This window comes from Passer montanus, unplaced genomic scaffold (assembly GCF_014805655.1).
Source record: "Passer montanus isolate IOZ18808 unplaced genomic scaffold, ASM1480565v1 scaffold54, whole genome shotgun sequence".
NCBI classification, from domain to species: domain Eukaryota; kingdom Metazoa; phylum Chordata; class Aves; order Passeriformes; family Passeridae; genus Passer; species Passer montanus.
This window is the reverse complement of record NW_024370374.1, coordinates 7469436-7611431: the sequence shown is the minus strand read 5'-3', so window position 1 is coordinate 7611431 and position 141996 is coordinate 7469436. Positions and strand designations below refer to the sequence as shown.

Here is a 141996-nt window from a genome sequence, read left to right as displayed (position 1 = left end):
AGTAACAGCAAAACTGTTCACTCCTAAACTACAGAAAATTCAGAGGAAAAGATTCCATGTCCTCTCACAACTGATGGGCATCAGCACTTCCCAAGCACTCAAGCACCAGGGGATCTGATCCTAGTGGAACGTGGTAGACAAGAACAGCCCTCAGCCTCTCCTTCCCCTTTGATTTTTGTCACGTATTGCCATGGGAGATGCTCGAATGAGCTCAAGTCTAACCATGGCTTAGCAAGAAAATGTTCCTGTTATCACTTCTGAGCTCAGCCCAGGCCCTTCTCAACGTTTTCCCTTTTGAGGTACAGTAATTGCTCTCCGATTAGGCAGGAAACTGTACCAGGGTTATTGCTCTAAAGGAGCCAGTGTTATCAAAAAACAACACATCAGGGCCTGTCCTCACAGGAAGGGAATCATAAGTAATCAGCAGTGCTATAACGCAATTGGCTGCTGCCTCCTCCCCGATGAGCCCAGAAAAAAGCAGCGTAGGACTTTTTTTTTTTTGTTAGCCAAAGTGTTTTAAAAGAGCCCTGGTTCCTCTTTGCCTCCCTGTTTGGCTTCTCCGTACATTGCTGTGTTTCCTCAACAGGACATAAAAAGCTCTTGGTGTGTGCAAGGACGGGGCAGGGGGACCTTCCTCACAAATTTTGAAAATTTTTGGTGCCATCCCTTCCCTGAGTGTCCCCTCTCTCCCCTCCAGCTTTGGGAGCAATGCTAGTCAAGGGGGAAGAACTGCCCTAGAGTGGAAAAATGATGAAGATCCTTGGGTGACACCCTTCCTGCTCTTTATTCCCATTCAGGTGACCTCCCTTGGAAAATAGGTGTTCCCAACACTTGTGAATACCCAGAGGAGCAGTGGTGGGTGTAACGTTGGTTCTCTTACACAGCTACTTGCCATAATGGCCTTTCAACCCTGTCCAAAGTGGTAAGATGAATTAATTTCATTAATCAGGAGCTGCATTAATATAATTTCATTGAGCAGGACCTCCATCCATCCATCCATCCATCCATCCATCCATCCATGAACACACCCACAAGCGTGCACAGTACTTACATCTGGGTTACAGAGCCCAGTATGTGCTACAAAAGGAAACAGAGATATTGAATTTGGTAATAATACAGAATCCAACTGGGAGAGATGGCCGGGGAGCAAGGGGAAGGCAGGTCAGAAAGGATTTCCCGTATTGCTGGACCACAGGTGAGGATTTCAGGGTTCCATCCTGGTCAGGTGGTCAGGCTATGTGGGGTGGTGGTGAAGGAGAAGCTGTGAAATCTGTGAGAACAAATTCTCCTGGAGGAGCATTTTAACAGCTCTTCCTGCTCAGCTGAGTCTGCCCTCAGCACAGAGCTTCTGACAATCCCTGGTGGATGAGGAAAGGAAGGGACAAGGCAGAAAACAAAAAAATTCTGTCAATAGACCATTTTGGAATGCTTCAATATTTTGCTGTTTGGTGAGTTTAACCATGGGTAACAAAAAGGACAATACACGAACCTTGAGCTGTCAGAGAAGAGGCTGGAAAATCAGTTGGTATCAGCAAGAAAGGTCCCAACGTTTTATGCTTATCATGTGTCCCCAGAAATAGAAATATTTGTCCTTTGGTCGCTGCTTTTCCTGTCTGTTTTTCCCCCTCTATCAAACATGGAAGCCTTCACTGCTTAATTGAGCCCCTGGATGAGTTGGAGTCTGGACACACAGGGATGTGATCACATCCCCCCACAGCCTCCCAACCTCCCTGGCAGGAGCCTGGGCTGCTCAGAACTCAAAGATAAAAGTCTGAAGAGCCCAAGCAGGAACATCTGCTTTGCCAGGAGTCACGATTTCCACATTTGGTCTGATCCAGGGGTCATGGTCCTTCAGACCTCAGCAGAGTTTTTACCTCAAGGGGTACTTGGAGTGCTGAGCTGCTTTTACATCTCAGCTGCTCTCCCCGAAACGACTTTTGTCAGTTTGGTTGTTTGTTTTAGTGGTGATGTTTTTAAACTAAAGCCTGTGTGCCCAGAAGGCACATAAAATAAGAGGCTTTTAAAAGCCAGAGGATAAATAAAACACAACCTTGAATAAACAACAGGCTTTTGTCCTAATTTCCTCCCATTCCTTAATGGATGCTGATAAACTATCTGAATTTCTCAGTGTATTAATGCCACAATGACAGCAACACCAAACCCACAACTTCACAATAGCAATGATTTGACCAAATGGTTGCCTTTGAGGCAAGCAATTGTTTCATTTCAAGTGGGTTGTAGGATATCATGGCCTTGCCAGGCTACTCCTTTCTCTACCCCATCACAGACGGTTTCAGTGAGAGGCATTTGTCAAAGAAAACCCACTCAGGGCTAATAGATTTCATGGGAAAAAGTATCTTGTTTGATCAGGTAAGACCATGCACATCATGTTTTATTACTCATTTTATGCTCAGCACTCTTACAAAGTGAAACTTAAATTTCACTGTTAATTTTTTTTTTTGCTGGGGTGTCTGCGAAAGTGCCACGATGGTTCCAGCAGTGCCTGGTGTCCTCCACAGTGACTCTTGCTAGGTTGACCTTGCCTTTGTTTCTGCTCATGTGCTTAATTCCTCCCCTCACCCAGGCTGGTGTATTTATGGATTTTTCCCTGTGAGGGTGGTGAGGCAGTGGCACAGGTTGCCCAGGGAGGTGGTGGATGCCCCATCCCTGGAACACTTAAGGCAAGGTTGGATGGGACTCTGGATAGCCTGGTCTAGTTGAAGATGTCCCTGCTCATTGCAAGGGTTGGACAAGATGAGCTTTAAGGTCCTTTCCAACCCAAACCATCCCAGGATTACGAATCCTGTGTTTAAGCACAAGAACTTCTGTGCTGTAAACAACACGGAGCTTTTTTATCCCTCTGGCCCCATGGGGATCAGAGCCTGAGCCCAGGATTTCTGCTCCCAGCAGCTTCCATCCACGAGTCCACTCATAAAGTGCTCTCCACTTTGCACCAAGGGCAAGTCCAAACAGCCTGAACACCCACCCAGAGCTTTGTTTGGAGAACATTCCCAGGGCACGTCACGCCCAACCCATTTTTCCTTTAGAAAGTCTCAAAACAAAGCGGGCGACGCTCGGTAACATAAACACACACGCACCAAACACAGCCAGAAATAGGCAGCAAGCAAAAACAAAAGTCACAAGCAAAACAAATTTACAGAAAAATACAACTTTGGGCATGTCCAGACCCAGCACTAATTTGGTGAGTGTATGCATTTAATTTTTACTGCTTGGTAAGAGAAATTATTCCTCCTCCGTATCAGCCCATTCCCTTTTGATTTTTATTTTAGGACATGTATAATTTTTACTGAAGGGGGGGTGTGTGATAATTTTCACAATCAGATTTAATTTTGCTTCAGAAGCAAGCAAAACATTAAAATGGGCCAATTCATAAAAACACACTAAAATATTTCATGTAATATGACCTCACCTCCAGGAATGAAAGCTGAGAATTCACATGGAAAGCACAATGATTTGGTACAAGGGGAGCAGGTGGGCATCATCCTAAAGAGCAGGAATATTTGTCCATCCACTGTTTCTTTCCTAAAGGATTATTTTCTCATGCAGCAAGAAGAGAAGCCAGACCTTACATCATCAGGCATCCACGTGAGAATCAAGCAGGGCATGGATTCAAGTACTAAAAAGAATAGTGAGGGGTTCTTCAACTCTGATTTTACAGAGAAAAAGGGCTGAAAAAAGAGATTTTTAATTTATACATAATAGGCATTCCAATCTCCAAGGCAAATTAAAGTTCTCCTATGTGCAGGATTATCCCAAACCCAAAAGAAACAGAAGCTGAGCATTCCCCTTCCAGTCACTCTTTGATCCCTAAAAGCATCCTGGACATCACAGCGTGTCCTCAGTCCATCCTTGGGAGCTGACAGCCTGGCACAGGAGCAGGGCTTGGAGCACCAGGCCTGGCTGTGTTATGATGAATTCTCTGTTTTAATGATTTGGAGGAAAATATTGTTCGTGAGCTACATAAACAATTTTAATTGGCTCAGGCGCCCAAAATGTGCTTTTTTTGTTTGGCTGCCAAGGTTGCTTTCTCGCTTGCTAATTATGTTTCGCTTTAGCTTTCAGCAAAAACAGGAAATAAAACATCCATTACTCGAATGACAACTTTTCAACAAGCCAACATTTCAACATCCATTGTGTAATTTCCGACCCCGAGCCAGCTAGGAGCTAAGTGCCTTTAGAGCCATATATCCCCTCTCACAAGGGCCTTTTGGGCCCCTCGTGCTCCTAAATAATGTTTGTGAGTCTGAAACAGGCCAGACACATTTGCTGCTGCTACCCACTTTGCCCAAAGAATTCCCTTTCTTACCGCAAGATTTCAAGGGTCTTGAAGAAGATCATCTTTTTTTTCCAAGGTCATGGAGTGATGGGAGAATGGGGAATGGTTTTAAAATGAGAGAGGGTGAGTTTAGATATGAGGAAGAAATTCTTCCCAGGTGAGGCCCTGGCACAGCGTGCCCAGAGAAGCTGTGGTTTCCCCATCCCAGGAAGTGCTCAAGGCCAGGTTGGACAGGGCTTGGAGCAACCTGGGATAGTGGAAGGTGCTCCATGGCAGGGAGGTTGGAATGAGGCGGTCTTTAAGGACAGGGTCTTTAAGGTCCTTTCAAAGCTAAACCATTCTGTTATTCTGTGATTGCAGGTGTCAGGCCAAAGGCTGCCCATATATCTGAAAATCAAACTGCAGAGATTTTAGGGAAAGATTAAATTATGGTTTCTCCACCCTCAGGTGAAAACATGGTGGTGGCAGGCCCCAGCACCACAGAGGAGGGTTGGACTGATGAGTGTGTGTGTTTTCCTTTTACCTCTCTGTTTCTTTAGTGCTGATATTGATTCTAAGCTCTGATTTGTCAGGGTTTTTTAACAAGTCTTGTGAGTTAGGCTTTTATTTCCCCTCCTGAGATGCCCTGTCTTTTGTGGTTTCAAAACACACTTTCAAAAGCATCCAGAATGGATGCTCTGTGCCATTTCCCAGCTCGGCTGTGGAGGAGAAGCTCTTCTCCCTCGTGTTCAGCCAGCTGAGCTGTTCTTGGCAAAGCAAGCAATAGGTACCTACCACATGGTGGGGGTGAGTGAGGATGCCCTTTAAATTACCTATAAAACCCTTTGATTCAAACTGCTGATGTTGCCATAGGCAATTTGCTAAGCTTATTGATCATCTTCTGTTTAAATTAAAGTTTGATGTCCTGGAACAGGCTATTCAGCACCGAGAGCTAATGGGATGGGATGAGATACAGGGAGCCAGAGAACATGCACATGGGGGAAATGGATTGTGGTCAAAAAGGAAAAAAAAAAAGAGGGTTATATGCTGAATGAGTTCCATGGGTCAGTTAGCAATAAATATTGTGGTTGTAAAAGAGTCCAGTGTGGATGTTGGAGGTGGGGGTTTGTCTGTGTAATTAAAGGGAAACAGGCAGCTTGTTAGAAAACTAAACATTTCAGGGAAAGGAAGTAAAAAAACAAGTGTTATGATTTATTATAAATGTGTGCTTAGTGATATCTGCTGGAAATTCCAGCTGCCCCAAGTTTTTGGTAAGTTGGGCGAGATTTGAGCCAGTACAGGCAAGAGGTTATTGAGGTGAACATTGGCCAAGGAAACTGGGAGAGGTTGTACGTGGTAGATGTGAGTCTGTCCTTCTGTCTCTCAATCAACCATGCAATCATTCATACTCACACAAAATAAACCTTTGGAATGAATTAATGCACCCCAACAAATTATAATCAGGCTTTCATAAAGAATGCAGGATTCCTTGCTGAAAACATACCCAGTAAGACTGACTTCTTTTCCCGCCCCCCCATGAAAATCAAGGTTGATTTCTTGGTTTTAGATTAGTTTTTGAGCTTCTCATTACACACCACCACGTTTGTCCTAACGTTAATGGAACATGCACTTGCTGAAGGAATATCAAGATAAATTCTATGGCTGAGTTACCAGAGGAGTAATTGAGAGAACAACTAAACTTTTCCAGCCTAGGCACTAAACTTTGCCCACGCTGACCTGGGAAGTAATTTCATAACCCCCCAAACTTATTAAAGCTGAAATAGTGTTGGTAAATAGTGGTCAGATGTTCACCAGCGACCTGAGCAACCTAGGCTATGGAAGGTGTCCCTGCCCATGGCAGAGGGCTGGGATGAGATGGACTTGAAGGTCCTTTCCAGCTCAAACCATTCCAGGATTTTATGAACATCTCGAGATAAGCTGACTGCTGCTGCTGATTTTGGTCAGACGTTCTCCTTTATCTCCAATAGTGCTGTAAATCTGTAAGCCCACGAATCCTTTTAAAAGGAAAGGCTTGCAAGATATGGACTTACTTATGAGCCATCTAAGCATCCAGAATTTTTGTTTCTGAGCTCACTCACTTGGCATCCACAGCTTCCCTGGGCAACCTGTGCCAGGGCCTCTCCACCCTGACAGGGAAGGATTTCTGCCCAGTGTCCCACCCAACCCAGCCCTCTGTCAATGCGAAGCCGTTCCCCCTTGTCCTGTCCCTCCAGGCCCTTCTCCAGTGTCCAGCACTCCTGGAGCCCCTTTAGGTGCTGGAAGGCTCCGGGGGTCCCCAGAGCCTTCTCCTTCCCCAGGCTGAGCCATGAAGCCTCCAGAGCTGCCGGGGGGACGTGGTGGCCGGAGGAGCTATCGCAGGAAGCCATCTGTGCACAGGCAGCTCTGCAGGAAACCCCACCAGCCCAGCACCCATCCCTCATTCTTATTTCCCTCCCTGACAGTTCTTCTCCTTGACACTTTCCCCAAACGACACCGGGGAGGAAGTGAGTTGTCAATGGAGCATCATGGCTCGTTCCCAGCCGTGGAATGCAAAGTGCTTTAGTTAAGAGCCAGTGCCTTTTTACTGGGCACTTATTTCCTGTAGGCACAGCTAACAGGAAATCTACTGGAAATAGAAATAGTTAGAAAACTACATTGGGTGCTTTTAGAATAATAAAAAATGACAGAATCAGCTAGGTTGGAAAAGACCTTTAGGATCATCAAGTCCAACTACCCAAGATTTCCTGAGAAGGGTGATTTGTGTCTGGCCAGAAATTCAAGCTATTGTTTTGGTGGGTTCTCAAAAAAACAGAAAGTTGTGAAACAGGGGGAAAAAAATCAATCAGTGGACAAAGCCTGATAAAAACTTTCAACACATCAGCGAAAAGCAGTAGTGCAGAATGTACCTGTAGGACCTCAGTGGACACTCCCCTCTGGAAGCAAAGCCAATCCCACCTTTCCAATTAAAGATGCATATTTTCCATGGATATATAATGACTTAAATAGCCATTAATTCTACAAGAATGGGTTTTCATTCTAAAAGACCCAGAGGGTGGTGGGAAGAAAACACAGAAAATTTTGCTGAGATTGCAAACCATCCTATTGTTCATATTGCCAGCGCAATATTAGGGCATTGATCCCACCTGGAAAATACTTTTCCTCTGCCCAGCCCACTGGTTATGCAATTATTGTATCTCCTATTAGGTAAAATAACAAAAATATATTTAGAATATTCTCTAAACAATTGATAAAAATCTTCTTTGACTGAAACCAGAAATCTATAAAACAAATCTAAAATCTAAAAAAAGCCTAAGCAAGGTTTATCAATTCAGTGTAGAGAATGTTATTCTAAGAGTCTGGTGATTCTACTTGTGCTATCTTAAAAAAAAAAAAGATCATAATTCAGCCTTTCCCCAAACATAAGCTTAGAGTAAGCTTAAAGCCTGTCATTTCTGCCCTACTCTGCTGTGGGGAACACTACTGGATTTTGTTTCACCTGAGGAAGACAGCAAGAAATCCTTGAGAAGATGCTCGAGAACAGGCTGTCCAGGGCAGGGCTGGAGTTCCCGTCCCTGGAGGAATTTAAGAGCTGTGTGGATGTGGCACTTGGGGACACAGTTTAGTGGTGGCCTTGGCAGTGCTGGGGGAACAGTCTTAGAGGATTTTTCCAGCCTAAATTATTCTCAGATCTAAGCTGTGGCTGCACAGTCAGGATTTTGCTGGGGCAGTGTAACCGCATGGGCAAATATTCCCATTTAGGTCTGTCCTAAGTTCCCTACTCAGCAGGTAGTAAAGGAAATAGGAAATCAGACCTTGGGAAGGCTGAGAAGACATCTCTGAGCCCGAAGGAGAAGTTCCCAAAGCAGAAATCCCTCCAGCAACAGGGATGCTGGGGACCGTCCTTCCCTGCAGCAGCAGGAGGGGCAGAAATTGTGCAAGAAGCTCAATCGGCGCTGAAATGAGGAAGGAAATAATGTGTTAAATGATTTAATTCTGAGCTTACTTTGTTCCTTACAGATAGACCCAGAATCGGGGCTGATTACAGTGCCTTGTTTTGATTAACAGAGGGAGATCTGAGACAGAGACATTTCTATCAGTTTCAAAGAGTTCCCACATCTTGTATTTCATTTTCACAGTGGGGTCAGGAATTCAAAGAACATTTATCTTTCATTCTTTATAGCTAAAAAATTATTTTCAACGATACCAGTTTAATGCTAGTCAACTCCACTGACCTTATTATACTTCAGTGGAATTACTCCAGATTTACACCAGTGGAAGTAGGTGGACTTTATCTGATGCTAAATGAATTTATGGGCTTTGAGTAGTCTGTATATGATTTTTCCACTTCTTGGGGAGTTTGATGGGATTTAAGGATGATCAATTATTTTAGTATTGTTTCAGCTCTATATATTCCATCATAATGCAGCCAGAATTTGCAAGTTAATGGGCCAAGTGCAGCCTCAGATGCAGCCTGGGATGCTGTTGAGGCCAGGTTCCCCACCAAACCATCACTCCTGCTGCCAGCACCTGACAAATCCGAGCTCCTCGGTGCTGCTGCAGGAGATTAAAGCAACATTTCTTTTGTACTACCCAGTAATCTTTATGTTGGGTGGTAAAGTTAATGTACGGGACTGTCACTCAACCCATTTCACAGCAAAGAGCCCAGAGCAGCTCTGAGCCAGCAGTCTGGAGGTGAGAGCATCACCCACCCATTCCTCAGTCTCAGAGGATGTGTGGAGCCGCTAAATGAATCATTAAAAAGAATTGAGAATTCCTGAACTGTTGTAACTGCTGAGAACACCTCCAGCCCCACGAGTCCCCCGCTCTCAGGATCGGCAACTCGCTCTCGGCTTGGTGAGAGAAATGGGTTTTAAACAACTCAGTTCTTTAGTGCATGTGTTCCTCTTCACAAGGAAGGGAGACAGGCTTGCAGAGCCCATTAGCTGTTCCACATGCACATCCATTGGCAAGGGGAATTAGTTTCTGGCCAGCACACAGCCGCTGGGTAACACAAAGGACAGACTCCTTTAATCTTCAGCAGCAGCATAGCGGTGTCCAGGCTTGTCAGAAGCTGCAGGAGGAGTGATGGCCGTGCTGCTGACAGCCTTCTAATTGGGTAGTAGAAAGCAGCTCTAAAGGATGTGTTTGTGCCAACAAGTGTGGCTTGACATCAAGAGAGATCTGCCGAGGAGCCGAGGGGGGAGCGCGGCGGCGCTGGATACGCTCCGAGCCCGCCGGGGCTGGGGTCTCACAGCCAGCAGGGCTGGGCTTGGCTGTGCTGCTGGAGAGCTCCAGCAGGGAACACACTGCTCGAGTGCAATCAGGAAAGGTTGGCCTGGCTGCTCTGCCAAAACGAGCTGCCTGTGTCTTTGAGCTCCAGAGAATCACAGAATGGTTCGGGTGGGGAGGGACAGTGAAGACCGTCTCGCTCTGCCCCGACACACCACAGAAGATGGGAGGTGGGAGAGCCACGAGCACTGGAACCCATTTGCCCACCACTGCTCCTGATTCTCTCTCTCCATATCCCAGAGGTCCCAGTGCTGCCCGCTGCACTGCTGGGATCCAGCAGCCAGGAGCTGCTGTGCCAGCCCCTGCTCCTCCAAACCCACTGCAAAGCAGCACTAGGGCTGACAGAAGCTGGAAAACACAGGCAGCTGTGTAACACTGCCTTCACTTAAATATTAATAGGGGATGCTGAATAATTCCACCTTCAGACGTCGCTGGAAGGCTGGCTGATAGGGAGTGTGTGATAGGAGCTGCTGCACCTACCTGTCACTGTGCTTAGGTGACTCTACAGCTCAGTCAAAGGAGAATTGAAACCACAAGTTAATCTCAGAGTGCTCAGCTCCTGTGGTTTTGGAATTAAATGCCTGCTCTAAATGTAAATAAAGGCTGATGGACTCACTGCCTAAAATATCTGGGAGAGAGCTGTAGCACAGGCAGGGTGAGAGGCACCTGGCCTCAGCTGCAGGCCCTGGCTGGGGCAGAAAGTGCAGGGAAGCATGTCCAGGGCTTCCTTGTTGTTCCTGATGACCAGGAAGAGATGAAACTTCTGAGTGGTGACATCAATGAAAAGGTCCCCAGAGGGGCTTAGAAACCAGAAAGGAGAGCTCCAGGAAAGGTGTGCTGCAAAGTTAATATTTTTCTTCTTCTGGGCTTATTCCCACCTGAGAGTGGCCCAGAGGCCCCTGGTCCATACACGAGAGAAGAAAGCTCAGCAGTGGGTGGATGGTGGGGACCAGCTGGGGTGGGACAGGAGAGGATGCTCTGTCAGCAAACCGCTCAGCATCCCAGATCTCCTGCTTTGGCACACCCCTGCCCTCCCCATGTCCTGCTAGAGCAGGACATGGCACTGCTGGCAGCTGTGCAGGGGCTCCAGATGCCAGCCTGGGGCTCCTGAGTTGACTGGTGCAGAGAGAAAAGGAGTGAGGATTGCAGCAGGAGGATTTCACAGAGAATGTCTATTTAAAAAATATGTTAGGACTGATGAATACTCCAACAAACATGACTTTGATAGGGTCACTGTGAAGAGATGCAGTAACAGCGTGGAGAGACCCCAGTTGTGCTGGAACCAATGCTCTTTTCTCCCTGAAACGACACTTCTCCACAGACTTGTGTGTGTGGGGAGGGAGCCAGACTGCTCATACCCATGGCATCCAGAGGCAGCTAATAATTCCCTCAGTGGTGGAGTGCAGCATGTTCCACTAACATCTGCAGTAACTGGAAATGTACCCATCCAATTTTCTCCTCTCCCCCAGCCACAAAAGGAGACCACTCCAATTATTTTTCAGACAGAATTAAGGCTGATGTTTACCATTATCTCCCTGGTAACCCTCTCCTCATGACTACATTATGCAACATAATTGTAAAGCTGTCTCAGCTCACTGGGGTTGTTATTAAATGTACTCTGCTGCTTTTTATTTTTTTTTCCCCCAAGGTCAAGGTTACTAATTAGGTGGCTGGTATGCTTGGGACAGAGCCTTGTTAGGTAGGAAAAAAATTAGAAGGAATTTAAAGGATGCATCAGGCATTCCCAAGTGATGAAATTTTGTCAGCAGAAGGTAGGCTAGTGAAGGAAGGGAATTAGGGGATGTGAAGTGGTCTAGCACACAGGTCTGTGGATGAAACTTGGGCAGGCTCAGAGCCTGAGAGGCGTCGGATGAATTTCCTCAGGGAACGCGGGAAAGCAAGCGCTGATATTGCGAGCTGAGGTGAGCGTGGCTCCTCTGAGCTGCAGCTTTAATTGGAGCTGCTGGAACAATAGTCAATCGAGCTGTTTGTTTTTCTTCTGGCTGCTTTTTCTCCAAAGGTCCACGGTGCTTGCACATGAAGTGTCAGCACCTTGTTGTGCACGGCAGGGGGTTGGAACGGGATGGTCCTTCAAGGTCCCTTCCAAGCCAAACCACTCCATGATTCTATGATTCCACTGTCCCCAGGCCAGTTATTCTTAGGGATTTGCCTTTGCAATGGGATGGGGCAGCCAGTCAGCAGGAGTTCTCGCTGTTTCCCTGGCCCATGTGAGCTAGATGACACCAGACTTCCTCATTAAATCTACCTCCTAATACATTTAATTAGGGGATATTGCTTCATTGCATGTTCAACACTAGAAGGAATTAAGAGCAGAAATAACAATGTTCCATGGGGGAACGAGAAGACTGATGGGTTCCTGGAATGATGTCAGATTTCCTGGCAATATTGCTGGTTAGTGCCAAGGTTATTGAATCTACCTGGTGCTAACATGAAGGAGTGTGTTGACTAGAGCCTGTAATCTGGAAAAACTCCTTTAGTTGGGAAACAGCTTGGAAAGGAAAACAAGATGAAGACCTGCAAGTCTGCAAGTGTTCACAAATGCATAATTATATACATATTACGTATAAATGTGTAAAAAAATCCCATAAATATATAAATATATATACATATCTGTGTCTGTATATATACACAGGAGGGCCTGAGCAAGTGTCTCTGGTTGTCTACAACTCCCTCTGAAATTTTCCCTGAGGGAATTGCATTCCCAAGTCACCATTTATTTTATAAACTGGAAGTAGTTGTGGGTCTCTCCCTTGACTTGAATGGGTTGGAATGAGATGTTTAATGCCAAAGTCAAAACTCTCCCCAGTGCCCTACTGGGGTCATTCCCATGCATCAGCATAGGAGAGAGTATTTACCATGGAAAAAGAGGGAATTACTTGAAAGGACTGTGCTGTAGAGCAGTAGCCTTATGAAAACCATGACAGAGTAATTGGATCTGGCTTGCGTGCAAGGCAGCAAGAGAAATCAATAAAAGAAGAGGGAGGAAGTGGGGAGGGGGACCTTTCACATTTTTGCAGTGAAATATCCCTTCATCTGACTGCCTGTAACTAACTTTTCATCATCCCTGATGTGATCTGTAGTTGAAGATTTCTCTGGGCTATAACCACACTTGCTGGGCTGGGTGGTTTTATTTCTCTCGTCTTTGCTGCTTGTGGGAGAAAATAAGGCAAAGCAAAGCAAAACAAAACAAAACTTTGTAACTGCCCAGACCTCTCTGTGCACCAGGATCCTTATCTAACGTCTGGACCTCACAGTCCCAGGGCAAACCTCACCCTGAGTGTGGTTTTTATTGTTCTGGTTTGTTTTCTTCCAGTTCAAAGGAAGGGTTGAGCCCCAAAAAGAGAAGTGTGTCCTTGGTCAGAAGTCTGCAAGTTCTCTGAGTCACACTTTACCAAAAGCCTCCAAAGTGTGTTTAAGTCAATGCACATGGTCATCACTCAGTGACAACTCCTTATCCCCTCTATCCACCTCTGTCCTTGGGGATGTTAGAAAATGTGCTAGTTAGGAAAATGATGAGGAGGGTTTGATATGAAAAAAAACACCAAAAACAACAACAAAATCAAAACAGCACTTGTGGAGAGCACACAGACAAGAACAGAACTTACTGGCTAAAACAAAATTTCCAGGTTCATGAAAAGGGAATAAATACTTTTTTTTTTTTTTTTTTTTTTTTTTTTTGGTCTTTGAATTATGTGGTGCCCTTCATGCCATTAATATGACACTGTGGAGATACGAGTAACTATTGATACTCATTACACTCATTATATATTGATAGCATTGGTGCTCCAGTGGCACAGTCCCACCTCCTTGGCAGCAGCTGGTTTATACAGAATCATGGAATCACAGAATGGTTTGGCTTGGAAGGGACCTTGGAAATCCCCCAGTTCCAGACTCCAAATTCCTCTTCAAATGTTCTGTGTTCTTTAAGAGAGACCAAGGTTCTTCTTCTGTGGTGTCAAATTTGGGTTCAAAAAACCCAAACCAACCCAAAATTTCCATTACTTCAGAGCCTCATCTCCAGGGCTGGCAGGTCAAGGCTTCAGTCCAGTGTGTGGTGGGAAAGAGGAGGATTCTTGCAAATAGGTGGATTGGAGTGGAGCAGTGATTCTATTCACCAAATGGTGGCTCAGCAGCAGAAGACAGCCCAAATTACAGAAATCCTGATGCCTTTATGCCACCTCTCCTGTTAATTGTTCTCCTTTAGTCACGGTCCTGACTTTTCCCTCCCACAGAAAGCATTAACAGAAAATCTAGGCCACCGTCACCAAGATTTAATTCTTCCATCTATGCAGAGACTTCAATCTTCATAAACTGCATTTTTAGGCAACCAGCATTACTGGCTATTGAGGGCAGCAAAGTTAATCTTACTGAACACAGACTTCTCTAAATGAGGGTGACCTGAAATAGCTCAATAGTATCCATAAGCTATAGGGGGGATAAAGCTGGGATATACCAAAGGAGTAAAGGTAGGAACAGCCTGAAGCTGAGTGGTGATGATGATATTTTGGCCTTCCAAAACCAGAAAAATGAAAATACTCCCTGAGTGCAGGAGAGGATGTTTCTTTGGAAACAGATACATTGAGCTATTTCTTTAGGTTACATCACTCACAGAAATGATGCAGCTTTACATTAAATTCTTATTGAGAAACATCCAGAAAAGTCCAGCTGACATATTCATGGCACATTATTCCAAGCCCCAAACACTAAATGTAGTCTCCAACAGCAGATTTGACCCCAGCCATGCTCCAATAATTAGTCTATAGCGTGATCTTTATTAAAAAACGTTAATTGAAACCAAAACTCATCCCTGAGGATTTCCAATCAATGAACACACATGCACACACAAAAAACCACACTAAAGAGCACTGGAAAATCCAGCTTCACAGAGAAAGAAACAATGGAAAGAAAAGCCCTCACTAAAAATAGTGCTGGTCTTTTTGTGCCTGGGCAGGAAATGTCGGCACCACCAATTCCAGCGCTGAATAACGCTTTGTCTTTGGGAACGTTATTCAGCAGGAGGCAAAAGTAAATCAACAGCCAATTCTGCTGAGGAAAGTAAACATTTGCAGATGGGAAAATTGAGGCAAAGTGGTATTAAGGGACTTGCTCAAGGTGAAGAAAAAGAAGTTCTTCTTGATAACTGGTCATCTGTTCTGCTGGGACAGAAAATCCTCATCTGGAAAGGCCAAATTTCACTGTCCAGAGCAAGGGTTTACTATATGTAAACCCATTAAATGAAAATGGAATTGTTCCAAAAAGGTGTATGGCTTTGTTCCTGAGAGGTGTTTGAAGATGCAGCTCTTGGTTAGCATTCTGAGGACCTTCTTGATGAGCTTTTAGCTGCAAATCCAGCTTTTTTTCCACTTTTCTTTGCTCATGACTTTGCCTGGCATCTCTCCTTCACAGGACCGAGAGAAAACAAGAAATAATCTCACAGTTTTAATTAAAATTACTTTAGATGAGGAGACAGATGGTACTTGCAGGCCCATGGAGTGATCCCAGCACTATCACGAGTTCTGTGCTTAAAGATCTGACTTCATCTGGGAAAGTTTGTTCTTGATCTGACTGAAAAAGTGAAACACATACAAATTGTCCTCTTCAGCTTCGACATTGCACATTATTCTACTGTTTTTATGTGTTTTTATTTAGGTGAAGGGACTGATCTGGCAATGCAGGGAATTTTCTTGGTCTGTCCATCAGTGCTTGTGCTCGACTATGAATATGAGAAATATCTCACTATCTGCCAGACCTAAGGTGGTCTGAGCAAAGCAAGGAATTGCAAAACCTTAAAAATTGTTTTTTTTCCCAATAATCACTGACCACTGTGTATTGTGACTCCTCATTTTGATGTTGTTTTTCTAAGGAATTAAGTAATTCCTTATGTGCCAATGTTGATACTTTTGTCCCTCACCAAAACTTTTGAACTCTTGTAGATGCACAAAGGCACAGAGGTCTTAAATATATTAATTTCCTGTGATTTTGGGAAAATAAATACAAGAGGGGCAGCAGGCCAACGCGTCTGCAATGTGTGCACAACTTCTGAGATCAGAGCATTTACTGGCATTATGGAATCGCTCACATTATTCCATCAGGGGTTTATCAGAATATGAGTACCCCAATCATCGTGGAAATTTTGCCTTCTATATTTTAAGAGTTTATATTTTATTAAACCTTGAGACACCGGAGAAACCAAGCTCATAGAAATGTGTTGGGTTTTTTAAGACATGTTTGATGTCCTTCTGCATGCTTTTGAGCCACCTTTAAATAAATTTCTGATTCTTTTTTTAACCAAGTGAAGTTCCTGGCAGATTTTTTTTCCCGTGGAATCTTGCAATAGTTTAGCTATTCAGTCTTCTGGCAAGATTTACATTTATTTTACTTTGCTGATCACAGGGTAAACACGCCAGAAATTAAATAGTCATCATATAATTCAGTCCTGTCTGTGAAAACCTAACAAAAGAGCCTTTTCCTTCAACAGAAATGAGAGTGACTGTCCTGCTGTAATAGCTTAAAATACATTGGAGATAATGTGTTTAAAGAATAAGAAAGATGTGTTCTAATGACCAGTGATAGCTCTAAAGTATTTCAAGAGCTTGGTTCAAAACCCCTTGAAAGGAATAACAGTCCTTCTGCTGACATTACTAATCTTTGGATCGGCCTCATTAATGTATTGCAGATCTTATATCCCCAGCTGCCAAAAAGCTGAAAAAAAAAAGGAGAATGTAGTCATAAAAATAGACATCAAATACATTTTTCTTGTGGGAGTTAATATAGAAGCGAAATATTGCTGCTACTACTACTCTCCGGGGCTTTATTACAGATATTTCTTTACTGTTTTTAAAGGAATTAACAGCGCAAGCTGTTCATCCCATCCAGAACTCTGCCTCCAGCAAGGGCCAGCGTCTAATGCCACAGAGCCTGGCAAAGGCTCGCCTTGCTGCAATAGTTTTTACTCCGGCGCTGTAAATCAGTCCTTTCCGGGATGTGCTGTGCTGATGGAGAGGAGGAAGGGTGGGAGGGAAAATAGACATATCCAGGCAAGACTTTCCCCATCTTTGGCATCTCTTGGATTAATTACAGATCGATACTTGGTACTCGCCGGCTTTTATAGCTCATTAGCATCACGCGGTGCCAGGGTGTAAATTTGTTACACGGCTTGCCAAGAACCGGGGGTGTCTGGAAGCAAATGTTCACTCGGGGCTATAAATGAGACACAGCTGAGCTGACCACTTTGGGTGAACAAATAATGTTCGGGATCTTTACCTGTGGCTCTCCGAGTGCCGCACAAGCCCATGGGTGCGTGTGGGCATGTGCATGTTGGTGTCAGAGAGGGAGAGGGCGAGGACGGGGATGGTGAGTGCCGCTCTGCGTGCAGCTGAGGAGGCGGCACAATCCGGAACCAGGCGCTCCTTTTTTTCCAGTTCTTGGGATCATTCTCAGGTCGCCCACCTGCCTGCGCACAGAGACAGCGTTAGTAAGGGAATAATAATAACGTGAGAGCGCCCCGGCAGCCCCCAGCCCTGGCTCTGGGGAGCCCCGCGCTGTCTCTTTAAGGAACCCAGCGAGTCGTGATGCTGCTGTTTGTATTGCCGAATCCCCAGGAGTGCAGTTAAGAAACGGGCAGCTGTCTCTTTAAGTGTGATTTCCTTCTATTGTATTTGAATCGTGATCAGGAAAAAGGAAATGAAACCAGAGAGCCGGGGCTGAGCCACGGAGTAATAATAATCGCGGGGATGCGGCCGCCGGCAGCGCTGCCGCCCGGGCGCGGAGCGTGTGCGGAGCTGCCCGCGCGGAGCCGCTGAGCGCCGGGCGCGGAGCCGGGGCCGGGGGGGGCCGTGCGGGGCCGGAGCGCAGCCCCAGCCCCTGCGTGTGTCTCTCTCTGTCTCGGTGCTGCAGGAGGAAATCCTGTGAATGTCATCGCGGGGCGGCGGGGCAGCGCGGCTGGCGACAAGGCTCCGCGAGCAGACAGCCTCTGCGGGGGCGGCGGGGGCAGAGCCCACCACCGGCACGCCACAAAGGAACCGGCCCCGCCAATGTCATCGGCCATCGAGAGGAAAAGCCTCGATCCTTCCGAGTAAGTGCGCGCTCCTTCTGCCCGGTGCCCCGCTCGCCACGGTCCCCGGGAGCCTCCCGGTGCCGCCCGTCCTTCCCGACGGCAGCCCCGCCGCTCCGACCCCCCTCCCCCGCCCCGGACACCGGGCTGCCCCGGCCCCGCGGGGCTGCGGCTGTGCGGGAGCCTGGGGAGAGCCCCCCGAGTTGTGGGAAGGAGCAGCGGGAGCGGAGAGGCGCAATTCCCCCCGGGCAGGGCACCTTCCGCTCGCTCATCCCACCGCGGGGTGCTGGGGATGCTCGGCGAGAGAGAGAGGGCATCCCGCTTCCCAAGCTGTCAGGTTCTCCATCCCGAGGGAGCCTCTCTGCCCCATCCCCGATCTGCCCGACTCGCTGCAGCCGATCGGTGAAAGGTCAGGGCTGTTGGCTGCGGGTGCCCAACTTCCACGTTTTCGTAATGCAACTTCCAAAAGCTCGTAGAAAGCTTTGGTGGGGGCTGGGTGTTCTGCTAAGAGCATGTAGACAGACTTGATGGACGGGATGTAGGAGATGAGAATTTCCCTCCCGGGGCTTCCCACTCAGGGAAGGGACCGGCTTCAGTGTCCAGATCCAGGCTTTCTCCCGGGCTGTGCTCCCGCTGTCCCATCCCCGCTGCACACCTAGGGATGGTAACTCAGCACAGACCCAGAGCCACTTCAGCCCTGAACGTGCTAATTAACTGCACTTAGGCTTGTCTGGGATCGCGGTAAAAGAGAAGAAAAAAGAAACAAATTATAAAATCTCCGTTTCCAGATAATGCTTAAAACATCGCTCTCAGTAAATTGAGTCATTTGTGGTTTGTTTCCTGTCAGATATTAAAAATACCATCGCTTGGAGCCCAGAACGAGCACATGGGAACTGCTGCTTTTGGGGGTTAAATCACTTCATTCCATGATGTTTTACACGTTACATTTTCCTTTATGCTGTTTTCTTAAGAAACGCTAGTCCCAGCTCCTAATGATGTCCAGCTTTCATCTACAAAGTTTTTAAAAAATCTTTATTTATTTACCTGCCTTGTGTTCTGGTGGCTTAAGTGCTGGCTTAGAAATCCGTGGACATCAAAAGCCTAATGCGTTAACCAGGAATGCTGCTCTGCATAAACATCTGCTGGGCTGTTCTGGAGCTTAGGGCTCTCAGAGAAACCTGGCTAGGGATTCCCAAACACCCCTCAGATGAAACATTTTGGGGTACACTCCAAAGCTTCAAAAAATGGATAATGACGGATAATGATGTGTGCTTCCTTCTACTGGAAAGCTCTCAGAAGTTGTCAGCATGGAGTCCAAGTGTTAGGAAAGGGAGCATGTGGCCCAAAAGGATAAATTTGGAAAAAGTAGGGCCTAATCATGTGTTCCCCATGATTTTAATGAAAACTTACAGGATGGTGAGCTGGCAGGAGAGGGGTGTTACGACATAGCTTGCAGGGCACAGCAGTTTAAACTTAGAAGGGAGAAACCAGAGCAGAATAGAACCAGATAATATCTCAGGGCTCAGCTTGCCTAAATAAAAACTGCAGGATCACTTTCTCAGCCCAGAAGTTTTTGACCAGAGGTCGTTCCTCCCTGCTGAAGAAAGTAATTTTTGCCCAGAAAACTGCTGATCCAGTAAATAAGCAGGAGTAATACAATTTTTTCCCTGTTGCCTGCTGGAAACTGGGAGCAGAGCTTCTTCATCAGTGTAGGTCTCCTCTGCCCCCAGCAGCCCAGGGGAGGACAGACCAATGACAGAAGCAAATTGCTTGGGGACTCTGTGCTGGAGCACTAATCCAATAATATGAAAAAATTTGGGGTCCACTCTGCTAGCCACAGGTTTGAAATCAAGCAAGTGCTTAAGGGATGGATCCAGTAGATTTATTTTATTTACTTCTCTGGCATTTGGGTAAATCCCACAACATTACAAAACTGAGCTCAGGCACTGGTTTTTGTTTTTTGTTGTTTTGGGTTGGTTGTTTTTTTTTTTAGTTTTGAAATTACCCCAAAAGACACAGAAATCCTTAAGAAAGTAGCTTTGAAGAAAATTCTCACTTTTACCAGAATTATCCTAGATCTCCAAGCTTTTTAGGAAGAGGAACAAAATAGGTGCATAAAGAGTCAGTGTTAATATCACAATAAAGATTTGTGCCTCCTTTCACTCATGGACATGTAAATCCCAGATAATTGAGGTATGCTGGCATAAACCCATCCCAGGGGATTCATGTCCTTGGCTAAGTGAAAAAAGAAGTCCTGCAGCAACATGAGGTAAAATGCTGGCTTTATTAAAACCAGCAGCTGGCTTTATTAAACCAGTTGGGCAACAGAATCAGCTGTTGTGTTTATTCATTTCGTGCTGTTCTGAGTAGTGACACCATCAAACTTAGTCTCCAAATTTCCATTTCCCAACGGAAAGTGTAAAATCCCTTGGGCGCCTTTCTTAGTCCTGGTGACAACGAGCCAAAACGAGGACACCACCCTCCCCGTCCTGACCTGTGACTCATTTTGCCTTTCCTCCTCCTCGCGTGGATGCCCTTGGAGTGGGTTTCCCCCGTCCAACGTTTGTCTCCCTCCCTCAGGGAGCCGGTGGATGAGGTGCTGCAGATCCCCCCGTCGCTGCTGACATGCGGGGGGTGCCAGCAGAACATCGGGGACCGCTATTTCCTGAAGGCCATCGACCAGTACTGGCACGAGGACTGCCTCAGCTGTGACCTGTGCGGCTGCCGGCTCGGCGAGGTGGGCAGGCGCCTCTACTACAAGCTGGGCAGGAAGCTCTGCAGGAGGGACTATCTCAGGTAGGCATCCTGCTCCTCACACCCTTCCTCCTTCCTTCCCGTTTTACTGAGATTGAGGAGTTCATTTGGAATGACTCCCGAAGCCTGGCAGCGTCTGCAAGCTCAGGTTTGCAGTACGGGCTCCTGTCCTGGAGTCCCTGGATCATTTGGGCTGGAAAGGGACCTTACAGCTCCTCTCGTTTCAGCCCCTGCCACTGGTAGAGACACCTTCCACTAGGACAGGTTGCTCCAATTCCTCTCCAACCTGGCCTTCCAGGGATGGGGCATCTTCTCTGGGCAGCTTCTCTGGGCAGCCTGTGCCAGGGCCTCACCTCAGGGATGAATTCCTTCCCAATATTCCAACTAAACACACCCTCTGGCACTTTAAAGCCATTCCCCCTTGTCCAATTCCTCCATCCCTTGTCCAAAGTCTGTCTCCAACTCTCCTGGAACCCCTTTAAGCACTGGGAGGGGCTCTAGGGTCTCCCCAGAGCCTTTCCCAGAGTGTACAGCCCCAGCTCCCTCAGCCTTTCCTTATATTTTTGGGATTCGTATGCAGATGAATATGCAGTTTTTAGTATTGCTGGGATTCTTCAGTAAATGATAGATAAAAATTGAGATTATCTGTATTGGTTAGATAAACAACATGGAGTTGTTTATAGATAAATCTTTTAAAGTTTGGGGGGGGTGAAAAAAGCATTTTTAATGGAAATGAAAGCAGTGCTACACATTGTGGACAAGCCGGAATTATTTGATAATGTGAAGAATTCAGAAAGAACACCTAGGACCCAGAGTTGTTGGCATCTGTCGTTTTGCACAGACCTAACCCCTCAGCTCCAGGTGGAGGGTCAGTCTGGCATTCTGGCAAGCAGAAATTGGGAAAAGGGGCTGAATTCCAGCAATCTCCCACGGAGCTGGCAATGAACTGATTCCCCTGAATGGTTTTAAGGAGTTTTTCTGCTTCTCCCAGAATTGCCTTGGAGCTTAAAGGTGTTTAAACCCAGGTAAGAGGTGAAAGATCATTTGGGGTTTTGGCATTCTTAAGCCCAGTGCTGAATTAGCAAGAATTTGCACATTTTGCAGAATCAGATCCTACAAATACACTTGTTATGGGTGTTTTCATCAATAACTCTCTGCCTTCCTGTTTTGCCAAAATTTGTATGTAAAGGATTAATTGGAGACTAAGATATTTCACAAAAATTGATAACAAAGGATCTTTACATTCTTGATTAAAATGTATTGATCTTTGCTGTGCTGGTTGTGTTCCATTTCTTCTAATGGATCCCTAACGTGTCAGGAGGTTTGTGGAATGGAATAATGATATTTGGTATTTTCCCAGCTTTTTTACTGAAGGCTAATTTACCTGCCAATAAAAACGAAACCAAAATCTCAGTGGACTTCCTAATTATGCTGTCCCTGGGCTTTGCTGATGGAATTTTGCTGAGCAGAAATTAAGGACTGAGTTCTGCTAATGGGACCACTTGTAAATCCAGCAGTGATCCAGCGTTAATTACACTTCCCAGACACTTTCATTTTAAAATGGAAACAACAGGAAGTATGGCAGTACAATTAATGTATTTTCTTGCAGTGAAATCCAAGGTTTTTATTTATTTAATAATGCAATAGATATCTTTCCTCATTAATGAAAAATTTGGCAACCTTTTTGTAACCTTAGCATTACTTTCACTGGGCAGAAGTGAACACTGACATCTCCTGGTAGACAAAAGGAATGATATTCTTTCTCCTTAAATGTCTCTTAATTTACCAAACATCCTTTTTCCAGTTCAGAAGATGATTTCAATCAGGCACAGCACATGCAGGAGATGTGTAGGAGGTGGAAAAACTCTTTCCAGAATTAGTATGGAAGTTTGGAAGTCCAACTCAATGAATACATCACCTATAACATTTGTGCCTTTAAAAAATTAAATATCAATATATTCATGCTTTGTTATTACTGATTTGACTTAATAAACTCTGCAGGGCATTCATTAGAGGTTCCTTTTTATAAACAGTGTCATGAGGACCTCAGCAGGGTTTCTCCATGTGGATTAAAGTGCAGTCCACAGCATAAAACTGTCTCATAGTATCTAGGAGATCTTAGAATGTGTCCTTCTGAAACCCGTCAGGAGTGACTTCATGGATCAGGAGTGCCTTCATGGATATAGAAATGCCTGAAAGAATGTCCAGTGTGGAGGCACAGACAAAAGGCAGGAGAGCCTTAGAGCATGGCTTATCTCAACTCTTTTCTGTAAATTACAGAGTAACAGTTTAAGAAGAGCAAAAATTATTAGCAAAAGGTAATTTCTGTTGATCACAGAAGTGGAAGTGTTAATATAGCACAACTTCATGCAGGGCTCTGAGCAACCTTTGCTCCTCCAATTTGCGATAAGGTCATTGATCAGGGAAGCCAATTATATTGACAGATTTGAGTAGATTTAGTTTGGATATTAAGGAAGAAATTCTTCCCTGGGAGGGTGGGGAGGCCCTGGCACAGGTTGCCCAGAGAAGCTGTGGCTGCCCCATCCCTGGAAATGTCCAAGGCCAGGCTGGATGGGGCTTGGAGCAGCCTGTGGTAGTGGAAGATGCCCCTGCCCGTGGCAGGGGGTGGCACAGGATGGACATTAAATTTCCTTCCAACCCAACTTATTCTGTGATTTTATCCAAGGTGAAAACCTTGGATTTTCTGTTTCAATTTTTGGTGTTGCAAAGTTTCCAGTTCTGCTCGGCAGCTTTCCAGGTGACCTCTCTCTAACTCCGCACTGGTCCTAACGGATCAAGGGTGTTGTGCTCTGGTTTTGACTGGGTTTTGCCCAGCCAAGGAGCCGTGCTGACCTCTGTGCTGTCGCCGCAGGCTCTTTGGCCAGGACGGGCTGTGCGCCTCGTGCGAGAAGCGGATCCGTGCCTACGAGATGACCATGCGGGTGAAGGACAAGGTCTATCACCTCGAGTGCTTCAAGTGCGCCGCCTGCCAGAAGCACTTCTGTGTGGGGGACAGGTACCTCCTCATCAACTCGGACATCGTGTGCGAGCAGGACATCTACGAGTGGACTAAGATCAACGGCATGATCTAGCACGGACGTCTCTGGGACAGACACCTCCCGGGCCCAGCTGCACCCAGGAGAGCATCCCTTGGGCTGTGGGCCCTTGACAGGCAGTGCTACGTAGACTGTAAACCACACCCAGGTGAAGGAGGGAGAGCAAAGCAATAGTAGCTAGACTGACTCGTGTTTTGGAACAGGGGGGAAACGCCACGCAGTTGGCCCTTGGCAGGCAGTGCTACGTAGACTGTAAACCACACCCAGGTGAAGGAGGGAGAGCAAAGCAATAGTAGCTAGACTGACTCGTGTCCACAGCACGGACAGTAACTGACATCAGCTGGCAGCTGGGGACAGACACAGCACCACAACCCATCCTCCCAACTGGAACAGAGTAGGGACTTCTGTTAAGAGATGTTATGACGTTGTCACCTGCAGACTAGGATTGTGCAATTCAGTTTTCTTTCTGTCTTGTTTTCATTACTGAGTTTAGATGACAAGCTCCCACAGTAGGCGTGACGAGGAATACTGGAAGGAAAGAGCCATCCCTCACATGGCCATTCCATATGGCCTTACACTTTGGGTGGGAGTTATTTTTGCATGGATTTTTTTCTTTTTCCTTTGAGAATGAACAGTGCATCCTCTAGTCCCAAACTCTTCTTTTAAAAAACCCTGCTGAATAGTTGCTTTCGGGCACTGCTGTCTCAAGATGAGATGTTCTCCAGATCATTTCTATACAAATATAAATCTGAAGAGTTGTTCAACTATTTTATTAACTTAGATTATATCAATAAAATATTTGTTGTGTGTAGTAAGACTCTGCAGCTTTAATAAAAATAATGGAAGATTTGAGTGTTGTTCTTTCTTTTTTCTTTTTTAATTGTACTGGATTTTTTTTTTATTATTAATTTTATTTTTTGGTAGCAGGGTTTCTACTCTTTGCCTACAGCTGGATCCACTTCAGGTTGTGTTTCAAAGCACAAATGTGAGAACACTGAGGGTTCAGAAAATCTTGTGCTCTTCATGCTAAGAAATTAGATTGTGTTCTAGGAGAAGTTAGTGTTGTGTGACACCAAGGCTGTATGGTGTTTATGAGGATGTTCTGAGGCTGGTTCTGGGTGTTTTGCAACAGATTGCATCTATCTGATCTTGGAAATCATGTAAGATTTGGGTCTTTTAGAAAGGTAGCTTATCCTGATTTTGCTCTGGATTAGGGAATCCAGGATAATATCATGAGAGCCAATAAACTTATTTTGAAATAATTAATTTCAGTAATCTTTAAGGTCCCTTCCAACCCAAAACATTCCATGATTCTATTATATCATATTCTCTCCAACTTATTTTTCCTGAGGTGAATAGTCTTAAGTTTCTTCTTGCCTGAGAGCTGTTTCATGCCTCTGACAAACTTCTATTTCTCATCTCTGATTCTACATTATTCTTTCTGAAAGTAGGACTACAACTGCAAGTTGTGCTGAAAAACACTAAAAATTAAAGCTTTTCCCACAACTGAGCAAGTCTGGCACCCCCCCAGAAGGTGCTTGGCAGGTCCATTCACTCCATCACTACTGACACATCAGGAATAGCAGCTTAAACCTGTGGATATCTACTTGACTGTTCTCAGTAAACTTGTCCCCCAGGGGATGTCCCAGCCACTGATCATTGACAAGGTTCTGCATTTTACCATGCATACTCTGAGAGCTCCTTTCTGGCTTTTGCTGTCACAAGGAGAGTTGGGGACAAACCCTTTAAATCTTGTTACCAGTGAAATTGGAAACTGCACCTAATGAGAACAACTTGGAAAGTATAGTTTGAGGGCGCTGTTATTTAGCTATTTTCCTGTGATATGCTGACCTCTGGAGGCCAAAGGCAGCTGGTTATAATTATAATTATTAGCCTGAATTCCTGCCAGCAGAGGTAAGGAAAGGCAAGGAAAATACAGCTATCAGCTCCCTTCATTGACAATAGCTCCTTGCAAATCTTCTGTCCAGCAAGAAAGAAAGCCTAAAGTCATCAGTGAGTTCATTCACAAAACTTGGTGGGTGTAGCCAGGATGCTGAGGTAGGGTGGAGATGCTCCAGGTTGTGTCACAAGTACACAGTGTGAGCCGTAACAGGGCTCGTTTTCATTATTTCACCTCATAGAACTTTTGACTGAAAATTTAGGGCAAGAGGCCTCATTTACATCTGGGCTGAGATCAGGGAAGAGTGTTAATAGCTCAGGGAGACCTTGTAGGTTTTGCACTAAGTAGATCAAGACCTGTGTTTTGTTCTCACCTCAGAAAGTGACTTTTGGCAAGGTAGTTCAGTATTTTGCTTCTCATTTGCCCACTCATAGAATGCAGATGTTCTCACTTATTCCATAAAATTCCTAACGCAAACACACTCATTATTTTGTGTAAGGTCTAGTTTACACAGGGAAATATAATGTTTAGACCTAAATGTATGTATTTGTAAAGGAAGGATCCTTTACACAATTTTTTATAAGACCACCAGTATTGGGTATAATTTTTTATAAGACCACCAGGTTTATTTAGTCCGTGTAATTTCAGAAAGAGCTTAAGCTGAACTAGAAAGTGCCAGAAGAGCCTCCACTTGAGCAGCAGTATTGCTCTCCCCAAACAGTTATACCAATCTGTTGCTGGACTTTTCCATGACAAATTCCCAATGCCTGCTCTCTGAGTCTAGGAGGAGAGAGAGCAGATTTCTCTTGGAATTAGTATAAGCAACACTTTACCTCATCTCGATTATGTTCCTTACAGTAAGGACTCTCTCCTGAAAAAACAAGAAAATAAAATGTTCCAAAAACAACATCAAACATGAAAGCAGAGCTGATTTAAAGTCCTAAGCAAAAAGCACAAAAATCTGAATATGACTTCACCACTGATACTCAAATGCGTCGTCCTTTCTGTGTTTCCGCTATCAGCAGTATTTTAAAAGGCATATCATCCGTCAAGATTCCCCTTCTTTGTCCCCATTATTCAGTGTCAAGGCAGGAAGATGAGAGCATTACCATCGATATCACTTTTTTAATTCCCTGCCCTTGAATAAGGGCAATAAGAGCCCTGCATAATAGAGTTTTCAGCAGAGAGAGTAAATGGGAATCGGTTGTTAATTCAATACAGGCTCCAGAAGCCATCTCTCCCTTCTCTTTTCTCAAGGTAATACTCTGCCTCCAATTGTCATTATAGCCGAGAATGAAATTATTTGAATTCTGGACACATCAGCACAAACCCCAAGACTCCCTGCCAATTTCGTTGCCTGCTTGGAAGAGAACATCAGAGAGCATCACTCATTTATACGACTGCCAGCCTGAGACTGTAAATTCAGAAAACAAGGAGGCCTCAGGTGCTGCACTTTTACAGGTCTTTCTGCTCCTGAATCTCCCCCACCTCACACACAAGGTAACATTTTATCTCTGAAAGGCAAAGCTTTTAAGCATCTGCCAGAGCACACGCTCTGTACGACCTGAATGTGAATTGAAAATGAGACTATTAAGTTTATTAATTGGTATCAGTGACTTAAGGCTTTGAAGGAGATTCATGGCACTCGGGAAAATAATCTATAAAGATTTTTGTTGCTCTGAAAAGACAGTGCAGCATCAGCTTATTTCATTTGCAGCAGGTTCATCTCTTTTATGGAGCACATACTGCACTGGAGGGAAAGGGAAATTTAATGGACACTGGAAAAAATTATCTATTCCTCTGTCCCACAACAACTTAAAAAAGCATAAAAAGACAGAACTGAGAGATTGAGATACGCTATCACAAAACATTTAAGGCACTATAATTAAATTAAGATTCAGAAGTCTGTCAGTGAGATGAAGATTAAACTGGCAGAAAGTTGAACTGTGTTTGAAGCAACTTGTTCCCTCCTGCTGAGGGTTGCTTTGTACTAGGCTAATGAGAAGGCACATCTCAGAAAGGTTCCTAACAAACCAGCAGATCACTGATGGTAATTAATCAACGTGGTTTGCAGGAACATACACCGTGTGCCATTTTCAAGTGCCTCACAAGCATTAATTAATGCATTATTGTATGTCTTGCTCCCATTTTAAGCCACAAGCCCTGCCCCATAGCAGGCTGTGCATGAAAATTTTCGATTTGTTAAACATGTTTTGGTGAAGAGATGTTTCTTTTTTTAATGAAAAATCGAGTGCACTTTTTGCTAAGTGCTCCATGATTGCCTCTGCTCTGTATCTGGCATATTCTGGTAACGTTTACAGCTTGGCATAAGGCAGCAAAGTCTGTAGTAGTAGTCCCCTGTAAAGTAGTGCCCCTGTAGCCAAGGGGGAACAGACTGCAAGAAGGTTTATTCCTGTGGAGGTGCTGGAACTGGAGGAGAGGCAACAAGGAATGTTGTAACACAAAGCGACTAGAGTGATGGAAAGGTGTTGCTTTGCAGTGTTGAGAGAGAAGTAACTTATGAAAGCCATGACTCAAGAGAAAGAACTCCTTCTGTAGTCCAGTAGCTCTGTACCAGATAGGTTTCATGTCATTCCTGAGATGTTTCCTCTTCAGGGCTGTAACTTCTTGGGTTAGTTGGTAAAAATTCATAGGGTTTTGATTTTCTCCTCTCCTCAGATGTGTCTTGCATCTCATCTCAGACAACTTTACCAGTGAGTTTCATAACAGCTGTGATCTGGTTTTGAGATACAGAAATGCTTTACTTATTTACTTATATTTTGAAGAAACACAATAAAAGTGAAATTCTCCTTCAATAAGGCACATAGTCTTCAGTCTGGCATTGTGACAGCTCCCCAAACCAGCGCTTATCATGTTGATATCTTACAAAAAAGATCCAAGACCTGCAATTATCAACCTAAAGATGCTTTGCAACACCAGGAAACTCCTGGTGGGCTCGAAGATAAGGCCCCATCACATGGTGGCTGTGATTTTTTGCAGCCCCTGGCTGTGAGCGTGTGCCTGATGAGCAGTGATGCAGCCGCCCTGGAATTCCTGGAGCTGGCCCAGCAGCGCGTGTGACCCACCGTGCAGGAGGAGCGTGCTGTCCAGCTGATAAGGGAGCATGCATCAGCAAATACGGCTTGTTTATCCTGTAAAAACCGCTTTGGAGGAGTGCAAGCAGAAAGAGGACGGGTCTGCACTGCACAGATAAGAGCTCTGACCAAAAGGACGACCAAAGGTCGCACCAGGCCTCCTGGAAACTCCCAAAGAGAAGCTCTCAGTGGGAATGGATGACTAAGGGAATTGCAAAGGGCTTCTGGAGGCTTTTATGTGTGTTACCTCTCCAAATGCAGCTCAGCACTTCAGTCATTTGTTGTTGCATCCTCTGATGAATGTGCTCTGGCTCGAGGAGTTAGTAGCCAAAAAACCCCCACCACTGTAGCCATGACCGACTGCCTGCCTCATTAACAATCTCAGCTAATGACCTAAGAACAGTGTGTGCAGCTGAAAAGTGAGCTGCTATCTGGGTCATACACATGTGGGGTTTTTTCAGGTCAGGAAAGGCTCAATAGCAGTTTTCTGCAGGGATGCCTCATTATTCTTTATGTTCCTCAGGTAAAGGAAGATCTGAACTCCCACACAAAACAAGCAGGGTCTTGAAACTGTCCATGGGATCAAGAAATATTCCTGCAGCCCCTTTCAGTGGGTTCTTTCACACATCCCTTAGGCCATGAACCACATCATGGACTGGGAATCACACACAGTGAAACCACTGGAATTATGTGAAATTAGAAATACTCCTGAGGCAAGAATCATGCTTTCTATGCCATCCATGCTGTCTAAAGTAAATAAACTTTACTTTTTATACTTTCCTACATAATATTTCCATTTGCAGTAGTATCTTTTATTTGATTTATGTGAGAGGATTATATGAATTGAAAACCAACTTGGAGCTAGGCTAGGTTGTGAAAGAATAAAACTTGGCTATGGTTTGTGTCAACATGGAATCTTTGATCTGAGGAAAAAAGCACAGTCTATCAACACTGCTCTCCAAGTGGGATTCCAAGCTCTCCAAACATACATAAATATTTCAGACCCGTTTTGTAGCTAAGAATCAGAGACAAAAAGATTTGCTAAGAACCAAAGACAAGCCTGAAGTCACCTTGATGCAGAGTGGGGAGGACTGGACATAGCTTTTTGATAACCTCAGGCAACTGATGCAGGCAAAAGCATCCATGTGGCAGATGGTCCAGAAGGATGAAAGCTGGGAGTAGACTCCAGTTGCTTTGCAAGCATCAGGTGAAGTCCATTGGTTGAATCTTGGAGTTTCCCTTGACTTCATTTGACTGTGGAGCTGCCAAGGCTTATTCTCCACCATGTGAGGTTTGGGAGGGGTTTTGTTGGTTTGTCCTGGGTCTGTGTGGCTGTAACAAGGCAGGGATTTTTTCAGCTGTTGTTTCATTGTGTCAGGATGCAGCTTGAAGCTGTACTCCATCAGAGATCACATTTGTCATTAAAATGTCCAACGAGCTCCCATGCAATACTTAGTTCATTCACATCGACATTTCCCTGAAGTTCTGGCTCTGCTCCCTCCCTGTTATCTCTCACATCTCATCTGAGATTCACTCTTGTGAAGATGTGATTTGTTATCAGTTCATATGTAAATCTCCTGCTGTTCAAAGGACTGCTGAACTGTCTTTATGTTTGTGTGGTTCACCGGAGTCACTGCAGGACAGAACAGCTCCCATTCTGAATTCTCCTACCCCGCTCCTCCTATGCTCTTTATTACAGTCACTCTTTGTGTTCTGGTTAATTTTACATGATCGGATTTCCAAGCCAAGGTCACTGCCTGGTTATTTCTGTGAAGCCCTGATCTTATTGCATCTTTGCTACAGCAAAGAACAAACCCAATAAGAACAGTATAATAACAACACACATTTTCTGGACCTCAGCTTCTTTCTTGCTATCATCCCCCAAGCTGCCTCCTCCCCTCAAAGTCTCAGTTTTGCCCACGTATTATTGTCCATTTAGAGTACTAAAAAGCTGATCCTGTGAAGAGCAGCCCATTCCCCCAAAACCTTAGCACATTAGCTGAATTTTCAGAGACACTCAGCACCCGGCGGTGAAGATCCCCAGTGTGTCATTTCATTTGATTTTCAAGAAGTAAAAATAAATGAAGGATGCTAAAAGCCTCATCATCTCTCACAGATTAAACACTGGACACGCAGAGCAATCTGTGCAGTTTCCAGCCTGATGGGTACCTCTGATCTATTTGGCCATTTGGGCTCCATGGCCAGTGATAATGGAAGAAAAATTAGGCTCCATTATTGAAGTGGAAAAGAACCTTTATATCTAGACTGAGCTAGGAAAATTCCATGATAACTTACTGGTGTCACAGTTTCTGCAGCTGTCAGTTATTTGATGGAGGATGCAAAAGCTGCTGTGGGTAAAACATTGAAATACTAAAATTTTAAATGGGTTTATGTTGGCTTTTGGTTCTGTGGGTTTTGGTTGGTCGCTTGCTTTTTGTTTATTTTTTTTTTCCTTCAGTCTCAGCAACAGATATTTCTGTTTTGTTATGTTTTTGTTTAAATAATTGTTAGGACATCCATTAGGAAGGTAAAATGCCAGCCATTTCTGCACTTGAGAAGCCTCTGGCCTGAGCAGGGGTGATAATCAATTTTTATAACTAACTCCTATAGATCCTTCACCTCCATCTTCAGCACTGCCTAAGCCCTTGAGTAACAGCTTGGATCTATGCAAGTGCTAGAAGCAAAACTCTCCAGGCTTTTGGCAAAGCCTGAAAGACATAAAGAATTATGGACCTTCTCTTGGCTCTGCATTATTAGATTTTCATGGGCCACCAACCCAAGGACAAACAAAAGTAATATAATTTTATTAGCATTTCAAATATACTTTTGCTATTGTGTTTTCTTCTCTACAGAGAGCCTTACAGATACAGAAATTATAAAGGACAAAAATCTCCCCAAGAGTTAGCAGTAGTATAGTCATTAAACCATCCCCTTGTTCCTTTCCAGAGCCTATTTGAGCAGTGTTGCTAGGACAATGAATTATTTTATTTATATTAAAATCCTACTGATACCTGAAAAAGAAGAGAGAAAAGAAAAGAGTTTCTAGCATAAAATCGTGCAGAAGAAATAACTCCTTCTTTCATATAAGAATATTTAACTCAGTAAAGGTGAGGGGCATTAAAAGAGTAGCGTCTATTGCTTGTTGCACATCGAGTGTTCTTTTCCTACAAAATGTGATTCTGAAGGTGTAACACTTTTTTTTTTGTTTTGTTTTGCTGATATTCAACTCAGTAAGTTTATTTTTCCAGTCTCACTTTTGCCCACTTATTATTGTCCATTTCGATCACTAAGAAGCTGATCTTGTGAAAAGCAGGCCATTCCCTGGCCAAAACCCTTTGGCACATAAATTGAATTTCAGGAGATCCAGGGCTGAGTTCTGAGGACCAAATTCTGAGGGCTGAGTTCTCAATTCTAAGGACTGAGTTCTGAGCGTCGAGTTTTGAGTTCTGAGGGCTGATTTCAGAATTTTGAAGGCTGAGTTCCTGAGGGATGATTTGGGAGTTCTGAGGGTTGATTTAGGAGTTCTGAGAGCTGATTTGGGAACTCTCAGGGTTAATTTACAAATTCTGAGGGCTGAGTTCTGGTTCAGGAGTTCTGAAGGCTGAATTCAGAGTTTTGATGGCTGAATTCTGAGATGTGATTTGGGAACTCTCAAGGTTAATTTGGGAATTCTGAGGGCTGAGTTCTCATTTAGGAGTTCTGAAGGCTGAATTCAGAGTTTTGAGGGCTGAGTTCTGAGGGCAGATTTGGGAACTCCGAGGGTTATTTTGGAATTCTGAGGGCTGAGTTCTGGTTCAGGAGTTCTGAAGGCTGAATTCAGAGTTTTGATGGCTGAGCTCTGAGGGCAGATTTGGGAACTCTGAGGGTTTATTTGGGAATTCTGAGGGCTGACTTCTGGTTGAGGCGTTCTGAAGGCTGAATTCAGAGTTTTGATGGCTGAGTTCTGAGGGCAGATTTGGGAACTCCGAGGGCAGATCTGGGAACTCCGAGGGCCCATTTGGCAGCTCCGGGGGCTGATTTGAGAGTTCCGGGGTCTGACTGGGCACCTCCGAGGGCAGATTTGGGAACTCTGAGGGCAGATTTGGCAGCTCCGGGGGTTGATTTGGGAGTTCCGAGGTCTGATTTAGCACCTCCGAGGGCTGATTCGGGACTTCCGAGGGCAGGCTCGGCAGCTCCCACGACTGATTCGCCAGCTCCGAGGACGCGGCGGAGCCGCCGCCCCCGGGAGGCGCTGCTCCGGCGGCGCGGAGAGAGGCGTGATGGGCGGCGCGTCCCGGGGACGTCTCGCAAGATGGCGGCGCCCCCGGACATGGAGGTTCCCCCGACCCTGAGCCTGGAGCTGCTCCCCACCGACCCGCTGCTGCTCATCCTCAGCTTCCTCGACTACCGGGATCTGGTGAGGTACGGGCGGCCCGGGGAGATGGCACGGGCGGCCCGGGGGGAAGGCAGGGGCGCGGCGGGCGGAGCGCTCCCCGGGCTGTGCGGGGAAAGGGCTCGCCTGCTTCCTCAGGAGGCGCTGAGGGGAGGACACGGTCTGAGCACCTTTCCCTTCCAGCAGCACCGGGCTTTCCCCTCTTGTACCGTCATCTTTCTAACAAAATGAAATGTTCCCTTTCACTGAGAAGGTGGTGAGGCCCTGGCACAGGTTTCCCAGAGAAGCTGTGGCTGCCCCATGCCTGGAAGTGTCCAAGGCCAGGTTGGACGGGGCTTGGAGCAGCCCTGTCTAGTGGAAGGTGTCGCTGCCTATGGTAGGAGAACTCACTGATCTTTAAGGTTCCTTCCAGCCCAAAGCATTCAATGAATCTGTTTCTCTCTCCCCCATTATGTGTTTGTACCTAAAATAAAGCAGTAAGTAAATTTTTGAAATCAGCACTTCCCCCAAGCTTGTGTTTCAACGGGCAAACAAAGGGTGGTGTTGCTGCTAGTAAATGTATTCCACCCTTTGAGGAAAACCAAACTAAACGAAATAGGGTAACTTTATAAGGGGAAAAAAAGAACTTGAATGAAAGTGGCAGGTGCCTCTTGGGTTGTGAATCATACAGTGAAGATGAGAGTGTGGTTTTGGGTAGAACCTCAGCAGTTAAGTGCAAGGTTTGGCAGTGATTGAAACCACAGTGTTTAATCAAAGAGGGAGGAATAAGCATAAGAAGAAAAGAGAGTATTACCATAAGTGTGGGGGTTAATAAATATTAGTCAAGAATGATAAGAATGATAAGGATATCAAGGAGAATTCTGTTAGGATATCAGCAAAAAAGACATTAAGCATTGGTTTTTTTATTACCCCTATAAATATTAGTCAAGAATGATAAGGATATCAAGGAGAATTCTGTTAGGATATCAGCAAAAAAGACATTAAGCATAAGCAAAAATTATAACAGTTGTTATGGTGGCCCTTAGATATTTGATCACGTGCTACCTTTTCCAGTGTTTGTGTAATTAGTGAGAATGGCTTTAATTTCACTTTTATCATGTTAGAAGCCACATGTTCCTGTGGTGCTGTGGTGATTTACTCCCTTCCAGAAATTACAGGCTTGATTGATAAACACCAGTACAATAGATTTCTGCAAGGGCTTTTTTCCTTTGGGATATTTCAGTTCCCCAACCCCTAAAAATATAAGAAATCCCCATGTCATGAAATTTTTACACAGCCAGATGTCCAGGTGTGAATTGAATGTGTTTGTGGGAATGTGGATGGAAAGGTAATGCCAGGGAATACAGGAGAATCAGTTTGTTGAGGTTGATTTTGAGATACTAATACAATTCTAGTTTAAGCAGTTTATAAAACCCCGAAAAGCAATAACTGGAACCTTGTTTGGTACCCTCATTTGGGGTTAATCACAGTCTTTGAAACACACACTTGGCACTATAGCACAAGCTACCAGAGGAAGTGATGTTGCCACATCTAAACTGATGGTGTCTTTTTGAGACTTTCTTCAAAGTTTGTTATTTAAACAATTTAAAGAGGAAAGTAAGTTTGTAATACTCAAACTGTATGGTTTCTGTAGCTTACTGTGGAAAAGATAGGGCAGAGCCTGACCATCCTGATAAAAACAGATTTAAATCATAGCATCCTGTGCTACTGGAATGCTTTCCACTGGAAAAGTCATGGAGTGGAGTCATGCTGGAATCTTTCAGGCACTGTTTACTCTGGTGTAGGTCTGCAGGTTGACCTGCTTTACAAAAGTACTTAATTGCTGCCAGTTCTTTAAGTGTGTGGAAAAGTAGTTCATGACTTACACAACTGTGATGAAGAGCTCTAACCATTGTAAGCCCAGCTCTAAAAGGACAGCCAAATCATTTTCAAATTCTGCATTTATTTCATGAGAGTGTGATGTGTGATACAGCATTTCTGCCTGTTTGTTTTGCTGCAATCACATTTAATGATTTTGTGTTTATAGTTGCTGCTATTTGAATAGAAGATTAAATCAGCTATCAAGCCATGACCCGCTGTGGAAAAGACACTGCAAAAAATACTGGCTCATTTCAGAGTAAGTGGGATTGGTTTAAGCTTTTTTTTCCCTATGAAAATGAATTTCTAAAAGATGTTGTTAGCTGATGTTCAGTCCATCTTGCATCCAGCTCATACTCTCAGCTTCTCCGTAGCTGAGAAAAGCTGGGTAATGAAGGCTGTGAATTAGCTTTTCACCAGCTCTAAGGTTCACCACCAGACAGAGCTCTGTTCAGAAGGCACTCTGTGTAAGGGAGTATTGTTTCTAAATTTTCCCCTAAATAGCCCAAATGTTTCCTAATTCTGTTCCAACTTGCTGTTGAATAGATGCTGGAATTAATTGAGTTTGTGTAGCTTCACATGGCACAGAGTGTTCCTGGGTTAATGTTATGCATCCCATTCCTGCCAAATAACAAATACCAACTCCTTGGGTTTAGAAGTCTCTTCAAGCTGCCATTTGAACACATTTTCTCCATGCCCCCTTAGGGATGAAAAAAGCAGACGGAATCAGAGCTGGAGAACCATCTTCATCAGCACCTACTCTGATTTAGGAAGATACATCCAGTACTATGCCACGCTGAAAAAAGCCTGGGATGACCTGGAGCAGTACCTGGGGCAGTGGTGTCCACGCATGATCAGCTCTTTGAAAGGTACCTGGCACACCTGGGATTGGTTGGTTCACCCAGCCATGCCTGTTCTTAGGCCTCATGCTGCTTTCATGAAAGGCCTGTGCCTTAATTAGCAGAGTCCTGAAAGTCAGGTAGATGTGCTCTCCCTTGCTTGCAAACACAGGCAGAGTCCTTGCCCAGTTCCTGCTGATCCAAACATTCCCTGAAATCAGGGTGATTTTTTTCTATTGACTGCTCTGTCTTTATCACACTTTTAGGTTGCTATGATGTATTGTTTGTTATTTTTTTAGTGTAGTAACTCCATTGCTTTGAGGACCTGCTGGTGGGACTTTATTTGTGAGGTTTTCATAAGACCTCAATAAACACTGTCACATGAAAGCAGACATTTTAATCTGAAGCCAAACAAAAAGGATGTTGTTGGGTTTCATTTTTTTCTGTAGGTCTTACAGTGGTCCAGTGGTGGAACATTAATTTTTCCTTTTTTTTTACTCCCCTCCTAGATTCTGGTTTCACTTTCAGTTTGTATTTTAATCCTTGAAGTACTTCCAGTGTTCTCGGTCGTAAATCACAACTACAGTGAGTTTTAGCTTTTCTGGCATAGAGGACAAAAAAACTTCTGCATTTTCAGCTGCATTTCAGTTTTCTGTATGAAGTTGACCTTTAAACCAGGATGTGTAATTTAACCTGCTCTATGAAATTAAGATACAAATGATCTCTTAAGAGACAATATTAAGATACAGATTATCTCCTTCCCATTTAAATTTTGCATTTTCTTGGTTTAGTTGGATAGTACTGGAGTCTTACATTTTGCTAAGTATTTTTCAAGACCAAAAGTGCAGCTTTTCTTTATGTATAGAAAGAAAAAAAAATCAAATTGCTAATTTCCACTCTTACATAATGATGGCAGGTTTTAGATAAAATTTAGGTCTTTTTCATACCATTTTAGGGGTTACTGTTTCACTGAATTGTTAATTTATGTCCTGTTAATGAAACAGATAATGAGTTTAAAAAAGGTTTTAAGAAAATGGATTGGAACAGACCATTTTTTGCTGGAAGTGAGGATGTTGGTACACCCCTGAATTGCATGTGGAAATGTAAGAATAGTTCTTCTCCACCCATTTCTGTTATTGACTTGAACGTCCCCCTTTTACAACCCATTTATTGCTTCAGATTCCAGGTGAATGGGGGCTGCAGCCAGTATTTCTGTGTCACTGATTGAACTGGAAACTGACAGAAGCAACCCTTAGGGTGATGAAAGACTAAAATCAATACTGCCTGAGAGCTGTAACTGGGACTCAGTTGTTGGCAGTGTTGTGGCAGAAGGGTTCATTCCACTTTATAAACATTTGCTGCTTTCAGGCCTGTGGAGGTTGCACTGGACTGAGATTGGTGCTGTATTAAATAATCAATTATAGTTGTTATTTTCTTTTCAAATTTATGTGACACTCATCGTGTATCACCCAGCATACAGTGAAGCCACCAGATACTGACTTGAGTCCACCTTGGTTGGATGAGGGCATTTACAGATTCCATGCTTTGTGTTTGAAGTACCTGCACTGTCCTTTCTTTTCCAGAGAGTGTGAGGGAGGAAGATCTGGATGCTGTAGAAGCACAAATCCGCTGCAAGCTCCCCGATGACTATCGGTGTTCTTTCCGTATCCATAACGGGCAGAAGTTGGTTGTTCCGGGGTAAGGACTGAAAGCTACTTACCAAGTATTAATTCCTTTGGTATTCCTTAGATACTTTACTTATTAAAAGGTGAAATGCCCCCAGAACAGGATAAATGAAGCATTTAAGTGTATTGTGACTGAGTCACCAATTAAGTGACACTTTCAGAATTGGCTGTCTTCTAATCTTAGAAGTAATTGGAAGCCCAGCATGGTTTTCTAATTGCTCAAATTATTTTTACGCTTCCCCTTTTCCTAGTGAGAACCCTTGTCAGTTTTTTGCAACAACTCTAAACTTCCAGCTGTTAGACTTTTAATCATAGCACTGCAAGTTGCTCCCCTGAAGTTTGGCTTTGTATTACAGAAGTAAATTAGCCCCTTGCACTCCTTAAGTTTCATTCTTTAGTAATTCTTTTATTTTTTAAAATGGTTAGGGAATGACTTAAAACCATGGTTAGTCATATTAAAGTAGAATCAAGTTTTCAGTTCTGCAAATTAAGTTTCCTCAGTAGAAGATTTTACTATTTTATGCAGTTTCTGCAGTGAAAAACTCCCTTTGACGTTAAGGTTAGAAGGCTGATGACCAAAGTTTCTGGTATTTCTGCTGTAGAAAAATTAGGTGTTTGAAGCACCTGGTGAAATTTTGTTTTGCTGCAAACATAAGCAAAAGATGGAAAACTGCAGCAAATCTTTGTCTGTAGGGAGGAATGCATTCATATTGCTCTGCCCAAACCTTCACTCATAAAGAAGATGCAGCTTTCTCCAATTTGAGTGTTTTATGTGCAGAAGTGATTCAGAAAACTGTTTTATGAAACCATAAGGATGATTTCTAGTTCTCTTTTCTAGGAGAGACTTCAAAATTTTTTAGAGAGGAGATAGGTGCCCTTGCTCTGTAGATATCAAATGGTGCTCTGCAGCCATTTGCATCCTCTCTTCCCACTGTTTCACTCCCACAAAGCCTCTGCTGTAATGGTGTGGCTATGGAGGGGCTGCAGGAGCAGACACAAAGCTGTGGGGAAGTCTTCCAGCTTGGAGAAAGGCTGCCAGGGAAAGGTGTGGTCCCACTGGTGAGGGATGAATACTGGAAGATCAGGGGTAGGCAGTGGAAGTTTGTGCAGTAGGTTGTTAGATGAGGAACAGAAATGATGTGAGACTTGTCCTTGTTAGATGCTTCAGGTTTCTGTGTTGGCATGTTGGCGCAGCTTCTGTAGAACGTGCTAATTCCAGGCCAGACTTCCTAAAGAGAAAGAGGAATGGAACCTGTTGCCCAGGATGGGATCAGCTTTTAGCATGCTGACATGTGGCAGCTTGCACCTGAGTCACTGCTTTCATAACAGCATCTGCTCAGCATCTGCAGGAATTTACATCTCATTTGCCTTTCCCTGGTGTTCCCAGCTGGGAGTGTGGGTGTGGAGTGTACACCCAGGTTTGGGTGATGCTTCCACAAAGCCAGGGTGATGTGAACTAATAACCTGGATATTCAGCTTGGATTTCACCTCAGCCTAATACACATGTAGAGCATTGAAAGAAGCAGTTTCCAAAAGAGGACGAGCCAGCTTTGCCTGGTGAGTGATGTCCCTGTTTGTGTTGTCCCCAGCCTGATGGGCAGCATGGCCCTGTCGAACCACTACCGCTCCGAGGACCTGCTGGACATCGACACGGCGGCCGGGGGCTTCCAGCAGAGGCTGGGGCTCAAGCAGTGCCTGCCCCTGACCTTCTGCATCCACACTGGCCTCAGCCAGTACATGGCCCTGGAGAGCGTGGAGGGACGGAACAAATACGAGATCTTCTACCAGTGCCCAGTAAGGAGGATGTGTTTGTGTTCCCAAAGTACTTCTGTGCTGATTGGTAGTGCAGGAGCCTTGGTGGGAAGTTGAAGCTGTAAATTCAATGGTCATGGGAACAGTGTGAGTTTTACGTATCTGAGGATCTGACTGGGACTACAGTGGTGTGTCAAGCAGCCCAGACTTCAGGTTTAGTGAATATAGGGAAAGTGTTCCCTGTGTTATTTGAATTGTAATCTTGAAAGTCCAGTGCTCTCTAACATATCCTTAAACTTCTTTCCCTTTCAGGAGCAAATGGCTCGCAATCCATCTACTATTGTTATGTTCATTACAGGTAACAATTTAAATATTCAAAATGAAATAGTCAGTGTGGGATCATCCAACATATTTAGAAATATTCCACTTGGCTTAATCTTGGTTTACCATGGGGTGGAGGGGAAGTTCCATACACAGCATTTCTTTTAGCATTTTAAAGGTGGCAGGTAAACAGATCCACTTCCTGCATTCAGAGCTTTATACAAGGTTTACTTTATACACGGTATATTTTATACAAGGTTTGCATTTTGTGGATTAGTGATAGAAAGGAGGGTAATAAACTTGGAGTCCCTTAGAATTCCAAAAGATCAAAGGACAGCACACACAGCTCATACTCTAAGGAAGAAGTGGTAAGTACACTTAATCTAACAGGAGTGCGAGTACTTGATAACACACCAGGGAAGGCAAGGATAATAATTTCTTGGTAGCTCAGCTTCAATCCAGTTTTGAATCACTAATATTGACAAACAGTTGAACTCTCTGCTTTTCTATTGAACTCTGTATTGCAATGCTTGGAAGATTTATGGCTGAGAAATTCTTGTGCAGAGAGCTGGTCTGTAAAACTCTCTTCTTTGAGAATTAAATGTGACAGCTTGAGTGTCTGCTTAGCAATCAAGCTGTTTCATAATAATGGCTGTGGGTGTGTGAAAAGCTGTTCTCAGACAATGGCTGCTAGTGTACAAATCCCAGAATGACATGCAGCTTTAGTCTTCTGGGGTTGTAGAGGAGTGCAGAGTGTGTTTGATTTATCCCTCTTTTAAAGGAGAGGAAATGCTGCAGTATTCCTTAGAAGGTTTCCATATGGAATCCAAGTGATGAGACCCTGATTATAATGTTAAATACTTAGCTAAGAGATTCTTTGTTGGCTGTGTCATTTTTGGAGGCTGCACCCTGAACTCTTTGGTTCTTAATTGGTTTCCCCAAATGGTCCTTGTTGGTAGAATGATCTGGAGTATTGACTGACTCATCTCAATAAGCCTGAGAGTTTTTAATAAAAATAATCAAAGCTTTAAACTTTCCTTGAAGTATTCACTGTAATGTGCTTAGTGGTAAATTTGCTCATCCTTAGGAATGCTTTCCTTCCTTGCCATCTAGGTACATCTTACTTGGAATGGTTTACATCTTATGTAAACAAAGTTGTCACTGGAGGTTATCCTATCATCAGAGACCAGATTTTCAGGTATTGTGACTGGGGTTTGTAACCTCAGTGCCACGTTTTGGTGCTGCTTCTCTGCATGCTTACCTCTCCCCAAGTAGTTTTGGGTATCTGCTACAAAAGCTGGTGGTGGGGAGAGGAGAAAGCCCATGAAACTACTGAAAATAAACATGTAAACCAGAATGCTTAAAGCAACTTTATTTTTTTAACCAGAATCTTCAGAGCTTTTAACTTTGCATTAATGGGACCAGAATTTTGCATTATAAGTTATCTGAAGTTTAGCAAACAACATGATATTTATTCTGTGTGCCATGAGTGTGGTTTTGCTGCAGGACTGTTCAGAGTTACTAAAAAACCAAATGTTTCAGCTAATTGGTCTCTTGAATATGTAAATAAGCAGGACTTGTTCTGGTGTTTGAATCTTCATGCACTTGCAATTTCTTGTGAATACAATCAAGAACCTTAATTCTGTCAAACTGGGATGGTATAGAACCGAGTCCTTGGATCTGTAAATAAATTTGCTGCTAGAGTTTTTAGGTTGTTTTCTTTTCATAATGACACATCCCTATTTAGGCAAGTGTTTTTATTAATATTAATTATTATTAATAATTAACCACCTTTTGTGTTTAGCTTTCTGCATTGAATGTGCAGAGCTGTCTGCAGAGTTAATGCTTTCCTCCCTGCAGGTATGTGCATGATAAAGATTGTGTTGCTACCACAGAAGATATCACTGTGTCTGTGTCCACCTCTTTTCTACCTGAGCTCAGTTCTGTACATCCACCACATTATTTCTTCACCTACAGAATCAGGTAAAAATAACTGAATTAATTCTTAAAATGCAGGATAGACCTGTGGGATGTTCAAAGCAAATTAGCAAATTTATGCACAGCATTCAGAAATGTTCTGACATGAGCAGGAGGTGCACAACATGCTGTACTTTTTAATAGAAGAATCCTGATCGTTACTTGGTCAGGTACACAAAGTAGCAGTCAAATTGGCAATTGCTAAAATACAGTGATGGGTGGGGGAAGCAGTTACAAGCAGCTCTTGTGATTTAGAAAAGGGTAAAAGACAGAGAAGCATGGAGATGGTTCCTGCCAGCTGATTTGGGCTACTTTAGTCGGTGTTTTCTTTTCCCAGTCTGCTTGGTGTTCCCAAGGGCACTAAAACATTTCTTGAAAGGAATGTGTTCAGTATGTTCTTTGGCTTCTAGAATTGAAATGTCCAAAGATGCCCTTCCTGAGAATGCCTGTCAGCTGGAGAGTCGATACTGGAGAATAACAAATGCCAAAGGTGATGTGGAAGAAGTCCAAGGTCCTGGAGTAGTTGGTAAGTGAAAAATTACTGGAGAGTGTATTTAATGTTCTTGTTATTAAAATCTGTTCTTGCCTGTTTGTCAGGTTGTGGGCTTTGTATCAAAATGAGAGAAAAAGGGATGTGTCCCTCTGTTTTAGCTTTTAAGTTTGTGAGGGATACCTGAACATCCTGATACTTAACCCCTCTTTCTTGTAATATCAGCAATTTCTGAGCATCAATTTATGCATCCACTGGAATACAAAGTGGATGTATTCCAGTGGATGCATAAATTGAGTCTGCCTGAGTCTGAGTCTTAGTTGTTGTAGCAGCTGCTAAATGGTAGTTCTCCATCAGTCCTTATTATTGTGATGTAATATTTCACTCACAGGAGAGTTCCCAGTTATCAGCCCAGGGAAAGTCTACGAGTACACCAGCTGTACCACGTTTACCACAACCTCTGGATACATGGAGGGCTACTACACCTTCCACTGCCTCTACAACAAGGACAGATTCTTCAATGTCACAATCCCTAGGTTTCATATGGTGTGTCCAGCATTCAAGGTGTCCACAGCATGAATGGTAAGCAGAGATGCAGTTGGGTAAAACAAACCCCAAACTTATAAAAATTACAAAAATTACAGTGCTGAATAGTGTTTGTATTGCCGATTCTATACAAAATGCCCCACAGTTCAGAGCTCCTCACTGGTGCCTGCAGATATGGCATTGCATGAACTGCTTGGGTTTCAGAGCTCCCTCCTTGGTGGGAGCACACTCATTAATTTTAGCCATAATAATGTATCTTTCTATTCAGACATGGTCTAGTTAATGACAGTTTAAAAACTGTAGAGTCTGTGATATGTGTTAGTTCTTGCTGAAAGTGCATTTCATAAAGTCACTTAATGACTTTGCAAATCACCAAGATACTTCACTTGCTGTTAATTATAATGTAGTTTTAGTTTGGAGATGGTGGGTTAATTATATAATTTCTCCCTTTTCTTTGACACATTTAGAGAAGAGCTCTTGATTTATTTTATTCCCAGAATTAGTGCAAGCACTGAGGAGCTGTGAGCTTTCCTCAGGAGCAAGCAGCTGCTTGCACACAGTGACAGGTTTATCCCAGGATTTCAGACACTCATTCCCAGTGGCTCTAAGAGTAGGTGCCAGCAGATGTCGTGCTTCTAACAGAAAATGACATCTCTTAACTCTTGCTCACATTTTTGGGAATGTAACTGCCTTCCTAACTTCCTTCCCTTCAGTTGATTGGGAAAGTAATTTGCTTTTCTCTGTTGCTCCACTCCTATTTTAAAAGTAGTAATGACCCTTTTCTTTTTAAGTTACTTTAGTAAAAGACAGCCTAAACCACCAAGAAAATGGGTACAGCTGAGCTACTGAACTGTGGCTTTACATACTTGGAGGTATGGAATATTGAAAGCCAGTGGATCCTTAGAGAGTGAAAGGTCAAGCACTTTGGCAAAATAACCTCGGTTGCAAATTAACCTTGGTTTTAGGACATAGATCACAATGTCTGCTGCAGCTAATGGGTGTGATAATGAAGCCCAGATTTTTCTAGGCAATTGTTAGTGCTTTCTTAAAATTAACCAGAAAGGAAGATTTTATTTAAACCTGGGTGTGTTTTGTGTTAAGCAGCAAATCCCAATGAAGCTGCAGTGGATGAAGACGAAGATTCCACAGGCACTGATGACTCCTGAGATCCACGTACAGTGTTGGACATTCCTGCACCCTCTGGATGCTGCCATGGCACACTCTTGGGATTTTTTCCCAAACAGTTTGCATAAGCTGAACTCTTCAGGGCTAGTGCATAGGAATATTTCTGACTGTTGTAAATGAACTCTGTTGCACATCACGGCAACTAGCATGAATGTTGGTGCCAGTTTTCATATTCATTAAGAGTATAACTTCTATTTCCCTGGTTTGGAAGTGGGGGAAGAGGGAGGAAAACTGGGGGAGGGGGAGGAAGAGGAAGGTGTTTGGGCTTTATTTACTTTTTTCTGAAGTGTGAAACAGCTTGATAGTCCAAGGTACTCATATCTCACGTTCTTAAAGTATTGCCTACTTACGATCATACTGCAAATATGGTGTGGGGATTTGGTTTTCTACAAAGCATTAGAAGGGTGTATCCCATTGTCCTTTCTCATGAGTTTCTGCTCTGGATAACTGCTGCTGAGAATGAAACTTGCAGTTTGGTCTGAATATCCCATTTGGGTGAGATTAGGTGCTGTTATGCTATTTTTTTTAATTAACATGGTAATGGCAAAAAATTCTGGTCATCAAAATGTATAAATTAGGAGTGAAACTGGCCTTATTTATAGACAATCTATTTGTCAGTTGGATTTTATGCTAAGTGACTCTGACTGGAGAATGCCTCTGGGAATGTAGTGTCCATGCATAATCTGCCACTCGTTAAGTAAGGAATTTCTCAATGACTACAGAGTATGGATTTGTAAATATGTTTTGAGGTTTTTTTCCATTGATGTTTGCTGTTGTCATAGGTGACAAATTTATGTTATGTATCATATTTTCATGAGCCCTGGATGAATTTTTGTAACTGAATAAAAAAGAAAATAAAATAAACAGGAGGCTGGCAGAACAGCAGATGACTAGAAAATTTATATTTAAAGAAGTGTCTGTTGGCTTTCTCATTTGTATTTTGTTTCTGTTGTCCTTAATAAACAACTGCCTCTTTTGTTCTCAAGTACTACATGGGACTGTTTTTGCCAAGACTTGAGCAATAACTTTGTGACCAGCACTGGTGTAGTCAGTTCTTTCTTTTGACAGCTAGATATTGTAGGTTTTATGAGGTAGACTGGTATATTGTGGTTCCAACTCAAATCTTCCATTATTGACTAATTTCCAGATTTCTCTTTTTTTTTTGCAAGTCCAGGTATTGGATTCTTCATGTGCTCAGCTTTTCCTGGTGCATTTTCCACAGTGGCACAAGGTGGAAAAACAAATGCTGAGTCTGATCTGTACCACAGTCATAAGGTGAAACATCTCCAGAAACAAAACCAGCTTGTGTTGTCCCTCACAGGAGTCAGAACAACACTGGGTTGCTGGAATGCTTCCAAAACACGAGGATTTTTGAGGATTACCACACTATTATCTGTGAGGGGTAAGAAATTTCCACAAAAGTTTTGTCAAGGATCAGTACCAGTAGGTTTTAGTGGAACTAGAACTTCCTGCAGGGCTGTCAGTGGGCTGTGTGTTTCCAGGGATGGATAACCCTCATGGTTGGAGCCTGTTCTTGGGAAGTTCCCTCCCAGGATCTCTATGTTCTAGTGCAGTGGAATCAGCTCAAGGGCATGGGACTCTACACAACAAACACTGCCAAGTCTTGGCAATTTCACTCATTTTTGGGGAGTGGTTCTGAGCTGGAATTCTTGCTCTCTGTGGGAGAAGTCAAGATCCAGGACAGTGCTGTGCTTTCAGCCCCTGAGTGCTGCAGTGCCGGGGTTTGAGGCTTCAGCTCTGGGCACAGCTGGTGGCAGAGGGGTCTGGAGGGAGGAGACAACCAGGCAGGGAATGGAGGGACTGCTGCTCCTGCCCTGAACGCCAGTGTGTTTGTAGCAGGCCAAAGGGTGTTTCTTTGCTTCAGGCAGCTATTTTAGCACAGGGTGTGTTGCCTGGAGCTGCCAGCAGCGCTGCAGCTCCTCATGATGTGCATTTGATGTGGGGCTGAAGCCAGTGGCTCTCCTTACCCCTCCCAAGAGGTGTGAATCATGGAATCAATGTGAAATGGAAAACAAAGGAGTTGGTGATGTTTGGCAGCACTGCTGGATTGTGGGAATGTTCACTGAGCAGCAGGAGAGAGCTGAGTTGAGGTCCTGCGGCCATAGACAGCACCTCACTGCTCTGGGCGAGCACAAGTGTGGGGCAGGGTCACTCCAGAACCTCCAGGTGCCAACACTTCCTGTAGTCACTGGAATCACAGGAATGTTCTTCCCTTCAGCCACCCTCCTGCTGGCTCAGCTGAAGCTCTGCCACCTTCTCCTGCCTCAGATCTGACTCTAACATTTGGTTAGGACTTCACCTGGCCAGCTAAAACCGGCCTCGTTGAACACCCGTGACTCAGCGTGTGGTGGAACCCTGGTACATCCAACACAAACATGTACCTGCTCTGGTCCCTTTTCTGTCCCTGTGCTGACAGTTTCTTTATACTTGTCTTTACGATTCCTTCAGCATTTTTGTGGGATTTTGCTGGCTGAATGGTTTCATGGGAGGGGACCTTTGGCCACGATTTCTTTGCCATCACTGCATCACAGAGAGAAAAACAAGTGGTGCGCCAGCCAGTGAAATAAAAAGTTGCTGTGCAAGTTATTCCAGGGTTCTGGTGTTAATTTTTCTGTCATTGTTTAGTTTCTCTAACTTTGTGCAAAGAATTTAAGGTGCAAAATTCAGGTCAAGTTTGAAATACCATTTATCTGTGATGATACAGATAAATGTGTGCTCTGTTGGAGGGACTCTTGCCAGATTTTGGGGAAGGAAAACAAGTAAATGTTCAGCTGTGGCTGAAGTGCCTTGTTCCCAGTTCCTCAGAGAAGTGAATTAATATGGGATTTTTTTTCTATCATATTAATTGAGTGGATTCTCATTTAATAAGCTGCATCCAATAATCCACAAGCATCTTACTCTTATCTCCCTTTTTATTTATGGGAGATAAATATGGGAGCTTAAACAGAGGCAAAATCTTTTAGACAGAAAATAATATACTGAGCTGACTGATAATCAACACACCAAGAGATCTGATTTAAGTTCTGAGTGGTTTAGGATTTGCTTTAGGTTTAGTAAATAAATAGGCAGTTTAGGTGGGATAAAAACTAAATCTAAGAATCCTTTTTAAATATTACTGGTAACTGTACAAGTATTTCATATTGTCCTCAAATCAGCACTGACTTTTTTTTCTAGATAGCATGGATCAAAGTATTAATAAAATACTTTGGGGGTCCTCATTTCTATTGCTGTTCAATGTTTTCCTGAGCTTTGAATGTTTAAATCTAGATTCAGGTACCTGTGCAGGAATGTGCCACTTTCCACTCCTGGTTTTTCCTTTGTGTGTTCTAAAACCCTTCACTGTTTTCATTTATCTGTTAATTCATACCATGAAGTATCCGGGGAGACCTTAGAGCACCTTCCAGTACCTAAAGGGCCTCCAAGAAAGCTGGAGAGGGACCTTGGACAGGGCAAAGGGTAATGGATTTTAAGTGACAGGGGGTGAATTTAGATGGGATATTGGAGAGAAATTATTTAATCAGAGCACGGTGAGGCCCTGACACAAGTTTCCCAGAGAATCTGTAGCTGCCCCATCCTTGAAGTGCTCAAGGCCAGGTTGGAGCAACGTGCGAGAGTGGAAGGTGTCCCTGCCCACGGCAGGAACGAATGGTCTTGAAGTTCCCTTCCAACCCCAAAGCGGCGATGGCCGCAGGCATGGCCACACGCCGCGTGAAGGAGGGTGGCACACGCCTTCCTGGAAGTGTTCCCGGCCGGCGGGAGCGGGGATCCCGCAGGAACCCCCGCTGCCGGCCTGAGGGAGCGCTCCTCCCGCTCGGCTCCCTCAGCGGCTCCCGGCCGCCGCCCCGCCCCGGAGGCGGCACCGCCGACAGAGGCAGCCCCGGCCGAGGCAGCGTCGCGTCGCCGCTCGCCGCACTCGGCAGGATTTGCCCGGGGAAGGTGAGGGGGACAAGCCCCGAGCAGCCGCGGCGGCAGCGCCGGGGGCCCGGCGAGGCCCAGCGGTGGCCCCGCTGCGGGGGAGAGAAGGGGGCAGAAAGCGGGGAGCAAGGCGGCTTTTCCCGGGAGCGTTTGGGTGGCACTGTGTGCTCGGCGCGGGGCAGGTGCGCTCCGGCCGCGGCCGTGCCCTGAGTCACGGCGGCCGCACCGCAGTGCGCTGCGCTGCGCGGGGCCGGGGGAAGGCGGCCGGCAGGCACCGGCACCTGCCCCGCTCGGGCGGCTCGTGTCCCCTTCCCCCGTCCTCTCCCCTTTCCCCCCGTGCCGGCATCTGCGAAGGCAGCAGCAGCGGGTCTTGTCCGCCTGCCTCCTCCCAGGTGGGACTGCAGAGAAATTCTGTTTCACAAGCGGGCGCTGAGCCTTCCGCGCTGTGGCAGCTGCTGTTTCTTGTCATTGAGATGGGTCGGATGCTTTGGCTGATACCACTAATTTAGAAAATTCCGTTTAGGAGGCGTTTTCTTCTTTAATTTCCGCTAAGCCATGTTGTGAATTGCTGTTTATAGATGCAGTAATTGTTTTTCAAAGGTTGGAATTTCCTGCTGTCTCACACAGAAAGAATTCTTGGCAAAAAAAAAATAGATGCAATGAATTACTACTGTTTTGCTGGCTCTGATGACTTTTACTCATTTCCCTTATATTTATGCTGGTCATGACTTGGTGTTGCTAAAAGGCAAAGCTGTTTTTGTCTGCTGACACATAGATGACTGAGGAGTCCTGGAAGATGGAGAGATTCCCAGGGTGGTTCTGTCTGCTGTCCAGAAGGGCTCTTGCTGTAACACTAGACTTGACAGTGCTGCTGCAGATCCACATCACTTTGGGATGAGCCTCTGGCTTTGAAGGGCTTCTTGCAAAGTTGTTTACCCCAAAAAATAAGCTCATCTTGCACATTATGGTTCTGTTTTTTATAGTTTCCCCTCTGCTCAACAGTAAGTCATACAGAGAGGAGAAAAAAGAGAGCAGATTGGTTTTTTAGCCATTGGATGGGATTTCTTAAGGTTATTTTGGATAGGTTTTGTGTTTTTTTTGTTTGATGAGGTTTGGGGTGTTTTGTCAGTAGAAAAATTAACTAGACTTAAGGTTGAGATGCATTTAAATACTCTTTTGCTGTGAACCTATCTTGTCAAGTCCACAATCACTGTCCTGGGAGGAAAAAGCTCTATCTAAGATGGTTAAGGTCTGCCATGCTAAAATCTTAGAGCTGCAGGCAGAATTAAGAGCAGTGACAGTTTTACTACAGTTTTATCAGATGTAAAGCTTTTAGGAATACCTTTAATATTTTGGAACTTTGAATACCACTTGGGCTTTAAAGACAAACATAAATCATGTCCTCCTACACAAGTGTGGTCCCTTTCTCCCTGCTGTGTCTGCTTGGTGCCTCCTCAGAATATCCCACTGTGCAGTAGCAGAGGTTTTTCAGTCGGAGCTGTGATTGTTGTGCAGAGTCTGTGTGCAGAAATCTGTCTGAGAACTCCTGCTTCAGAGCTGCCTATGTTTAAAAAATTCCTGACCTTCCCATTTCACTGCTGCCTACGGATTGCAGCAGCCATGGAGACCTGAGCCACTGCTGCAGGCACTTGGTGAGTTACTGCCTGTGTCAGTCCCTCAGTGAGAGGGAGAAATTTTGGGAGAGAAGAGAGCAAAAGCTCCTGCAGAGCAGCCAAACCTCTTGCAGCCCTATGAGAGAGGAGAAAGGAGAGCAGTCTGGCTCCAGGGTTACTGGTGAATTGCTGAAAGAGAAAAAGCATTTGAGACCTTTCTTTTTGTTAGGTGCATTTGTAGCTGTGAGAAATTGGGAGGCCTGTTGAATGGTGTAATCAGAGAGGAGAGAGGAGACCCATCTGAGTCTGTCAGGCTCCAATATCAGTTCTGAGAATAAAAATCCTGTTCTCAGAATAAAAATCCTCCCTTGAAAAGTGCAGTTATTTTTCTCTCTTTTGTTTCCCTGCTTTTCCTGGACAGTGCTTTCAATTTTATATTGAAACAAGTCTTGAAACCTTGGTTCATCACTGGGCACTTTGCTCTTAAATAAATAAACTTGTAATATCTCTTTATGCCCTCAAATTAGGGAAGAAGCATGACCAAGATGAACTGCATCCTGCTGAGTGCCTGCATTGTTCTGATTAATTTTTGTGGCTCTGGTGAGTAGAAGAGAAGGACCTTGTGGTTTAATGTTATGGCAGAGGCTGAGAAAATCATGGAAAAAATGCCAGAGGGAGTAAAAACAGCGAGATGAGAAAGGCCTGGATTGTTTAATACCACTGTGGGGAATGCCAGTAACCATCCAAGCAGGGTTCAGTTTCTGTTCTGATTGTCTTGGGTCAAGACAATCAGAACAGGAGGTTCTCAGGAGAGAGAATTGGGGGGAGAATGTGGTGCTGCTTAACACAACAGAAAACTGGTATCTTGCTGCTAGAAAATGGGATTCCTCTTGTGTGAATTGGAAACTCTTGTGTAGTATGAGAGGGAAAGGAGATAGAATTTAAAAAATGGATAGAATAAAGCTCAGCTGCAAGTATCTGTCATTGCCTGGAAAAGGCAGTCTTCAAGAGCAGATAAAAGGAGCAAACTAATATCTTGTTCTGTAGGCAGATAATGGTGTTTTTAAAAGTGACATAAATACATGCTTCAAGATGTGCCTGTCAAAATTGCCAGCCTCAATTGGTGCACTGACATAAGCTTGTCAATTTTAACTGAAGTCTTGAGTTTAACAATTTTAGCTGAAGTCTTGAGCTTAATAACCAGGCATATGTTTCGTGACAATTAGATGCAGATAAGTGATTCTTTTTTTTTTTTCTTTTCCTTTTTATTGCTGCTGCTGTCTCAGTAGTTTATTAGTTTATCACTCAGTGAAGATAAACCCTTGTTGTCTTAGGTTATACCTTAAGATGTTACCACTGTGACAACAGCCCTACCCTGTGCAGGACCAACAGCACCTGCTTAACGACTGAAGACACTTGCTTGCAGTTGAAATTTGGTATGTACAGTGTCCCACAGACCTAAAATAAACCCACTTGGATCAGCTTTCATTGCCTGGCCACCTCTCATCTGGCCCTAGCATGCATATCTCAGCCTCACTGGAAAGGAACTTGCACATAATCTTGAAGGTCATGCTTGTATCCAAGCAGTAACATAATGATTTAGATGTGTGAGTTGTAGCTGTATAACCATGTTTATTCAGATTTAAAAAATAAGGAAACAAACAAAAAACTACACAAGGGAGCTGTAAAAAAATAAAGACAGCATTGAATTTCAAATACAAGCTGTCACTCTATTAGAACAGATAAAGGATGCGTAGCTCACAAAATAAAGCTGCAGATGAATGGCTCAGTCATTTATGAATTGACACTATTAAAATAAATTCTCTTTTCCTGAGAGTGAAGTGATTTGTGTCTCAGGATGGACATCTTTAACTAGATCAGGTTGCTCAGAGTCTGGCCTTGAATGTTTCCAGGGATGAGACATCCATCACCCCTCTGGACAATCTGTGCCTGTGTTTTACCACCCTTATCTACTCTTCCAGTTCTGTGTTCTGCACATTCTTCACTGAGAGCCTTGTCAAGTGCTGGCCCAGGCTGCTCAGGGCAGTGCTGGAGTCCCCATCCCTGGAGGGATTTAAAGGCCAAGTGGATGTGGCACCTGGGGACATGGGTTAGTGGAGGGCTTGGCAGTGCTGGGTTAAAGATTGGGCTTGATGATGTCAGAGGTCTTGTTCAGCCTAAATGGTTCTGTGAATGCAGGCTGAGCTGGCTGGTGATGCCAGGTATCACTCAAGCCCCACCCTGTATTTCCCAGTGGGTGAATTGGATACACACTGTTGAATTGCTAGTGAAAGCAAATTTGGAAACTTCTAAACACTTGAACTTAAAAAAGGAAGTGCATGGCTGTGGCAAAAACAAAACTGTAGGGCCGATGCTGGGGGCACAAATGGCCCATGAACTGCAAGACACAAGACTTCACAAAAAGTGTCTCTTCTGGAGAGGGTGAGAGGCCAAGCCCAGTGATCTGTCCCTGAAATTTCATGTCAAATTCTCATTTCCAGTTTGCTACGAAATCGGGGGTATATTTTATACCTTATTAGCCACTGCTGTGTAGAGTGCTGTGGATGGGACTGTGGTCAGACCTTCCACTCTTTGCACAGAATATTTCTTGGTAGGAGGTTTGTGCTGGATTTGTGCAACATTTCTAGGTGTGGAGTCAAAGAACCAGACCATGCAGCTTCTGCCTCCCTCCACTGCCCCTGATGCTATGGCAACAGAGACCGCAAGGCCTCCATCCAATTTCTGTGTTTACACCATGGGCCTGTCACAGACTGAACTTTGCCTTCTCCTCACATTTTTTTTCTTTAACAGTGGCAGTCTAAGCACTGCTTCTCTCTCCGTACCAAAAATGTCGTTACTGTCAACATTCTCTTAATCTGTTTAATCTTTTTTGTTCCATAGGTAAATTGAGAACTTTCTCCTGCTGGAAGTCATCCCAGTGCAATGTGAATGAAATTGCTGATTCCTTCCTGCTGGATAATTTTGAATTCTTTTGCTGCCAACACGACCTGTGCAATGAGAGTGCAATTACTGGGGTTAACAAAGCAGCCTTCAGTATTGCTTCTGTAATGGCCATGTTATGGATGCTCCTGTAATAATCCTGATTTGTAAGATGTCTTTTCAAGATGAAGTTACACAAAACCATTAACAATTTTCTATATAGCATATTTTCAGCTCCTGTCCATAGGCAGAAACATTCCTGTGTAATTTTCAGTTGTTTCCCAAGGTTCTGTCTGTTAAATCCTGCCTCCATTCATGGGAAGGAGATGTGTGTTGATACCACTTAGAGGGTCTTATGATCTGTCCCCCTGCTCATGGGGAAGATCATCTCTTGTGAAGTTACCTTGTGGAGAACCTGGGCAAGCTCCAGTGGGTGATGTGAAGGAGAAGGAACACTACAGCTTTTCTGACGCTGTTGGGTCAGGGATGGATGAAATGACTCCATGGTTTAGAAGGAGAAAAACAGAGATCCTTTATTAAGGATCTTGTATTAAGTGGTAGCGTGCTTTTATAACCAGGATTGCTAAGGTGAAATCTGATTGGTCTCAAAGTAAAAACCTTTCACACTCTTGGTGAACTATGAATAGCACACTCTGAAGGTACATATCGATAAACAACATGAACAGAAAGAGAGATAATAATTGATTTTATTCTTCCTCTCTAAGTTTCCCAGGCTGAAGCCTGGGAGAATTCTCTTCAAATGAACTGATAATCTCCACACTTTTCTGCTGGAAACCGTCATTTTTTTCCTGTCACATAAACTGTCATTATTTTTGGTTGGCATTTCTGTGGGTTTTGATTTGTTTTGCTTTGGATCCTCCTTGTCACAAACCAAGCAGTGGATTTGCCCTCAACACAAGAAGTGTTGGATCATAAGATCTCAAAGTAAAAACCTTTCACACTCCTGGTGAACTATGAATAGCACACTCTGAAGGTACATATCGATAAACAACATGAACAGAAAGAGAGATAATAATTGTTTTTATTCTTCCTCTCTAAGTTTCCCAGGCTGAAGCCTGGGAGAATTCTCTTCAAATGAACTGATAATCTCCACACTTTTCTGCTGGAAACCGTCATTTTTTTCCTGTCACATAAACTGTCATTATTTTTGGTTGGCATTTCTGTGGGTTTTGATTTGTTTTGCTTTGGATCCTCCTTGTCACAAACCAAGCAGTGGATTTGCCCTCAACACAAGAAGTGTTGGATCATAAGTGTACCTTCCTGCAGTCTTTGTGATGAATATGGAAATATTCAGTTTCAAGTCATGTAAACACTTTGTTCCCATCACTGTACCTTTTTTTTTCCCTACAAGCCAATGATATAACCTTATCAAGTGCTGTTATTTTGGGAGAAAGCATCTGCATTTCTTAAGCCAAAACCAAAATATTACTATAAGTGAGAAACACTTCTCTTTTTTTCTTTTAAATATATATATTTCTGTGAGCATGTAGACAACATGTGATAGCTTCTTTTTGGATTTTCCTCATACATTATCCATGCTTAGGACTTTAGGTGAGCATGTGCTTTGCACTGGGTATTTATTGGTATACTGAAAACCAATTATAAAATGCTAAGGAGTTGAAATGGCACATGTAGGTTACTTCCCCACCTAGTTAGCTTTTGGGTTTTGTTGAAAACAGCGACATGTAAACTTAACCCTTCAAGCTTCCGCCTAAGTGTATTAAAATCTTGCAGAACTTTCTTTCATAAATGCCAATGCACAGTGTAGATGTGTATTTATATAGTATGAATAATACCTGCTCCATCTGTAGGTGTGAGAGGTCAAATTCTGAAATACTTACATTGCTCTGCTCCATGGTGGAGACAGACCATGGGACATCTCTGGAACCTGGGGACCCTCTCAGTCAGATGGGGTGCCAGATCCTCCCTTTTCTTCTTCTGGAGCTGCTGGCATGTCCCTGCCAGAGTTGTGTCCATTGCCAATGGGATATCCTCTTTCTGAGGACCCTCACTTCTGCTCGTGACACCAGTGACATCAGTTCACCAGTCACAACAAGGGTGTTGTTCCAAATCCCTGAATGTAATCCACAATGTACCTTTTGGTTGAGCTTATGGTAGCTATGAAAGTGTCCTGGGATCTCTCCCATCACTCTAATTACAGAAGTTGTCCTGTCTTTGATAAATAAAAATATCAGAAAAGAAGAATGTGGACTGTGTGGTGATTTGTTGGTATTTACAGCTGGATAGAACTCCAGTTGTTTCCATGGGAGGTGCATCCATGCTTCCCATCCAGAGACTCAGAAGGTTCCAAGTAGACTTCTTCCTTATTTTTATTTCCCACCTGATTAAAACCAAACACTGGAAGACAGCAATTTCTGCACAATGACTTTTTCCATGGCTGCAGCACCATTTGTCAAACTCAGGCTCATTTCTGGGGAAAAAGTATTAAAGGACTGACTCAGTATAAATTGGGAGAAGGTTTGTAGCAGAGAGGTATCTTTTGTTGGACAAGGTGATAGATTCCTTATGCTTAAATCATCCTGATGGCAGCATTTTTTCTCTATTATATTGGCAATGTCTCTTTTTTGATGGTGGTGGTTTTAAACATGTTTCATTGCTGTATGGCCTGCATATATAAAATACTCGCCTTTTTTGTTAAGTGCAAAAAGAAGCTCTATATTTTGTGTGTCTAATCTTCAAGCAATCATTTTTACTATTTCTTTTTTGATAGCCTTGAACACTTTGTCTAAATTATCATACCGTTTTGTTTCTCTTCTAGAAGCAGCCTTAGCAATGAGCCCTTGTGTTTTAAATATGTTAGTTTCTTTTTGTAAAGATCCACCAGAACATGGTTTAATTCCTGTAAGGTTTGCATTTTCTGAGTCTGGCTCTGCTGGCTGCTGAGCTCTCTCCTGCTGGTTGTTGAACAGTGACTGCCCCTTGAACTTTGGCATTTCTCCCCCTGCTGCTGCTGTGTTCTGCCCAGATTTGCTGGGCAGTCCACAAAGAGGACCATTAAAACCGAGAAGGACATGAAAACTTTAGCTCAAGTATGAAAATACTGAAATTTGTTTAACTCTGAGTCCACCGGGACTCCCAAGTCCTGTGCAGAGCTGTTTTCCCCTGGTCAGCCCCCAGCCCGTGCTGGTGCCTGGGCTGATTCCCAGCATTTGGGGTGGGTGTCACAAAGCCAGGGACTCCTGGCTTTGGGCCTCCCTCAGTGGGAATACCAGCCAGATATTTTGTGTGGCTCAGCTGTGTCCTCTAAGACCCAGGACGATGCAGAATAAACTCAGGCTGTGCCTCGGTGCAGAGGTGTCTGTTGCCCCCTGCAGCGAGTGCTGGGTAGCTTGTCACTCTTGTGGGGGTTGCTTTCTTTTTATTTTGTAATTCTCCGAATGGTTTGCTCTGCTCTGCATTAGTGGCATGACTAAAACCCCATCCTTTGAATGGGCTTTCTGTGCCACTACACATCATTTATGTACTAATGGTCATCTGACTGCCCAAGAATATTCTTCCCTACATCTCCTTCTCAGTTGCTCTATAACAAGCAGACCAGCAGTCTCTCTTTTTTTTGGAGGGGGGACGACACACAAATTATACAGGAACAAGAAGGAGAAGGTAACAAATGGAAGCTTCATCAACAGCAGGAATTCATTCCTGTGATCTGTTTTTAGCACAGATTCCTCCTCCAAGTCCTCATGGTGGTGACCAGGTGTCCTTTGACTTGAACTTGGGAATGGAGAGAGCTTGGAGGCCTCCTGGTACTGGCAGGAATGTGGGGCTGATACACCTGGTTGAGAAGAATGTGGCTTTACCCTGTGTGAAATCCTTCTCTAGTTTTACCATCCCTCATCAAGGACGAGGTGGGATGTCTGTGTGTTATTTCAGGATGCAGGAAATTGTGAAAAGAAGCAGATTCATTGGGGAAAAAACAGACAGGCAGAGCAAGCAATTTCCTCCCACTGCTTTTTGGTGTGAGAGGAATGAGGAGGCTGACCAGTGAGCAGCTTTATTTTGTAAAAAGGAGTAGCTAAGACAACAAACTAGTCCCAGCAGAGAACTGCACATTAAATACCTCACTGTTGCACTAACTGGGGCATCTGGATACTGCTGTTATATAAATATTAAATGCATTGAACAACAGTGGTGTTCCTCCAGCTGGAAGAGAGTTTGATGTGTCTGAATCTCTGTGTGTCTCCAAGGGCTTGGATCTCACTGGTAAATACAGTCAGTCCTAAGCTGGCATCACACCAGGGGAGTTTGGCTGTGCCTAAACATCCAAGAAAGCCTTGTCTGTGAGATCCCCACGTTTACGGAGGCAGAAACAATCACACTGCACTTTCTGACTCCACACAAGGTGAATATTGCCCTATCAGCACAGTAATCACACCATTCTGCATTTTAGAGGGAGAGAAGGGAGTGACTGATTGGCTGTGAGATCCCCAAAAGGAGTGTGTGGTCATCTCCACTCCCATCCTTCCAAGAATAATTTATACATTGGGATAAAATGAAGACCTGCAGATGATTTTATTTTTATGGGTATGACAACTTACAGCATAGGGAAAACTGTCCTGGAGCCGAGGAAAGGGCAAATTAAAAATACTTTTGGTTTCTTCCTCCTAAGTGGAATGAGTAAAACCAAAAGGGTTTGGAGCAAAGTTCCCCTCCCAAGTAACAAAATCTCTGCATGTGATCCAATGTTGGTTCTATTTAAGGGACAAGCAGTCTTGAATTGATTTAGATGCTTCTGAACCCATATCCCAGCACCTTGTGAGTCTAGCTGAGTTATTCATGGCACACTAGTGCTGTTCAGGAGTGACAGCTTCACCATTCCTCACTGCACAGGGTTGGTTTGGTGCTTCATACAATTCAAGCCTGCCCCTCACACCATTTTGGTAGATAGGGATGGGAGTGAAGCACCTGCACTGCTGTTTTCTCCTCTCTCACAGGTATTCAGAGATGCTGCTCTGGGGCAGGTTGGGAGAAAAGCTATGGAGACACTGCAGGATGGGGATAAAATTCCAAAGGATACAGGTTGAGAGGATGGATGTTGTGGTCACATTCACAATGGAATTTGTTTTGGAGACTGCTGCAAACCACAGAAACCTTATTCTCCAGAGGATTCTCCAAGGAGTGCTCTGTGCCACATGCAAGCCTGTGGTTCTGGAGTTCATTCCATGCTCAGACTGCTATTTCCAGAGATGCTCACGTCTTGCAGGGATCTTCAGGCACCCATCATCATCAGCTGTCATCAGCTCCTGGGTGGTCAGGGCTTGGGTGAGAACGTGCACAGTGTCGTGGTTTAGCTCACATCTGACAGGAACAATGTTAAGAGTGCTGCACCAGGAAAAGATTAAAGAGACTAAAATGACACAGCCACATCTTGAAATCAAATTACCTTTAAAGTCTGACGGGTTTCTTCTTTCGTGCTCCCAGTCATGGTAATGCTGTAGGATCCTGTGAACTGAGGTTTATTCTCTGTTCTGTGGGATGAAGTGATGCTCGTCTGGGGAATGGAAGGGCTGTAGCCCAGAACCCAGCGCCACTTATCTCTAGAAATCTGCAGTTTGCACACAGAAAAAAGGACTATCTAAAAGATTACAAAATGAAAATATAAATGCTGGGAGGCTTTATAAATAGGAGGCACATCTTCCTTTTACCCTAAAGCAAGCTGGAGGTGGTTTTCTTTTTTTCTGCTTACAAAAAGGATTTTCAATCCATTCCTCTCCCTGAAAGTGAGATCAATGCAACTATTGTTATGAAAACTCCCTTTCCTAATAACACAGCAGCCAGTTTTTCTAGTATGAAAATGTTTTAACTTTATTTATAAATACCTCTCAATTACACCATACACTGAGCTGGTGGAATTTTACTGGAGACTTTGGCATTGCTCATGTGTAAATGTAACAAACTAAAGGAGAGTCTAACCTGGAATGAAGGCCTCGGGGTAAGGGCTTTAAATTAAAGGAAGGTGAGTATTTGGAGTAGACATCAGGGAGAAATTCTCTCCTGTGAGGGTGGTGGTGAGGCGCTGGCACTGGTGAGCAGCTAATAAACAGGTGGTAATATGTAGGAAGACGCATGTCTGGCTTGTAGGTCCCTGCTTCCTCACAGAAAAATGGGAAAAAAGTTTGGGAATCCCGGTAGATCAGGCGGCCTCCGGGCCCGAGCGCCGTGTGGTAGGCGGCCGGTCCTCCGCGCCGGCAGGGGGCGCTGCGGCGGGGGCGGAGCCGCTCCCGGCGGGCGCGGCCGGGGCTGCGGGGCGGGCTCGGGGCCGCGGCCGCCCCTCCGCCGCCCCGCAGGTGAGTGCGGACATCGCGGCCACGCCAAAACCCCTGCCCTCCGCCCGCAGGACCGCCCGGGCCTCGGCCGGTGCGAGCCCGCCCCGCGGAGCCCCTGAGGGGGAAGGCGGGGGAGGTGGGGGGTCGTGCACTGCCATTGCCGGGCGGCGATGGAGCCGGGCAGGAGGGCTTGGAAATGTGGGAAAGGGTGGAAATGACTCCGTGGAGTTCCCCACATGCACCTGCACTGCTCTGCGGTTTCTCCATTGGGTCACTCTTACAAAATAGTGCTTCCCTTGTATTATATATATATTTATATATAATATATTTATTTTGGAAAGTAACAATTTATATTAATATTTAAATGTGGTCAGTCTGACTAAGGGATCGTGTTTATAACAGGTCCAAGTAATAGCTATATGAATGCCTCAGTATATTTTTACAGGGTGTGTGTGGTTTGGTTAACACTGCTTCAGTTTGTGCTGTGTGTTGTTTGTCCGTGCAGATTTTGGCCAGGGTTTTGTCCAGAAGCTTGTGGTTCATATAAGGCACAGATCTCTTGAAAATAAATTTAGTTTGTTCAGCAGAAGAACCAACATCTCAGTGGGCAAAAGCATAAGTGTGCCGGTACTAGGAGAAAACCATTAAATAAAAATTGTTTCCTTTCAGTGCGTATGTTGCCAACACCAAATTATTTTGGGGAATGGTTCTAAAATAATATTAGGCTTAGCTGGGTTGTTACACACTTTGTTTGTCTGCTGTAGGCCTGGCAGAGGGGAGGGAGGGGACTGCCATCCCCTTCCTTAGCAGTGAGAGCTGGGGTGAGCTGCTGCCCAAGTCTCCATGTGCCCCTGGTGCTGGGCCCTGTGGTCTCTGACTCAGGGGACTGAGGAGGCTGGAAAGTGCCCAGATGAATAACACGAGATTAGGGTTTTTTTTTAGCTGGATTTGGCTGCAGCTGGTAGGGAATGAGTTAGGAAGGCAAAGCTGCTGTTGGGGCTTTTCTTTTTGGGAACATCGTGTTGTGATCAGAGCTGTAACCTCAGTTGTACTTTGAGCATTTGGAGAAAGTTGTTTTATAAAATTAAGCAGCTTCTGTTGTGTCTTGTGGAAGATAAAGAGTTGAGGGATTGCAGCTTTAACCAAAGACTGCAGCTTTAACTTGATGTCTGTACCCCAGAAAAAAAAACAAAACCCATCCTTGGTTGATTTCATGCCGGGTAAGAAAAGCCTGATCAGTTTTGTTTCCCAGCTTGATTTGGAAAACTTGTCAGTGTTCAGGGTCACTGATGTAAATAAAAAAACACCGGGAAGGAACACTTGAGGTATTCGGGCAGGAATGCTGGCAGGTGAGACCAGCAAAATGATTCTGTCAGTCAGAGCTGGGAATGAGCTGAAATATTTACAAATGCACCACCTTGTTCCATCTAGTGAGTCATTCTGGCCTCTTTGTACCTGGGTGACCCTTTGGTGTGCCTGGAAGTGAGCTTTTCAGTGGGAGCAGGTTTGATGTTACAGCTCTGCAGTAGTTATGAGAGGAGGGTTTTACTGACAGGTTCTACAATTCCCACCCATAGCCCCATGGCTCGTTTGCTGATTTTAATGTTAGGAGAGATCTGGAGGATCCAGTCTGGAATTGTAGGTGATGTGGGCCATGGGTTGCACTCTGTGATTCCTGGATTGAGCTCGGGAGTGATGAACTGCTTTAAAAGCAGCCTCTGCTATCAGGCTGCATTCTTTCCAAGATAAGCTGTGTGCTGGTGCTTACTATAACCTGCTTTCCAAAGGCAGGCCTGGTCTGTGGGTGTGTGCTCCAGAAGTCTGTAATGCAGAATGGGAAGGACACAAGATTTGCCTCTGGGTGTTGCTAATTGGGAGTGACAATTACTGAGCAGGTGCAGTGCTGGTTGTACTTTTCAGATGAGCAGCAGTCACAGCAATTCGAGCAGTTTGATGTTATTTAATGGTTTTAGCCTTAATGTGTGATTTTTTAGAAATCTGTGTTCATGTAATCCATGCTTTCCTGCAGTGACAGGCAGTGTTTAAGGTCAGGTTAAATATTAGCAAACTATATGTGGTTTGTGTCTTCTATTTATATGTTGGAGAGGCAGCTGTGCTGGATAATACTTCATGGCATTTACTCTTTAAAGACTTCTCTGGATTATTTTTGGAATTATTGGCATTTTACTGACTGGTGATTTTTAGAAAAGGCATGTTATGTGTATTTTGTACATAATGAGAAGTGTTATTTCTCAACAACTGGTGGTCTAGTGGAGATCAGAGGTGCTGTCAGAACTGAGCAAATCACTCTCAAGCATTTCACAACGAGATACACAGAAGTATGCATTAATTATAGTTGTTTGAGTCCCTGATACTTACTGTGGTATTATTTCATTTATTTTTCCATAGCCATCGTGGAACTATGTGGAAATGGGGTAGTGGAGATGATTCTCCTTCCAAAACAGCAGTAAGTACTGAATTACTATTAATATCTTTTTAAGACACTCTGACACAGAGACTCTTTCATTTTTTATGCACTAGCTATATGTATTTTCTCTTTCATAAAGCAGTTGTTTGACTAGTTTTACCATGACAGTTCCAGGGCTCTAAAAGTCGGGTTGTGTCCTTGTTTCTTATCTCCTTGATATTTAATCTCTCGTGCCTTCCACAGCTGTTGTGCTTGTCCTCACTCTGCTTATCCTGCCTTAAGGAAACATCTGTAGGAGTTACATAAGCTCCATCCTCAGGGTATCTTTGGGTAGAGTAGGTTCAATATCAATATTTTATGGGTATTTGTTTTATTTAGCAGCACTGCTGGCTGTCCCCACATAAATCAAGGGAATGAGGAAGTTCAGGTGTTCATACCTAGAATGGTTTTGCTGTATTTCAAGCCAAGCTTGCTAAAGCAGCTCATAAGGGTTTAGAATTCCGTGTGGCTTGGTAAAACCAGCCTGCTCTAAGTATATATAACCCATGGAGGTTTTAGCATTGCATTTGCTGACTGTTGTGATGAAGTGGGATACAAAGTGCAGGCGCTTGAGGAGCGGTGCAGTGTGCCCCATTTGGCTTTTTGGAAGCACTGTGGATCTCCCCAGGGTGAATGTTCCCCTGATCTCCGCAGGCTGCGGGCTCCGGGGCCGTGGGGAGCGCGGCCGTGACGGATCTGACGGAGCAGCTGACGAGCACTGAGCAGCTGCTGGCACAGCTCAAGGAGCTTGTCAGGGAGAAGGATGCTGAGCTCCGGAGCAAAGATCTTCAGTTGAAGGTACTGAGCATGTGTTCGTGTTGCAAGCATTGTTTAAAATCCCCCTTCAGTCCTTTTTGTCATGTTTTGCAAGCTTCTAGTCTGTTACAGCAGCTCTGGGATGGTCACAAGGAGCTATCCTGGGGTCTGGACATTGCTGCTTGTTCCCAGTGTGTGTTCTGTTCCAGGACTGAGCTAGAAGGAATTTATATCTAATATCCCAAAGGCTTTTTTGGAGGTTTGTTACTCTTTTTTAAAAAGTCATAAGGTTGATGCCTTCCTACAAGAGATTTCTTTCTGCCCTTTTTGTCTGTGGATGTGAACAGCCAAGTGTTAAATACTCCATGTTTTAAAACTCATTGTATATAGACATCTCTAAAAAAAAAAAAGTTTTTATCATGAAGGTGTCTTTTTGTATCTTTTATGAAAAAATAATTCTTCTCATTAAAAAATCAAGCCTAGAATTTGTGTTGCTATGAAAAAAATAGGGAAATTTATATACTAAGATTTTGAATTCTATACAGTAGTAATCACCATATGCAGAAAGTTTAAATAAAGAAGAGAATATTTAAATAATGAAGATGAAACATTGTAGGGAAGATACTTTTTGTTAATCACTTCAGATTTCTCCTCTCATTTTTTTAATGGAAGAATTGAAGGAGGCAGTTGTCCATGTAGCTAATTTAGTCTGTCATGACTTTGATGTTTGTAGGAGGAGAAGGAATCTGCTGATGCCAAACTTTCCAAGCTGAAGCTGCAGAACAAAGCCAAGGTTGCATCATTAACCTCGCAGCTGGAAGAACTTAAGAAGCAGTTACCAGTGGCAGGAGGCTTAGAGGCCAAAGCAGAACCAAAAAAGGTAAGGTGTTCTCATATTTGAAAGCAGATACAATTTCTGGGATGCTGTAGGCTGTTTGCTGTGCTGGACTCAATGGGGAAATTAAAATTTTGAGCTGAGTCAGGTTAGGATCAAGGTAGACTGAGTGGGTGCTGTCAAAGCTGTGTTTCTATTTAATTCTTTTATTTTTCAATAGAAATCCAGAAAATTGCACATTCCCTTCAAATTGTTTTAGTAAAAATTTCTCACTCCTTTATCCTATTAGCAACTCAGAGTTTTGGCACATGTAAATCAGGCAGATAAGGTTTGGAGAAGAAATAAAACCAAAACCTGTCTTGTTCCTTAGGAAATGTATAACTGTCCTTATTAGCAGAATGTAAATGAAGTGCTGGCAAGTGTCAGGTGTTTCACTGTTAACAAGAGAGTCTCAGATGTGTTTGTAGTAACACAGTTGTGCAAGTAGACTTGTATTTCTTCGGAGTAGGACTTCATATAGCTTCTAAAATAACTTTAGTGAGGCTTTAATTTGTCTGGGAGATTTGTATTTTAAAGCTGTGCTGGAAGGGAAAGGTAACAATCAGTTTGTTGCAGTCCCTAGTTTTCCTCAAAAATGTGCAGTAACTATTCTTCTGATCTTTTTTTGGCTGACAAAACATGCTTAGCAATTGTAATGGCAGATAATTTCAATAAAACAGCAATTACAGCTGGGGAAATTCTGATTAAAAACATGCTTAGGAATGGTTGAATTTACATTTCTTTCCCCCAGTAGCCCTGTTTTTCCTCTGATATGTGTGGACTGCACTTGCCAGATTGAGTTTCAATTGCTGGAAAAAGTGAATCTCCTTGCTGCACATTCCAGTCCACTTTTTAGCAGTAATTATCATGAATAATTCAAATACAAAGACTTTTATAAGCTTAATATAAATTCTGTGCCAGCTTCTCTATGGAATATGAAATATAGAAGAGAACTGAAATAGAGTCTGTGAGTAAAGTCTGCTTTTTTCAGCAATATTATCAGACTAAGTAGAGGTACAGAATCCAGGAGTTACCTGCTCAATGCAAACGTCCTTGTTTTTGCAGGCATCAAAAGATGGAGACCAGGAAAATGCTGCAGCAAATCGAGGGAAAATATTAGTGCTGAGAAGGAGAATTGAAGAGCTGGAATCCCAGATCACACAAAAAAATGAAGAGTTACAGAAAAAGGTGGTGTTTTGTATGACATGACTTTTCACCTTTGTGGTGCAGGATTATGTTTGACTATGTTTATTTAAGTATATATTTAATTCTGTGCTGCTGAACAGCCATTCTGGGAGTTTTCTGTTGAGGAATTGTTATGTTACAGCCTCAACAAGGGCAGTGGGAATTCTGTCATTGTGCCTTCAGTGAGCAGGGAATCCTGGATCAATGGAGAAGGATACATAAAGACGCACTCTGTGGATCAGTGTTGTGTTTAAATCTTGCATTTTGAACAAAAGTACTGGTTTGCTTCAATTTTCCTCATTGAAAAAATAAGTCATAACAGGAGGAAATGTAGGCAAGGGCTGATTTCATGTTGTGGTGTTTTGTGGACATAACTTCCCTGGAGAATGGTGGCAGGAATGGGAATGCTGCAGAGTTTGAGAGAGGTTCAGTAAATAATGATTACACTTCAAACAGAAGCAGTTATGCATCTGATTGTAATTTTTGCAGTACTCTAACACAGACAGTAAGGAAATTATGCAGACCATTGTTCTGTGGCGGAGATGGAAGCACAGACCACAAACAATTGTGCCTTTTCACCTCAGGATGCTGAGCTGGAGGCGCAGCGTGGCCGTGGGGCTGACATGGATGCCATGCTGGCAGAGAAGGAGAAGAAGCTGGCTGAGAGGGATGCTTACATCAGGGATTTGCAGGTGGCCTGCGGATCCAGTGATGCTGCCAGTCAAATATTCCTGCCCAATGAAGAACTGAAGGTATGTTAGCAGCTCAGTTATAAAGTCTCTATAGAGCTTTCAAGGAACCAATAAATTGTGATATGTTACTTAATCAGTCCCTCTCTGAAATACAGTTAATTCATGTGAATAAAAATTCTTTATTGACTGTCTTAATTTATATATATTTACTTGCTTGTTTTATATATATTTACTTGCTGATTATTTTGTTCTTACCAGGGAGAGGCTTCATGATTGCTGTATCATTTTTCTGCTAATTGTCTTTTGGTTTGCATTGTAAAGAACCAGCTGGCAACTAAGGAGTCATCACTGCAAAGCATGGAGATTCTGGTGCAGAACCTTACCAAGAAGGTGGGAGACAGTGAGGAAAAATGCAGCTTGTTCCAGGAGCAGATTGAGAGTCTGAAAAACATTCAAAGCAAGGAAAGAGAGCATTTCCAAGGAAAAGAAGCTACGTACATGGAAAATGTAAGTAAATGCAGGATTCCAAAAGTTATCTCCAGTTCTTAGGACAAGTAGAATACAGGTGTTTGAGGAGGAGGCTGCCATTTGGGCTTAGTTGTTAGAAACTTGCTAGGAATGAACATAAGTGACTAATTAGTGTATTTAATGTTACTGGAAGCAAAATTCAGACTTAATTTGGAGTCTGTTATCTTTCTGTACCTTTAGTTAGTTCAGTGTGGTTTTACTATAGTTTGTGGACTGTTTTCATATTTATTTTCTTTCTGGTTTTAGATACGTCTGTTTCAAAATATTATCCAGGAAAAGGAAAAAGAGCTGGAAGCACAGAGAGAAAAACATGAGCAGGAGCTTTTTAGATTAGCTGCTAAATCTGATGCAAGTGCTGACCTAGAACAGGTATGTTGCTCTGGAAACTCAGCAGCTTGAATTGGGAGTCATGTAATTACTAAACTCTGTGACACGGTTCAAGTGTCTGGTTGGGAGAATAAAAATAAATCTTTTATAGATTGCTTGATTATTTAACTTTTTATTTTTGGTAGCTACTAAAGGCTTTGAAACAGAAGCTCCATGAAAAGGAAGAAGTCATGCTGGGAAGGACACAGGTGATTGATGTCTTGCAGAAAGAGCTGGATGCCAAGGACCAGCAATTGAAAGTAAGAAGTGCCATAACTGGTAGTACAGGTGTAGTGTTTGACAATGGCAGGAGAAATACTTTGCAATGAAATCATAAATTTTGTTTGGTTTTTTAAAACAGGAGATTAATGAAAACCTGAAACGTCTTCTGTCTGAAAAAGAGAACCTCCAGTCTAAACTGGATGCTGAGAAACATGTAATGAGAGCCCAATTAAAAGACATGATGGAGAAACATGAGCTTGAAATGACAAAAGTTAAGGCGAAACACAATGCTGAACTGCATGAAATTCAAGAGAAACATGAAACTGAGCTGCAAGAGAAAGACCAGGCCCTGGTTCAGCTTCAGAAACAAGTGGCAGAGTTGAGTGCTGGTGGACAGAGCAACTCCAAAGAAGTCAAAGATCTGGAATCTATAACCAAAGAGAAGATGGAAGAATTGGAAGGTATCCTATTTAAACAGTTGTCACTGACAATATTAAAGGTTTCTTTGTCCCAGACTTTGTGTTTTGAGCTAATTTAGCACTTACTGAAATTAGAACTGCATGAAATTTGATGGAATGTTATTGCCACAGTAATTAAAGGGATCAAGTACTATAATAATGAGGGTTAGAGGATTACCAAGGTAATCACATGAACTGTAAATTTCTCACTGTGTCTAATTCTTACGTTTTTTTGTAAATGCTGTTGTCTTGTGTGTATAACTTTCAGTTGCTAAAGGAATTACACACAAGGTCTATGTTAATAATCTCTCTACAGTTTTAAATAATTCCTGCTTCTTGTTTCTTAGTCCAAGTGAAATTGAAAACAGAAGAGGCCAGCAAATCTGAAGCCAAGTTTTTGAAAATGAAGGCTTGGTCTAAATCAAGAATCAAACAGCTGGAGGATGAACTGAAAAATGTATGTGTAGCTTTGTGTTTAAGGCTCTGTGTCTTTCTCCAGCTACTGTGCTTGGAGTTTTGATTGGGAAAAAGTAAACTGTGGTGTAAATAGAATATTAAAACAGTTTACTTTATGAATTAAGGTATGAAAATGAAATGGACATAAAGTGTTGATACAAGATGTAGTTTAAATAAAAAATAGTACAAACTGTTATCAGCTTTCAAGAGTAAATTTGTTAGAGCTGCTGTATGGCACTTTACATATTAGAAAAACAGCTATTCTAGATACTACTTAAGAATAAGAAAAAAAAAAGACTTTGCTGTGTTTGACACCCTCATAACTCTATTTTCTTTCAGTTTTCCTCAAAAAACAATGATGTATCTGCCTTAAGCAATCGTGTGTCAGAATTAGAAGTTGAAAATGAAGAACTACAGTCAAAACTGCAGTCATTGCATGAAATTGGAACTCAAAATGGTAAAAGAAAATATTTTGCATATGATCCAAAGAAAAGAGGCAAAACAAAATTATTTGTGTTCTCATGAACCAAATTTGTTATGTTTTTGTAGAAGAACTGCTGAAAAAGCTCGAACTCTATGAAGAGCAGCAGAGGAAGCTGCAGGCTGATCTTGACCAAGTTACAAAGAGAGCAGCTTCACAGGTTGACTTGAAAATTGATTTGCATAAGTTATTGATTAATGGTGCTAATTAGACTTTGAAAAGTGTGTCAGATGGATTTTGGAGCTGAGAATTAATTTGTTGATAGATGGAATTGTCAATGGCTATTCAGTTGGAGAACACAATGACAAGTTTTGAATTACTCAAAAAGATTGATATCTACCTACTTTGCACACACTTTAAATTACATTTTTCCAAGCAGTTTGCTGTTTATTTAGTTATGTTTAATGTGAGTCATCAAAGTGTGGCTGTTATTTTGCAGACAAAATATTTTTAATACTTTATGAATTTGTGGGACTTGTTTTTCACATAATCTACAATATCTACAATCTGCATTTACCAATTTCACAGATTTTTATTTAAGTTAAATGGTGAATGATGGTGGTTTACCAACTTACAATATATTTACATTTGCAGAAAGGTGTGGTAAATTAATTTTAATCCAGAATTTCTCTTGTTAGGCCAGTGAATCAGGTAGTGTGGATGAACTGCAGAGTCAGCTCTTGGAATGGCAGGAAAATGTCCCAGAGTCAGAGGAGTCCCGGGATCAAGTCCGAGAAGAGAAATCTGCCATGGCCTTGAGAATGGCTCAGATTGAGGAGGAGAGAGAAGGTGAATTATTTTATTTCCAGTACAACAGTCCTGTTTTTATAGACCTGTGTGTGTCAGTTGTGCTTCAGATCGAATTGATAGCACACCACCATGACTCATTTCTGTAGTCATAAAATATGTATAGTTAGTGAAATTGCTGAAATTTGCAATTTCTGCTTTTTCCTATTCCCTCGAGTTTGTTTTTCATATATTCATCTTGTTTTATATAATTTTTATTTAGTAGATGTGCTGTTCTGTTTGCCATTTGAGCTGCTGCTTTGTAAGACTGCTTGACAGGCTTATTGTCTGCATATGATAAATGGTAAAAATGATTAAAAATCATATTTTGTCAATGATAAATAGTTTCTCATTGAAATATTAAAGCTGCCTGCCTAGAAAACTGGTGAAAGTCTGGGGGACCAGAGTGTTGGTTTGAATTAGAGGAATGAAGGTGACAGTTAAGCAAAATGTGCCTGGCATGGAATTTCTCTTTAGGAAATGTCTCATTAATTCAGTTCAGAATATTTAGTGATCTGTTAGTAGCTGCCACTTACATGGGCCATCTGAATAATTCTTACTGGCAGTGGCTTGGAGGTGGTTAAAAACATCAAATTGCCTACAGAAAGTAGCATTTGAAGTAATGTCAGGTTTTTGAGCTTGCTAAATTATTAATCAATCAGCTGATGAGAAACTGAAGTTGCTTCTATTAAAGTTTATAAAAGTCTGGTTAAATTTAGATAGCTTTTACTGCTCTTTCCATGCCATCTGAACTAAATTACAAGTTTTGTCCCCTTAGTTAACTGCATGGGGAATAATGGCAAATTTTAATGCACAGGACCTACCATCATAATTAATCCAGTTAGTTAATTTGAGCCTTCTCTTTTCAATCAGCAACTGAATTATTTTTCATTTCCGTGATCCATTTGAAAGTTCAGTGTGTAAGCACAGAAATGTTTTAAAGATCATATCTCTTCTGTTTGAAAGAGTTATGGTTTGGTGTTGAAAGGGAATAATACCCCTCCATCAGATCTACCTGTTAGCACATCTGTGCTGGCCACAGAGCCACATGCAATATTAATAACACTTGTAAAATTTCCTCTGCCTCAGTCCAGGTTTAATTTTGCATTTTTTTTCCCCTTGAGAGTAGCATGATCTTTCTGTTTCTTTTTTTTCCTGCCGTTCCACCTGGTGAGCCCTGAGCGTCCCTTCCCCCTCCACTCCTACCCTCCACTGCGATCTGGGCAGCCAGGGAGAACAGTTTCCCATCAGTTTTGTGCATGCAGGTTCCTGCAGCAATGGCCCCTTGCAGTGTACTGTTGCTGATTTCTCCTGCTCTTGCTTCTTGTGGAGAAAATTGCCAACAGTGCCTTGCAAGGTTTGCCATTGATGGTTTGTGGATTTTAGCAATATGTGTAACAACTGCTGGGTTTTAACTTGAGTTTCTCCTGCTTTGCACTACCTGTTTCTTCTTTTATATTAATGAAATCATCTTCATTTTTTCACTGTAGTAACAGCTGACTCCATATTTATCTTTTATCTAGAGACAAATTTCTTGGCTTGCCACAAGTGGTTGTGACTAAGTAAGAATCAAATTAATTCTTAGTGCTATCTGAAATTCAGTAATATTTAAAAAAAATATTCCATCCCATAAATTGCTGAGCTTGTATGCATTAATATTAGCTACCAATATTTTAAGCCATATGTAAGTAATATGTAGCAGCAGTAGTGACTCAGGGAAGTACTGACATCATAATTTGTTTATATGCAGTGCGTAGCTGAAAAAAGGTGTTCTGGAAAGTTTTTCAGGTTTTTATGTTAGATAATTGCAAATGAAAAGCTTCTTAAGCTGCTGTAAAACATTAGAAAACGTATTTACTTACTAATTGTTAAAGCAATGCTCAATTTAACTGGAAGTGTTTTAACACTTGTCTCAGTGTGCCAAATCATTCTAAAGCTCCAATTTCTTTACTTCCATTGTTCTTGTGACAGTTGTAATTTCATTGTTTTTTTCATCATCAGATACTTAGGAGCCTAAATACGTTGGGTTCCTATATTACAGTGTCAGAGGAGGGGTTAAATTTTTACCTGGAATAGATATTATTCTTTGAACCTCTTAACTGGCAGTTCCTGTCAACAGAGGTTTAAGGCCTGTGATCAAAATTCAGCATTTAATTTTACAGCCTTGAAAAGGTGTGTATAATGATAAAAAAGTGTAAAATCTAGAAAATACACAAGAATGTTTAAAGCACTTATATATTGACAGTGTAAGAAGCCAAAGTGTAATTGAAATCAGAAGTATAATCCAATTTATCAATCCCACTTGAAAAGGGTCATTGTTTTTTCTTTACCTTTTTTCCCCACTAATCTTTTCTGACAAGACATTAGGGGTGTAATTTTGGAATATTACAGGAAGAATTTAAATCTAGCAGGTGCTACAGAATTGTGAGTTCAGAAAATCTGTGGTATAAGTAATCCTTGGCCAACTCAGATGAAAGCAAGGTATTCCTTGTAGGGCTGAATCTCCAAATAGTTCCTGGTGTTGACCTCACAGGTGCATTGACATAAATTCTCTGAGTTTTGTGTGCTGTGAGGACAACTGTGGATTTATGTGGTTAAACTGAAAGCCAAGTTTGTAATTATCCAATTAATGTAACTTTCAATTAAAATATGGAGCCACCTTTACTTGCCCTCCCTTTCCCTGGCTTGTTGTTGTGTCTGCTTTGCATGGAACGTGTTGTTTCCTAATCTTGACCCCAAATGTGTTTTGTTGTATCACAAAACAGATGGGAATGCACTTCAGATGACAAATCATTTCTAACAATGAACAGGATGCATACCTAAGCTTTCATATTCTCAGTTTATTCAGTGTGTTTATTTACTAGTGATTCTGTATTTGTCCTGAAAAGAATGATGTTACTAATTATGATAAGATGGTTTGATGCCAGTTTGCAGTGTAATGTGCTTGTGACTTCCTCAAATGATCTGGCTTTAGAGCTTGTACTAAAATTAAAGTTTTTATAAAAATGAATGTGCTTGTTGAGAATAAAAAGGCATCAGCTGAAAAAGCTGTCTTTTTCATCATACAAATTAGGCATATTTGAACCTGGTAAATTGGATTGAGCTGTAATTTGGCATTTTAATTGATTGGCTTTCCTTCCTAAGCATGGTATAACCTCCCCCTTTCCACCCTCCTGTATAAAGTCTTCCTTTAGAGGCTGATGAAGAAGTGAAGTTAAACTTCGGTTTTCTTCTTCTTAGCGAGGTACTCAGACTTTGTTCTACATAGCAGTGTTGGAGGGAAATCACAAGGTGAATGCAGTGGATTTTAATCTTTAATCTTGTTCCTGTCAGTCATTTGTATGGACTTCACCCTGTCCCTGGTCTCTTTTCATGTAGTAGTGTCTGATATAAATGTAAATGCTTTCCTGTGGCACAAAACTGATTGAGGATGACTGGTTCTTTCCTGGCTGCTCCGATCCAGACATAGTCTCAGGGCAGCAGGAGCTGGAGGAGGAACTGGCCACAGTTCAAGGAATGGGCAGGCTGCAGCAGGCAAGAAGAAAAGGCAGTCAGACCAGCAGGAAGCTGCAGGTAGGTTCAAAGAGATGTGAGTTTATTTTTACCTGTCTGTTAATAAAAATGTGGAAAGTACTGTTATTTATGTGGTGCTTTAGTCTTTAAAACATTAGGAGCTTAAGAACATAGATTGGAACTGAAAACATGGATAAATTTAATGATCGTGTACATAGCCAGAAGAGAAATTCCAATAGCATCACACCTCTTACTCCTTTCCCCTGAAAAATCACAAGGTTCTCTCTGGAGTAATTCCCATGCCTGGAGCCATGTGCATGCTTCAGATGTTAAGGCTGGTTTTGGCTTCTATAAAATCTTTACAAATCTCTTTGCTGGTGGAGCTTTACTGAATAATTAGTGCCACTTCATTCAGCTGGACTTCTAGGTAGGTGGTGTTGTACCTTGCATGAAAAAATGGTAACTTTTTTAAGAATTAGGATGTCGTTGTCCCATTAACAGACTATTGGAAGAAGATAATTATTTAACTGTTACTTCAGAGAACTCTTAACTTCAGAAATCAGGGCACTAATTAAGACATCTAAACATTGTTTATCCATTAGCTTCTCAGATAGCCAAGGATGTTTTTAAAGGCTTGCAGGTGTCTTAAAAAACCTGTGGGAGACTTGGCTTTTCTGGGAATAATAGCTGGAAGCTGGGGAGGCCACTAGTTCACAGCAATCCCAATACTTGCATTTAAGCGCCCAAATCAGTGCTAAGTTCTGGGATTTTTGATTGAAACTGTGGTTTTAGTAGCATAATTTACCCCTGCTTGCTTCCTTCTTTAAGTTAAACTTCATTCTCATGTTTTGTGTGTAGGAAGAATTCCCCTTCGATGGCAAACAATGCTTCCAAGAACTGAATGTCACCTTGGATAGCACTGACTCAGCTGAAGGAGAAAACATGGGAGGTTGGTGGCCAGAGTACCCTTCACCCAATACAGGTGTGATAGCGACTAGACAGTTGATGAAAGCATGCACAGAGCATCTGCATTTTGTGTCTATTTTTGTTTTCAAATTCAGCTAACAGCCCATTTGTGGTGTATTCTAATCTTTGTTGGATTTTTTTGGCTTGTGTTTTCTTCCTTTTCGTTTCCAAGCATGTGCGTGCTGGATGAACTGCCTAGTTCTGGCTCACAAGTACAGCATCAATATGGCTGAGCACTGGAATTGGATGAGCTTTGATGCCCATTCAGTATCCCATGTGGCAAGATCATGTGTTTGTTTAAAGTTATGAGTTGTTCCTGTGAATGTGTTTATATCACAGTTATGTTGCAAATCAGAATTCCATTCCACTGCTGCTTAATTTAAAAATACAATTCTCAGTTTTTAATGCTGATGATTTTATATCAGTAGTAAAGATTGCAAATACATCTTATTGTTAAGATGGAATGGGCTCACTTGCAAATTGTCGGTCCAGACCAGTTTATTAATAATTACTTAATATATGATCCTGCAAGCGCCTGATCAACTTGTGGTTAATGTAACATGAGCCACACTGTTGGTTGAGCCATGGTAGTGGTGGCTCAGTATTTGAATATTTCTGCTAGGTCCTCTGAGTTCATAAGCTCTGCAACTTGTTTGGGTTTTCCAGCAGTTAAGGGTACTTTTGCCAAAGAAATTTTGGGGATGTAGTGCCTCAGGCATTTCGACTAGAAATAGATGAGATTTATTTGTGCCCATCACTGATGAGAACTTTGAATAAAGAGCTGCAGCCATTTCTAGACTTTGGGATTTTTGGTAGACTTCTCTTGAAAGAATTTTCCTTCTTTGACCTGAGTAGGTTTACGGAGTGTGGTTGAAGAGCTGGAATTGGAAAGAAACCAACTGCAGGAACAAATACTTTTTCTGGAAGAGCGTTGTCAGGATTTGGAAGACAGATTTCAGCTTCAAGGTAGAATGGAGGCTCTCCAGGTGAGCTTTTGAGTTATGTAAACCAGATGATGCAAGAGAATAATTCTGAGTTTGTTCTTTATATCACAGCCTTCAGTAAGCCAAGCCCATCAGTTGGCAGCTGACAAAAAATGGCTGAAACCCAATTTACATTCATTAATTATGTTGTCTGAGAGTGTGCACATCCTATATTATGCTTTGAGGCTGAAGCCTGTTGCTTTTGTTCAGCATGTGGAGAATTATGATTAGGATTAAGATTTATTTGTTCTAGAAACATAGTAAAAAGACAACATTATTTTCATAATTCTTTGTGGAGGTCTTTGCCAGAAGGTCCAGAATTAGATTTGGCTATGACTCGTTTGAATTTCCCACTCCTTATATCCCTTAAGTTTCTTTTCTGTAAGAGTGTGTGTATATATTTTTTCATATATATACGTACACATTTTTAGAGAAGAAACTGCTTATATAAAAGTGATCCATAGTTTTATATAAATAAATACACATGCAATCTGAACTCTAGATATTACCTAGACACATAGTTATATTTTAAAACCATTCACTGAAGGCCCCACAAAGAACAGTAGAGTTCTTTTAAAAGGAAAAGTTATTTTTAGTATTGCCTGACTGAGAAATTACTGTGGTAATTTGGGAACCATATTTTCACTAAGTGACACAACTGATCTTGTACTCAAACTCTTGGTGTGTTACTCATGGTTCTTTATCTGTTAAGGTGCATGTGTATAAAAAAGAATGACTGGTTTTAAGATAAGAGACAAGCTTACATTAATTATTGAGACTCTTGTAACAAAGCCTTTCAATACAGGTAACGTTTGGTGTAGAGGAAGAAGGGCAGCTGTTGAGGGCAGTGCAGGTGTGTTCTGTCTCCTCCAAAATGCCACCTTCTGTTCATGAATGGTGACAAGTTTGCCACGTTTGTCCTACTTGCTGTTGATTCTGGATGTGTTTTGCTTTTGGTTGTTGGTTGCTGTTGTATGACTTTTTTTTTTCTTTTTTTTTTTTCTTTTTTTTGGGGGTTTTATTTTTGAATTGGTGCAGTGGATCTGACTAGAGTGGATCTGACTAGAGTAGGAGATTTGTACTGTGTTTGAAACCTCCCAAAAGCTGTGTGAACGAAGTGAAGTTCTCTCATTCTTCTCTGGGTGTGATAATGCTCTTCATCGTTGCTTTGTTGCAGAATGAAAATGAGCGTTTGCAAACTCAACTCACCCAACTGCGCAACCAACAAATGCGAGATGTGGAAAAGCATCAAATTCTGATCTCTGGCTTGAATGAGCAGCTTAAAGGGTAAAACCAAGGTTCTTTGCTATAACACACACCATTGGCTTTCTTTGCTTTAAATTTCAACTTCTAATGAGGCGTATAATCTCTCAAAACACTTGAAAAAACAATTACTTGGCTCATGTTTCTGTTTGCAGTTGTGTTATTTTTATACTTGGAAGTTTAAGTGGAAAGTGTAAAAATAATGATTCTCTTAGTTTGGGGTTAGTAAGTTTAGAAGACTTAACGCAAGCTTTGTTTTCAGAATGTCTAAATATGTATTTTCTTCTCTAATAGATTAAGTGACAGAAATAGTTTCCTTGAAAATTCACTTGGAGAAAGAGAACAAAAACTGGCGAGCACGACAGAAAAGCTGGAACAAGTTGAAACTCTGAGGAAACTGCTTCAAGAAAAGGAAATTCTGAACAAAGAGCTTGGGGAAAAGTTTGTGCATGTTGAACAAAAGGTAAGTTAAAATTATAATTATTATTTCACTTATTAGAACTGATGAGCTTTAACCATAACTTTTGACTTATGTCCCAACAGAATTGTTGCTGTTTTCCCAATCTGAAAGTTTGTACTTTGTCTTTACAGTTTTGGTCATTTAATTGCTTTGCTTTAAGTTAGGTGTAAGGATTTCTTAGACCCAACACAGCTTTGCATGAAAGTATTTACATTTTATTGGGGTGATAAATTTTTGTTTATTAATTTAAAAGTATAAACTTCACTGTTGCGTGAACTCAATATTATAAACTGGTAACGTCACAATTTTAATAGAATTCTATGTATTTCTATCACATGAACTTTTAAAACTAAGCTGAATGAAGCCTTAAAGAAATGCAGTGTGTATGAAGTGGAGAACGTTGAGCAGAAAACAGCCATCAGTGATCTCACGGAAAGAGTCGCTGCATTGAAAGAAAAGGTAATTTCTAAAAATAATGTAAGAGAAGAAATTCTGTGTTCATTTTCAGGCCCATTTAAATGTCAGCAAAAGTGACAGCATGAGCGGCTTTAAATTTCATACAGTGAGCTTTCTGTTTGCTAAAACAATCTAAAGAAGAACATCTTGTGACTTTACATTGGGTACAGGCTGATTACTTTCAATGCTTGTTCTACGTGTGGGGTGTAGCTTCTCCCTCTAACAGGTATTTGGAGTGTTCTTGTAACATTATTTTCTTGGTGTTTAGACTTTGAAACAAGACAGTGTGGTGGAGTCCATGCAGCTGGACCTGGACCAGACAAACGAAGAGCTTGACAAGTTGAATTCAAGCCATTTGGAGGAGAGGTCTCAACTCATTCAAGATCTGCAGAAACGTGAAAGAGAAATTGATAATCTGAAAGAAGCACTGTCAGAAAAAGACAAGGAGATGTCTGTTCTGTCTCTGAACATGACAGAGTATTCTGAGCAGGTCGTGATCCTGAAGCATCAAGTGCAATGCAAAGAGGAGGAGATGCGAGGTTTGGAAGAGGCTTTGTCAAAGGCTGAACGGGAAATGCTTTCGCTGAAGGAGGTACAGACAGCTGATGTGAGAGATGCCAGCGTGAAGATCTCTGCCCTTTCTGAGCAGAGTGACACCATGAGAATAGAGCTGGAGAGAGCTAGAGCTGAGAATGAAGCTAAAACCAAAGAAAATGAGGAGTTAATAAGGCAGAGCACTGAGAACAGTGTGACAATTAAGGATCTCCGCTCCGAAATCAAGGCCAACAACGTCGCGTACCATAACAAGCTCGCGGAGTGTGAGTCACAAATTGCTCTGCTGAAAGAGCAAATTACTAAATCATCTGAAAAGCTGAAAGAAACAGAAGATAAACAAAGAAAAGAAATTGAATATTTGAAGTCTCAGCTTGAGGAAAACAATGCTCTGAAGGAAAAATCGAACTGTTTGCTTAAAGAGAAAGAGAGCAAAGCACAGACATTGGAAAATGAGTTAAAGTCAATTAAAGATTCATACAACAAACTGGTTTTGGAAAACACTAAAAAAGATGAAGAGCTGGCTGAATTATCCAGAAAGCTCACAGAACACACTGACCATAAGGAAACAGCTGAAAAAGAGTTGCAAGAGAAACAAGAGCTCATTGGTTCATTAGAGCAGAAACTTGGGGCTTTGGAGAAGCAGAATGAAGAGACTAAACTGAAATTAATTGGGGATCTGCAAGCCAAAGAGACGTGTTGCCAAGAACTTAATGACCAATTAAATGAAATACATAAACAAATTAAAAAATGGGAGATGGAGACACAGGAGAAAGCTTCAGCTAATAACCAATTGCAGGCAGATCTTGAAGGGAAACAAGAAAAATTGGCAGAGCAAATAAAAGCAAATGAATATCTGAAGAAAAGTATAGGTACAATGGAAAATGAGAAGGAACAGCTAATCAGAGAAAATGAGAATTTGTCCAAACTCCTGGATGTAAAAGAGTGTGAGTTGTTAAAGAAAGTCCAGGCTATGGCAGAATTGGAAAATAAGTTATCTGTTAGCACTGCAGAGTACGAAAAAGCTCTTTCAGTACTAAATTGTGATAAAAACACTCTGGCAAAAGAGATTGAGCAACTGTCAGTAGTTGCCAAGCAAAAGGAAAGTTCAGTTGCAGAACAGCTGGGGGAGAAAACAAAGGAATGTAATGTGCTGGCTGAGCAGTTGTCTGAAAGTAAGGAACAGACCCAACAGTTGCATGAACAAGTGCAATCACTGCTCATTCAGCTGAAGGAGGTTAGAGATGAAGAAGTAAAGAAAGAAGAAATGTTAAATAATAAATTATCTGAATGCAGTGGTCTAATCAAAGAGCTCAGCCATAGCAAGGAAAAGAATTTACTCCTGCAGGAACAAATTCAAAGCATAACTTTGGATTTTGAAACTGCGAACAAGTCTCTAGAAGAGAAAAATCTTCAAAATAATTCATTACATAAGGAAATGGAGGAGAGTAAGCTTTGTGTTGTAGAATTGCGGGATGAAATAAAAAAACTTAAAGATGAAAAGACTAAATTAACTCAGTTGGTAGAGGAAAGAGACCTGGCTGTGAAAAGTCAGGGTTCAGAAGTTGAGAAGTTTCAGAGGCAAATTTTTGAAAAAATGGAAGAAAATGCAGGGTTAAATAATCAGGTACAACTATTAAGCAAAGAAATGGAGGTGCTTAGGCATGAAAAGGAGGACTTTTCAAGGTTATTGAGTGAGAAGTCAGATGAATGTAAATGTCTCCAGTCTGAAATTGCTTCAGCAAGGCACCAAGCAGAAACATCAGTTCTAGAAAATGAAAAATTGAAAGCAGACATAGAGACAATTAGTGTTGCAGTAACCAAAAAGTCAGAGGAAATAGCTGCTTTAAGTTCACACCTGTCCCAACAAAGTCATAATATTTTAGATTTGAAGGACCAAATTGACAGCCTGTTGATGGAGAAAGAAAACTTAAAAATTGCCTTTGAGGAAAAAGAAAGTCTCCTTTCTGAAAAGGAGGCTTTGATTAAAGAAATGAAAGATAAAGTGTCAGGAGAAGAACGATACGTGGAATTCATTGCAGATCTCCAGTACCAAATACAAGCCCTGAACTTTGAAGCCAATGAGCTCAGACACACAATGCAGGAAAAAGAAAATGAATTTAAGAGGCAAGCCCAAGAATTTAAGTTATTAAAAGATAAATCTGAAGAGTCTGATGTACTTAGGGTTCAACTGTCTGAGAATATGGAGGTTATTTCTAACCTTCAAAGTCAGCTTAAAAACATGACAGAACAAGCATCCCAGTTGAATCACTCAATTGCAAAGAAAGATGCATCTTTAAAAGAAAAGGTAGATGAATGCATTGGTTTAAAAGCACAGCTTTCTGCCATACAGGATTCTTGTGCTGTGCAGGAGAAGCAGTTACAGCTTTTAGCCTCTGAAGCAGAACAGCTAAAATTACTTGTTTCAGAAAAAGAATCAGCCATCAGCAGTATTTCAACATTCAGTGAGAATTTAAAGATGCAACTTCAAGAGAAAGAGACTGAGTGTGCTGTCTTAAAGAAACAGATAGTGGAGATGCAGGAAATGAAAGAGAATTTCCAAAAAGAAATAGAGCATCAGAAGAATGTAATAATTGAGATGGACCAGTCCTTATCAGAAAAGGAATCATCTCTTACAGAAAACAAAAGTCTCCTCGAATCTCTGAAGGAGAAAGCAAGGAAGGATGAAGAGAACACTGATTTAATTTCTCAACTCCAAAGTCAGATCCGTGAACTAACACAAGAACTACAAAACTCTAAAGAGCTAGTCCATGAGAAAGAAAATGCCTTTTTATCTCTTCAGGAGAAAATTGAAGCACAGTATGAGCTGAGAACTGAGTTGAATGTTGCTCTTGGGCACAAAGATGAAGTTATTGCTGGTCTGCTTAATTCCTTAAAGGAGAAAGATGCCAGTGTACAGTTGGCAGAGAGCAATGTTAATGCTCTTTCTAGTGAGATTGATGTTCTCAGATCCAAATTGGCGGAAAGTGGAACGGCCATGAAAAACCTGAGTGAGGAATTTCAGGAAAATAACAGGAAGCTTGATAATCATCAGAAAAAAATTGATTCTTTGACTGTTGAGCTTGACTCTCTTAAAAATGAGCACCAAAAAGCACTAGACCAAATAAATACCCGGGAACAAGAACTCCAGCAGAAAGACTTAGCTATGGAGTCTCTGCGTGTGACATGCGCTGAACAGGCTGAGAAATTGGAATGTTTGAAGTTGGAGTTCAACAACGTAAATTCCAAATCATCTCAAGACTGCCATGACAACGCACTTTTAATAAATAGTCTGCAGCATCAAGTGGAATCTTTAGAGAAAGAAAAAAAACTGTTGCAAGATGATGTTGGTAAACTGATGGCTGAAAACACAGAACTCAGTGCATCTCAGACTGATTTGCAAAAGAAATTGGAAGAGCTCCGGGAAGTCCATGAAAAACTAGAAACCAGTGAGAATTATTCAAGGATGCAGATAGATGCTGTCAAACTGCAGATGAAGACTGAAAAAGAGAAGTTACAGATGCAGGTTAGTGTGAAGGGTGAAGAACTTTCTAATTTAGAACTTAAATGTCAAACTCTAGAACAAAGTCTACTTGAGTCAGAAAACAAATGGGTGGCGGAACTTGATAGGGCAAATTCACAAAATAATGATCTTACTGAGCAATTGAGCAGTTTAGAAAGTGAAATGAAATCAAAAGATAGCAAAATCCAGTCTTTGCAGCAAGAGCTGGATCTTATAAAAGAGAGATTAACTCAGAGCTTATCTGCATTACTTAGTAGTAGGCTTTTAGGTAAAGAAAAGAAGGCACAAATTTCAGATTCTGAACTGCAGCCAACAGATAGTAAAACTCAGTTGGAAAAATTCTCCACTCTGGTAGCTGCTATTCTGAGCAAAGAAACAGAAGGAGAACATCTGCAACTGGTGCTTTTAGAAAAACAGAAAGAAATAGACACCATGAAGGATGAATTAAGAAGTATGGAGTTGCTTGAAAAGCAGACGGAGGTGCTGCAGAGTGACATGGAAAAGATGAAGGGTAAATATGTGTCTGAAATGGAATGTCTGTCAAAAGAAATGGTCTCACTCAAGGAAACAGTAAGCAAACAAGAGTGTCTCCTGAAAGAAAAGGAGGACTCTTTGGCAGAAATAAATAAGCAGGTGGAATTTCTTCAGGACAAGATGAATAAATCAGAAGAAGTGGTAAGAACTAGTCAGGAAAAGCTGCAGGCTGAGGGTAAAAAAGTAGCAAATCTCCTTGAAGAAATGGGGGAAAAAGATCACCTCATCGAACACTTAACATCCCAGGTCAATCAGCAGAAGGATTTAATTTCTGGTCTAAGCCAGCAAATGAAAGAAAAAGACTCTTCTGTTACCCAGGTCATGGAGTCATTATCTAATGAAATGCTGAATTTTTCTGAAGAGAGGAGTACATTAAATGCCAAACTTGAAGACCTTGAAGCTGTTCATAATAGTTCAGTGGCAGAGCTAAACCGAGTATTGCAGGAACTGGGGGATTGTAAGAAAGAACTGGAACATAACCAGGTTATGTTAAGCGGTAGAGAAGCTGAGGTTAAAGATTTAATGAATGAAAAAGAGGAGATGAAGTGTAATCTTGAGAAAATGGGCAAGGAAAAAGAGAATCTGAAAAAGAAGCTTCAAGCAGCATTGATAGTAAGAAGAGATCTGATGCAAAAAGTTGGGAAATTAGAAAAGAGTGGACAGGAAGAAATAGAAAAAGAGCAGAAAAAAGCAGAGGAGCTCTTGAAGCAAGTTAATGAGTTAACAGACAAACTGAAACTAATTGAAGGACAAAATAATGATTTTGAGTCTCATCTTGGAACTTTGAAACAGCAACTTGTAGAAAAAGATGCCAAGATAAGTGATTTGACCAAAACCGTATCTTCAAGAGAATCCTATTTAGAGGAACTCCAGCACAGTATTGCAGAACTGAATGATGTCATAGCTGAAAAACAAAATGTTTGTGAGCACAACCTAAAATCTTTAGAGGAGAAGGACTGTATGCTTGCTCATCTGCAGTCTGTGCTTGATGAAAGAGCAAGGGCATATCAAGAGGAACGTTCACAGTTGCTCTTGACTCTTGAAGACGTGAAGTCTGAACTTAAAAAGAAGGAAGAATTGTTGAAAGATTCCAGTTTAGAAGAGCCTGGTTCAAGTGCTGGAGATGTGAATGAGTGTCTGAATCCCAGCAATGACGTTACTGCCATGAATCAGTTACAAAAAGAAAAAGAAGCTTTACAGAGGGAGCTTTTGTTCATGAAAGAAGATATGAAAAAATTCCAGCAAGAAAGAGAAGAGCACATGAAACTGGCAGCAGATTTTGATGATCAAAAAACCCACCTTGAGCAGCTCAGGCAAGAGCATAAAGCGCTCTGGGAAGTTCTCCAAACAAAATGTAAAGAACTGGGCTTTAACCAGTTAGAATGGAAGGAGCTGGCTCCTTCCAAGGCACTGCTGGGAGAAGAGCAAGCTGACCCAAGGAGTCTGGAATCAGACAAACCAAGAAACAAGGTTCAGGTTGCATCCTTGAAAGAGTCAGAAAACACGATCACTTCAGTGCCAAGTGAAAACATTGAGCTAGAACTAAGAAGTGATTATGCAAAGCTTCAGGAGGAAACAGAGATGTTAAGGAAAGAGCTGAGAAAAATATTGGTTGAATTCGGTGATGATAAAGAAGAAACAAACAGTTTAAAGTCTTTGAGACAGGAGGAGCAATGTCAGGGCAGCTTGTTGGAGAACATAAAGCACCTACAGAAAAAGCTGAAAGCACATCAGACTGAAACTGTAGAGCTCAAGGCAATGCTTGAATATGTGCATGATGAGAAAAAAGCACTTATTAAAAAAAGTGAAGAGGATTACAGGATGAGCCAGGAGGAACTGCAGCGGTCACGAATTGAAGCTAAGCAGGAGGTTGCAGTAAAGAATGAGGAAATAGAAGCACTGAGATGTTCACTTACAGATTTAAAAGAGAAACTTGGTCTGGAAAAAGAATTATTAAACAAAGCCATAAAGGAGGGCCAGGAAGAAGCCCATCATTACAAAACAGCCTTTGAAGACATGAAGAGTGAAAAAGAGCAACTTCTCAGTTCTTTGGAAAAGTCCAATTTGGAACTAATTAAGATGAAAAAGGAGGTAGAACATTTCAGTGAAGAAAACAAAAATCTTGTGGCTGAGCTATGTATGCTGCGTGAGAAGGCTGAGATGAGTAAACCTGTGGTGTCAGGCAAAGAGCTTCAGGAAGGGAATGGGACTGAAAAGGAATTGGGAGTAGTTGGTTCAGAAAGTAATTCCCTTAAAGAGAATTTGGAAGGAAAAGTCACTGCTCTTCAACTATCAGAGACTGATTACTCTGGGAAAAGTAAACTGAGAGAAGCAACAGAATGTGAAATCCAGAAACAAATGCAAACAATGGAAGAGCCCCTGGCAAAACCTGCAAATTTAAATGATTCCAAAGCCCAAGAGCAAAGAGCTGTAACAGAAGAGAGATCCAGAGAGCGCCTCCAAAGGAAGTTACAGGCGACTTTAATATCCCGTAAGGAAGCCCTGAGAGAAAATAAATGTCTAAAGGAACAGATTGATCAGCTGACGTTGGAAAGAGAAGAACTAGTGAACAAGACAGGAATGCTGGAGCACTTGCTAGAGCTTAGCAGAGAAAAGCAGAGTTCAAGTGCTGTGGCTCCATTGTCCGGAGAGGAGAGCCTTGCTTCGGAAAATGCGAGGCTGCTGATGGAAAATGAAAACCTCACTGCGGCCTGTGAAAGTCTGAAATCCACCATGGAGTCCATAGTTCAGGAAAAAGAGGCCTTTTCTTTCCAATTAAATACCTTAAAAGATTCTCAGACAGTTGAATTGACAGGATGGAAGGCTAAACACAGTGAATTAAAGCAGGAGTATGAATCGCTTCTTCAGGCTTATGAGAATATCAGTAGTAAAGTGGCAGATATGAGGCAAGTCATTGATCTCAGTAGGAAAGAGAAGCAAGAGGCTGTTCAAAAACTCAGGGAAGGACAGTCTGAAAAGGAAGCTCTGCAGAAGCATTTAAAAAATCTCCTTGATGAAAATGAGGTTATTAAAAACCAACTGCAACAACTCGGTGAATCCAAGAAAATGGAGGTGGAGGAGTTGCAGAGCAAAGCAGAGAGGCAGATCCGTGAGCAGGAGGCCAGGATGCAGGAACACCAGGATCGTCTGTGTGAGCTCACTGAGCAGAACCATCAGCTGATGGAGGAGAACGAGCAGCTGAAACAAACCTCTGAAAACCTAAAGCAGGCTTTAGAGAAAATTCAGAATGAGAATGATGTCCTTCATAATAACATCACTGTAACTAAAGCTGCTTTGGGAGAGCTACAGGTTCAAATGGAAGCGTACCAAAATGATACACAATCCAAAATCAGTGATGCATTATGTGAGAATGAATCACTCCTAAAGGACATTAATGTGTTAAAGAATAAACTCTCTGAAAAAGAACAAGCTGTGCTTGTCCTAGAACAAGAAAGAGAATTAATTTCAGAAAAAGCACAAGAAACTGAGAAATCTTTGCTCCACAAAACTCATTGTCTAACAAAGCTAGACACAGAATTTAAAAGTCTAACACAAGAAATTGTTAGCCTAAATGAAAAAGTTAAGATTTTAGAGGATGACAAATGCCTGTTACAGGAAGAATTAGAAAATGTACAAGAAAGTTCTTACAAAGTAAAGAGTGAGAGAGAATTTCTTGAAACAGAATTGCTTAATCATGTTAAAAAAGTTGATCATCTTACTGACAGGATGAAATCAGCACAGGTACAGAATAACTTGCTGTTACAGCAGCTGGAAGAGTTAAAGGCAGAAAAATCGAATGTGGTCAGAGAAAAGGAAGAGCAGCAGCTCCATCTTGTAAAGATATTTGAGGAAAAGGTGAAAAGTGCTCAGAGGGATAATAATGGGACTAAAAACAAAACGAAAGAATTGCAAGAACTCTTAAAGGAGAAACAGCAGGAGATAAACCAATTGCAAAAGGATTCTATAAAGTTCCAGGAGCTGATCCTGGATTTGGAAAGATCTGTGAAATTGTCACAGTCAAAAAATGAAAAATTAGAAAAGGACTTAAGTAATGCGTCAGAAAAGCTGGCAGAATCAAGTGATGAAATACTTCATCTCAAGGGAAGGCTTACTGCACAGATGAACCTGTTGGATCAGTCAAAGAGGGAAGTGGACAGGCTTAAAGATGAGAATCTAAACTGGAGGAAAGAACTTCAGAAGAAGGGAGATGAACTGCAGCTTCAAAAGAGAGGATACGAGAGAGAATTGGAATTTCATCTCCAGCAGCTGAAATTGCTTCACAAAAGTGAAATTTCGAACCTGGAGGAAAGACACGGTGCACTCGAGAGAGAAAAAGATCGGGCCATGGGTGAGGTTCAGGGCTTGCAGGAGGAAGTCAGCACAAAGGACTCTCAGAACAAGCAGCTGCAGGCAGATCTGAACGCAGCTCTGGCACGGCTGGCTGCTTTCACAAAGTGCATGTCCTCCCTTCAGGATGACAGGGACAGGGTCATCACTGAGATGAAAACCTGGGAAATGCAGTTCAAAGAGGCCATCCAAAACAAGGAGAAACAGCTGGAAGACAGTAACAAAAGAATAGCAGCCTTGCAAGATGAATTGAAAGATAAAATGACTCAGATTCAAGAACTAAATATCAAATATTCTGTGGTAGAGGAAACAAAGGATGAACTGTACTTGAGGCAAAAATCTGTTGATATGCAGCGCTATGAAGAGCTCTGCAGGGTAAAGGAAGAAAATACCTTCTTTTTTAACAGACAGCAGGAGCTGGAGAGTGTTCTTCAGTCCAAAGAAGAAGCTTTGCAAGCACTCCTGAAAGAAAATAATTCTCTAAATCATCTCATAGAGAATAGTAAAAGTGCAGGAAGAGAGATAAAAGCTCTGGAAAGTAATTTTACAAGACAGGAGCAAGAATTGCAAGAGCTTCTAGCAGAGAAGGAAAAAATGAATGCTGAATTGCAAAAGCAGATGACCATTTCTGAGCAAATGAAGATCATGCTAAATAATAAAGACAAAGAAATTTCCTTACTCATTTCTTCAAAAGGGGATGAAATTTCAGACTATCTGATTCAGATACAGACTCAACATAGGAATCAGATTAAAGAGTATGAACTTCAGGTAAAGTCTTTGCAGATGGAGAGACAGCAAGCTGAGGAGTCCTGTCAGAGGCTGGAAAACGAGCTGAGAAATCTCCAGGTGATAGCAGAAAAAGCAGATCAGGAGAAGGCTGTGATTGCCAGTGAAATAGATGCCTTTAAAAAATCCATGTCATCCCTCCAGAACGACCGGGATGATCTTTTTACCAGATACAAGGAGCTGGAACATCTTCACCAGGATGTCTTAAACCAGAGGGACAGTCTCCTAGTTGGCAGTGCAAGTGAGACTAATTCTTTGAAACAGGAGTTAAGGGTCCTCCTCAATCGGATAGATGATCTGCATTCTGAAAATGCAATGCTGAGTGCACAGCTGATAAAATACAGGGAAGATCTAAACCAGGTTTTATCTCTGAAAGACCATCAGCTGAAGGACTTACTTAAGCAGAAATTGGAGTGTATTAAAAGCCTTGAGCATGAAAAATATGATCTTCAAAAACAAATAAAAGAGATGCAGCTTTCCACTGAACTGCAGAAGGGGGCTGCTGTGGCATTGGAACATGAGAATAAAAAATTGGCATCTAAAGTAAGTGATTTAGAATCTCTAATTGCATCACTGAACAAAGAGAAACTTGTTTCTGAATCTGGAGAGAAACTGCTAAGTAGTGAGAGTATTCAGAAAAAAGAATCCAATGGGCAGCATGGAGGAAAGCTTCAGAAAAAGGTTCAGGAGCTCCAAAAATCCAGAGGCAGAAATGCAGATGAGGAATACAGTGGGACTCTTTTGACACTTGAGGATGGAGATAAACCTGATGCTTCTGCAGAGAAGATGCTGCTTGAAGTTCAGTCTCAAAACAGGGAGCTGAGATCCCAAAATGAGGCCTTTGGGAAAGCAATGACTGCTCTGCAGAACGACAGAGATCGAATCATAGAAGACTTCAAAGTTCTTCAGAGCAAATACACCTCTGAGCTCAAGACCGAAAGAAAAAAAGGAGATGAACTTGCAGCTGAATTGGAGGGATTTAAATCCCATCTCATGAGTATCCTGAAAGAAAACTCTCTTCTGCACGGGGCTGTCCTTGATGCTGCAGGCCAGGTCACCCTTGCTCAGGTGGCTGATGACATTGGAAGTGTCTGTAGGACTTTGGTGAGTCGGGAGCTGGAGGTGAGCAGGCTCTCAGCCGAGTGTGGGAATTATGTCCAGCAGATGGAAGCGTTTGCCAAGGCCATGGCCAGTCTCCAGGATGACCGAGACAAATTGCTGCAGGAGCTCAGCCATCAGAAGGTAACTTCTGAAGCTAAGCAGAGCACAGCTTCGTTTCCCATTGATTGCAGCAGCATCAATGAGAAAAATACTGTTAAAAAGAGTTTGGATGTGCCTCAGAACAATGGGGAAACTTTGGTAAGTTGTAATTAGCCACATGGCTCTGTAATTTTATTCTTTGTGCAGAGAATGCTCAGAGACATGTTGGATTCTGGAGTTAAATTTTGTAGATTGTGTGAGTGCTGAGATAGCACTGTGTGCCCAGAGGAGGTGTGTTTATAATTTTGGGAGTTAAGGTAATTACCCTGTTTAACAAAGCAAGTAGGGAAAACATTCGTCTGTAATTAGAATTTTAGTTCTAATCAAACTTCACCCATCTAGTTTTCATTCCAGTTCACTAATGATGTTTATTAAACCTAGGCTAAAGAAGGAGCCAGCCTTGCAGCTGTCGAAATATCCAAACTGAAGACCAAGGTTGATGATTTGGAGAAGGCTTTGCATCAGACCAAAGCCTTCCAGGCAGAAACCGAGAGAGAGATCACGTCATACCAGAACGAGCTGGCTGGATTAAGGTATAACAGTGCAGCTTTATACTCCCCATTGATTTGTATAGAATACAGAATTGATTAACATCTGGTGTTTTATCTTCAGAATGGAAAAAAACCTGCTCCTCTCCGAGTCCCAGGCTCTGAGGAATCAGTGTCAGATCACAGTGGCTGAGAAGGACCGGCAGATTGCAGAGCTCCAGAGGCTGCAGCAAGACATGGTTGGGAAGAAGTCACTCCCTGCTGGCAGCAGTTACCCAGTCAAGGTAAAAAAATGGAATGCAGCAGGAGTATAAAGTGAAAGGTAGCAGCTTATTATCTGAAATTTGCAGCCTGCCTCTCCAAAGAGCAGTCTATAGTAATCCTGTAAGTTATTGTCTCAAATTAGTTAAATTCAGAATATAAAAGGAAGAAGTTGAAAAGAAATTAAATGGATTTGTTTCTTTCAGATTTATTATGGCTGTAACCCATTTTCAGGGACAGGATTTTTAAGGGGATTGAAAAAGAGCTTGGTGGTTTACATGGACAGCAGGTTTCAGTTTGTATAGTTGATGCAGAGGGGTTTTAAACACCTGATGAAGTTCATTCTTCAGAGCCTAAATCCATGTTAGTGCAGATTGGACTAGGACCTAGCTGGGGGAGAAAGGGGAATGGAAGTGTTCTTGTCCTTCCCCTGAAGCAGCTGGAGCTGGCTTCTGCCAGGAACAAAATCCTGGATTTAGAAAGGCAGCAGCTGACACCCAGGCTGGCAAATGCTGTTTTGTAGACTGTCACGAAGGATTCAAGAAAAGTGCTATTTTAAAATAATATTCTTATTTACCTTTTCTGTGCCAAAGGTAGAAAGCAGTGTTCATTTTAATTTCATTAAAACCAGCATTTTAGTTGCTGAAGTTTGTATGCTGTTTATTTTCTGTGATTACAGTCATGAGTAAGAGCTATTGACCAGTAATGTCTGTAGGTAATGGAGTATTTTATGTGGTAAAAATATTTTATTTCATGATCGTGTGGGTGAATAGATTCCATAAAGCATTAGAGATGGCACATATCCCTCCCTTATTAGAGATTAATATCAAAATGTTAGCTGCCAGAGACAAAGAAGGCCAAAGCTGTAAATTGGTAATACATTTTTTCTTTTCAAAATGGATTCTTTTGGCTTTAAATTAATATTTACCAAACAGCTGTTCTACAAGTCATGAATAGAAGACTTTATTAGCTTGAAAATGTATTTTGAAAGGTATTTAATATTAATCTTTTGCTATTTTTCCCCTTTTATTTTTGTGCTTCACATTATTTACTAAATAAAAATTAGTTTGGGTTGCCTTTTTGTGGTAATTTTTTTGTTATTTTTTAATGCAAGTGTTAACACTATATGTATGTGTAGAAAAATCTAGTATTTAAAGTAGTAAAAAACCTTGTATTTATTTATTTTCAAATGTGGTATTAAGTTGTGAAAAGAAAATAATGTGAAAAGGGAATTCTGTAGGTATATTTTAGTGCTGGGGTGTGGATTATTTAGAGAACTCCTGTACCATTCACTTTGAATATCCTGATATTTTTTAGGCTTTGGAAACTGCCTCCCTTGCTGGAAGTGCAGATGGAGCAGAGGAAATCAAACGTGTCCTGGCTGAGAAGAACCAGCTGCAGGCTGAGCTGCAGCGCTGCCTCCAGGAGATGCAGCAGAAGGACCTGCACTTCCAGCAGATTAACTCCAAGGTAGCTTGCAATTAATTAATCAGCAGCTCTGATCCATGTGAATCTGGGCTGGCCTCATGTTGGAATAATGCTGGAGTGGTGGTGTCTTACATGACTGGATGGTGTTTTGCTTTGAAATGTAGATATTTTAAAAGAACTTAGCCTGGACATTCAAATTAAATGTCAGTTTTCTTTCTGCCAGGCTTTCCTGACTTGGTGTTTGTCTGTGACTCTGCATTCTGAAGACATTGGTGAACCTCTGAACTTCTACTCACAGTTAAATATTTTTCATTAGAGACAGAAAGAGGTGTCTGTCTTAGCTGGAGCAAGATTTCAGCTTCTGGTTTAGGTGTACTGATGGCAGGGGAAATCACTGCTCAGCTTTCATTATTTCCTCTGCCCATAAAACATCTTAAATCCCAACTGAAATATGACCTTGCCAAAAAGTGGATGCAATTTTGAAACAGCAGGTCTCAAATCTTCAGGGATTTCCTGGGAGAGCTAATTTTAATGACTTCAATGTGAATTTCTCTTCAGGTTGTGCAGTCAGCAGAAGAGAATGCTGTCCTTTCTGCCCAGCTGAAGACTCTTTCCCAGACTCTGAGGGACAACCAGTTTCATTACACTGATCTGCAAAATCGTTACATAAGGCTGGAGAGGGAATATCAGGCAATGCAAGTGACATCCCTCCAAGGCTCAGTCCAGGTAAACAGACACATGGAAAGGTTCTTAGGGTTCTTCCTTCTGTGCTTACACTTCTCTGGTTTTCTTGCTAAAAATAAAATAAAATACTTTTTGTTGTAGTGACCCAGTACTTTTGGTGGCCTGTGACTGAAGATAACTGTCCTTATTGTTGTTAAGCTGGTCTAATTTGACTTTCCATTTAAGGAAACAGTTTTTTTTTTTTTTTTTTTGAAACATCTTTTTTGATTTGGGCTGCAGCTGGCAGAGATAAGTGGATCATCTCTGCTCAGTGGATCAGGAAATTTAGTGATAATTTCACATCAGTTGTAGATCATTACACCATGCTTGAGTAATATTTTCAGAAGTGAGATCTACATCACCAGTTCAGCATTTCTGTACCCTTTGCCAACACCTCATACACATCTCTGAGATTATTATTTGGGGTTGGAACTTCATGATTTCTAAGATCCCTTCCAACCCAGTCCTTTATGATTCATCATTTTTCTTTTACTCTTAAAAAGCTTTCCTCTACTGCCTTGGTTATTTATTAACAATCATTAAGAGAACACCCTGAAATAGCCTATGAATACCTATAGAAAACAACCCTTGCTCTCCATAAATGGAAATAAATCCAAACAAGAACTCTAAATTAAGAATAAATTAGTAACTGCCTTGCTTCTGGAATTGTGGATGTGTAGATGCATTTCTTTCCCCTCAGACATCGTTGAGAGATGGAAATGAAAATATTAAATGGCAGAAATAATTATCTGTTCCACTATTTTATGGTGCTCATGGCTTCTGTAATTGAAATAAAGACTTTGGGCAAGAAGAAAAATGGTCACTTGTTTGTTTTTTGGGTTTTTTTTTTCTTAATATTTTCTAGGATGAAACCAGAGCAGAAGTTCCCCCTGGAGCGCCACAGGAGAGATCTGGGATTATTGTGGAGATAGACAATATGGAGCTAAATGAGCTCAGGAAAAGGTCAGGACTCAGAGCATGTATTAGCAATATTATTTTCCTGACAGCTGTGTTGTGAGTGTGAAAGTAATGCTTTTCTATCCCTCTGAGGCATTTGTGTGGAGATGGAGAAGGAGTGGATTTACAGTGGATTACATGAATCATAAGCCATATTCTTGAATTGTTATCATCTGGTAATACTTGTGGTTTGTATCTGTACATAAATATACTGATTATTGGTGCCTTTAATCTCAATATTTAAGCTGAAGCATCTCATTATAATTAAGTCTGTCACTAAAAGAAAGATCTCCTAGTAAAAAAAGAACAAGTAAGTAATTCTTTGAGTCCATAAAACATTGATTTCAAATTCTATTTTGTCCCAGGCTTGCAGAGTCTGAGCAGCAGTATGAGTCAATGCAGCAGAGTCTCTCCCAGCTCACAGAAACACTGGCAGAGGAGAGGAGGAGGAGAGAAGCTGCAGAAGAGGCTCTTGGACTCTCTGAGGAGAGAAGTAACAGGTAAAATACAGACTGTTTGCCTTTTTTTTTCCTGAGATTAGTGAGAGGTTTTCCTGTGGGTCTTTGATTTTTTTTTTTGAGATACTACTACTACTTCTAATAGTAATAAACAAACCTGTGTGTGAGCCCCCAGTGCCCAAAGTAGTGAAAATCCATGTGTTAAAAAGCTGAGTTAAACACTAGATCAAGAAAGTGTTATAGGCTTTGGGATATTTTTTTAATTTAATTTCATCTGTTAGACTCTTCATCTGTTAGTTGTCGGTGATACTTCTTTTTTTCCAGATTAGGAAAACAATTTCCCATATAACAACTTCAGCAGAGCCACTGGTTAGATTGAAAACATTATTATGCACCTGCATAAATAAAGGGTCCCTCACTACCATCACCTGAAAATCACTGTTCAGTCAGCTGGTGGTGGTGGGGATTAATTCAGAATAAATGAAGCACCTTGAGAGTAGATTGTAAATGGTGACTGAAAAAGACCTGGCAGCATAAAGTGAGTCAGCATTTTGTGGGGACCTTCCCTTAGTCATTTTAAGTATGCAAAATAATGGCTTTTCTGTCAATTCAGTACTTAAAAGAGGAGATAATTCAGCAGTGCATGTGTCTGTGCCTTGAATTTTTCTCTAGATTTGAAGTTGGCAGTTACAGGTCTGTCCCCAGTGACTACACTGTCCAGATGGAAGATGAGGAGGAGAGGGAAGCCTTAATTATCAATCCCAGTGAACACGTTGTTGTGAGAAAGGTAAGGGAATGAAAGCCTTTAAAAACCCTCAGCTCCTTAAAGGTGGTGGAAAAACATCCTTCATTTCTTTCTGTTGGGGCTGTGAGTCCAAGACCAGCAGCTGTGTAAACCATGCCAGAAAACACACTGCATCCAGGTTAAAAAATACATGTAATCATATTTATGCTACATGTGTGGCCATTAAATAAACTGTGTCTGCATTTAATTATGCATGCCCAAAATGCAGTAGGCATGTTGGTGTGTGGAGCTGCATAATACACAGCTTGGATTCATTCCTTTCCCCTCTCATTAATGCTGGGTTTGGGAGCTTTAAATAATTTATGCTGTGGTATTTGGCATTGGTTGTGTTTTGGGGTCAATTGCTCTGTCAGAGACAAAAGGTTTATAGTGCCTCAGAAATCCAGGCTGCAGGGGAGCTGTTCCTGGTTTGTATTCCTGATTCTTCCTCTGCTAACTTTTGTCTCTTCCTCAGATGAAAGGAGGAGCCCTTTCCTTGCGCCGCTGGCTCCGGGGGCGAAGCCTTTACTGCTCCAAGCTGCTGACAGCCCGAGCCAAATCCCGCTATTTATTCCTCACCTACCTGGTCACACTACACCTCCTTGTTGTCCTGTGCCTCACTGGTGTGCTCTGAATCCAGTGCCCTCCCTGGGTGGCTCCTTTCCCCGTGGGCAGTGCCAGTCCCAGCCCCGAGGCTCCTCACATGCTGCTGTTCTGCTATGCACTGGACACAGTTGTACAAATCCCTGGGACACTGCACCGACCCTAGAGCTCCTCCAGTGAAATTCCTGCATATCACACTCGCTCCAAAGTTGACTTGAATTGCTCTTTTACAGTGGGATATTATATTTGTAAGGAGAAAATATTCCCCTCTGCCCTATAAGGAAACTGCTGCATACAAGTTATTTAATATCGTTTGTGGGTACATAATGGTTGATTACTACTGAATGGGTTGTAAATGATATCTTTTCTATACAAATTTTATTTTAAGAGTTAAACTATAAATTCTAAAGGAATATCAAACTATTACTGTATATTGGCTTCTTGATTATGACAAGAAGTTTTATGGAGTGCAATAAAGGAAGAACTACTGGATTTTTGATTTTCTTTGGTTGGTTAGGTGGTTTTTCTTTTATTTGGCTGAAAATAAAAGAATTAACAAGATTCTTTCCCATTAAGTTTGTAAAGAAATCAAGATGCACAGATCTGCGTGTGGTAATGAGGTAAGCTGATGATTAAAGATTCAGTAAACATTCACAATTGAGGTGACATAAATATTTCCAGCTTCTTACATTTTTGTAATTTTTTTGTTTCTGTAACTTGTGGGGGGTTCAGTATTTTTTAAATTTACTTGCACTTTTCTTGGTGGGGCTTAGTTACTGCCTGTCTTGGAGGCAAAATGTTACTCAGCTGCAGAACACATGAAATTCAAACTTCTAAAGACACAGCCTTACATATTTTACATGTTTCAGCTTCAAGGTACAAATCAATAAATTCAGCTAAGAATCTTGTGGGAAAAGGAAAACCCAGTGAATATGGAAAAGGAAGGATTCCATCGGTTTTACTGATGAGCAGAAACAAGGTTGACTTGGAGATATTTTAGTGAAGTGATTTATCTGCTAAAGAAGTAGTTACTGCTGCAGGTAAATACTGTAAACCACATTCTTTTGATGGTCTTTAATATTTCTTAGTCTGGTAAAGGTGTGGGTTTTTATATAAATCAAATATACTCTGCTAAAATGGATTTTTTAAAAATAGTCATGGTTCATCTCCTTTGAGTGGCTGATTCAGTCCCTGTGTTCAGCCCTGGTGTCACCCAAATACTGAGATAACTCATGAACACCAGGTACAGTAGGAACATGAGTACTGATGATGCTGACTTTTCCCTTCCCAGCCTGAAAATGGGTGTTAGCAGAATGATAATGAGCTTTTCTTAGCTAATTATGTTATAATGAAGCAGAATGTTTTCCAAAGGCAACAATGGCCCTTCAGTCCTTCCAGTTTTACTCATCCAGTGTGAGGGGGTTTTTGACCTGGGGGGAGAAAAAACAACCCTCTGTCCTGAGGCTAAGTGAGTGGGAAAGGATCCAGAGATGTTTGAAATTCTGTCCTGCTTTCTTCAGGCCTTTTCTGTCACTGTAATAAGCACAAACTGGAAAAAAAAAGTCAAATGGCTTGACATGTAGATATCCTGTGAACTCCATTCCAGAAGCTGATAAAAGTGTACTGGGAGGTGAGCTCATGTCATTTAGGAAACAGCTTCTCCTGGATAAGTATTGCCCTGAGAGTGTGCTCATGCTATAGTTCATGATTTAAATGCTTGGCTTCACTTGCTGTAAGATCAAGTAAATTGAAGAAATTTGTTTGAAATTCTTGGCCTTCGAATTCCAGTGTCTCAGCTGATGCAATTCCTGATGTATTTAAGACCTGAATTTCCCCCTGGTTTGTGGTGTTGGAGCCAGAGTCTGGGTGCAGTTCTGTGATGTTGGATACTGCTGGTAAATAATGGGTTTATTGTAGTCCAAAGCCTTTTCCTCAGGGTTTTTGGAGAAAATAATTCATGGCAATGTGAATGAATGTTCAAACCCACCAGTACTATCACTAAGGGATAGACATTCCCAAATTAAAGCTCTTTCCAAATTTATGTGGTAAAATCCATTTTTGCCTTGTTAGGGACAAGAACTTCGCTGGACAAGGGCTGTTTTTCATTCCTTTCCCATTTCTGAAGTACCTTTCCTTACAGAGTGAAGTTGCCAAAGAAGGGAAAGTAAAATCTTTCCCTTCCATCAATTACCTAAAGAGGCAGTTTTCCAGTCCTAAAAATAGCCCAGGGATCCATAATGAGTCCTGCCCTTGGGGAGGGCTTTGCCATAAATTTCAGGGAGAGCAGGACTTGGAGGTGTTGGCCAGCTCCTGAAGCTGAGGTGTTCCTGTACCAGCTGTCTTTTGTTCTTTTTCCCAGAACAGCCACTTTCATAGTGTTTGCCACTTACATGGAATAGGTGCTGGAGTGAGCTCTCCACATTGCAGAGTGGCTGCCACTTAAAAACACATGGCAAATGCTTCCCCAGAACTTTTGCTGGGGGTTATTTTTAGTTGTTTGTTTGAGATTGATGATCACCCTCAAAGAAAAAAAGCAATTTTCAATGTTCCATGAGGGGAAAAACTGCAGTCTTTGAAGTAACAGATGTTTTTGGTGGTTTATTTACCATTAACTACTAACGTTACAGCTGGTATGTGCATGCAATTAATTAATTTTAAACAAAGGAACTTTCTAGAAGATAACTTCCCCTTGGAAGAGGTGGGATTTATGCTTGGGTCCCAGCAGAGCTAAGTGTGTGTCCTGTAGCTGAGCTTGCCCATGGTCACGAGGCCAGTTAACAGGATCACAGGACTCTGGAGGCTGCAGCAGCAGATTTCCCCTCTGGAAGAAACAAAAGGCTGCCAATGTCCTGATGAATTTGCTTTGTGAAATCCTATTTAAGTGGGAATTTATGTGGATACTTGACGTGCTTGGTAAGATTCATTGGTTTTGCTGGCTAGGTTTCTTCTTTCCCAAAAACAGTGTTTTAATGATAGGAAAGTGTCTAATGGAAGACAAGCCCCACCTGTTGGAATGTGTTCATATCTTGAGTCAGATTTTGATTTTTCTGGGGTGTCAAAACTCCCCTGAAGTTCTGTGTGATGAATAACAGTTTACCTCATATGTTGTGATATTATTTGGGGCAATCATGACAGACTTCTTATGCAAATGTGATAAACTTAGTAGAATCAGTATTTAATACATGATTTTTCTTTTAGATGACCTGTCTCCCCTTTATATTAATGAGTTTTTCAAAACCATTTGATTTACACCAAAGGGGAACCTCACTGTTAAAAGGCAGAATAAAGGAACTGCTTAGACAGAGAGCAACCAAATAAGTGACTCTAGAGAAATTATATCTTTTCCACCTGTAATTCCTTCCCTTCATAACTTTGTGCAGTGACAGAGGACCCATTCCTTGTGGAGAACCATGAGTTTGCTGATGCTCACCTTGGCTGGGCTCCTGTGTGAGCAGCACTTCATTTTTGAAGCTGCCTTGGTATTTCTGGAGGGTTTATGGAAGGAATTATTGCAAAGTGGTTACCCACAAATTCTCATTTTAATTCCTTGCATGTTTGGGGAGGCATTCTGTGAGGGCAGGAGCAGGAACAGTTTCACAGGAAGTTTTGAGTTAAAAATGGTATTTTGCCCATGATGTTCCTGACAAACTGCACTAATATTAGAACAATTAGTCCTTTTGCAGGGTGTTATGGTTGGAATGGGTCAAAAATACAGCAATGTAGAGGATGAAGCACAAAGTAAAAGAGGGATCCTGACACTGCAACATCCCAATGAATGTGGAATCATCATTAACTGGGATGATGTGGGAAAGGTGGGTGTTTTATTTGTTTTTATGTTTACACATACTTGGCAGTCATGAAGTTCCTACTGAGGCAAAACATTTGACAGTGATAGAAGCTAAAGTTTAAAAAAAATACAGGTTGCAATTCATCAGAGGTGAATTAGGAAAATATTAAATTACTGAAATTGGGAACAAAGCCTGTGAAGTGCAGAGGGGAGGGTTATTTTCTCTCCTTAGAACTGACCAGCATGAGCAAGAGGATGGGTGGTGCCCACATGTCACATTCCATGTGACATTCTCACTGTCACTTCCAGAAGAAAGGACAGACTGGGGCTTCCCATCCCTATACTGATCCTTTGAGAGGGGGATTTTAATTTTTTTTTTCCTGAAGCATGTTTTTCTGTTGCCAAAAGTTAGCATTTCATGTTTGGGTGGTCAGAAGGCATCTTTATTCCCCATCCAGCACCACTTCCTTGGCATTGTGCAATGAGCTCTGTGGGAAATGCCAGTTCCAGGATGTCCCAGGTGCAGGCAACAAGGTGTGCTTGCAGGAGAAGCTACTAAATATCTTAAATATCCCAAGTGTCCTGGTCTCTTTGGAAAGTATCTGGCTCTGTATGTGGGAAAGACTGTACTGTTTGGGGGAGCTCCACAGGGAAATGCTCCTGGTACTGATTTCCTGTAGAAAATGCTGCTGAAAGGGAGACATAGGGCTGGGGTTGCTCTGTACTCTGCTTGCTAGGATGAGGTGCAGTTATAATTCAGGTATCTGGACTCAGTTACTGTGCCATATCCATGGACCCAGGCTGTTCCAAATGAACAGACCAAAGCTGATCCAGGAGCAGTGGGAGTTCCTCAGTTGATATTTGGAAATAAATTGCCCACTTACTCCTCTAGATGGAAGCACAGCACTTGGATTTCATTCTCTCCCTGCTTGCTGCAAGCACACTTTTCTAACTACATCCCGTTGTTTTTCTACCTCAGAGTTTTTCTGCTGTCTGCATTCAGCAAGAAGTAACATTTTCCTGTAGGAAAAATAAAAAAAACCAAATTGTAGGCCCATATTTTGTGTTCCCTCATCTGCATCTGGCAATTACCCTGTGCACAGCACACACCAGAGCCTGTTCCTTCTCTGGGGAATGCTGGATGCAAGAGCAGCCCATCTGAAATTGAATTAGAAGAAGGAATAAAGGAAGGTTAAAAAGGTGGGATGTGCTTTCCTGTAGTGTGATTATTTTTAGGGTGTAACGTGGTGGAGGCCCCAGGCAGTGCTGTAACTCAAACAATGGTCAGGTACTAAATGGGCTCGTGCAGCTTAAGCTTTCCTTCTTTTTGTCTCGTGGATGGAGGAATTACTTGTGGAAGTGGCTCCCTAGCCCAGACTGGTAGGGAAGGGACAAGAAACAGAGCTGATAACTGTTGTGATTACTCCAAATAAGAAAAAAAGGGTGATTTGGATCCTTGTGTGATTTTGATTCAAGCCGCAAATTCCTTCCCAGTGCTTGGAAATCCTACTCCTGAAAGCACCAGGATGTGGAGGAAACAAGAGAATTCCTGGGTAACGTGCCAAAAATGGAACAAAAGCACAGCAGTGCAGTGCCCAGCCATCCACAGGGTACAAAGGGGGTCCCAAAGGCTGAGGCCGGGTGTGTGAGGGGGAGCAGGAATAGGAATGGTGCAGTGTGGGAATGAGAAAAATAGAAACTTCCACAGACACTGAAGGGTTTAATTTGCAGCCCTGGGAGAAACTTAGATTGATGTAAAGATACAATACACAAACATTAAGCAGAAAAATCATAAACTTAGGTTTCTATGGTTGAAAAAATAAGTAAAAAACTGTATTGATAAGATGGTGAAGGGTTTATAATGTAGGGATGTGGTTGTGTAGAATAAACTAAGAGTTTACAAGTCGTAACAAAAGCATATGTGTGTATGTGAGACAGAAGCCTATTAGACAAAAGTATCCACAGTGCAGCAAAGGAAGTAAAGGTGATAGGTTGGAAAAACCAAATCAACCCTGTAACAACTGTCTATTAAGTTAGAAAGCTATATATTGCCTTATAACCAAGAAACTTGTGACTACTCTTGAGCTATAGCTGATGGCTTCCTCCTTTAAAGTCTCACAGCCTCTAACACTGATTTATCTGGACAATAAATCGTTCTTAACCTGAAAATATCCCATCCCTTCATTGCAAATGACAGCAATGATAGTGTGAGATGCATGGGGGACCGTGGGAATGGAGGAGGAGCACAGGGAGCCATGGAATGGAGCATTCCTGCTCTCCTGTGCTTCAATCCACAATATTCCAGCTGTGAGGGGATGGAGAAAAGCACAGGCTATTGTCCATCCCTGGGCTTTTGTTCCCAGGAACTGACAGTGGATGGGAGGGAAGGCGTGGGGACCCAGCATTTTCTGGCACTGGTGACAACATAAATGTTTAATAGAAATGCTGGGATAATTTGGGATATTTCCTCCTCAGTAATTTCTCTTTGCCAGTGTGCCTGCTGCTCACATTTAACTCTCATCACCTATAAAATCAGCACTGGATTGTTTTGGCTCTTCTAGAGTATCGCTGTCCCTTAACATTCTGGTTATCATTAGGTCAGATTTCATGGGCTGTGCAGGGCCTGATTGTGCCCGGTTTTGAGGGAAAACTTGGGAAGTGCCACAGTTTTAGGCAGGCTCCTGCTTTATGAGTCCAGATCTCTTCCTCACTGCTCAAACCACCCATAACTTTGGGAGTTATGTAAGCACAGAGGTTTCCTTTTCTTCCCTTATTTCTTTCCTATCTGAAATAGCAGTAATTTTCTTCTTACGTCTGATTTATGGATATATATTTTTTAACTTTCACATAATTGCTTTCTGGTTTATTGAACTTCTCCCTACATTTGTATTCTAAACTTTCAAATGAAGGATGGCCTGGCATCCCAAAGTTCAAGAAATATCTGATTATTTCTTTTCCTTAAAATATTGATATATAATTGAGTTGTTTCAAACATCTGGTGATTTTAATTAATAACTCCAGCTCTGGACAGATGTTGATATTGTAGGTGCTTCAAATTTAGAGAGGATCTCTTTTACATTTAAGTTCATTTTGGGGAATAATAATACTTGTTTCTGGCGTATAATACTTGTTTTTAGGGTATTCTTCAGATAAACTTATCCATAAAACCATCCTGCTGTTTTGTGTTAGGTCAGAAAAAAATGAGCTAAAAAAAGAATAAACACCCAACCCAGTGAATTTGGTTGAATTTGGTGAATAGATGTGAGTTTGGCAGATTTGCTCTTGCATGCTTTCTGTCTATTTTAATATGGCTGTAAAAACATGAGTAAAAATTTTAAAAAGCAATTATTTTTATTATATGAAATATATTCCACGTATATAAAATGTATTATAATTTAATATAATTTAATCTATTACTTACTGAAAGTAATATAACAAAAAATACATTACTCAGGCTGTATTTGAAAAACTTATGGCTTTGGGCCAAAAGTCCACATGGTAAATTTAGCCAGGGATAGAAGTAAGTGTGATTTAAATGCAGAATATAGGTATAGAATCACCTAGGGAAAAGGAGATGTGGCTCTGCACTTCCCTTGGTGCCCACTTTTGGCGTATATTTAATTGGAAGATTATGCATCCATCTAGCAACAGTGTAAATAAATTAATTAAGTTGTGAGCTTGACAGCAGGAGTGACTGGGAGGGAATACAGCTGGGAGATAAAAACCACCAGCAGACCATCAGAACAGCCCAGTTTCCAACAACAAGGAGAAAGAGCTCCTACAGGAGACGTGTCTGGGGCTGCTTCTCCATCATTACATGCAGTGAGAAATCTGGGTTTCAAGGCTTGTTGTTTATTACTGATGGCATTAAATTCATTACAATAATTATGAATTATTGGTAATTTACGTGTTCTTTATTTGAAAGCATACTTTTCATTAAAAGTTGACTTTATTGGTGAAGGCATTAACTTTTGAAATTCAATATTGGAGTTTGTGTGTGTTTGTGTATATGTATAAACATTAGATTTCTGCATTGTTGCACCCCTGCCATAGGTGTAAAAGAATTTATCCTAGGGCATCATCTCCAATTAATATTGTCAGTAAAAACCTGACCTGGGCTAATGGAAAGGTATCCACTGGCTTGGGTGATTTTCCTTTTAAATTAAATCCTAAAGAAAGCATGACATGGTGTTCACAGAAGAACCACAGTTCAGGAGGGGACCTTGGAATGTAGTAACTGTCAGTATTCATCTAAAAAAAACCCCAAACTGGCTGTCCCTTCAGTTTATGTTAATGTAGAACCTAACGTTTTTCCAACTCTTCCTTCCAAATCCTTTTGGAGACATTCCATGTGTCTAAAATCCAACTGTTTGTGTGCAGGCTTGGTATCAGAAATGCCTTATTCATTTTGAGTGGAAAACGTGGACTTCATGTTATGTGGCATTGGATTTGGAAAATGAAACAGCAACTGCTGCCTCCTCCTCCTCCTCTCTTGAAAAGGGCATGGAGCTTCCTGGACAGGGGAAGGAATTCACCATTGGCAATGAATGGTGCTGATGCCCAGGAGTGTTTTGCTTGTAGAATTACTGTGCTGAGGTTCCAGAGGAGGTGAGTGGAAGTTGCTGTCCTTGTCCTTGCTCTCCTAGCCTCACACAGCTGTCATTTTCCTGGAGTTTTCTTAGGGAGGCAGCTTGGGCTAGTGAGGCTTCATCTCATTTTGACAGTAGGAAAAAGAAGGGGATGAAGAGAGAAATAATGTGTTGGAACTTCTTTCCACTCAGGGCTGGAATCCACAGGTATCCATGAAGCCACTTAAAATGGTATTGTGGAATGTGATATTGACTTCCATGAGGATCTCTGTGGGAAAAATCTCCTCTCTGGAGGACCCACCGTGTGTATCCTGGGATTTGGGATCATATGCAGAAAGAGAGGACAGTTTGCCTTCAAGTACAATGAAGATTAAGGTGATTTTTTAACATTTTTATTGCTGCCAATATCCATCTTAAGGTGATTTTTCCTTATTCAAATGATATTTTTTATTCAACCTCTTAATGGTAAAAGCTGCAAATCTGTCAAAAGGGGGTTTTTCAAAGTTCTGCTCTAGCTCCCTAAAGTGAGAGAGGTTGATCTTACCTTCATTCCCACTTTTGAACAGCAGTCAGCTCAAATTCCCAGTATCCATGTCTTCTCAAGCAAATGGAAAGCATATTTTCCTCAGCCTCTGAGTGAATTTACTTTATTATGCTGGTTTCAGTTTGTATGACTGCTTAGGTTGCTAATAAATCACCTTACATGTAGGAATAGCACTATTAGCTGGCCTAATCACCTGCCTGAGCATCATTAGTTACATTTCAGCCTTGACTTCTTGTAGGTGTGATGGTCAAGAGCACCAACCCTGGCCCTCAGGTCTCTGCAACCAAGTTACATTTGCAGTCCCCGCAGGATGAAAGCAAAATTCCATTAAATTTGCTAAGAATTTACTTGCCCTTGTTTCAGTATTAATGAAGGATGTTTTTTAGGTTTTCAAATTTTAATTTGTGTTTTATACAAACTATTTTGTTACTTCCACAGTTGCTTCTTTTTTTAATTTGGTAATAAGCTTCCATTAATTGTCAGAATTGCTTTAACAAGGAAAAATAGTATCATCATTTGAATGTTATTCTTTCTAAATGGAAGAAAAATCTATCCAACAGAAGAAGAAGCAGGCATTCCCACTCACACTTTTTTTTTTCTAAGGGGAAACACCTTCTTTTCTCAGAAGTAAATTGTAGAGGAAAGCATGCATCCACATGAAGGTTACCTTACATATAAACCAATGCAATGGCTTCTGTGGATGCAATTTATTAAATCCACTGAGTATTTGACACTGAGATTTTAAATGGGAGTCTTGGAAGTGATTGCTGAGCCTTCAGTCTCCTCTAACTCTGCAATTCAATTTTGCATTTCCCATCAGGGATGTTTTCCTGTTAAAAGGGAGATTTCCCTCCATTTTTTCTTCCAAGTTAGATGTTCCAACTGTGATGAAATTTTCTTGGAAAAATTTACTGAACTCACTATTAGGGCTTTGCTGACATTTTAAGAATCTCCAGATACATGAAAATATGTTTTTTAAAAAGCAGCAGTGTTTTCGAGACACAAAATGGAAATGGAAAATCCTGAAACTAATCATTAACCATTCATTAAAATGGTTGTTGGTCGTGTTAATTGGGGCTTCAAAGAAGAAATGACATCTCCTTTACCTCATGTGTGCAGAACAGGGAGGGAAGAGAGAAAAATATATAGTGGTGAAAACAAATCACTCTTGAGGTCACTGAGGACACCATGCTTGGGATAAACTGACCCCTTTTTCATTCTGGCAAACTTTTAATGAAAAAGGAAAAGGGCCTGGTGATCTTTTGCTGCAGAGGTTAATAATAGATGATCCTGATGAGCATTTCATGTAAAAAGCAAAGCCTGCAGATCTCATTACCTGGGCCTCCTGATTGTGCATTCCCATCCAACAAGAGGAGTGGAAAATACCCTTGAGACAATTAGAAAAGGTTCTAGTGGGCAGCATTCACATTTCTGATTCCACTCCCAGTGCACTTCCCTTCTTAATAGGGATAGAAGAGGCCCCTGAGGTCATCCAGGCTGTCTGCCCTCACATGGCTGGCTGCAGTGAAGGGCGAGGTGGGAGCAAGATTTGGGTCCCACTTCATTGACTAGCAGTTGCTGTAACTCTAAAATGCTAAAATTCTGTTTTACCTGCATTCATTTTCGGTAAAGCTCTTGATTTCTCAGCAAGTCTACAGCCAGAAAATTTGGGCAGAGGTGCTGAACCTTGTCCAGAGTGTGACAGTGTGGCCTAGTCTCCATCACACTGGCCAGTGTGCAAAAGCACAGAGTGGTGAAAACCACCCAAATTCCACATCCCTCTGTGCTGGCTTAGCAGGACATTCCAGAAAACACAGAAGAAAGAAGACAAAGAACACAAAGAAGACCAGAACTGTAACGTGGTGACAACAAGCAATGAAAGGTGCAAGCTTTGAGGTGAATTAAATTTGTGAAGGTGGAAGCCGAGCCCAGCGAGGTGAGGAGCTGCTGTGGAGGAGAATGAGATTAACAGGGTAAAATATCTCCTGTTTAAGGTTGGCCTCAGGCAAGAATGAGTTTGTCAGTGTAATATGTTGTTGAATTTTAATATGGAAATGTCTCCTGGCATGTATTTCAAACACACTACAAATAGTGATATTGATCTAACCTTCAATTAATGGCAGAGGTCCTCTGTGAAAATCGGATCTGGGTTTGAATGGCAAATAGCTTTAATATTCTGAGGACAGTGGATCATTTGCACAGCTCAGAAAGAGACTATAAATCACCAGGATTAGGGCTTTTTTTTTTATTATCATTTTAATGCAGGCTTGCTTTCCCTGGAGCAAGGGACCAGGAGTGTGGTAAATCATTAAAAAATCACGGAGACGATGTCAATAGGTATGGACAACAAATAATCTACTTGTGCTAAAAGGAATTATTTGAAATCCATTCATTCCTGCTCTCTGTTACCATGTTTTTTAGATATCTGCACTCTTTTGGGATAGAATGAACACTCTCCCTTTTGCTTTTACACAAACTATGGGTGTCTTCCCACTTTTGGTCCTCACAGAACATCCATCCTAAAGGCCATTTTTTAGACCAATTTGAGACAGAACCAAAGCTGATTGTTCCTTGAGATGGGAGTAGCAAGATTATTCCTCATGGCTTCTTCCAGCTGTGTCTTCTGTACATTGTATGTGTGTGTGCTTGTACATATGTATAAACCTTAAATTACTTCATTGTTGTACCCCTGCAGCAAAAAAAAAAAAAAAAAGAAAAGAAAAGAAAAATAAATAAAGAAAAAAAGCTGTTGGCAAATAACCCTTCTTTGCCAAGAAGTAACACATGGTTTCGCTGAAGTTGATGCTGATACTGAGCAGTTTTCTAGAGAGCTGTTCATGATCAGGCTGTGAATTTAGCAGATTTACTCTTAATTGATTTCCTATCTGGCCCAGAAAAAACAATGCTCTTAAAAGGCTTGGAAGCCACTAATTAAATCAGATAAGTATTTCAGCCAGTCCTGGCTTCCACTGCTCTGTGAAATGCCCAAGATGAGAGATCAACTTGAATGTGGGCAATTCCCTGTCCAGCCAGCTTCTGCTGGGGATTGTCAGGAAGGATTTCCTTCTGGAAGCTCCTTCAGTCAGGCTGTCCTGTAAAGAGCATTTTGCTGTGCAGGTTGCTCCCTAAATCAGCTGCTTGTCTCTCTCCCAGAGCTGCTGAATTAGCGTGATGTGACCCGGGGATGCAAAGGGATTTCTTTCCTTGTCGGGGCCAGGATGCTCGGGAGAACAAAGATGGGTTTCCTAGACAACAGCTGATGTCACTGGGAGAAAGTACAGAGGCTGAGTGGGGAGTTTGTGAAGAGCAGGGATCAATTTAGGGAAAAAATTCTGAATAGTGAAATTACAGATTTTTTAATTTCAGAAACAGAGACCTGTTTCTGAAGTCTGGGAAATGGCTCTTGGAAAAGAGAATGAGAAATAAAAATCCCTCCCAAAGAAATGCAGTTTACAACACAAGTACATCACCTCCTGAAGTCTCTGCATGCTGCAGTCTCAAAGTCACAATCCTCACTGAGCTTTTTCCCCAGAATAAAACAATCCAGAATGATAATCCTTCTGGAATAAACACAGATGGCACCATGGACATGATTTCATTTGGATGAAGTTTTACTTCAGTTTCCATGCAGGATAAATAAACCATCTCTCCTCTGCTCTGGATGTGCTCACGGTAGGAAGGCTGCTAGTTAATATTTAAGTGCCATTCCTGACAGCAGAGTTTTGTGCATCAGCTTGACAAACCAGCTTCTGTCTAGCCCTGTGGTTCACGTCTGAAAAGCAGGTTAGAAACTTGGATGCATCATTCATTTTCATCAGCAGCTAGAGAAGGATTAAAGTTCCCTCATCTGACCACTTCAAAATTATTTAAAAGATTATTTTTCTGTGCTTAAAACGATAGCCCTTTGGGCTGACATTTGCTTTAGAGAACTCTTTTAGGATCCTAAATGTTTTGAGCCTGCAGTTTCCCAGATTTCCAAGCTGAACTGTTGGCTTGCTGCCATCAGCAGGGCAGGGGCTTTTCCTCCCCCTTCAGCACTTCTCCTGCCATTCCTTCTGCCTGCCCTGGCCAAACAAGAGGGCTGCTTTTGTTCCATGCTGACTAATTAGCTTCCAGATGGGTTAGTGAGTGGAATTGTCTCGTGAATGGTCCTGGCAACCATCACAGCTGATGCCAAGCAAAGTGGGACCAGGGGGGTGTTGGCTGCCCCTTCCATTGGCAGGATTTTATTGCATTGCCCTCTTGTTTTGTGGAGCTTCAGCATCAGGAGAGGGGATGTGGTGTGTCCTGAGGAACAGGAGTTCTCATCTGTGGCCAAAATTCAGTTACACCTATTTCTCTAGGCTTGGACCAGCACTCTTGCATCATTCACCTGAGGGTTCTATAACCTTTTACAGTAAATTCTCGTGAATTAACTAATATGACAGGAAAAAGGAGGATGGGAACCACAGTCAATCAGCCTTGTCTCAGTCTTTAGGAAGATTAAGGAGCAATTCCTCAAGAAAACTCTTTACTTGAGGAACACGAGGAACATGAACTCCAAAGATCTCTTCCAGTCTAATTTTTTTTTCCTCATCTGTCATTGCTTTGCCTCTTTTACAAGTGTAAAGTAACTTTGACCAGTGCTGCTTTCAGTTCTATTAAAAAAAAGGAGGAATACTAAACACCTGTGACTTTATTTCTTCCTTTGAATGACTTCTTTTCTCCTCTCAAAACTATTTTTTGGCATATATCACTCTGAGGCTCAAGTTGGGCAAATATGTTGGTAAAGTTTGTTGGAATAAGAAGTTACATAAATTCAGAACTCTGGAACACTGCAGTTTATTGAGCTGCTTGCTGGACCAGTTTTCCTTCCCACTACCTGCAGGAGGATCTCAGTTACACCCAAAAGGTGCAATAAATGAGCCAAATTTCTCCTTTTTGCACTAAAAAAGTGTTCTTGCATTAAATCTTTACAGTCTACTCTAAGAAAGCTTTGACTTCAGCAGGAGAGTAGCCTGAGGAAGGGAACAAAATTCAGCCTGGACTGTGTATTCAGTGAGGATTTATTTTGTGCTTTATGAACCTGGAGTGAAGACTTTTTAACTGATGTCAGAGATTTTACTGGGAGGAATTGTCAAATCTCCATGAGAAAAGCATTCTTCCTGGTTTTATTAGTGAGCTGTATCCATGCAAGGGAATTCTGCTGTAAATAGAGCTAAAAATGGGTGTCACAGTAACAGTTTCATCATGATTTTATTATCAGGGCAATGAACTCTTGGCATTTGCTTCTAATTCTTTTCATTGTGACTTTCTGTGCTCTGTCCCAGCAAAACATCAAGGCAGTGAGGTGCTGCTGCTCCTGGGCTTCTGCGCCCTGGCAAAAGCAGTGGCAAGGTTATTGTGGGAGCTGTATTTAAATTGGGAAGCATTTCAAAATGAGCACTGCTTCAAATGGTACTCCCTGCAAAAAGTAAAGAGTCCAAAAGTAGCTTCCAAAGACACTTCTTAGTGCTGCAGAGATTATTGCCATTCCCCAGGCACAGGAATCTTAAAGAGGCTAAACCAAAAACTGCAGGAGTTCATTGTGAGAACCCTGGGCTGATGCCAGGAAAGCTGAGCCATTTTTCTTTCTTATTTTTTAATCTTTTAAATTGAATTGCTGAAATCTCATGGATTAAAAAACAAAACAAAGAAAAACCCAAAACAACAACAAAAACCATTCCAAAAATAAAACAAACAAAAACCTCAAGCACAAAAGAATTAGTGGCTAAATGATTTCTATTGGCTTTGCTGTCCAAGATACTCACTTGGAAACTGATTCTCAAAAGCTAAAATTAGATTGGCATCATATTGAAAGCCCTGGGATTTGTCATGGTCAATAGAACTGAAATAAAAACAGTTGGCAGCAACCTTTCTCTCTTACAGAGGTATCCTGCTAAAGTCTACTCAATTATACATCATTTATCAATCATAATGGTGTCATGGTTATATTAATTAACTGCTAGTTTAGTCAGACTAAACTTTATATCTCTCCAAACAACTCTTTTATTATAACAAAAGTCAATCTCACTTTTTAAACTTCTGCATTAAGACATAGAAAGTTCTCTGCTGTTTTTGTTTTTCCTCCTACTACAGATCAGCATGAACACAGAGCTTTTGGTTGTCATTAACTAATACAGATGTTAATTAATTAATCATGCTTGCATAGTTCTCCATTAAATTGCCAGTCTACTAAAATTCATCCTTTCTGTTCCCTGAGGGTATTTGGCATTTCAGTGAGGTCTTCTGTTAATTTTCTCTTTTCCACAGCATGTTTAACCTTCTTTTGCTGTCATTTAGAGGCATTATTATCTCAGTTATCCTCTGTTGAACCTCCTGTGTTGTCCATTTTTTTTTCCCCTGGCTCTAATCAGAGCTGTGCAGTTGCCCCAGATTCTTTTCTGATTAAGTGTAAAAAGTCAGGAAAAAACCTGAATCAGGGTTAACTCTACTAGAAGTCAGATTGTAGAATTCAGACTTCAGCTTCATATTAAGATGCAATTGCTTTGATTTGTCTTTATTTTTAATGAGATTTACACAATGCCTAATCACACACAGATCACTGTGTGTGATTAGGCATTGGCTAGTAAATTGTGTCTAGCTTATGTGGAGAGAAAAACAAAAAAGAAACTTGGAAAGATTAGGAAAAAAAAGACTCCAGGAATGATTTGGAATCTCAAAATCATCATGAGTAATGAGAAACTAAAAAAGCCCAACCTGCTCCAAGGTAAGGGAACTTGGAGAAAAGCTGTAGAACCTTCAGGGAAAGGACAGCAGAGAGCTCTGAAATTAAGCAAAATGCACCAAACCCCAGAGTTTGGGAACTGGAGACAGAGTAGTTCAGGGTATATTTCAAACTGGCTGAGAGTAATTAACCATCAGAACAATTAACCTATGGACATAGTGAATTTGTTGAAGTTTTTAAATTGAGACTAAGTATTTTTCCTAGATATGTGGTTGTTCAGACAGGAATTACTGGGTGAGATTCCTTGGCACTGCCTCGGGTATGAAGTCAGGATAATTCATCACAGACTTTCAGCCTTGAAATTTAAGGCTCCAAATCCAAATGTCATCTGCTCAAAACCTAATATTTTTAAAGTGTTTTTTTAAGTGTTTGGGGTTTTTTTAAGTGTTTGTTTTGTGTTTATGAGCTCACTAATAAACACAAAACATCTCCTCTCTTGGGGTTCTTGCCCACACACATTCCCAACTGTTTTCCTTGGAATAGTGCAGAATATGCCTTGTGATTCAAGACCCTTTACTCCTATCCTGTAATGTAAAATCTCTTTTAATTTATTCCTGTTCTTTGCTATTGCACTGGCTGGAGTTTGATTGTGGTAGTTGCTCCCCTGTTGATGTTTCATTTCCAGCTGGTTTTATATACATATAGATATAAATATGTATGTAAATAACAATGTTTCCTGCAAGCCATGTAATTATACCTGCAGATCTTCTCTCTGCCAAACCTTTGCTGTTATTGCTGCTTCCTCAGTGAGGCAGTGGGAGATTTGTTAGGCCAGCTCTCTGTGGGTAAATCCATGCTGCAATTTAGGTATAATTTGCTAAGTGATCCATGCCAACTATCTCCTGCTACTCCTGCTATTTTTGTTATTCAAATCATGCTCGTAGAGCTGTCTGGTTGTGGGGGTTTTTTTTTCCCTTTTCCTAGTCTTCTTGCTCTCTCAAATAAATGTAACACGGGTTTCATCCTACTGTTCTGTCAGTCCCAAGGAATCTCTTCCTTCTGTTCCAGGTGCACAGCTTTGGCTGATTTCTGCTAAGTCAGAATTTGAGTTGTCATTTCTTTGTATCTCCTCCCCCTTAGATTTGTGTGCAGCCCCTCCTCACTCTCTTTGTGTAAACCAAGTGAAGGATAAGGTAGTTATTAGGGTAGCCTTGTGGGACACCTTTCTTCCATTTCTACCTCTTTTTTGTCTGCTTTTTTTATCCACAAGCCTGTTTTTCTCATCTACTTGTTGCTCCTTGCCTGGAAGCACATCCTGTGTGGCATTTGGCCTTCACCTTGATTCCCAAATCCCCTTCTCTCCAACGTCCTTGCTCTAAAACAGTGTTTTGGTGCTGCCTGTGCAGCCAAACAATGCCCACCCACGGATGAAGTGCCCTGGCACTGAGCAGCTCCTTGCTGTTCCCTGCACCTCACATCTGTGCTGGAAGTGTAACATCTCTCAAGGCAAGGATGTTGTAGCCTCTTGCTAAGGCACTGATGACCCATTTTTATTTTCCCTCGTGCTGTTCAAAGACAAAAGAAGGTGAGACCATCCAAGGGAGTTCTCATGATTAATTGGTCTCTGCTACCTGTCCCAGAATGCAGACTGGAACTGGAACGCGCCGGCTCCCCGAGCTGAATTCACAGAAAGCAGCTGGGGACTTTTCTAATAAGCAGCAGCAACACACACCTGCCACTAAATGTGTGAATGGTCTTTGAAATTCTGCCTTGTTTCACGCATCAAAGCAGCTCTGGCTTTGGATGCAGTTATTTAATTCTGTTTACATCCCCTCCCTCGTTGTCTGTGCCAGTCAGAGAGAGGCACTTTGAGAAGGATGCTTTCCTGTGTGCTACATTCATGTTTCAGTTTAAAGCCACGGGAGGTGCCTGTTTTCCACTCTTCTGGCTGCATCCTCCCTGATAAGCTGCTCCTTTGGCACATAATAACAGGGAATCAAGTGAGCTGCAGCACTTGTGCCATCATTGTGGTGCTTCAGCAACCATTGCCACATGGGAATTTGTTTTCCAATACTTTGGAAGTGAGGAAAGTGACACCCCCTTCATATCAATGGGGAACAGCAGAGCAGAGATGGGGAAATGCATCTGTGTCCCTGGAATAAGGAAAATTGGAATCAGCAGGCTCCTCACAGCAGGCAAATTTAGCATTCAGATGAGTGTTGGAAGAAATCAGAGTCGAACAAGCTGCACTTTCAGCCCAGGAACATAAAAAAGATTTGGACAGGCAGAAGAGGGATCTCCAGAGCCACTTCCAAGACCCTTTGGCCAAAGGGAGGGAAGTCTCACTTAAAAGGAGACTTGATGGAAGAAGGGGTAATAGGAGGTAGGGAATAATTAACTGGGTCCTTTGAAGTCTTTAAAAACATGGTTGGTAATTTGGTTGAAAAATACTTTACAGTGACTTAATCTGCTCTAAAATGAGCCTGTTTATTGATCCTTGTTTATGGGTTTGCTTCTGGGAGGGGTGGGCAATGTAGGGGTCCTGATGGCACTTTTTAGGCACTTTTACTTCAATTTTGGTTCCCTTTATAAGCCTTCAAACGCATAATGTATGGTCATGCTCCACAAGAGTCACCAGCCTTGCAGATGTTGGCATTTGCAGCACATTGACTCAGGGCATTGCAGGAGATAACTGTGTTATGCTTTCCCTCACAGCCTGAGGCTTTATCCTGCCCGTGTTGCTTTTATGTCTGGGGAAACTCAACTTTAAGTCAGAAGTGCTGGGTCACCAGGCTTCAAGTTATTAATTTGCATGGAGGAGTTGTGCCTACAGGAGCAGGCTTTTGTTTTGGGGCAGATTGCCCAAATTTCTCAATCCTTACCCCCTGATGGGTGGCTGAGTCAGAACTCCACCCTTGCCACTGTTCACAGCACATGAAGCAACTGATACCCACATCCCAACCCTCTCTCTCTGAGGATGTGAAAGTGGAGACCCTGAATTATTTAAGGGTGTGAAGTGTTCCAGGGATCCAGCCTGGCAGCACAAAGCCTTTCCTTGTTTGTTTTCAAAAGGCATTTCAATGGCAATATATAGGAAAGTGTAATACAATATAATATATATGATTTATATATTCACAGAATCATTTAAGTTGGAAAAACCCTTTAAAATCAGCAAGTCCAGGCATTCCCATAGAACTGCCAAGCCCACCACTAGCCCATGTGCCCAAGTGCCACATCCACATAGATTTTAAATCCCTCCAGGCATGGGGGCTCCAGCAGTGCCCTGGGCAGCCAGTTCCAATGTCTGGCTATCCAGATATTTAAATGTGTATATATATATATATATATAAAAAATATACATGTGGCATTTCAGTTACTGCAGGTGGTTGGGGAATGTGCTGTGGTGCACAAGACACTTGAAACAGTCAACACCTGGTTTAAAACCCCAGCATCAGGACAGAAGGGGTAACTGCAGTGAAGGCTGTGGTGAGCACAAAGAACACATCATGATGATGTTGTACCTGGCTGGGGCTGTGTCAGACCCTGAGGAAACCCAGTCTGGTACACAGAGGATTCTGTGCCACTGCTCATAAAGTCACTTTATTTTTAATGATGCTGGGTGATACTCAGCACTCTTGGGGCACTGTGAGTATCTGAGGTGCAGCAAATATTTCCCACATTTCCTCCAGAGCTCCTCCAGCTCAGGCCCTGTCACTGCAGCACAACCCAGCTGCTGTCAGAAGAGTGGGGATGGCAGTCAAGGGGAGTGTTTGGCTTCTTATTTCTGGGTTATCATAAAATGAGCTGTTCTGCCCTGCAATCCACAGACAGACAATCTGGGACAACAAGGCACGTAACATCATTTTGATATTTTGAGAAACGGGGACAAAAGAATTAGAACAGTCTTGTTGGCTGCCTGCCTCCAACATTTCTTTGTGACAGCCAGTAAGAATTTTTCAGTAGGGAAAAAATACTAAGCTTTTTAACTGTGATATATTTTGTAAGCAAAAAGGCAATTTATTGACATTTTTAGCAGCAAATGCAGCTATTAAAAAAAAAACAAATTGAAAAAAAGGTACTCTGAGCCTTCTAGCAATCAAACCATATGATTGCATTTCCCTCGTCACTCTAATTTACTGCGAGGACAATGTTGATGAAAATTAGACAAGATTTTAAATTTTCTGTCATGCTGATAGGAATTTAGTGTCAGTTTTAATGGTATCACACATCCCAGTTTTATAACACAAATTTAACTATAGAACTTGAAATCACTGTTGGATCCAGCACATGTAAAATGAATAAACAGATACACTTCAATTTGACTTAATAAGAGACTTGATGTCCTGTACAACAAATTGTGAATTATAGAAACAAACACCACACTTAGGGAATTATTTTTTCTGCTGCTTTTGTTTTTAATCCACTTTGCTGTTATTAACTTTTACCAAATATAAAACCTTATGAGCAGCATGCAAACAATACATTCCATGCAGGCCTAAATTTTCTTTACAGCATCATTTAAAAAATAAAAGATTACTTTAAAACAGACAGAAGACTGGACTCTGCTGTGCTGGCAATGAAGGAAAACTCTGAGATGACACCATAACTAACATGAGCCTTTAGATGTGAAGCTTGAGTAAATAACTTTGGTGATGGAGGAAGATGGGCGTGCTCTGTTCTCATTGGAACTGTGGCCCTAAAAACCTCTGCTGGTATGAACCAAAGTGTCCCAGACCCTTCAAGGACCTGCCAACATGCAGGTGCAAGAAAATAAATGCCACAGAAAATGAAATTGCATTTAATTGCTTCCTGTGAGCAATTGTACCAGTTTTATCCTGGGATTTTGTGTGAAGACCTGCAAGAAAAATCTTGGGATTAATACAAAAATGCCCTACTTTGCTGCTGCCTATATGTGAGCTCCAGCATTGACCATCCCATAAATTCTCTCAATTAAATCTGCCAGTTGGGATAAAATAGGTGTTCAAGATGATACCAACATGATTTATAAAGGAATATCTGTAACTAAAGAGAATTTGCAAGGCAGCTGGATTAAATTGACTAATGGAATATTTTTACATGCCTGAACATTACCATGTTTTACTTGGGCAGGTAAATATCTAGTGAGACATAGAAATACCTCCAGTTGGGTTTTCAGGATGGTTTTCAGTTACCTATAGGGCAATTTGAATGTGAACTGCAAGTTGTCTTTAAAATCTGATTTTAGACCCTTAGAGTGCAAGGGAGATGCTTCATTAGCTTTAGCAGAGTTGATTTCTGGTTGATGTAGCTGCCTGTTGATGCCAAGACATTTGCTTGGTCACCAGATTTCCTTTCTTCACTGCCTCCCTTACAGATTTCAGCTGGAGATTTTAAGAGTCAGTCAGATAAAATCTTTAAGATCAAAACAACATCAAATTGTTGTAATTATTTTTTTAATGGCAAACTTAGTTTTATCTTCTCTATCCTTGGAGTAAATCAAAGCACATTTTCAAGCTGTTCACAACAATCTGCAGTGGGCAATGACACAAAAAACCTTGATTAAGAATGAAAAACAGAATTAAATAAAAAGAGAATGTTTCTAGTCTAAAACTCAGTTTGTTCTGAAGGAAGCATAGTGGAAATTTTGCGATTTGAAAAAACAAACCCTGGTATTTTTATATTATTGTTTATAATTTTGTAATGGAAATGAAATCCCTGAGACTCTCTACTCAGTGTTGGGCAACCCCTAAAGAGGGAAAAGCTTTAAAAGCTGTGTATATACTTATATATAACTCTATGCTTTTATTTACTGACCTATTACTGTCCTTTATTGGGAAGATACTGCAAGTTACTTTTAATTAAGGTAGTGATCCCTAAGGAACAGACAGGGAAAGAGGGAAATTCCACTGCTTGGGAGCCTGAAGTGAGGAAAAGGGCCCTTAGTTGTTAAATTGGATTGCAAATAGCAAATCAGAGCAATTCTGCAGTGTAGAAAACTCTGACTCTGGAAGTTAGATATCATTTCTCCCTGCTGAATTTTCTTGCTCTTACTTTACAGAACTGCTCTGAAATGGATTCTGTAATTTTTCTTCAATGTGATGATTATTCATCAGTCATGAATATTCAAGATTTGAGCTATTATTTGAATGCAGTTGGCCAGATAACATTGTATGTAGTGCCTGCTTCTTGATTGAAGGAAAACAGAGCAATTTTTTGTTCAAATATTTGCATCTACACATTTTCCATGTGTTTTTAAACAATAGTCATACATTTGAATTCAAAGTGGCCATGGCATTGCCTGGTACCCTGTTAGGAATAAAACTCCCTGGAAGGATAACTTGAGTGTTGAACTTGGAGAGCAGATTTAGAAGTGGCACAAATATGGGTGATGAGTCACAGTGTCTGGTTTGTCTTTAAGCTCATAATTCATAGAATCATTTAGGTTGGAAAAGACCTCTAAGATTATCAAATCCTGCCACCAACCCAGAACTGCCAAGGCCACCATTAAACCACATCCCCAAGGGCCACATCCGCAGAGATTTTAATTCCCTCCAGGAATGGCAGCCCCACTGCTGCCCTGGACAGCTGTGCCAGGGCTGGACAATCCTCTTGATCAAGAAATTCCTGAAGCACGAAAAGGAAAAGCAGAAATAAGATCAGTTCCTGGAGAATATTGCAGAGGAGTTCTGCCCATGACAGGACTCCCAAGGCAAAAGAAGAAATCCCCTAAAAAATGAAGTTCCCTGTTTCTGTGTATGAGTGCAGTGCTGGCCTTGCAGAGATAGGGCCTATGCTTCTTTTATTTTTCCTTCTTTGATATTGAAGATTAGGCACAACTTTTAATTTCAGTAGCTGTTTTGAGGCTTCATTTTCTCCTTCCCTGGCTATTTTGGTAACACAAATCTTGCTCCCAGCCTATTGGGTTTTGTGCTGAGGGAAGGAACAGCCACAGAGAGGGACAGCCTCAGTCAGGGACAAGGCTGCAGTTTCAGCTTGGATGCGCTGATAAGGGGAAGTTCAGGGGCTCACAGGTGAAATGACCCTGGAAATCACCTGTCACTTCACTAGTCACGCTTGGATTAATTCCTGCCAGTGCCACTGGAGTGTCCCATCTTCTCTCCTGCAAGATCCTCTTCCTTCCCTGAAGTGTCCTTGCCTCCAGCAGTGGGGGAGGCCTTGTGGGGTTTCTGCTGTCCTCCAAAATCTCTTTGGAACTGTCCCACACATCTCCTTGGTCCTGGAAGGCAGAGTTGGTGCACAGGCTGTGTTTGACCATCCCTGTGCTCACCTCACACCCGGGAGATCCAGCTGTGGATCTCTGCACTCCAGGGAATCTGTCTTGGCAGCAATCCTTTGGCTGCCCTGCTCCAACAGACCTAGCAGGGGGCTGAGGCTCCCCAAAAAACCCAATGAATGCTCAGTGTTATATCTATGTAATTCGTGCTGTTTAGAATATAAAATAGATACAGGTTATAACGTTTAGAAGAAATATATAAGGAGGATTTAAACTCACATGCGGAGTCTGGGGAATTCTGCATGCTATAGATAGACCACATGCCATTACAAAGTTGCAGCCTATGGCAGGAAGGGAACTAATTTACAGACCTAGCTGGGGTGGAGGCCAACTGCACCTAAACAATCATTACCTGAGATCAAGACAGTGGGAGCCAGGGAAAGAATGGCATTCAAATGTCGGTTCTGTAAGCTCGTCACCGGCCATCGCTGCCTGCCCGGAATTGCTCTGTCAGACAGAACCTGGAGGAAGGGCACGGCAGGAATGAGCCTGACCAGCGCTCATCGCTGGCCAGGAACTGCCTGCTGCACTTCAGCTCAGAGAAAGGAAACAACATGAATGTGATCGACTGTGAAAAGAACAAGAGGAGACCCTGCCTCGGGCCAGAAAAACAGTGTACAAACAGCCTGTACCAGCCCACACTCGTGAGCACAGGGGATCCAATGCCACAGAGATCGGAGCACGGCTCACCCAGCGGCGAATCCCGGGGTCCACGCTGGCCCTTTTCTTGTGGCTTTTGAGATTGTATATCGATCATGCAATAAGCTCTACTTTTATTTTTATAAAATTGGCCTAATTGATTTTATTTATGACACTCAGCATCACAGAATATCACAAAATCACAAAATGCCTTCTGCAGTTTTTTACAAGCCAGGTTGCTCTCAGTGTGATTTAAAATGATTCCATGCTGAAGTTCAAGTTTTCTTCCTCATCTTTCCTTCTTTTCCTAGTGACCAAGTGCATTCCTGAAGGGATATCAGCCTGCTCCATGCACTGTTAGTTCTAGTACAGCCAATATGTGTAACAGGATGGGTTTTTTTTCTGGGGACAATAAAAACTGTATGAGATTGCAAAAGGTTTATCTATGTTTTATAGCAGGAGCAACCATTGGAGCAAAACTACATTGTTTTCCTCTTTCACGCTCCCTTTCTGCTTTCAGACCACATCACTGTGAAGTCAAGCAGGAGGTTCTTCAGCTTCACAACATGACTCAGGGAAAAAATTAGCAGTAATGTTATGTGTTTATGCAGTGGCATTAAGCAGGTTGTAAGTGTTATAAATCAAACAAATAGGAGGTTAGGTATGTTAATGCAGAACGTTTCCCATTCAGATCCCCTAATCAAGCAGGAAACTCAGGGTGTAAAATATCTGGTGGAATTCACTGAAGTCAAAGGCTGGTCTTTGCCAGGTTTCCCTGGGTGGATTCCACAGCTCACCTACTCCATCTTATTTTGAGGACACTGGGATTCTCAGAAATCAGAACAGTTCAGATTAGAAAAGACTTCTAAGATCACCAAGTCCAACTGCTAACCCAGCATTGCCATGAAATGTAAAATTACACCCAGAAAATGCTCAGTGACAAGCCCAGAGATGGCATAACATGATTCAGATGGAGTTATGCAAGTTCCATGTCACTGCCATTGTGGATGAATGGTGGAAAAGCAGAACAGTTTAAACCCATTGAACATGTTGGTTGTGTGGGGTTTTTTTGGCTTCTTCCTGGAAACATTACCAGGGAGAACTGACATATGTTTTTTTCAAGGAATAGTGAAATGAAATGCAAAATGCTGGGGCTGCCTGTGCTTTGTGCATGTTTTTTGTTGTTTTTTTTTTGTAAGTAGATGTTGTGGATCTCTCAGATTAGAAAATCCAATGTGTTGCTGAGAGTGCAGACAAGTTTTGATAGCAGGCAGTTTTCCAGTTCCCGGTTCTTCTGGAAGACTGGTAGGCTTTTGGTGCTGAGAAATCTTCTGTTGACTGCTCCTTCTGAAGCCCGGGTTTACTCCTGTCCTTCCAAAAGGTAGGGTCAATTTTATTGCCTTTGGCAGTAGTAGGGAAAAAAAATCCCATTTTAAATTTAAGAAGAGGCAGGACTGGAATATGTGATTATGCAAAACACATAAAAGAGTGAATTAACTGCTACCTCCCCCCCCCCCCCCCCAAAAAAAAAAATTAAATAATGATATTTTTGGTAAAAATAAAACCCCACAAAGACTTGCCTGCACCGTTGGCTCAAAGGATTGATGTCATGTAAATAAATCCCCATGGAAAGCTGTAAATGTTACTCTGCTCTACATCAGTTTGTCCTCAGATGGCCTCTGACAGAAAGAATGTTTTTCCTATCACTTGAAGTCACCTGGTATGGAAAATTAAAAGCCAAAATACACTTAAGGCCTTACCCTACCCCTGAAACACTGTAATAATTTATCTTGCCTTTAATATCCTAACAGCTGCAGTTCAGTTTAAATGGTAATTAGCATCAAAGTACTAATTAATGTTGGCATTTTCCATCAAAGAGGCTAAAAACATAATGGGTTCCTAAAAGTCAGTGTTGAATTCTATGGAAACCTGAGACTCTGCTGTGGCAGATCATCTTCTGTGACAAAACTGGGTAAAAATAAATCCATAAAACACTAGCATGCCCATTTTTCTTGTACTAATTCCAAGGAATTCAATGACATCCAATGTTATTCTGTTCTGTTCTGGGGTACTTTGAATATGTGCAGTATTGAATTGGTGTTCTGATGCTTTGATAGTTTCAGGTTCATCCTGTGCTGCCTCTGCTCCTATGTGGTTTTTTAAACAGTAGTAAATCACTCTTTAGGACTGTAAAATAAACATTAAGAGGTCAGTTCATTTTCAGTTTGCCCTTTTGGAAATATTCTTACACAGGTCCATTACTTCGCGGTATTATGGGATAAGATCCTTAGCAGTCCCCATCATAACCTTGGTTTTAGCATTGTTTGTCCTTCCAACCTCCTCTGGGACTTTCTTTTTCCTGAAAAAAAGAAATATTCTCTATAGACAACTAAACAAATCTTTGGGTCCATGAAGGGCTGCTGAACTTGATACAAATCTGCTCAACAGCCAGTTGTGGCATCAAAAAATGTCTGCTATGGCAAATACCTTCAAGTTCTGATAAAATTGGAGAATTGTCCCATTCCCAGAGCTGCCCTGGAGCCTGTGACATCTGAGTTTCCATTTCATAGCTCTGAAACGCAGCTGACACTGCCAGGAGCAGAATGCTGTGTATGGACCTGAAAACTTATACTTCAACTCTGCTTGTTCCAGGGGAAACTTTTTTGTAAATAATAAATAAAATAATTCATTTCACTTCAGTGTTTCTACTGTTGAAACTACAAAAATCACTGACTGAATTTGCCTTGCCTGTGTTTCAGATTTCCCAGTTTCATCCATTTGGGATAGTCCCAGGAGCCTGAGTGTCACAGAAAAGAAAGTTTTTAGCAGTTTCTTGTCCTCACTTCTTCATTTCCTAAATATTTTAATTCCACTCTGCTTACAGTTGGGGTTTTGTTTTGTCACTGTGCTGTCTTGGGTGTTTCCCTGGAAATATGAGCCAAGCTGAAAATGTGGGGCTGTTGTTCCTGGAATTTTTCAATGCAGATCTCTGATTCTCTTTTGACACCCCCATATTTTCTGCCAGTATAGGACTGGAGAATTTCCTGTCAATATAGGACTGGTCATGTTATGTACAAACACTTGTATTTGCAGGAAATGCATGGAATGCAGAGAAATAACAAATTTTTTTGTTTTCAGTCATTCAACGCCCAGAGATTTATTTTGACACTGAGTGATTTTGCTCTTTCTTTACGTTACCTTGGAAAAACAAGTTATTAAATGATCATTTGGCTTGCCCTGCTGCTGGAGTCAGGAGCTGGCAGAGGTTGTCAAGGTGTCTCCAGGAGATGGTTGGTGACATTTTGAAGCTGGCACGTGTGGGAGCTGAGTTTCAGAGGGCACAGTGCCCTGTGAGCAGCTGCAACTTTGCTCTTTTAAGCTGCCTTTTACTTGCTTGAATAACTGTGGTTTTGATGAAACCAAGGAATGCAGTGGTAAAGGGAATTAGATGTAATGACTGTAAAAAGAAGTGAAGGAGAAAGGAGACGTCCACGGCCCCAGTGTAACTTATCTTTGACAAACTGATCTGTTATTTCTCACTGATGGAAAGGTTAAATCCATTAACTGGTGGTCTTCCACTGAGGACAGGGAGCTGACAAGGCATGAAGGGCTTGGGCCAACAAGACCACAAAGCCCTTGATCTTTGAATGCGTGGCTTTTATTGTCAGCAGCAGAGACGACTTGACTTTCATATGTTCCTCCTATGTGTGAGGAAGTGAACATAAATTAATAGCTACAGTAATTTCCTCTGGGTAAATCTATCTAAATGATCTGAAATACCAGGATGCTGAAAGGCTAATGGCTTCCCTGTCTGACATGATGAACATCTACAGCTGTTTGTGGAGCCAAAAGCAGGTCTGGGTGCTCGCTGTCTTTCAAAATCAGGTCACAGCACCAATCACATCTTTCTACACCAAATCCCCTTGATTTCAGTAAAATTTACATGGACTGGATGACAGCCTGATGTACTGAGGCTGTGTCTGACTTTCTAAATATTATAAAGCTTGGAAATGACTGCTCTGTTTGCCTTCTGAGAGACGTGAGACTACAGGTGGAGTGTTCTTATCCCCAGCTGTTGAATGTGTCACTGTTTTGCACTTTTATCTATGCAACAGTTTGTAGTCAGATAGTCAAAGTGACAATTCATCAGATCTGGGGGACTTGTTGCCCAGTAATGGTTACACATCCAGCCTTCCCCAGCAACAAATAAAACAGATTAGCCATAAAGCTCCTATTGTATACTTAATACATGGCTATTTAAATTAATGGGTTACCTGTGCCTTTACTGAGGTGTGTAAGCAGGTGTGAGCTCCTCCACCACTGCAGTGAGAAGGAAAACAGGTTCCTGTGATCTTCAAACCCTTGTAATCTACAGACAGAATTCCTACTCAGTGATTTGCTACCACCAACTGTGGCCTGCGTTGTCACTTCAAATGAAGGACAGAAGAAAAATCAAGAGAGAAAAACCACGTCTGTTTTGTGTCCTTTCTTTTTGTCGAGGGTCTCTGTGATGTGCCAGCCATCAGACAGTAGTCACATATATTTAATTTTTTGAAATTGATTTGCAGTTTGCGAGAAGCTGAGAAGCAATAAAGTCTAAGCTTACCTAACACCTGGTAGCATTAACTACAGTTCAGAAACTTCCAACTAATATAAGAGGGAACATAATTTGGATTTAGCAAGAAGCTGGATTTATGAATTCTTCATTCACTGTGACTAACTCATGCCCTTGGGAAAGTTTCTCCCTCTCTATTTTACCAGATCTATGTGGAAAATGAACTTGGCACTGAAGGTGTTTATGAACTTTGGAAATTCTATGTAAATAAACCCAAGTACTCAATGATTGGTAAATCATTGACATTTAACCTTAAAAACATTAATTTTTCTGCTCTTGTTTTCCAAAGGCTGCTGAGATGTCCCTGAGGTGCTGGTTGGTGAATGCTGACTAGAAGAGGGTAGTGCTTTGCTTTGTCTGCAAAGTGTAGATGATATTACTGCATAATAAAAGCTGGCTTTAGCAGGGAGCATCTCTTCCCCATGTTGAGCAGCCTCCTCCTTTGGCAGAGACAAGCTCCATGAAGATCAAATGCATGTTCAGCTTGACAGCAGAGAGCCCTCATGGGTTTGATGAACTCCATCTTTTAACAACAAACTTCAATAAACTCTAATTTTTAAAGATGTGGAGCCTATGTAATCCCCACTTTGTATAACTCAGCTCTGTCAAAATCTTGTTGTGTAAACTTCCAAGCAAACACGAGCCTTAGAAAATGGGTATTTATGGCTGTGAGTGGTTATATGTGGCATATTCCTGATCCTGAGGAGTAAGTATTGAGACAGAAAACCTTAACATGAAAAGAAAAAAATGTTAGTAACTATTCCTATTGGCAGGAAAAGGAGAACATCTGCTCAAGTCACTAGTGGTTTGTTGCCTGAGTTAGCAGCAGGGCAGCCTACAGCTAATTAGCTATGGCTTGATAAGAGAACAGAAGTGCAGTGGATAGAAATGTTGTCATCTGAAGTTGCTTGCAATCTCTCTAAAAGCATTAAAAACATGGCACTTGACTTTCCTTTTAAATTCTTTCCTTGGTGTCTTAGGAAATTGCTGCAATGACTGCTTAGCTATGAGTGCAGACCCCCACTGAAACCTCTGTGCACGAAATGTCCTGATTTGATCTGGTTTTCATTAAAGCATTTCAGTGAGCAGTTGTCCATTCCCACCCAGAAATTTGCACATAAGCACATGCAAAGCACTGAGCACATCTCCCAAACTCCAGTTTAAACACAGATTTTCCCACATATGCTGGGGCAACACTGAGATCAGCCAGAATATGGAATTTGCATTCTTTTAAGCTTTTATTGTGGATCTGGTCTTGAGAGCACCAGAGCCAGGCTGAATTTGGGACCACAGGCTCCAAACCCCACTCCTGCTTTTTTCCTAAACTCACCTTGTGCAGGGATCTCTCAGATTCAAAAGGGCTCTGTCCATTCCAGCACCTTTGAATCTCAGAAAACTGCAGTTGGAGCTGGTGTAAGGGTGAGGTAATTGTGGGTGCCAACTTAATTAGCCTTGCATGTCTGTTATGTTAATTCCTAAGACAGGCCTGCTAATGTGTGGAAACGGGAATAATCTCCATTATGTTTCACTCTTTTCCTCAGTTCCTTGCAGTCTAAGTCTGTAATTTACATTTTGTGTAAGATGCTTCATTTTGGCATAGCTCCTGTGAGAGTTAAATGCTAAATTCCCTCGAGAAGAATATTTTAAAAAATGATACCTATTTTTATAGGCAGAGAAATTCTATGCACTTGAACACGGTGAGTAACACTTGTTTTCCATTGTATTTGTGACTGACACACACCTCTGATGAATCTTCTTTGGTCATCTGCACTCAGCTTTGTCTTCAGCCAAAAGTCTGGTAAATGAGCTGCTTCTCTGATTATTTCTGAGTGCATGGATGACTGCTGCGTTCCAGTTTTATTACTGCCCAGATATAGTAAAGCACAGAGGTAAGTTGGGGAACATTCAGCAAAAGCCAGAGGTGCCACATTTAAATTCCAGTTTTCCTTTGCAGTGTCCTATTGTTCTCATTGATTTCAATTAGTTCAGGCAGGAAATCCCATTGATTAGAGGCTGTCAGAGGATGTGGGCTCCGAGTGAAGCAGAGGCACAGCAGCACAACCTGCACACAGCACTGAAAGTGAGGAGATTCTTTAAAAACTGCATTTCTAGCTGGAGGAGGCCGTGCTGATGTGGAGGGATGGTTGGGATGGCTGGGGTACAGCTGGTCTGGCCCAGGCTGAGGAGGGATTAAACCACACTCCTCCTCCTCCAGTCTTCAGATTAAGCAAGATGCCTTTGATACTGATGTGTAGAATTCTTTCCACACATTGCAAAGCCAATCCTATTTCTGTGGCTTGTTGTCCCTGGAAAAGGAGTGGCAGTGGAGCAACCAAAGCACTGTGGACACTGGAGAGGCACCAGTGGTTTGGAGGGTTGTGATGAAGTCCAACAGGCCAAGCCTTTAAAATAAACCATTGTGTCACTGTGTCATTGTGCTTGTAACCCGAGGGGGAAATGAATTAACCATGGAAATCAGAAGAGCCAAATCACAAAACCATCATAAGAATGAAAAAAGGCACCCAAACCTTCAGTACAGGAAATTGAGTGATTTATTGTTTAATTTTTGCTGCATAGTAACAATTTTTGCTTTTATAATAATTTGTGGAAGAATTATTTTCTTCAATGTGAACGAGGTAAGGAGGGGAAGTTAGGGAAGCATTTCATTATCTTTTTTAAATAGCAAGCAACTTGCAACAAATGACCCTTGGTATTTTATCTGTAATGGAAAAGGAACAGATTTCTTTCCTTGTCAGCCATTAATTCAAGAAAGTATTTTATCTTGGAGAGCAAGGAACCTAGTAAAAATTGACACAAAGTTTTTTTTTATATTTAAATGCCTTATTATTTTAAAGGGCACAATAATCTTACATCAGGAGACATTCATGTATTTAACACCTCTTCCAGATCTATGTCTAACTGGTACTTTTAATGACTTCTATTATTCTTGAAGAACATAAAGAACTGCTGGAGGAATCTATTCACAGACACAGAGAAAAAAAAAGAGTCTGCATTAATTTAACTTTATATTGGTTTAAGCTTAATAAACTGGCTTATTAAGGCCAACAGATAAACCATGTCTGAATAGAAGGGGTGAAATAATTACTGAAGAGGTATGGAAGCAAAGTACAATAATGGGATAAAGATGTCAAAACATCCCTCCTTAAAAGGGCTTAGGAAGTCAGAGAGTTTTGAACAGAAAAGGAAAAATAGAAAAGGAAAAATAGAAAGGAAAAATAAAAAAGGATTGGGAATTCAGTGGTGAAGGGCCTTAAGACTGAGAGGGTTGAGACCTTGTCTTGTAAGCAAAAGCATCCTCCAAAATTATTTGAAAGATTTAATTTGGCCATGAAAGTACTTTTTATGGGGTTCGGAAAAGGTGTGAAAAATGCTAAATAAAATTCCTTGCTAATTTATACAACTAGATCTTGCATAAGATTTCATAAGTTTGGAAAATTATGAAATGCCAAGGAACATGTATGTGTTTTTTTTTTTTTTAAGAAAATATTTAACTTTTTACCTCTTATACAAAAAAAAATCTGAAGTCGGGCTTATTATTGCTTTAGTCCTACCTCAATTTCTTGTCATTCAGCTGATGTAGGATCTGTCTGACAGTTTAAAAAATCTTATAATAAACCTAATGCTGGACTTGCATTTGAAATTACCAGAATGCACTGAAAACAGGTCATTAATTTGAAACAATGCGAGGTTTAAAAGTCCTTTAAAAGTCTTATTCCTTTGCTATGAATAAGAACCATGGGTTTCATCCCACCTGCCCCTCTCAGCCTACAAAGTGTTCATTCTCCAGGCTGGTGTAATTAATAATCAGCTGTAGCCATGGAAGGAAGTCCCCTGGAGCTGCACAGTTGTGTAATTCCTATGAAATATGGAGATTTGCTCTTGCTCCACCTCCTTTTCCTGAAGGATGAAATGTCACAGACAGAATTTCCTAATACCATGTCCAAACTCTGAAGATTTTCAGGCAACTGATAGTAGTTGGGGATGGCTGCTTTGCCCTGGTTTTCTTGTCTCAAGAAGCTCCTGAGGGTCACCATAATGTTTTTTAAAAGGACTAAACCTACACATCCAGAAACTGAAAATTTATTCAATTATAGATAAAGCTTTGGACTTTTAACAAGGAAAAGTTTTAGACATAAAAGTCAAAATGTAGGGGTTGCAAATTTGTGCTTCCAGCAGTATTTAGAATGCATTTGAAGGATGCTGAGTTTCTCTTGCATCTCAGGCATGGCAAAGATATGTGCTGTTTAATTTGGTCATACTTTGAGGCTATTCATGTGGAATTTGATGAATTAGATGTCAATAAAAATATTTTTTGTTTCCACTTTTTGTACACTGGTCATTGGCTACAATATTGAGTTTTGAGTTAAAGCATAAAAATTAATGAAAAAAACGTTGTTTTGTATGGTTCCCTCCCCACCTCTTTTGTTGCTGTTCACTGTTTGCAAGTTTTTAATTGTAAAAGATGCTGTAGATGAAATTTTTCTCCTTAGCATTGCTGTCCTATTTTCCCCGTGATATCCCCAGGGGATCTAACATGAGTTTAAGTAAGTCCATTTTTTCTCGACTGACAGAGCAAATGTTCAGATGCTTTAAAATTTAAAGAGCAAAATGTAGGCATGGGTAAATCAGCTCAGAAGAGGTAGGAAATTCCCGTTCAAGCCAAATAGTCTTCCTTTGGTTTTTTTGCTTGCTTAATTCCCCTCAGTTTTGTTTGCTTTTAATTTCCCATAAGGATGTTGCATTTTGAGAGCTTGGCATTCCCAATATCCTTCAGTATATCTAAAATCTCTGTGTTTCATCAGGGACTTGCAACCAGAAGGGAGAATGATGTGTGAACTTTGCCAGTGAATGCACTTGTGGGCACAGGTCCTCTTGCATGAAAATTATTTTCATGGCTGAATGTTCATTAATATTAATGAGGTAACACAGTTGCTCTGTATATATTAAAGAATATTCCCCTTTTCAAGGACATTACTTATTTGAGGAAGAGCTACTATAGTAAAAAACTTTGGTAGCTGTATAAAGCAGTTCAGGAAGTCCAAAAGAGAGTTACTGAAGATTTTGATATGCCTTTTTCTGTTCTGTGCAGTTTGAAATGGTTTAAATGAAAAAAAAAAAGTATAGTTTAAATGGAAAAAAATTGTGCTTATGAGTTGACACCTTCAAATACTCTGAAATCCATATTCTTGTGTGGAGTATCTCGAGATTTGCTCTACACGGCAATATTGATTTAAAGTTCGAGTTCTTTGAGGATAAAAAGAGTCCAAGATATTCTGAGGATAACATTTTGCCGCGGCCCTAACTTCGTTGCATCCACCAAGGACCGTGGTTCTCCCGTCTCCCGGTCCTTCCCGAGATCGTAGCTGGGAGCGGCTGTGTGAGGTGCAGGGCGTGCCGTGACAGCCTGCGGTGCCTTTGGGCTGCCCTGCCGAGCCGTGGCTGCCCCTGGAGCCGCTGCGGGCCGCTTCGGAGGGTGCGGGGACACGGCAGCAGCGGCGGAGCGTGCGGGACCCGCACATCCCTGCCCGCATCTCCAGCCGGGATCGCCCCCGGCTCCACAGCCGTGCCCCCCGCACGCTCGTGTGGAGCCTGGCGCCTTCCATTCCCTGGGAAACCGGCGTGGCGGAGAAGTTTCTGACGGAGCCCTCAGCCCCAGCAGCCGCAGCGGAGCCCCTGACAGCCGCCCCGTGCCGGGATGCTCCCGCTCAGCTGAGCGCGCTCGGGCCGGTCCGGGGGCAGCAGGATTTAAAAAAAAAAACCCCAAGAAAAGGAGCGTGCGGGCAGCCGCGCTGGCTGAGGGCCGAGCAGGGACAGCCCCCGGCGCCCCGCGCAGGTGCCCGCGGCGCTGAGGGGGCCCGGCCGGGGCGGGGACGCGGCCCTGCCGTGAGGGGATGGGGCACTGAAGGGATGGGGAGGTGGCCGTGAGGGGAGCGAGCGCAGTGGCCCCGGACGGGCGGTGCAGGTGGACCCGGCGCTCACGGTGGGGCGGGCGGGAAGGCTGAGGGGGGCACAAGGGCGTCCCGGCTTCTCGGCACTCAGGGGAGAGGGCAGGAAATAAGGGAGGATGTGAGGAAGGATAAATCCTCGCTCAAACGCAGAGCTCGCTCCCCTCACGCTGTAGGACCCCGAGCAGCAGGGTGAGGTAGGAGAGGGGAATGTGAGTGTGGATAGCAGGAAAGTGCTTTCTAAGGGCTTCCCGCAGTAGTAAAAGCAGTGGGAAATTGAATCAGGCCTTGCTCTTCAACACAGGAGAAGTCACACAACCTCCTGCAAGTGACTGAATGCTCTGGTGAAAAGATTCTTCTCCTGAAAGTTTTTACATCCTAGCCTTTTTTCTATCTTCCCTTCCTCCTGTAGCCTTGGCTCTGTTTAAGTCCTCTCAGAATAACCTGCCTGTTGAAGGGACTCTCTGTCAGAGGAGGAAAAAAAAGTCTTTGAAAACAAACGCTATCTTTGTTTAAAGCTATTTGTGTATCAAGGTTGTGACTTAACTATGAAAGGGAATGGGTCTCCCTGGCTTACATTAAAAACACAATAACACATTAAAACAATATGAATCTGGGGAGATAACTGGGCTGAAATGCAATTCAGCAGAGAGACCTTAATGCAGGTTTTACAGTACCTCAACTCTCTGGTGAATCAATAGGTAATTAGTGGTGGGTCTTTTCTTTTTGTGTGTTATTTGAAGAAATTCTTCAGGCTAGAGGTGGTAATTGATAATATTTTTAATCTCTTCCTGAGGCTTGTAGCTATGATTTTTAAAGTATTTTTCAATCCAGACCATTCTATAATTCTGTGATGCACAGGTTTAGATTTAAGACAGCAAGAAAAGGGTGAAATAGGGATCCACCCTTTCCAGGTTCCTGTGTTGTTTAAAAGTTGCAGCTGCACCCTGTGAGCTGGGGTACCTGCTGGAAAACGTTTGGATTGGTTGCTGGATGCCATCACTTGTTCCCAGTCCCAAATCTGATGGCCCATATGATCTTACATCTAGCAGGTATGAGCAATATACAGGTATCTATCAGGTATTTGCAATAATTTTGTGCAGGCAGGTACAGAAACTCCAAACTACAAAGCGGCTTTGGTGTTTCTTCTCTCACCATAGTGGGTTTGGCCTGAAAGAATTAAAGTTGCAAAAAGTAGCAGCTAAATTCAGGTAGGGAAGCCTGAACCAGAAGAAATGTTACTCCTGCACACCTTTCCTAGGCGTCCTGCTGTAAACTAGAATTAAGAGCCCATAAAATTACATCTGAGGGAGGGGTCCTGCAGCTTTAGGAAGTGTCTGTCGGAGGCAGGCTGGGAATTGAGGTGCTCTTTCCCCAGCCCAGCCAGGAGTGCTCCAAAGGAAGTGAATTATGCAGGAGGCTCCACGGGCTTGATCAAATTTCAGTCTTCAGTTTCCCTGCAGGCTCAGGTTTCACGGCTCCTGAGGTCGGCCTGTTCTGCTGGGCTGGAGGAGTGTTCTCAGTGTCAGAGAACTCTGAGTTTCCAGAGAAGCCCCTCAGAGCCCCAGCATGACGTAGGTCTTCCCATCAAACTAGTTTTCCATTAATTAAAAAAGTAGGCACCCTAGATAGCATGAGCTCCTTGGTGAGGATAGTGGAGAGAAGTTATTTATCTTCAGCCTTTTAATCCTTTCCTCTTTGTGACCTTTGCTTATTTCATCTGTGTTAGTTACTCACAGCTCTGGCAGGCCTGAAACAGCTTTGCTGAGACCTACAGGAGCATGACTGCTCTATTTTCTAACTTCTCAATCTTGTCCTAATCAAAAATGTAAATACATGCATAATGATTTGCATGTCATTAACTTCCAAAAGACACCCTCATGCTAAAATCAGTGTTTTTTGAAACCCAATTTTCCTGACTGCCTGAGAAGTTACACCTGGAATTCGCAAACCATGAATTCGGAGAACATAAACTGCTTTCAGCACTGCTGTTTACTTTCTGATTTATTTTTTGTTTTCCGTTCCATCCAGGGGAGAACAATAAATTTAAAAAATGCATTGATAGTCATTTTTGTAACCAGTTTCTTTCTTCAGTCTTCATACTGAGGGCAGAAATACTCAAGAGAAAGACTTGAGTCTTCATACTCAACAGAAAGTTTCAAAATTAGAAATGAACAAAGTTGGTGTGGTGTGTACTCACTGTACACTCATTATGCCACAACTCATTGTGATCATTTACGAGCCGGGCATCTAACGCATTCCAGAAATTCCAGAGAAGTGCGGATGGGAGCTTGCAGATTTTGAGGAATACAGGGAAACCGGGAGAAAACAGTGTCCTTTTGAGCTAGGCTGGCAGTGTAGCTGCCCCTGGATTTCGGTTTCCCTGGCACAGAGTGCCCGCTTTGTGTGTGAGCTGAAGGATCTGGCTGGGAGTGTCTGTGTGGAGCAATCAGCAGCCCGGGATACGGCACGGGCGCTTTGCCAGCAGTTTACAGGAGCGTGCTTTTGCCTGATGTCAGAGACGCTGGGAATGAGAATTCCCGGGATGTGGCGCGGCTGCGGAGGTGCCTGTCACTGCCGTCTCAGGGAGGCTGAGTGCGCGCGTTTGACGGAGGAGTCGCTGCACATTTAAGGATGAGCAGATGAGGCTGAATTCCCGTTAAAAACCCAGGGCCTGGAATGCGCCTTTGCTATGCATGGCTTGCCCAGAACTCGGGGCTTGTTTTAATAAGCTGCCTTCAAGTCGGTGAGTCCGGGAGCCAGCGCAGGGTTACCCTGGATCAGATGCCAGAGCGTGTAAGGGCTCTCTGGAAAAGCTTTGGAAACAGGATTAACAGCAGTGCTGCAAACCCCGTGTGCTGATGGATGTGTTACACCTGGATGTGTTACACGAAATCCCTTGGGAGCAAACAGAAAGTGCCACTGCCATTCAGTGGAGCAGCTTGAACATGCCCCTTCTTTCAGGAAGGAGGGGAAAACTGTGTGCAGCAGTTCTGTTGATACAAAAAAAAAAAAAAGTATCTAAATAGCAAGATAAAATGTATGGCAAACTGTGGATCAGCTTGAAGTTCCTGTGATATTTTAAAGAGCATTTTGGTTTCTAGCTAGGACGCAAGCAGCTGTCTGATGCCTCAGATATATTTCACACTCAACACTGCTTTTGTGTTAAAAATCAAAGGTGTATGATCTCCCACTTAGAAAAAAAACAACCCAAACAAACAATTTTTTTAGAAACCAGTTAGGACACTGTGATGAGAAGAAGCAGGAGAGGGCAGTGCACCCGTGTTCACTCCTGAGCATGGACTGTGCTGCTGTAGCATGTGAGGAATGTGCATTGTGTTCAGGACACCCAGGAGGATCTTGGTGGCCGTGCATGGTTGAGCAATGGGATGCTTAATGAGGGGGTGCTGAGCTGTGCAGTCAGCGTTGTGCCAGCACCACCTCACAGGCATCAGAGGCTGTGACTGCCTCCACAGTTCAGTAAAATAGCCAGTGGCTCTGCTCCATCCCCAGGGCCAAAAGGCACAGCTCCCTCCCACGTGCTGAGCTCGCTCCTCTCCAAAACAGAGTGCAACTGGCCAGGCTGGCTGTGCCCAGAAAAAGGGTGGGACTGACCAGACTCGCTGTCAGAAATGGAGCCCTTAAAGTCCTATATTTGGATTCTAAATATCACTGATCTGGGTTTTGGTAGCACCATTACACTTCACCTCGTACACCAGCTCATCACTGCAATTTCACTCACAGTGCACGAGTGCTTTTGTTTAATTAAACTTTACTGAAGAAATATCAGCAGTGACAACATGAGAGAATTGTAATGAGATGCAGCTGGAAATACACTTCTGGGACTAACATCCTGTCAATTACAAACAGAGGATGTTTACTCTGTCTGAGTAAATTTTGAAAGTGAACCTCAGAAAAGCAGTTAGTTAAACTCCGAAGCTGTGAAACCAGCATCTTAAAGTTTAAATATAAGGTTCAGTCACCAGAGTGTAACAGAGAATACATTCACCAGTCTTTAATCTGATGTTTTATCAAGATATTTCTCCTTTAATTTGCATTATCGCTTCAATATAAATATTTCAAATCATCCAACCATTCCACTGTAGTGAATTTTACCTGTGGATGTGAGAAGAGACTTGAATAGTGCATCTTGAATAGTTTGAATCTGAAGATGATACATTCACATTGCTGTGTCTGGTAGGGAGATCTGTTCCTGCATCATTTCTCATAGCTGGTGGTAGCAGCTGGAAAGAAGCCCAGCCAGAGAACTGAGGGAAAAATGTAGGGGAGAAGGAAGGAAGAGGGCAGATATTAAAGAAAAAGAGAAGTAGAGATGGAGAGAAATGACCAAGAGTTATTCATAAACAGGGATAAAGCGTTTGCAGTGGAAAAGGCAACAGGTGTTAGAAAAAGTCCTTAAACCGCCACATATTTAATCCTGCTGGTAAAAGAATCTCTGCTTCTAGTGGAAAACTGATGTCCCTGTTTCCCAAACATTTAACAAACATAAAATGCTTTCCCAAATTTAGCTTTACTCCAAATACAACCTTTTGGCTTCCTGCATTTCTGATTGAACTGGTGCTCTCTTTCTTCATTAAGCTGTAAAAGTCACAGTTAGTCAGTTTTGCCCTTGAAAATCTCTGATGTTGCCTTAGGTGTAAAAGATTCTCCCCATCCCGGGGAATATTTTAAAAGTCTTGTCTCAGAATTTTTTACTAAGAAAGATGGATCTATGTCTTGGCAACTTGAGGTGTCACTGATGGTGTGTTTATATGCCAGCTCCAACAAAATTTTTAACCAGAATCTTCAATTAAACAAGGCACACAATGAAAGAATTTGAAATAAGACTTTTCTGGGTACAAGGAGAAGCTTTAGTGATGAGAAAAGCCTGAGCACAGATCCCATGAAACCAATATTAAATGAGGGCTGATGGCAGAAACTGTGATGTGTAGTAGTCTGGTAGTGAATTATGTTGATGTTCCTCATATATTTTGAAAGCAGCTTTTCCAGGCAAAGAGAGAGTGATGTGAATAGGCAGAGTCACTGGGAACCATGCTGAGTTTTGGTTAAGACACATTTTTATTAAAATTGATGTGTACCAACACTTTTCCATCTCTATTTTCAAATGTTTTACTGTCACACGTGTGGGTGTTTTTCAGTTCATCAAAATCCAGTGCACTGAGTTTCTCCACCACAGAACATTCCCACCTGAGTGTTTCCCACTCCCACGCTGCAGATGGGGAAGAATGGGACAGCTGCCCCTACTGGTCACCTCCTCCCCAGATCTGATTGACAATGAAATGTATTAAAACCTGTGCCACTTGCCAGCCTCTGGGTTATCCCCAGGGCACATCCTTACAGCTTAGATACTTCCAGAGAGAGTAAATTTGAACCCAGCAGGTGAGTGGCCTGTGGAAATCTTCCAGCAGGCCTTTCAGGCCAGCTGCTTTCCTCTGAGAGCCCCCCAGAGCATGGCAGTGCTGGAGCAAGCTCAGCAGTTTGGCCCCTTAATTCAGCCTGGCGTGTGTTGATGTCTGTGGCCGCTGCTCCTGACAGCAGATTCTGGAGCACACTCTAAAGGACCCTGGCTGTATGAAAACAACCTGGCTCCTGAGATGATCTCTATCCAATTAGACAACATTCTCCTAGGACAGGACTGGGTGTAGCACATTGCTGTGAGTTTTGTTTCTGTGCATTACTTTAATGATGCTGCCATCAGCGCAGTGGACCGGACAATTTCTGTCTTCTCCAGGAAATGCTGGGATAGGGTTTTCTGAAGCATGCTACAGCCTGGAAAACATAAGCCAGATGATATCCATTCCTACTGCTGCTGCTCACCTACCCTTTGTTACCCTCTTTGGGTCAGACCTGGAAAAGATGAAAAGTTTCAAGTGGCATGGCAGTTTTTTTGGTAGGCAGGCTTGTCTTCCTGTCTGCTGTAGGTTATAAGGATGTAATTCCTATTAGGACAAGCAGGATGTGCCAGCTGTGGGTTCCTGAGGGAAGGAATGGAGATGTTCTTCTTGCCATCATCTCTCTGAAATGGGCCTGAAAGCTGCTTGGGAAGTCAGCAGCTCACAGAAATGTAATGCTTTCCCTGCTTTTTGCTTCCAGCCCTGTTCCATCCCCTTGGATCCGTTCTCTCCCCATTGGAACTATCCCACCAGGACAGAGGAGCAGGCTTGTCCTTGTGGATGCCTTCGGAACCGCTCCAATCGTGTGTACAGAGGTGAGGTCACAGGGGCACAGAGGCTTCTCACAGGGGGGAAATCCATTTCAGAATCAACAGTGCAAATCCCTCCTGGCCTTTCACCCCACAAGACTTGTCTCACACTTGTGGGTGCTGGTTTTCCCGTTTTCTGCAAAACTGAACTGAGCTCACCATTTTTCATGTGTTATAGAGGGCAAACGTGCACCACTTTGCCATCAGCACAGTGTTTACCTGATAGCAAAGATCACCCTAAATGAATATTTGAAAATGTTATCATGGAGCAGCTTAACTTCTGGCAAATTCTGCTCTTTTTCCTCTGGCCTTTGCACTTGTATAGTCAGGTCTGAAAAGTGTGTCACTGTGAATGCCACTTTGCTTGTCAGTCAATTAAACTGAATGTGCAGGATAAAGCCAAGTCAAATTTTTATACTTCAGAACCCAGGGAAAACATTTGAGAAACAAAAGTGTTTATTTTCTCTACTCAGAGGTCCTCAGCTGGTGTCAGCAGCTGTGCTGAAGTTGGTTATTTATGCCAATATTCAGACTTCAAAACTGCAAGTGTTAATGCAGAGAGCTGCCCTTAAATGCCACATGGAAGAAAATATGTCAAGGTCCCTCAAAGATTCATACCACAAGAAAGCAGTCCAAGGCAGTATTTTGCTTTTCTCTTCTTCTTCTTTTTTCTGTTCCCTTCCTATGATATCCCAATAACACAGAATTCCCTGTTTTTCTCCTGAGGAGAGTGATGTTTCCCACACTGCTCTGTGATGTCTGTGCAGTGCCTGATATCCCATGGAGATGGATCATGGGGCTCTGTTTCTTTGTTTTCCAGGGCATTGGATTTTTAATCCCAAATGTTTGTGTATCACAGTGTTGGTGACTGGTGGCTTTTGCACTTCCCCTTCTATAGAGGACGTGATCTTAATTTTTAATGAGTTCCTGAAATAAATACCTTCTTATGTTTCAAAGCACAAAAGAGAAAAAGGAGACTTTTTCAAAGTTTAACTCAAAACTTAAACATTTCCTTGAAATTTTCTCTCCTGTGGTAATCCACCTGTTTGATATGACTTTCTCTTTTGTCAACAAAGCTGGGCTAAAACTTTGAGGACGACTCTGAAACTCTCCTCCCATGAGACTTCAGATTGACTAAGAAGGTACAAAACTTCATGAAATTAAACTCATCAAATGATGTATTGCTCTCTTTTTGTGCAAAGCTTCCTTACTTGCTGAACCAGATGGGACAAAATACCGTGCAAATTATGCTGAATGCAGCAGTTTGTCTCTCAGTAATACCTGTTTAGGAAAAAATGCATGTTGAATTTTTTGGGAACAGTTTGCTCATGCTTGTGACTTCTATTCAGAGTGGCAGAATATTGTGTAGTACAAAATGACATGTGCAGTAGTATATTAGTTAATTGATATTTATTGATATTAAGAGTCTATAATTTTTAACTTAAACTGAAAATAATATCCTACTAAGATCATCAGATATCAATATTTCCTTACTGGTCAGCTGGAAGTGTGAAATGGTCCTGTGAAGTGTAATCTAAATAAAAACTTATCATAATTTATACTCCATATCAGTGTAATCATTAACCCAAGCCTTGCTCCACAATGTTGCTGCAATTCCTGTTTTTATTTGTTTCCTTCCTAGCTCTCTTAGCACTTGGCTACAGCTGAATTGTTTATGAAATTGCTGTTCAGTATTTCAGCTTCTCTCCAGTCTGTCAACTTCTGCTTTGAAAATTACTTCTGTCTCTTTTTAAAATTAAAAACCTGCTTTACCTACCTGGTAGTTTTAGCTTTTCAGTTTGAAATCTGGCTTTTTAAAATTTTTCTTTTTTTCCTTTTTTTTTTTTGTTAACAGTCTATTCTATTGTAATGTCTCAGTAAGTATTTACGATAAATTTTATTATGACAAAAAATATTTAAGTTAGGCTTAAGTTTGTCACATCCACAGCATTGACATGCACTTTGTCCCAAGGCAAAAACCCCAACCCACGTGACCTGCTGTTTATAGAGCAGTTTATAAAGTGCAGTCAATATGAATGAAAATTGTTCTGTTTTTTTATTTTTTAAAGTCTATATTGGATGAGTACCTCCAATGTTTAAGCATGCTTAAGGAAAGACTTTCCCAATAGGGCAAATATGCTGCAATATCATGAAGGCGGTGGATTAAGTTGGGAACCATTGTTCATTGAGCTCTGCACCATGAGAGATGTAAGCTGGTATCTGTAGTTGAAATTTGGGGCTAAAATTTGGTTTAGAATGGATAAAGGACATTTTTGCATGGTGGATGTTGTACTGTGAGGGCTTTGGAGAATGTGACTACAAAGACAAAGCTTTTAGTAAGGGTAAGAGTCCTCTTGGGACAACACAAAGAGATTCCCACTGCTGCTCTCTGAGCAGGACTTGGGTAAGCCCAGACCTCTCCACACGAGTGCTGCTGAACTGGGAGTGTGTCCTCCTCAGCCTTGCTCTTCTCTGCTCACTGTGGGGAAAAAAAAAACAAAAACAAACCAAAACCTCAGCAAAGCTGGCAACAAAGTACTGCCAGCACAAATGGCGTTGGAAGGCTCTTAGGAACTGGGTTTTATTTGGGGAAAATAGAAATCGATGAAATTTATTTTTTTTTAAAATTTTCTCTCTATGAAATGATGTCTTGATTGTAGGCACACAGTTTGTGGTGGTTGGGAGTGGGGCTGGGCTGTGGCTCATGCCCGGTGGCACAGCTGCGAGCAGCACTCACAGCAGTGAGCCATGGAGTGCCCAGGGGCACTGACCAACCCCCAAAGGGAGCAGAGGGCACACAGGTGCAGTGCATCAGCACGAGGGGATAAAAGGCTGGGCTAAGGAACAGCATGGGCCCGTGCCTGAAGCCTTCTGAAGTGATGGGATGTTACTCTGGATGGGTGGATGCTTAAAGCCTTCTGAAATTGTATGGTGATGCTCAGTATATTGTGGCCATCTCAGCTGTGATATATGCTGTGAAATCTTGATGCCAGGTTTTCTGAGCTTCTAGCAAGTCCAAAAATTAACCCCAGTGCATTATGGGGAAACTTGGTAAGCTCTTAATTGAAAATATTGCATCTCAGGTGGGATTTCTACTGATAAGGTTGTGTTCTAATCTGTTCAAAACATTGTTTGCAAATAGAACAATGGCTAATGAGCAGGAATATCCAATTTGCTAATTGTGCTGCTAATAGGCTATTAACAGGCTGATCCTGTTTGCACTAAGTGATGGCACTTGTTTCAGGTTGCTTCCTGTTGTGTTTAGCAGTATGCTAAGCAGGTGCTCCTGTGATTTGTCCTCTGAAGGATCTTCCAGTTTGTCTGGGGCTGGTAATGCCATCGTGTTCCGGATGCCAATAGGAAAAATATAAGGATATGGCTGGTAGGAGTTGTGGTGCTTTGGAGATGCAGCCACTCACACCACTCTGCTGTCCAGACAGGAAAAGAGTAGGGCTAGGGCCTGAGTTTCACATATTTATATCATGACTTAATGTCTTTGTTCTTTATTGCTTCCCCAATACCCCAGCTATTCCTGTGAATGTAGCATGGAAAACTGACCCTTGCACAACACTGTCTTTCTGAATTGGGAATAATCAGCTCCATTTCCAGTGCTGTGTGTTTGGAATTGGTTTTGCCCAATTCACTTCATGTGTCGCTGCGTGTTAATCAACTTCCTATTCAAATTGCCTTTTCCTTCCCCAGTCATCTCTCTCCTGCTCCTCCCTGTTGCCAGCTTCTCTCCTCCCTTCAGATTTCTCACAAACCTTGTTGAAAGTTGAGCTGGAAATGCTCAGAGAGCGATGTTAAGTTTTGCTATTTGCTGCAGCTCCACAGACCGCTCCTGGTTCCTTCCCTGTAAGAAACTGGACCCAGAGCTGTTTGTGGGAGGAAGTTCACTCCTGGGAATCCCCCAGGATAGCTCAGGATGGTCCAGCTGCTCAGGTCTTACTCTGGATTATTGCCAATAATGGCTTTTGCAGCTATTCTGTGCTCCCTGCTGTTCTTTCTTTCATATAACCAGGAAAGCATTCTCTGTCACCTGGAGGTTAAAGAATTGCTTAATGGAAGCCTTATTAATCTTTTAGCAAATGACTGTTTTTATATTTCACACACACAATTGTGCTCTTTGAAGTTGCAGGGACTTTCTTTTTTTTCTGTGGTGCACCTTGTAACTGTGTCTCAGGTCACGGTGACATGGTGCACATTAGTTTTGCTTTGTTCCCGACAAACACACACAGCTTGTCTTTTCTGGGTGAGGAAGGAAAGGGCTGTTTCTCTCTGAGGTTTCATTTGAATAAAAAAACCCTCTGTTTCTCAAGGTAATGGTCACTCAGAGGCTGCTGCTACCCCATGTATATTGAGTATTTGAATTCAGTTAGCAGGCTGCATGGCCATGTATTGCTTAGTGGTGTATTAACATTTATTTTTTCATGGAAGGTCAGGTCTCCATACAGCAATCTCCATGTTTGTATAGCTGCTCTGTAATAGCAGAGTGTCTTTTTATGTGTGTGTATGACATTAATACTTACTTTTGGGGCATCAATTTCCTTAGTATTATATTATTTCATAGTTTTTATGCGTGGGTACACAAACAACTTTGTGGATAACAAAGCTAAGTCACAAGGGCAGGACTGACTAACCTGTATCAGGGCAGGGAACAAAGTGAATAGAAGAAACACATGACTAAAGACAGAGTGACCCATGTTTGAAAGTGAGAAAAAAATGTATGTGGTTTAATTGTGTTTACACTTTGTGTACTTTAGGCAGTGCCAAGTTTGTGCAAATGGAAGACCTTAAATTACATTGATACAGTGAGTGGGGATGCAGACCTTCAATTCAGCACCCAGAGCCAGTACAACAGAGAGCCTCAGGGCAGGGCTGACAAACTGGTGCCAAACTCCCCTCGTGGCACTTGGGATGTCACAGCAGCATGGGTGACACTCCCAGGGGGATGATGTGCAGTGAGGGGCAGTCAGTGTGACACAGCCGTGTCTCATGGCTGCTCCACTGGAGACAGCTGGAGTTAAGTGTCCTTTACATCAAGTGCCAGGAGCTGCCTGCTTGGGGGTTTCTTTTCCAGCTGTAATTCTCCTGTAATGAGCATTTCAGTGTGTTTTCAGCAAAAGTAAATAAGTGTTGCATAATGTGCTTGATTTGCATGGGTTTTATTGGTCCAGCTTGAGCTCTCCATTGAGATTTGTGTACATCTGTCAGTTTTATTCTTTTTTCTCCCATCCCTTTATCGGGAATGTATTTGCCTGGGAACACTGGCTTCCCTGGGTTGTTAAGGAGACTCAGCATTTATACCTGGTTGTTTTAAACCAAGATTGTTATTTTAATGCATTGCTTGCATGTGGCTGTCCAAAATGCTTACAAATTTCTAAGTTGTGGAACTCTTTATATTCTTCCATTTGTTGTGCTTCCAGTTTTCTTGAACCTTGGTTCTTGCTATCTGTGCTCCTGAGGGAAAGAAGAGAATCCTATCTCAACTTGGACTGGATAAAGGGGTCTATGTCCAGATCTTGTAGATCTGGGAGAAACTGACCAACCTGTATTTTGACAAGTAACCCACACAATTTTTAAGATGCTTGTGGTTCTCCCTTTTCTTACTTGTTTTGCTTGTAATTTTCTCCGTGGAGAACCCATGCACCATCAGTTTAATTAGGCCTGATTAATTTCTTGAGATTGCACGGCTGCAGCTTGTAACCTTTGTGGCTTGTTTTGTACATGGTGGTTTCCTTGCCAGACCTTCACCAAATTTTAGATTACCACAGATGTTTTCTTTATTATTGAGATTACTGCCATAGTAGTTTTTGTAAAAACAGTTAAATCTTCCTGGAGAGATTGATGTACTTATTTGAAAATTATTCCAAATATTGCATTTTGAATTGCAATATATTGCACTTTAGCTTGCATTCCTCTTTCACTTAAGTACATCTCATGATATAAACAGTTTTTTAACCCAATACCCCCAAAACTAACAATCCTGTCCACTTTCACCAACCCGAATGTGTTGCCAAGAAACTGAACAGGATGGGGCTGGGTTGACCTGTGTGTTTCAGTGGAGTTGCAGGCAAGACCTGGTAGCTGAATAATTCATTTGTGAGCAGGACACCAGGGCTGTCCTTGCACAGGTCAGTCACGATGCTGGGCTCTCTCCCTTTTGTTACTCCATCTCTCATCTCTCTCCACTTAGCATAGCTCAGCCAGCAAAGTTAATAGATTCCCATCTTTCACTGAAATTCCTGTCTTGAAGGGATGATAAAGAAGCGGAGGCTGCAGCTGCCCTCAGTGATGTGTGATTTATAACTGAGGGGAGAGATCTCCCTCCTGTTGTCACAACAGTGACAAGTGTTGCCACAATGCAGCAGTGATTGTTTAGATGGGACATGTAAATAAAACAGAGCCATCTGGACTGCTAAAAACACAGCAAACACAGAATTCTGCTACTGGGGTTGAATTCAGGCTGTTTCTCCCTTTTAGGTAATCAGAACCTGTGGATTTCATTCACTTTGTGGAAGTGAATGAATTTTTTTCTTTTTGGTTATCAGCTGTTAACATTTATAACCCTTGGAAGGTGCTGAAGTCTAAAAAACCACCAGCCTGCCTTTTTTTGATACATACAATCAACAGTTTTCCTTTGAGCTAAGGCTCAGCATCCAGTTTCAGGGTAGGTAGGAAATTGGTACAAGTTTTCCGGTGTATCTGAGTTTCATTTTCCTGTGTATCTGAGTTTCAAAATTCTTCACTATCTCATAGAACAAAAGATGAGAAAATGTTCACTGCAAAATTTAGGATTGAATTCATTGAATTGGGCAGAGCTACATGAAAAATTACATCCAAGGTGAGCACCTTCTGGCTCTTTGGAGAGCTTCTATTATTTAGCAGTTATCAGGGATTTTTGCAGTATTTGGGAAATGAAATAATTATGAGCCATGAACTGAAGGCACATTTTTCTTTCATCACTGATTGCTGATAATTTGCTGTAGTCCATACTACTTTAAATATATTGCCATGTTATGTTTAGATAAGCATAGGAAGGAGGGATTTTTCTTTCCATATTGGAAATTATTTTTAACCCACTCTGATCACTCAGCCAAAATGCAGGATCTGATGCTAGACCTATCTGGAATTATATTATTCTTTACATGTTATATTATATTATTCTTTATATATTATATTATATATTATTATATTATATATTATATATATAATATAATATATATTATTTATATATTATATTATTCTTTATATAGATTATATATTATATTATTCTTTATTATTATTATTATTCTCGTTGTGGCTTTAAGTGCCTTCAAAGAAGTAATGTCTGGGAGGTTCTTTCTCTTTAAGATATATGAAGTTAGCAGTGCATATTTATATTGTTGGGATTTTGACAGAAATTACATTTTGGTATTTAGTTTTTTGCTGCTAGCATGAACTTGCTGCCATAAACAGTGAATAATCTAAAGGCACAAAGCATCTGGTATTTCTGAAGATCATTTTTGCTGCCACACACTATACAAGCATATAGGCCATTATGTTTAGGCTGCTGAGGAAAAAAAAGATTAGTGGAGCGTAGAAAAAACACCAAAGAGAGATACAAATATGTGAGTTCATTCCAGCAAGTGTTTGAGCAGCTGTAGACTTCATATTTAGTTCTGAAAAAGTCCATGTGGAATTCTATTCAGAATTTTAAATATGTGCCCAAATATGGTGTCTCCTGATGAAGAAAATAACTATTTTTCCACCTCCTTGAACAGTTTTCCTGATTCTGTTCACATTTGCACCTCGTGACCAGGTTTTGTTTGCACTGGCTTTACATAATAGCAGATTAGCTGAGAGTGGCCTCCCAAAATCTCAGGTAGCTCTTCCTTGCTGCACTCATTTTTCAGCTTGTTGCCTTCTTCTTTGCTGAGCTGGAATCAAGTCAGGTTTAGTTATTACATCTCTCCCAGGCAGGATTTGAATCCATCATGTGCTGGAGACACAAACCTTGGTCTTAGTGCTTCCCTCAATGTGAGCTCTCAATTTAACTTGGGGGGAAAGTGGAGAATTTGGTGTGTGCGTGTGTTTGGGGTCTATTAGCGCTAAAGACATCCGGGAGTCTCTGAAAATTGCTAAACTAATGGACTGCCTGCAGCCTGACAGTGCCAAGTGCCTTCAGCTCCCTATAAATTACATGGGTTTTCTGTTAAAGCAGCAGCCAGGACTTCCATGCAGCATAACTGGCCTGCTTTAGCAGGCTCTTAACTAAAATGAGTCGTGTCAAGTGTTCTGTAGTCAAATGAACTCTACTGGTATTCACGTTCCTAGACATCAGGTATAAATTACCTTTGATTTTAGAGGCTGCTAGGAAAAAACATGAGCCTATGTGCCACTAAAAGGGTCCTCAAGGTGGATGACATTTTTGTGTACCTGACAACAGAGAGAACAGGATGCTGTGAGTGTTTGTGTTCAGAAAAGTCAGGGTTAAATGAATGAAGTGTGTCATTTGAAGTTGTATTCATTTAGGCGTGCTCATCCTCTCACTGAATGCTCCCAAGTGCTTAATTTTTGAGTGTTTCAGTGTAGCCCTTTTCTGTGCCATCCTCGTAAATTGACAGGGATGGCTGTTTCTCTGTGGCTGTGCACGCATCTGTGCGGATAGCTGGCTGGTCAGCTGGGAGCCAGTTCAGAAACAGAACCTGGGAATTCTCTGGTACTGGAAGAGAATTAAGAAGTTGGACAGAAATACTCACTTGAGATTGCTGATAGGGTTGTATGATTATGTGGACTTGTTTGTATGAGTCAGAAGAAATGCATGCTTGTAGTTGAATTTATTTTTGGTTAGTAACTTTTACTTTCCTAGGTGTGCACCTGGGCCTAGAGAAACACCCCCAAACAAGGTTACCTTCCTACTTGGAAATTCTTTGAACTGTGAAAAAAGGAATGGTAAAATCTTGACGATTTCATTCTGCTTGCTAAAAAATGCCACGCAATTCTTTGAATGTTCTCTCATTTTGCCAGACCTGGGGGAAGGTTTGTCCTGTGTCAGACCTTTTGGGAGTGTTCCCTCTGCAGCACAGTGGTACAGCAAGGGCTTTCCTCCAGCAGTGGCAGCAGCTGGCCTTCAGAGGCAACATCCCGGCTGATTTGCCCAGGGCGGGGGGGGAAAGAGCAGGGAGAAGGAGCTGAGGAGAAGGCCTATAAATACTGCATGGCTGCAACTCTGCTGCTCCCTGAACCAAGTCACCACTGCTACAGTGTACTCTGCAAAATGTCACATCCCTTCACTGCTCAGCACTGAGCTGGGTGGAAATCACCAACTGCACCATTTGGGTGGCTTGGAGTCACCCTGGCATTTTGGAGATGGATTTGATCAGGAAAATGGTTTGTGTGGCTGCTTTCCTTTCCTCCCTTCCTTATCAATCTCCTTCCACTTTCCAATGGCTCTGAAATTTGCTGCTCAACTTCAGCCACCTTTTAAAGGATCAGAAATCCCTGAAGGTGTTACATTCCTACAAACATGTTGGAAGTGGGTGGTTAGGTGCATGAGAGACCCCCACTGGAGCTCCTGCAGAGGGAAAAGCACCTTGCCTGTCATGGTTGGTGTTTTTCCAGGGGGATGAGCCTGTGCATGGCCCTGCTCTCTTGCCTGGCCACACATGGAAGTGATGTCTGGAAGGGAAACCTCCTGCAGGGGGAAGTGCTGGGGATGTGCAGTAACTGAGGTTTTCACAGTGCAGATTTATTTAGGGATGCATTGGAGGCTCTGAGACAAAGAGAAGTTTCTG

The 141996-nt window shown here is 42.0% G+C and overlaps 4 protein-coding genes across 8 annotated transcripts; all 4 read left to right on the top strand.

Annotated features, from left to right (window-relative positions):
• The first annotated feature begins 17304 nt into the window (after nucleotides 1-17304).
• LMO2 (LIM domain only 2) lies at nucleotides 17305-24301 on the top strand. The gene is made up of 4 exons (XM_039724932.1): nucleotides 17305-17660; nucleotides 20220-20435; nucleotides 23266-23556; nucleotides 23643-24301. Exons 1-3 carry the CDS (start codon nucleotides 17620-17622, stop codon nucleotides 23483-23485), a joined length of 477 nt encoding a protein of 158 aa, XP_039580866.1. The 5' UTR covers nucleotides 17305-17619; the 3' UTR covers nucleotides 23486-23556; nucleotides 23643-24301.
• Nucleotides 24302-32590: 8289 nt separating this feature from the next.
• Nucleotides 32591-44459, top strand: FBXO3 (F-box protein 3). 2 transcript variants are annotated; one of them, XM_039724930.1, is made up of 11 exons: nucleotides 32591-32845; nucleotides 34843-34932; nucleotides 35379-35542; nucleotides 37096-37210; nucleotides 38787-38991; nucleotides 39262-39307; nucleotides 40384-40468; nucleotides 41131-41253; nucleotides 41658-41773; nucleotides 42129-42319; nucleotides 43388-44459. In XM_039724930.1, exons 1-10 carry the CDS (start codon nucleotides 32736-32738, stop codon nucleotides 42314-42316), a joined length of 1242 nt encoding a protein of 413 aa, XP_039580864.1. In that variant the 5' UTR covers nucleotides 32591-32735; the 3' UTR covers nucleotides 42317-42319; nucleotides 43388-44459. The 2 variants fall into 2 exon arrangements, with proteins under 2 accessions (XP_039580864.1, XP_039580865.1); XM_039724931.1 differs by having other exon boundaries at nucleotides 43385-44459.
• Nucleotides 44460-47155: 2696 nt separating this feature from the next.
• Nucleotides 47156-52165, top strand: CD59 (CD59 molecule (CD59 blood group)). The gene is made up of 4 exons (XM_039725041.1): nucleotides 47156-47425; nucleotides 49545-49617; nucleotides 50352-50453; nucleotides 51919-52165. The coding sequence occupies exons 1-4, from the start codon at nucleotides 47171-47173 to the stop codon at nucleotides 52110-52112; spliced, it is 624 nt and encodes a 207-aa protein (XP_039580975.1). The 5' UTR covers nucleotides 47156-47170; the 3' UTR covers nucleotides 52113-52165.
• A 6061-nt stretch (nucleotides 52166-58226) lies between these two features.
• On the top strand, nucleotides 58227-92439 carry LOC120509859 (golgin subfamily B member 1-like). 4 transcript variants are annotated; one of them, XM_039725022.1, is made up of 30 exons: nucleotides 58227-58283; nucleotides 60672-60729; nucleotides 61384-61527; nucleotides 62219-62365; nucleotides 63425-63547; nucleotides 64129-64296; nucleotides 64558-64743; nucleotides 65011-65133; nucleotides 65277-65390; nucleotides 65492-65813; nucleotides 66158-66267; nucleotides 66606-66723; nucleotides 66816-66907; nucleotides 67386-67536; nucleotides 70997-71106; nucleotides 71905-72028; nucleotides 72868-72998; nucleotides 73801-73848; nucleotides 74173-74282; nucleotides 74553-74721; nucleotides 75073-75177; nucleotides 75443-86158; nucleotides 86558-86709; nucleotides 86789-86948; nucleotides 88243-88395; nucleotides 88912-89079; nucleotides 89942-90039; nucleotides 90399-90533; nucleotides 91164-91278; nucleotides 91751-92439. In XM_039725022.1, exons 2-30 carry the CDS (start codon nucleotides 60685-60687, stop codon nucleotides 91907-91909), a joined length of 14496 nt encoding a protein of 4831 aa, XP_039580956.1. In that variant the 5' UTR covers nucleotides 58227-58283; nucleotides 60672-60684; the 3' UTR covers nucleotides 91910-92439. The 4 variants fall into 4 exon arrangements, with proteins under 4 accessions (XP_039580956.1, XP_039580957.1, XP_039580955.1 ...); XM_039725021.1 differs by lacking the exon at nucleotides 58227-58283 and adding an exon at nucleotides 58350-58602 and having other exon boundaries at nucleotides 67386-67537; nucleotides 70953-71106; nucleotides 75443-86275; XM_039725023.1 differs by lacking the exon at nucleotides 73801-73848.
• The last annotated feature ends 49557 nt before the right edge of the window (nucleotides 92440-141996 follow it).

Coding starts and splice junctions, on each gene's coding strand:
- LOC120509859 (XM_039725021.1), top strand. CDS start 60,685: ATGTGGAAATGGGGTAGTGGAGATGATTCTCCTTCCAAAACAGCA. Junction 65,134..65,276: donor CAAGTGCTGACCTAGAACAG/GTATGTTGCTCT, acceptor TATTTTTGGTAG/CTACTAAAGGCTTTGAAACA. Junction 86,276..86,557: donor AGAACAATGGGGAAACTTTG/GTAAGTTGTAAT, acceptor TATTAAACCTAG/GCTAAAGAAGGAGCCAGCCT.
- LMO2 (XM_039724932.1), top strand. CDS start 17,620: ATGTCATCGGCCATCGAGAGGAAAAGCCTCGATCCTTCCGA. Junction 17,661..20,219: donor AAAAGCCTCGATCCTTCCGA/GTAAGTGCGCGC, acceptor TCCCTCCCTCAG/GGAGCCGGTGGATGAGGTGC. Junction 20,436..23,265: donor TGCAGGAGGGACTATCTCAG/GTAGGCATCCTG, acceptor CTGTCGCCGCAG/GCTCTTTGGCCAGGACGGGC.
- CD59 (XM_039725041.1), top strand. CDS start 47,171: ATGGCCGCAGGCATGGCCACACGCCGCGTGAAGGAGGGTGGCACACGC. Junction 47,426..49,544: donor GCAGGATTTGCCCGGGGAAG/GTGAGGGGGACA, acceptor CCCTCAAATTAG/GGAAGAAGCATGACCAAGAT. Junction 50,454..51,918: donor TTGCTTGCAGTTGAAATTTG/GTATGTACAGTG, acceptor TTTGTTCCATAG/GTAAATTGAGAACTTTCTCC.
- FBXO3 (XM_039724930.1), top strand. CDS start 32,736: ATGGCGGCGCCCCCGGACATGGAGGTTCCCCCGACCCTGAGCCTGGAG. Junction 41,254..41,657: donor TTCTTCACCTACAGAATCAG/GTAAAAATAACT, acceptor TTTGGCTTCTAG/AATTGAAATGTCCAAAGATG. Junction 41,774..42,128: donor CCAAGGTCCTGGAGTAGTTG/GTAAGTGAAAAA, acceptor TTTCACTCACAG/GAGAGTTCCCAGTTATCAGC.